This window comes from Nyctibius grandis, chromosome 1 (assembly GCF_013368605.1).
Source record: "Nyctibius grandis isolate bNycGra1 chromosome 1, bNycGra1.pri, whole genome shotgun sequence".
NCBI classification, from domain to species: domain Eukaryota; kingdom Metazoa; phylum Chordata; class Aves; order Nyctibiiformes; family Nyctibiidae; genus Nyctibius; species Nyctibius grandis.
Genome location: NC_090658.1, coordinates 63,867,387 through 64,000,228, shown reverse-complemented (window position 1 = coordinate 64,000,228; position 132,842 = coordinate 63,867,387). Strand labels below are relative to the sequence as shown.

Below are 132,842 nucleotides of genomic sequence, written 5' to 3'. Positions count from 1 at the left end.
CAGCTGGAGTCCCTGCTGGTATATGTAACCTCAGAACTATGGTGAGCTCTAATTGCTGCTGCTGGGCTGACGATTTCAGCCTCTGAACCCTTCTTCCCTTCTCTCCCAGCATCCTAATGCAATGTCCTCCTTGAGACTAGTCTCTTGAATTTGGATCAGCAGAGTTTTGCCACTACACTAGTAATGTCCACAGAGACCTAGTCCTTGATATTAGCCTCCCCAAATGTAAGTAAGTGCCCAAATCTGTGTGTTTGCCTTACCCCATCAAACTGGGGCTAAATTCTGCTGTCAGCAGATCGCTGCCACATCACCACAGTGAATCCCATTCAAGGGTATAATGGAAGGGCACTATCAGCTACGTACAATACTTGTGGTGCAAAGAGCAAAGCTTTTTTGATAAAAGGATCCCTTCCTGAGTATGTGGCTAGGGAATTTTGGCACCAACCCTGAGAGAAACAAGCTGAACCACATAGTTCCTTTGTAGCATGGAGAATTACTGACATGTTAGTAGGGTAAATCAACTGTCAGCTCCCAGAGAGAACTAGGTTTGGCCAAGCATCTTGTTTTCTCTGCTAAGTTTGATGATGGGATTTTAAAAATTATTTATTTATTTATTATATTTTCTTTCTTTGTTCTGTTGTGAAAGGAAACGGCTGCAAGCTGAACAATACCTGCGTGCTTATTTCAAGACAGGCAGTCTCATGGGCCTACAAGCAGCGAGTGTATAGGATGAACTGAGTTATAACAATGGGAGCAAGAAATTTATATTGGTTTGCCTTTGAAAAGGAGAGAGTCAGCTATGGGACCTGCGAAGCATCTACCCTGATGCCTCCGAGTTTAAGGCAAGACCAGGCTATTGCTTATATTTTTTAATGAGAAGCTTTTAATCTGCACCTGTGTTTGTATGCACACATACGATGTTGAAAATTAAATGGAAATGAAACATTAGCTGGTCTTCAAAGCTTGTCACTGTTATTTTTTATGCCTGCTATTTTGCTACTATAGAAGCAACCAGAAGTCTCTAGAACTACTGCATGGGGCTCCTCAAGACCTCGATTCCTCTCAACAAACAACAAACAAGTTACAAGAAGACAGAAGTTAGGAAGTGCAATGTGCTCCTGGCAAAAAGCAGGGTCTGGCTGCCACAGACGGCCTATGGGACATCAGGACAGGTTGGCTGTTGCCTTCCCCTGTTCCAGAAGAGCTGGCTCAAGTCTGACTCCATGGGAGATCAGTTTTGTTGCCTGAGTGAAGCAGGATGAAAGCTAGCACACTGGAGAGCTTGGATACCTGTTTCCTGGTCCTGGAACTGGCCCCAGCTCTTTCTGTGACAGCTGGATGACTTGTTTTTCCTGTATGTAAGAGGAGGGTAGTAGTATTTACTTACTTGGCAAAGTGAAATGATGATTAATCGGTCTTTGTTTTTGCAGCCTGATATACAGAATGCGATTAGTCGCAACGCGTGGACAACATCCCCCCAGGCAGGCCATCTTTGGGCTGCTCTCGGCAGCGTGAGCATGAACCCCAGCTGAAGCAGCTGCTTTCAACTCTTCCTGAACCAGGGAGGGAGGTCCCTTCCTCAGTCCCACACAAAGGTGGCTATTTGTCTTTTACCTGAAGGCTTAGTGCAGATGTGGGTGTTTTGAAACCACCTTGTTAACCATTCCTCAGATTCTGGGCTGGCCCTGTGCATGGTGATGAAGATCCAGCAGACGTAAGCTGGCAGCTGTAGGTGGCAAACTGCATTACAGGATGCCCAGGAACGTCGTGCTTGTCCTTCAGTGATGCCTCCCATGAAGACAAATTTCAATCTAATTGTAACAATATTCTTTGAATATAATGAAACATAATACAAAAAGATTGAGATGACAACAATATAAATCAGCACAGCGGTTAATGAGAAAACTCTACAGGCCGTTCATGCGTACACTCCCATTAACCGGCCTTCATTCTCTAACTTCATTTTTTTTCCTGTTTCACTGCAAAGGATTTACAGGTCTGGATGTTAAATCTATTTGACTTTTGTAACAGAGTAGTGAACAACACTGCAATCTAAATCTAAATTCAATACCTGACAGAAGTACTCTTGCTCATTACAGATGAGGGAACCTAGAAAAAAAAAGCTCAGCTCTTCCACGAAACTTCAGCTATTCTCAGTGTTTCCAAAGACTGAACATCACCTTCACTCTCTCTGCTCTTTTGATCATGTGCCTGGGGCTATCCTCCGTAAAAACCTCTATATATTCGCTACAATTGCTAGAGCTCATGGCATCCCTACAGGTTCCAATGCCAGCTTCTCTTCTCTGTAGTGCAGAGGTCTATACTACAGAAAAGAGGGAAGGAGCCTTAACGACCTACCCTAAAGCCCACAGCCTCACTTGGAGAAATCAAGGAATGATGGCAAATTAGATAACGAAAAAGACCGCTCATTTTTTTTTCTAGTTCCTCCTTCCCAATGGGTAGTAGATTTTTTGCTGTTGGAAATTACATATATACTACAATTTCATTATTATCAATCATGTGCATTTCTTGGTGTGAGAATCTGTTATACATGATCCACTTTTCCTTTGGGAGTTGAAAAAAAGACTTCTGCTTCTTACAGCAAGAGAGATCTTTCAGACTGTGACAGGACTAGCAAGGAGGTTGAGTCTGGCAGTGATGGCTATGCCAAGAAGAGATGTTGTTGGCATCCGTGTACCACCTTTGTGTTAAGTTATTCATCACCTTTACCCATCCCCATCCTGCCCACATCATCCCGAGTGTTAGGGTTAAAACACAAAAAGAAGGGGAACAGTAAGTTAAATACACAAGGTATGTCTGGTTGTCTTCAGGCATCCTGAAAGACTAATTTTCTTTTCCTCCTTACCCCTGACCCGAGGCACCCTTTGTCTGTAAGCAGGATTCACTCGGGAATGTAATTTCTTTTGGAAGCCATCTTTCCTCGGTATTCCTGATTATTTTTTTTCCCTTGTAACTTGCCATTTGAGGGAAATATTAATCATTTCTGAGTTTGATATCATTTGGGCCAAAACTGAAAATGAAAAAAAAAAGCTAATTGTCCATGAACTGGAAATATAGCCTTTTCAAACAGCTTTATCTAACTAGAACACTCCTGAATTAAAGTATGCATTTTTGTATAATTTCACAATAGCATTCTGAGGCTCTTAGAAGTTGCTCTGTAAATACATACTGCTGTTCATTTTTCAGTGTAAGGCTTGATTTCATCCATGGATTTCAAGGCATTTTACAAAGGACAGCCATATCATTGTCCTTATTCTAATGAATGGGAGATTTTAAACTAAAGAGAGAGGATGATCTGCTCAACATCACACCATAAGGATGAGGAATTGCTGGGACGAGAAGGCAGATCTCCTGGAAGGAAAGTCAATATTCACAAAAAATAGCCAGCGGTCACCATCTCTGTATCTCTGCATGAACTGACGGTTTAATTGGCTATGCACATGATTTTGAGTCACTAATACAGGGTCCACTGTAATTGAAGCTGTTTCTGAGTGACCTCTCTCAAAGCCTGCAGTTTCACTTATTCGGGGGTTTTATTGCTGTATTTACAACATCCCATTTGTCTTGTTTTTTTGGCCTGTAGAAGAACAGAATGTACTATTCTGCAGACACCTGAGTCCACCCAAAGAATGACAATCAGCAGATAAAACTGGAAAAGTATGAAATAACTAAGCTACCTTTGGCATCTACCAACTCAAGTTAGATTCATAGAGAGAGAAAGGTCAAAGTACTGGCAAATTCCTTCTCTCAGCTGGGGGGAAACAAGTGGAAATCTCAGAGGCAAAAGTATACTCTTTGATAGGGAATTTTGATAATATAATAAACTGAGCTGGGAGAAGAAAGAGGGGAAGGAAAATCTCCATTGATGTAAGTTAAATGTAACTGCCATAGCTGTAAAACAGTTTGTTTTGTGTCCATTTAATATTAGTGGGAAGTAAAACAATGAGTTGAAAAATTAATTTAAAAACAATTAGTTGGAAGAGGTCTGTGAATGACATCATTGAGGCTAAGAAGAGGTTTTGCGAATTTAATTTCTCTTTTTTTTGCATAGTTTTCATACAGCTGCAAATTATAACTCCCCCTTTGTTACAAAAAGTCTTGTTCAAAGCAGTTTTTCAAAACCTGTTTTGGTGAACAGCAGAACTTGAAACCAGAACCAGAAATTCCCTGAAAACTCAGATAGTCTTATTTGCTTTTTAAATGGGAAACTATAGATTTCATGCTCCTGAAAGCAAATGACTGGGACCTGGATCCTCAATCTGGGCTTCAGAGGCCTCCTGATGTTTAGTACACAAATTTTTGTTTCTTTCCTGTGCCATCAATTCATTATGAACTCCTCAACACCAGCACCCTCTCCTCCTCTCTTCATGTCTGGGGGTCCACGTAACAAAAAGCCAGAAGCAGCGTTGTCCTAGGACCTCTAAGCTGCTGGTGCAGACCAACTCCTGTGGGCACAGGCAGATCCAAGAAACAGGCTCTGCTGGCTCAGAGGTCTTTGTAGGGCTGAGATGTACTGTGGGCTCTTCTTTGGCATCCACCTGCTTTTATCAGGCACTGGACTCGTGACACATGTTGCTGGTGGCTTAAGTCATGATTTGACCCATATACTGGAACACAGAATTCAGTGGATGCTGATAGCAGGGTAGCAATTCACTGCCTGGCGTAATCTAATCATACCAGTCCACACCTCCCGTGAGTCTGGGGAAAAAACCCAAAATCTCACACAGACCTATAAGCTATTCTAGAATATATGCCTTTCTATAAAATATACTTACTCCTCGCTATACTTACACATGCTTTCAGGATGATCAATCTGGGTTAGCTCTTAAAATAAAATTAAACTCACAGCAGCAGCAGCCATAACAGGGTTGTCACCAGCAGGACCCAGACTCGGTGCATGCTGAGGGGAACAGCTGGTGCAGAGAAATGAATAGCCGGCCATTGTCCCTGCACCTGGCCGGTACCGGCTCCCGCAGCCAGAGATGATAAACAGGGCAACCACGCAGACGACTGGCGTATTTTTCTGGAGAGGCATAAATTAAATGATAATTGTGACAGAAGTGTATGATGTGTAAGAATTATGTATAAAGGAGATGTGATGAACATGATCTTCCACTGCCCTCCATCAATGAAAGCTTTTTAGCTCTCTTGTCTTAGGGACAGAAAGACATTGGGGGAGTCCTTTCATAAAATGGAAAAACGGGGAACAGCCAGATGAGGAAATGCAAATGAGCCTCCCGGCATGCTGGATGAGACTCTAATCCTCGTTATTCTTTGTGGACACAGTGGTGATTTTGATTGTTGCTTTTGTTAGATAAATGCAACTGAGACATAACTTGTTCACGGGGCCCATCTGTTTGTAAGAGCGAGGATGGTGGGAGAACAGCAAGCGCTGAACTCAGCCTGCCCTGCTGCTTACAGCCGAGGGCATACGCAATTATTACAAACACCGGTGATGTCTTCAGACATGGAATATGGAATAACTCACCGTTATCACCACACAGGGCTTTACCTTGTGACTGGGAAGGGACAGGTAAGCCTGCTACACTGGCTGTGCTCAGGAGGCTGGAGAAACCCTGTGCCTGTGCTGCAGCCACAACTGCCCTGGCCCCAGTCCCGGGAAATAAGGTCTGGAGCAGCGGGAATGGGTTTCAGCACAAGCTGAACATCACACTCATGCTTTGGTGGAGCGAGGGCCTTCGCCTGCGATCGTTAGCACTCAAACTCACTTGAGCACAAGGGACTGCACAGAACATCGCTTTCCTTAATTTCACATACAGCTCTGCAGTGCTTTGCAGTTTCCCCACCACAGACATCTAAACCAATCTTCCCGTTCAAATGAGTAACAGCAATTAGTAACAGCAGAACCCATTTCCCAAGATCTCATTATAAATCCCCAAACCCAGGCATTTACACATGGTTAGCAACAGCGGGAGACCGATCCCCTGCCTGTCGCTCCCCTCAACGCAGGAGACAGATCCCAGGGATGGCAAATCCACTGGATGTTTGGAAACTCAATCCAGTTTTTCAAGAGTAAACACCACAAAAGCGGTATGAAGACTTCTCCATCCCTTCTCCTTCTACAACTGTTGCTACACCACCTTCCTACAGACGCCGAGAAAACTTGCCCATGCTTTGCTTGGGGCCTTTGCAAAAAATAGCACCCATTATTTGAAGAATGAGTAACAGCTCGCAGATTACATGTTGTATTTCCTTATTTTTGTTAAGAAATGCCTGGAAGAAATGCTAACAACTTCTTTGCAGTAAACACTCATGGAGAACTGGAAGTATTTCCAGGCTGCGCATAATTTTGTGGTTTACAACTTCCGACAAAATGGGTATTTTTCACAGACGCATGATATTCCCTTGAAAAATCTGTGCACTGCCTCTCATCTCAGCTGTAACTATGTGAAATTGATATAATTTCCTTTAGCTTCATCACCTACCCACTTCTGAACAGCAGCAGTGAAGGTAACAAATGCCACCAATTTAGTCTGGAACCGAAGCTTCCAAGACTTGAAAAATACTTGGGGCTTCGCAAGAGCCTGCTTTCAGCCAGTTGCCACAAATCATTTCTGACCTGAGAAGCTCACATCTTCTGATTAAACCAGTTTTCCCTGGCAAACTTCACTGACCGACTGTGAAGAGAACAGCCTGCTTGCCATTATTCCACATTAAGGACAGAGAAAGATGCTTTGGGAAACCCAGCTTTTATTGTCCTGAAAATTGGAAGGATTCATGTAACACTACTTTAGAAAAATTATAAGTGACTTGTAGGACCAAAGCTACTTAAGAGAAAGTGGGCTGAAGAACCAATGTCACTTTATCTCTTGCTTTCTGAGTTTCAGCCAAAGCTGTTGAGGAGAGGGGAACTGCAGCACAGAGGTTCCCAGGCACTTAGCTATGGGGCTTTAATAACAGGGGATGGGAGGCGAAAGACCACTGTGGCACCAGTGGAAACCACAGATGGGGACTGCAGAGGGAGAGGATGAGGAACTTGTCTCTCTTCTGAGAGAGTATTTTTGAAAGATAACTAACTGGAGCCCAGAGGTGAGTTTTTAGTCATCTTAAGTAGCTGGGTGAACAGCAACCTGTTATCTGGAGAAGTGACAGTAATAACCAGCAATAAAAGAAACCGGTCAAAGTACTCTATTTTGTCTCCCACAAATGATGTTTTATTTTTATTTCTTGGTTACTGGCAGTTCTATCTGATCAGCTTGAAATTGGACTTGAATGAACATTTTGAAGTTGTGCAGGAGAGCTGCAGAGGTCTGAGTTTGAGTTTTCACTGTTTTCATCTAATTCTTTCTTTTTAACCCTATGTTTCCATAAAAGTACCTAAATAGAAACTTTATAATACAGGATGTTTGTATTAAATGTTTCAGACAGGAAGATCCCAAAATGATTCACCACCTCTTCCCATTAGCTCGCTCTCACACTTTCTGACAGCCATGGAGTGGAACATGGCTCATGCTCTCTCTCTGTCAGCAATTCAAGTGAAATGGCACTATTTTATCTACGCCCATTTCTTGTCAATTGAGTCTCTTTTCAGAGTATGACCCTGATTTCAAGTGTCTAGTCTGTATCTATTGAGAAAGTCTTGTTTGTTCCTATAGCATCATACTGATTAGGTGCAGTCATTTATTTCTGTTACTGATATTTTCAAGATAATTTTTTAACCTCAAAGGAGTTTACACCAAGAATAAAGTACTGGACAATACCTGTGAACTCAAAATATATTGCGTATGGGAATTTTTCTTCTCTGTAGAAAACAGTCTTAGTACATTTCCTCAAAGTCTGTTGATCCTTTCTATGTGCATCTCTTTTGAAGTACACAAATGTGATGCTGTTTATGCTACTACAGCTGGGTGTTAAGGTGCCTTTTATGTTCTAAATCAAAATTCAGCGAGATTGAACAATTTGTGAACATCTGCAAATCGAGTAAGCTAAGGTCAGCTTTCTGGGACTGTTGCTAGCCCTTTGTATAGGGAAAGAAATAAAATATCAAAAAATACAAACAAAAAAGAATAAAAGGCTATGAAATGTGGCTTGTTTTGCTAACATCTTCCTTGTTTATTTATTAAAGGAGGAGATCATATCTATTCTGATAAAGGAACTCCTCAGAAAGTATGATATATGGAAAAGATCCAAGTGTGAACAGAAACCCGGTTAAGTTTTTCAAAATTTTTGTGAATAATGTAACTACTTACTTGGTTTTTAAAATAACTGATTTCAGAGTAAAATGGTCAGAACTACTCTGCACTATATATAGAAAGAAAAAGAGATGCTTACTTTTGAGTTATGAAAAACAAGGCTTCTGCAAAGGATTGGACTGTGGAGAGAGAATTTGCAGTAGTGGTTGGTGTGGACTAATCGCACTCGTCAGAAAGATGTATCTCCAGGACAAGTCCTGGCTGGTGGTGTGCAGTAAGGACCTGCAGACCTGAGCAGAGCCACCTTGCTTACATGGGACGGGGAATGGGAGGGCCTTTGTGGAGAGGCTGGTGGAGACCCCTCAACCTCACACGGAGGCATCCTCACGACCCCACCACCAACCGTGGGTCTAAGTAGGAATGTGCATGTACCAGGGGACTGTGGCAGTCTAGTTCCCCTGCCAGACCAGCCAAGGGAAATTAGGCAGCATACATGGTAGCACCAAGACAGCTGAGATGAGCTTCCCTGTCCAAAACTAGTATGTACCTTGAGCCTTCTCCTGCCTGGCACGCCTGCTCCTACTCACTGCTCTGCCAAAAATGTGTCCTAGGTCACAAACCTGGCTCGTGGCTGGCTCAGAGCCACAAGAATCCCTGAATCACCTAGGCAAAGGCCACTATCTGTGCTACTCCCTTTCTGATGCCACAGGGTTTTTTTTGGTGCTGACCACAGACACATCCTTCATGTAACCTAGGACCCCCCTTCAGTCCTCCTGCTGCTACTCACAACTCTTCTGCTCTTTGTTAACCTACACAGGTCTTTGGTTCAGTAAGTTTTGCCACACAGTTACAAATCTGGCCTCAGCAATGTTAACAGGAGGCCTTTCATTTGGATATGCGTTTGGTAAGGGTGCTTTGTACCCACAGAGAGCTTGTCACTACTTCATTAAGTAGATCTAAACAAGAAAAGCCCAGGAGGCAGACACTTCCTCTGGGTGAGCCAGCAGGTACTCACCACACTTGTGGAAGACTTTTTTCACCCTCACAACATTACAGCAGATCTCCATGACTACCGAAACTGCTACGAATTATGTGATCTCTGCACATTATTTCTACAATTTCACCCCAAGAAGGTCTCACCTACTCATGGCACAACCCTCACAGAGCATAAAGGCTGACTGGACATCACCAAGATTTGACCTTGCAGACTAGGAAGCTTAAATTTTGCAAAACTCTTGTTTGAGACATTACAGTCTTGTACCCAGCCACAGCATTTAAGCAGTTACTCCTCCAGCTCCTCTGATGCATGGTAAGGAGCAGCTTTCTTGGCTCAAACTGGACTATTTAGTCCTACACTCCACACCTACTCTGGACATAGGAATCAGGCCCCTATTTTGCATCCATAGGGTTTTCACTGTTTTATAGGAATATGAAGACTTCGAAAGATTTCCCTGGAGGTCTGACCCCCTGCTACTGCAGGCAAGCAGGTTTATGAGCCTGTGAGCGTGGTAGTGGAAAGGATTCATTTTTTTTTGGTCTTGGAAACCTAAAGAACTATGGGTTAAATCTGGTCTTGCTAAAACAAATGGAAATTCTGCAATTGAGATGGCTGGGATCAGGATTTGCCCAAATTCTTGGCCTCAGAAATTGGCCACACTTTCTCTGTTCCTCTGGTTTTTAGAAAGAAATGCAATTTAGAAGCTTCAATGCCGTGAACTAAGGTAGGCAGGAAATTTAGCTATGGGAATGCAAGACACTGAAAAACACATAATTTTGGAAGGTTTCTGCCAACACAAGAAACTGCTTTAAAATCTCTCTAAAATGTTGACATCTGCAGGTGAAGAAACTAGGCCATGTGACTCAAAACTTCTTGTGATAGCTGCTTCAAGGGTATTTGAAAATACAGTGGCCTTTTTCTTGGAAAACTACGGCCCCAGCTAAAGGTCCAAGACTATCCAGGACGTATATCCAGTTTCCAACAGGAAGAAATTTGGGAACTGTTCCAAGCAAACAGTTTGGCCTGTCACTGTAGATAAATTGTAACTTACAAAACGTGGCACCTCCCCATCAGACAGACCTCACTTATTACACATTTTGACCTACCTGCTTTGACTTGACCTCTAGAGCCCAGGCAGCTCATGTAAGCACTTGTCCTCCCAGCCTGGATCAGTCACAGACCACTAACCATAACTGCTCTATGAAGGCGCATTCTTGAATGCCCGTGTACTTCTTCCATAAGGAAATCATGGAAACCTAATCTGCAGGATCCGGGTCAGAAGGAAAAAAAGTTAATTTATGTGCAAGGAAAAGCCTGCCAGGCTCAGAATAACTGCTCAGCTTGGGAGTTGGCACACCGTTCTTAGGACAGGTTGTATTTTTCATTCTCAAATTGGATAACCGGGTAGGTACCAACGTGAGCACACTGGCAGAGACACTTAGGAGCAGGGAGCCACTCACTGCTGGATGGCCAAGCAAAGGCATGTTGTGAGTGCTGCGGTTTTGGAGCTGGCTGGCAGCATCTTGCCTCCTTGGGTATGGGAATCCTGTGAATATTTGTTACCAGTTTTTCACCGTGCCTCCCACCAAGCTTGGACTCCTGCAGACGGTGAGGCTGCTGCCCCTCCACAACGCCTCCATCGAGGCACGGTGGCTTCCAGCTCTGCTCCATCTAACTTGTATCCGAAAGGTTCACCTGCGCTACCTGTCACCCACGGGGCTACCCCTACCAGTAATTATACAAAATGAAAAATCTCAAGTCAGGGCTGCAGTGTTGTGAGGCTTTTTGCTCCTTAACCCGCCCCCCAAACACGAGACTGCATTATTTTGACACCCTCTCCCCCCCTCCTTTTATTCCTGCGCCTTCAGGTGACATTTCCCAGCTGTTCCCCGGTGTTTGGACATTCACACCGCCCGGGATGCGGAGGCAGGAGCCCAGCCCCGACCGCACGGGCCGGGGCTCCGGCGAGAAGCGCGCACGGAGACCGCCGACACCCGCCGGGCCCCGAGCCGCCGTCCGCCTCCCCTGCTCGCCCGTCCCCCCCCACCCCGCCGCCCTACCGCCGGGGCGCGGTACGGCCCACGGCCGCAGCCTCCCGGAGCGGCCGCCCGCCCCGCCCCGGCTGCGGGAGGGCCAGCTCCGGCTCCGGTTCCCGCTCCGGCTCCCGGCAGCGGGGCGCGCTCTGCCTGCTCCCGGCAGGCGCTGCCGCCCTCCTGCCCCCGTGTCACCGGCGGCGGCCCCTCGCCCCATGCCGGCAGGAGCGGGGCTTTCCCTCTCCCGATAAGCCCCTCCCGCTCCGCCCGCCCGGCTCAGCCCCAGCCCCCCCGAACGCGCTCCGCTTCCCGCTGCCGCCAGCGCCCGCGCCTGCTCCGGGAAGAAGCGGGGCGGCGGCGGCCGGCCGAGCGGGACACGCCTTTCGCCCTCGCCGTCCCGGCCCCTGCGGGCCCCACCGCCCACCGCGGGCGCGGCGCAGCGCAGCGCGGCCGCCGCGGCCCCGCCATGAGCCGGAGGTAGCGGCGGCGGCGCCTTCCGCAGCCGCTGCCGCCCGCCCGCCCCGCCGCGGCGGCGGCCGGGCCCGCGATGCCGAACCAGAAGGGCGGCAAGGGCAAGAAGAACAAGCGCGCCAACAGCAGCGGCGACGAGCAGGAGAACGGGGCGGCGGCGGGCGGCGGAGCCGCAGCGGCGGCGGGCGGCGGCGCCGCGGCTGGTGGCGGAGCCGGAGCGGCGGCGGCGGGCGGTGGCAGCGGGGCGGGCGGCGGAGCGGGCGGCGCGGCGGCCGCCGGCGGCGCGGCGCCCGGAGACGTCAAGAGCGGTGAGCAGCGGGCCGGGCCCTGCGGCCTCCCGCGGCCCGCCGTGGCGCAGGCGGTGGCTGGGGGGCGTGTGGGCGGCGCGGGGGGCCCGGCGGGGCGGGGGAGCGCCCGGCGAGAGGGGACGTGCGGGCGTACGCCAGCGGACGGCGGCGGGGCCGGGGGAGGAGAGGGGCGGGCCCCGGCTGCCGGCGGGGGCAGGGGCGAGCCCCGCGGGGCGCCGCCCGGGCCCCTGCGCGGCCGCTGCCGCCGTCGGGATCTCCCCGAAATGCGCGGCGGGGCGGGGGGCTGCTCGCCGGGGTGTCCCCGCCCGGTGACCCGCCGGAGCGCGGAGGCCTCGGCGGCGGCGGCGGTGCTGAAAGCGGCGCGGGCGGCGGGAGCCTGCCTGCCCCAAGGCGCCCGGCGGCCGTGGCTGCGGGTGGGCAGGAGGGGAGGGGGGCGGCCCGCTCGGGAGCGCGGTCAGCGGGGCAGAGCGCATCCCCGGCGGCGGGCGAGAGGCGCAGCGCCCGCGGGCTCCGGCCTCGTCCCGGCTTATCCAGTGCGGAGTTGAAAAATTCCGACTTTTATTTCAGCACAATTAAAAATGGAGTCCTGCTTTCGGTCCGCGTTATTTGTCGTTTTGCAGCGGTTGGGATTGTCAGGGTAATGTACTCACTTTTCATCGACCATTTTATGTTGCCTTTTGTGGGTGGGTTGGTATTTGCTTTGGAGCAATTTTGGTAGGGTGCCTTCTTGCAGAAACTTGCATTGCTATCCACGTTTGGAGATAGTCTTGCTGCGGAATGATATTTGAGGCTAAAACTAAAGGTAGGCTAGGATTTTATTACACTTTTTTGCTAAGCCAGAAAACACCCACACCGTAGGTCTGCTGCTAGGTCTACAAACTGAGTCGCAGAGTCCCTGCTCTTGGCTTTTTTCCCCCTCTCAAGTTGGACTTCAGGTTTTTACTCTCCATGCTTTGGAAAAAGTGGGAGGATAGCAACAACCGGTTTTATACTTTGTGGCGGTAGTTTTGCCTGGCTGCTGTCAGCCAAAGGTAGTTCCAAGAATCTTACTTCAGTTTTCAAGATGTCTGGTTCTCGTATATTATTTAATGGAAACTTTTCGTTAGAAGTATTAACAATTAATTACGAATCACTTTAGCTCACAAGGTCTTTGCCAGACTGCTTTTATAAGAGTATTACTTACTCCAGAGAATTGTGGAGAATGCTTAGAATTTCCTTTTTAGGTGTTTTTTTTTTTTTTAACTATTTGTTCTAAGTGAGCGAACAAGGGGGGAAAAAAGAAAAATTAGCCGGATTTAGAGAATTTCTAGAGCATTTTTATCATGACTTCAGTCTGGTGATGTAATATGTGCGACATCTGCTTTGCAGGTGGTGTCTCATAGATGACACTGTTGGCTTGTATTTAGTTTTTGAGGTGGAGAGAAAGTTTTCCAAATTTTTTCGCTCAAGCATAAGTGAAAGCAGAGGAGTGTTTCTGGTGTGGCTCTTTTGCATAGGGATAACGAAGCGTTGTTCCTTGGGCAGGTGCCACTGAAGGTGATGCCAGTGGAACACTGGTAGCGGTACAGCTTGCTAGCTGGATGGGTTGTCAGTCTTCTTCAGCTGTAAGACTGTGTATCTCAGCTACCTTACGTATCCTTCCTCTGTGCTGGCCAGCTTCCTCAGAAGTTGAGGCTGCCTTTCCAAGAGCTAACCTGAGATGCTCCTTTATTCTCTCCCTCCCTGATTCCATGTGACTTCAGTGGTCAGAAACATCCTCAACACTTTTGTCAGTTCCTCCTCTCCCCCTTTTTTTTTTCCTTTCACAACACAGGTACAACATTGGCTTCGGCATTTGCTGTGAGTGCCTGGTCAGCACACCTGATCTTTGACTTGACAGGATCATTGCATCTAGTCACATCTTTCATTTCAGATAATCATAAAGGCTGGAGGAGTAGATGTGGTTGCTAGCTTTGTTTTACGTTGACTGCTGCCTCAGGAAACTTCCTGAGCTCGAAGTTTTGTAAATTGTGTTCTCACTGATAAGTCCAAAGCTTTCAACAGTTTTCGTTCAGGACATGAAAGGAGAAACTGCCCCTGTTGTGCTGCAGCGCTAGGAATCTGGCTGTCATGTGCAAGGAAAAGATTAGATGGTGATAATGGATTCCCCCAAGTCTTCCAAACGGATGAATCTGAAATGAAGCTATGTAGTACAGACAGGGCCTTGGAGGCAAGGGTCCCATTACTAGGCTCAAGATGTTTGTAAGAGGCCGTGCATTTATGGTTAATTGATCACTAAGCAGTTTATGGAGGACGCAGCCTGCTGCAGTGAGTTGTGAGGTTAACAGAGTTCTGCTGTACACAGTCAACTCTCGATTATTCATGGGAGATTATCTGGGTTGCGGATTAAGTGTGCTGGGTGCAGGGGAGGTCTTTGCCCTGCTGCTTTTGGACTGTGCAGCTGCATGCTGTGACTCGTGCTGCCCAGGCTCGACAGTCCTCTGGGTCCCTTGTCCCCTGGGCTTGCTCTTCTCTCCTGCATCGTCACTGTATGTTGTTCTAGAGTAATTTGCATGTGTGTGGTATTATCGCTGTCCTACCCTGGAAAAGCAGTGGATGATCAGAGACAGAAGTACGCAGATCAAGACAGAAGTATGCAGAGATGAAAGCGGCAGACTTACTTAATAATTGCAAAGTTAAGATTGTCTGTGCAAACCTTGGCTTTGCATCATGATGTCAGTATGACAGCCCAATTGCGCAGTCCCATCAGGACCGTGCTTCATTCAGGGAAGGGATAGTGGTTCAGACATATTTTTTTTTTTTAAGTCCTCACAGTTCATTATGTGATCTGTACATCGTTTCTGCCCCGCATCCACATGCCATAATGAAACAGAATTTTTAATTTCCTCTGGGCTTCTCTGTGCAGCTCTGACCATGTAATACAGAACTGCCATTATAGCACCCCTTTACAGGGGAAAGATGTTGTTCCCTTTTACATTTTGACAAATTTAGCTTCAATCCCTGCACAATCTCCTCTCAAAGTGCCAGTCAATTTTTGGCATCATGATTGAGAAATGTAGGCTGATTTTTGCCTTGCCCCAAGAGTGCATCTGTTTATGCTTTTATTGGTGGTGTTTTAACGTGTCCGTGTTCAGAGCTCAAACTGCGATCGAAGGCTTCTCAACTCCCACGTCTGGCTGTGGGAATCAGGAAGGTGGAGAGCCTAACCACTGACCAGATGTGATGGCTCTTCTCCATCTTGCACTGTTAACTTTTCAGCGGGTATTGGGATGATGCTGACAAGGAGGATTCATGCTCTGTAGCTGTGCCTTCCTTTCCTATCTCTTCCATCAGACCAAGCAGGAATTCTGTATATGCTAGGCTAATCTTTCTTGACCAAAGTGCATCCATTTTCTGCATTGAATGAAGCACAAGTCACGGGGGATGGGGGATGGACTAATTTTAACAGTATCGCGGTGCACAGGGAAATTGAAATTTGATGTCACAGCCTTATTTCTTAGGTTCCTTGTCTTCAGAGTGGTTGAATGATATTCCTAATAAATTGATAGTTTTCTAGCTAATTTTCTGGGTTACTTTTCTTAACCAAACTAGAAAATATGAGCTGTCATCATGTAAAATTATTCCAGCAGCTCCATGGGACTGTGCACTTACTTACCCCACTGATTTCAGCCCTGTGGATTACCAGTGTTCCCAACGGCAATAATTGGTTACCTTCACCTGCAGGCATAAGCAAGAGTGGGGAGGCAAGATATTTTACAGATACTTTGCCCTGAGCAGCAGAAGAGGAAGATTTGCAGGGTTTACTTCAGATCTGAGGGCTCTGGGTAGCAAATTCTTTCTCCGTTTCTGCATTGCTGAGCCTGGGTGCTTTTACACCATCAGCTCCAGCCATTTTATCCTTTTATCCTATAAACTTCTCGCTCTGGTCTCCACATATAGTTTTTTCTGACCCTACAATTCTTTCTTCCATCTGTCTTCTTTGCCTTGTTTCCATTCCATTGTCCAATAGACCCAAGTCCTCTTCCTCCTCTTGATGGTCGCTATCTTAGCATCTTGCTGCTATGTCCCCTTGTCACTCTAGGCTCTCCAGTGTTGGTGCTGTGAGAAGATGAGAGAAAAGGAGAAGCTGGCTCTCTGTATGTGTGCTTTTCACCTTTAACGTGGGGTTCATTATAGCCAGCTAAATTCAAGAAAAAAAATACGACATAGCTGTCTCTAAAACACCATCTTACGGTGTATTTGCGATCTGTTTTAAGACCATACCTTTTCCCCTGTGGCGTAGGTGAGCCCTTGAACTGCTGAAGTGGCAGAGCTGGTGCGTTGGTGGGTTGTCAGGTGGAGTTGCCGGAGGTCAGATGTGTGCAGGATCCCCAGGCATGAGTGTCCTTCAGGGGAAAAAGGGCTGTGGCGAGCTGGTGGAGGTGGGTGCTGTAGGTCTCACAGGAGCATGGTTTCCCAGGGGTGGAGTTCCTGCTGTGGCAGACGAGGGGTTGTGCGAGCGGTGCCCGCCGTGCTGGCTGGGCTCTGAACTTGTCTGTAGTTACCTGGCTTTAAAATGGCTTTTGCATGCTCTTACCTGGGTTTCACAAATTTGTAAGACTGATTTACTTTCAAATAAAAATGCTAATGTAGCACAAATGTATGAAGAAGAAAATCATTCAGCGCCACAGTGACTAACGTGTTGAAAGCTGTGACTGGCCAACAATTAAGATTTTTTTTAAAAAAAAAAAAAAAGATTATATCCTAGAGGTGGGATAGTTGAAGAGGGCCAGAAAATTTGACAGTGCAATATTTAATTTAAAAATGTATTTTTAGAGCATGAATTGCTGTAGCATGGATTAATATTTGCTGTCAGATGTTCCCTGCTGCATATAACATCCAGTTTGGCACTCTAGTGATGTTCCGTATTGTCACCTTCTCATTACTTAGCTTGAGAGAGTCCCGTTGGTATCAGTGAGACCACCTGGAAAATTAAGTTTCTATTCTGTTGCAGTGACTGCAAAATTTAATACCTATTAATTTTCTAAGGGGAAACTATTTTGCTTCATAATTCCATTGAGTTCTTCTAACTGCAGAAATCAATTGAATGCAAATTTCACTGTTTCTATCAATGCAAATCGGGTTCGAAGGGACTTTCATATTCATTTTAGGATTTTTAAAACTATACAATTACATGCTTTTGTAGCAAATGCAATTCATGTTCTGCAAATCTTTGCAAATGGAATCATGTCTATGGTATTACTGAATAAAATAAATAGTATCCTTTCATGCAAGCAAATACACACCCACTTAATTTTTTTAACAGTTACTTGCTATCAGAACGGTTATCGGTGCCTTGACAGCATTCTGTGTTCATGTGATTAGTCATTTGCTCAAGTGTAGCACCTGCATGAGTAAGGGTTAGGCTTGATGTTTGTTAGGTTTCATATGAGGAAGTACATTTTTTGAACTGATTGCTTTACTTTGTCTGTGCTCATCCCGTATCTTCCTCCCAGTCATCGAACAAGTAGTGACAAAATGATTTCTAGTCCTTGGAGACATTTGTAAGTTTTCTTCAGCCTCACTTACAGCCTTGCATATTGAGACATCCTTTGATATTAAAGTACTGTGATGACTGGCAGATGTCCATCCTTCTCTGCTTTTCTTCCTGCAGCGTTAGTGAGGGAAAATAATAGAGGTAAACCTTGCATCCAGCTCAGGGTAAAATACTCCAGCGAATCTTCAAGGTGTCTAAATTACAACAGCGTTAGTAGGGCATAGGTTTTCTTTAAACAGTTGTGATAGAAACTCAAATAGTTTCAAAGAGGCCTCTTGAAGCAGTAATCTAGTCACTGGAGTGGGTAATTCTGTTTTGAAAGCTTGCGGGATTTGGAGTGGAGCACTGGCATTTCCTGGTAGACTTTAGTGACATTTATCTTGAGAGCATTCACTTTAACCTTTATCTCTTTCTCTCTGTCTCTCCTGCAATGGTAGAGTCTGTCAGTCCTCCTTCCAGGGCTTGAGAGGGACATTGCCATTGTTCCTGTCTTGAATGCCTGCTGGGAGAGGAGGTAGCTTCAGTCAGAACCTGACTGTTTAGTGTGCCTGGCACTCCCCGTCTCCACTGCTGTGCTACCGATACCCATTTTGGGAGCACCGCACAGTCGAGGTCTCCGTGTACTGCACAGATGACAAAGATGGCACACGGGCAGGACTGCGTGCCAGCACAGCATTGTGAGGAAGGTGTCTATTGGAGCCAACAGCTCCACACTCAGGAGCTGCTGTCTTGCAGAGATGCTAGGTGCTGCAGCTAGGGTGACTGCATCTCCCCTTTCCCACTGAGTTTCTACCAGCTTCTTTAGCCTTTAGCATGGGAAATAAAAATACTGTCTGTCATGTTGAAACGTGGGAAGGATAGACCAATGACACAAACATCCCTAGACTTGGAATGAAAAGAGGTGCTGATACCGCTTGATTCAACCTTTTCTCCTTCTCTTCCCTTCTTGTGCTTTTGGACTGAGTCTGGTGGGTAGCTCTGAATCTGGGCAAGTCCAGCCTGCGGTGTTTACATCTATGCTTTGGTATTAGGGCATCTGCTGCTTGCCACATTTATCTCTTTATTCCCAGCATGAGTTGGAGTTTGCCACTGAAAACTTGCTAGGGCAGGTGCATTAGAGTCTGCTTTAGTTATTAGGATGTCTGTTTCTTGAGGCACCAGGGCTGGTCTTCTGTAACATTGTGAGGTATTAAAAGCTATTAGAAGGCTACAGTGAGAGAATTTAACGGTGGAAATGCTTTTCTGTGAGGACGATTCATTTGTGGACAAAGCAACAGCCAATGTTCGAAACATGTTGATGCCCATCAGTCTTGAGATAGTCACTAATCTCTGCATTCACCGGCATAGAGGTCACCAGAAAAATCCACCCTGTGCTGAGGAATGTCAGGAGCCTTCCTGGCCCGGGCTGATTGCTTGTGGCACGGAGGACTGATTGTCGCCTGACCTGGTTAAGCCAATTCAGAATTCACTCGGGAGTATCAGGAGTTTATTGTCATTAGTTGTCCTGGTGCTGACACAGGTATAGGCTCAGACCTGTTCTCTTTGGTGTGGTGAACTGGTGATATTTTCAGTTGGACTGAGGGTATTACAGCACAAGCCAGGGCGAGATTTCTTGTATGCAGAAAGGGTCGGTACATCCTAAGCAAAAGCTAAAGCTGGTGATTGAGTTGTTCTCTGTGTTTGGACGACACGTATTTAATGGAAAGAAGTTGGCTAAGTTGGCTAGATGATAACTGTACAGATTATGGTGACTTCTACAAGACCGCGTGAATTCTCATGATGGATTTCAGCAGCGTAGGCAGTTGGTCCAGCTTGGAGCACAGATGGCTGTGTAAGTAAACTGCAAAGCTACTGTGCACATGTAAGTGCCTATCCTCCTTAGTTTGTACAGTTTTCCTCTTGACTTTCTGACTTACTTTGGTGAGGTGATGGCTGATCTGGGAGTGGGTGGTTGAGTAAGAGCTACAGATAACTGACTCACGTGCTAAATTGCTGATTTCATAAACAGGCAGTAGCTCTGACTGTGCTGTAAGTTAGAAGGTGTTAACATGGCAGGTATGAGTTAAGCTTTCATGATTTCCAAGGCATCTTCCTGCTGCTGTGTAGTTGCTAGGTCTTTCTTGTTTTTTGTTTGGGGTTTTTTTTTTTTTGTGAAGGGACTCCCTTGGAGGCCAAGCATGAAGTCAGCGTAAGTGAAGTCTATGGAGATGGTTCTAGCGCATACTGAGCTCTCCAGGAGCCCTGTCATCTGAATTCCTGGGTGAACTAGAGTTTAGCAGCTCCAAATTACCTGAAATCTTTTCCAGGGGAGGGTGATCGCTTCATATGGCTACTCACATAATAGAACTAGTGACATCTTGCACGTGGGGTAAGCATGCCAAGGAGAGCCAGGCTGCTTACAGCTTTGTGCACTTTAAGTCCCTCTGAGCATAAATATTGGCTGCAGCTACTTGGTCCTTGGGCGTAGGATTGAGCTCCAAATTGGCACGTAAATGTCAATATGTAGGTGCTTACGTGTGGAAAGCTATCAGCCAGACTCCCATTGCGATGAGGCCTTGTCTGGAGTCAGTGGCTCTCCGACGGTGATTCAGGTGTGTCTGTGCTGGGTGTTACATCAGCCTGAGCTCTTGTCCATTGCTCACTGAAGATGGACTGCTGGCGTTGGCTTCGCTTTCCAAGAATGTAAGAGGGAGTCTTGTGACACAGAGGAAAGCCTGTGTTTTGGGTGGCTTACCAGGTACTGCTCTCTTGTTTTTTCCCCTCTCTCCTGGAGAATGACTGGAAACTTTCATCTTGATCAGTATGCAAAGATTGCTTAAGAAGTTTTGGAGAGACATCAGTCATCATCAGTGAGTGTTATCAACATAAGCCACGAGCTGAGCTGTTTTGAAAGACTTCTCTTACTGTTTGTCGGCTGTTATTTGTTGTTGTTTCTGCTCTGAAGATCCAAGCCTGCCTTTTGGATCCACTTGTGAAACATTTTTTCCCATTGCATTCAGGCTCTTAGGAAGGTGACTGATCATTTCTCTATTGCTGTATTATTTGTACTGTTTTACCAGTTGTGCATATGGCAATACCATTTTGTCACATCTAGGTAGTCCGTTGATTTATTAGATTGTATTCCAAGTTTCACCAAAGCAAACACGTTGGACAAGTAATACAAGTTTTCCGTTCAGTCTGTTTTGTTGTTGTGGTGGTGGTTTATTTTCTACAGCTGCATTACAGTATTAGCACAATAATATGGTATTACTTCAATTAAAATAAAGCTACGCTGATGCCAGAGGAACTTCAGAAGATTCATGCAGATGGTTGGTAGGGAGTAGCCATCCACAGAAATGACTCAGCTCTGGTTCAAGCTGTCAGAGTGAACAATTCCTAGCTGTGCAGGGTTGTGAAGAGAGCACTGTTCATGGGAAGGCGGTGGTAGAGGTTAAAGCTCTTGATTTGCAAAGTGTGTGTCCCACAGGTACCCTCTCTGGCCTAGGTAATGTGCTGGCAAGTAAAGTGTCCTTGGCATAGATGATGAGATACTAGAGTAACAGCAGACTAAAACCAAGCCGTAGTAAGTGTCTTGCAGCAGTTCTAGTGCCAAGACCTTACTTTTTTTTTTTTTTAGACAATTTCTTTTTCCAGATCCATAACAACCTACTGTCGCCTGACACTTGCTTTAAGATGACAGTAGGGCTGCCTCTTCCAACAGCCGCCGTGCTTCTCTCTCCTCTTCCCCCAGCCTCACATATTTAACACCTCCCTTGAGCTTTACCAGCGATTGCAAGTGTGTGCGGTGAGCTGAAACCTACGCCAATGAGTACAGGAAATAATTATCTGTTTCTGTCCACTGACTGAAAAACTCTGGTGCTTCACACAATGGATAATGTGGGAACATGGAGGGGGAAGAGCGAATTTTGCTTTAGGCATCTGCATTGAGGACTTGGAACAAATGAGAGCAGTCACGGAACTGAAGCCGTGGAGTCATTACATTTGGCTTGCTGGGTGCATCTTTGGTTTTATGATGGGTGTGTAAACAGAAGTAAACAACATTCTCCTCCATTTACTTCATCAGAGGGAAGTTCCTCACTCAGCCGTTGTTCTGCTGCTTTCGTCTGGGTCATAAGGGTGGTCTTTATATACCCTCTTTCTTTTTTATTAAAATGTAGCAACTGGTTAACGTGGGTTTTTTGTTGAAGGAGATTTATCTCAACTGTCTGTTTATATTCTGGGCTTTTATTGATGTTTATAAATCTGAATGGAAAAACTGAGAAAAAGTCAAACAGTGTTTTTTGTGTGAAGGGACTCCCTTGGAGGCCAAGCATGAAGTCAGCGTAAGTGAAGTCTATGGAGGTGGTTCTAGCGCATACTGAGCTCTCCAGGAGCCCTGTCATCTGAATTCCTGGGTGAACTAGAGTTTAGCAGCTCCAAATTACCTGAAATCTTTTCTAGGGGAAAGTGATCGCTTCATATGACTACTCATGTAATAGAACTAGTGACATCTTGCACATGGGGTAAGCACTAAACCAGCTTCCTTGCAATCTTCTGTCATGTTGTCATTTTTGAAAGAAAAGTTAATTTTGTGGTAGCTCTGTCAAACATAAAACATAACCTTGTTTAAACAATGAGCTGTCTTTGCTCAAATGTACGTTTGTTTGGAATATTGTATGTTATTTCTGTTTTAGAGGGCATTTATGTGCTGCTCTTTGCACCTCTTTTCAGAATTCCTGATCAAAATTGCTACAGCAGAATATGAGAAAACATTTATTTTTTTATGTGGAAACATAACTTATTGAAAGAAGCAGCATGCAGTTGTAGTTGCAGGTTGACAGCCTGTCTGTTACAGCCGTGCACTTGTGTCTGAACGTCAAAGCCGTTCTGCTACACAAAACTGCACGCTGTCCTGTTCTGTTCTCTTAGGTTGTGAAAACCACTTTGAAGCTGAGAGGTAAAACAAGGGTGCTTTTATTGTATTTAGACATTCTTTCAGAAGGTGCTGCTGGGAGAACGGATGCTGCTCTGATACCTGGTAATCTTTCGTTTCTCCTGAAGTTCAATTTCATAATTTTGGAAACCAGAAATCTGTTAGCTACTTGGAAGTAAATTATATTTAGGTGACAAACAAACAAGCTTGGGGCTGCAGGTGTGGATGGGCAGTTTGGCCGTGTGAATTTCTATTTACTCCCCTTTATTGTCTCTCTTGACAGTAATCGTTGTACTGTTGTTATAAAACATTAAGACGATGATTCTAGCTCTGACTTTTTGAAGAATAATCTCAAAATACATTTCTAATTAATGGGAAATAGAAGGGCTTGATAACAAGAATTTTTAAAGTTTTGTAATTTTGTAATGTGTTTTGTCTCGTTCATAATGATTAAATAACCCAGAGCACTTCCAAGGGTGTGGATTGATGGGAAGAGCTCTTCACATTTGCTAATGTGGCTCCCATACAAAGTGATGTGAATGCTGTCTCTTTCGCTTCTAAGGCATATCTGTTGCTGTGAACTGGGAAAGTTGCACAAAAAATTGCTTTGTTTTCTGTTTCTCATTTATTCTTTATGTAGGAACATGTGGCATGATTATGTTTGGCAGGAGACATGCATGGAGAGAAGTCTGCAAGGGATGTTCAGTTGTGCCCGGTCTGCTTTGTACAGATAGATCTGCTGGAATTTGAAATATTAGGCAGAACCAAATGTTGGCTTGAGGTTTTTATACGCTTTTCAGGTAGTGGAGTTTTCTGCTTTCTTAAATATGGGGATACTACAGAAGTGGTAGGACTTTCTACTGAGACAACTTTCATTAGCCATGCTGGGCTTTTCACTTCTGCTGTGGAAATACTGCAGCAGTTTTATCAAGGCATTCTCCAAATCGGCAGACTTCGTAATAACAAACTGGTGTCAGTGAAAGTTGCTTTTGACTAGCATGGCATTAACCTTGCTGTGGAGCGTGGCAACATGGCAGAGTGACTTGTTGGTGTTCTAGTATTTCCTGTGCTATTGCAGTGACAGTAGTGAAATGTCAGGTGAGTTCCCCGAAGAGGTGAGGAACCAGCTTCTCCTCTTAGCAGTGATGTTTCCAAAGCGATCTCAGTGCCACCGTTTAACAATTCAGTGGAGTCTTTTGCATGGGGAAGGCTCTTGTTTGCTCCGTTGCTTTCTTCCAGCTGCTGTAGACCTGCTTTTGCTATGGTGATTGTGTGACCAGCCAATTGACACTGAGTAGATAGAAGATCAGATGAGGGAATGTCTGAAAGCTTTATAAAAGTTGACAAAGACATCGCTGTCCAAAACTTGAAGCTTTTTCTTGCTCATAGTTATGCTGTGTGAGAAGTTCCTCAGGTAACCTAACATCTGTAAGTTCTCAAGGAGAAGCTGGAGGAGATCCCATTCCACAGTCCTTTCACTGACCAACCAGGGAAAAGGGGAAAAAATCTGTTGAAAGTCACCTTTATAATAACCTCTACACACCCAGTACATGATCATAATCAAATAATTGTGGACATGTTCTGTGGAATACTTGGGCTGTGGTGGTTTTTTCTGTATTTCAGCCACTTATTTTATTAATTTCATTTTTTTGTCCACATAATGAAGAGGCTGTAAACTTCTCAGGGGACTAGAGATCACAGGTTTTTGCATCCAAAACCAAAAACATGTTCAAAGCCTAATCAAGGAAACACTTCTCTTTTTTAGTCAGTTCACTATGCCAGTATTGATGAACAAGCTATAGTCTTTATTCTGAAGTGGAGATCTCTAGACTTTTCTGTATAGTAACTTTCTTGGCTGTCAGCTATAATTATACCTGTGACTGTTAGAACATTTACACTCTGAAACACAGGGGGAGCATAAGTGGATTTTTGGCATGTTCTTTCTGCCTCCTGGCAGTGGTGGAAAGGAATATGTACCAAAATAGATGAATACAGGAAATACATAAATGGGAACTGTTCATATCGGAACCGACAGTGTCTTGCTGCACATCTGACTTCTGATGATTTGCCTTTAATGGTTTCAGTTTATGGAAATTCCGAGATAAATTTTGTGAGATAAATTGCATAAGGATACTATATTCCAAACTATACTTTCAGGCCCTAAATATGATGAAAGAATGACTGACAACGAAGAAACACTTTGTGGAGATGCTTGGTGTGGCATAGTGTGACTTGAATCAAAGTCTAGGAGAATGGGCGGGAGAACTCTCTGAACTGGTAATCTGACAGATTTTGTTTCAGAGCAGATAAGTTATCATTCACTTTTGCTCTTGGCCAGTGGCATTATACTTAGTAAAACACAGTAAAAACTGTGGAGATAAATTAGTATTGCTAGCCAATAAAATTCATGCTTCTCAAAGACATCTCAAAACCTGCATGTTCTTAGTGGGCTTTTCAGAGACCTGAGACAACTAGTAAGAATATAGGTGTCACGTGTATAGAAGGAACTTCCAAAGAGTCCCTAGGGAAAGCCTCTCTTATCTCTGTTCTCTCCTATTTGGTAATTTTTTTTTAATGACTGAACAAGTCCATATTTTGAAATGAAAAAGGCTTTTTTTGCTTTAAGAGAGTGTTTTTGGCAGTGTGCTTTGCTCGCAGTTTATAGGCCAGTCCCTGAAGGAAAGGTGTTGCAGAAAATTCTCCTTGCAACTGTGCTGCTTCTGGCATTTGAAACGGAGGCAGAGAAATGAGGTGAAGGATATGGCATCTTCTAGGGAGCGGCTCAGGAAAATTTTCGTGTGCTCTTTGTGCCCCTCTCTTCTGGGTACATGAGTCTTAAGAGCTACTGTAGTCCTGAATTTGCTGAAGGTAACCTTGAAGATTTTGTTTGTTTTTTATAGCCTTTTAACAAAAACTTGTTGTGAAGGGGCAAAACCACTAGCATGGCAAAGATCTGTTGTTGTAAAGCATCTGATTTGTGTATTGCTGCTGTATGACAGGTGATGATGGGTAGCGTGTCTACTACCGAGATACTGAGTAAAAGTGAACATAGCAGTGTAAAACCGACCATCCCACTGCAAATTGTGTTGTCTTACACGTGCTGGCAGTGACAAGAACAGGATTGAAAGCAATGCAACAGAGTAGTGTTTTTTTTTTGCTGCTTATCAGATAGAAATTTAAGTCCTAAGGAAAAAAAAAACCTGAATCACAGCAGCCTCTCTCCACAAGGCTCACTGTACCTCTGCTGCAAGTCCTGGAGCTGTGGCTGAGACTGGGGAACTGCAGGGAGCCGTTTGCTCTGTTTCACATGGGGTGAGACAGCACTTGACCATGGAAGACCGTGAAGAAGCCTGCCAGTATTTGAATGCAGCGATACAGAGGTTAACAGGCAGCCTGCCAGCCCTGTTGGGGCGGTGGTTTTTGGTGAAGTGGAGGAAGTAGGAAGTCAGAAATACAGAGGAGAAATATTTGTAATACTTGAGTAAGCATCTAAAAACTTCATAATTAGAAACTCTTAAGATCCAGTAGAAACCCCAGCTGAAAACTTCCTGTCCTTTCTGTGCCTCCCAGCTGCAACTGAGCAGCCAGAAATGGGAGTCTGAGGTACTTTGGTGAGGGAGGGGAAAACGTCATTGGTTCATAAGTGCAGAATATTTTTTTGTAGAGCATTTTTGTGTAGAAGCTGATATTGTTGCAGGGAGAGAACTGAAATGAACTGTTCTTTGCTCAAGGATATAGCAAAGGCTGCTACTTTGCTGATAAAAGACCATGTGGCATTCGGGTTTTTTTACTTGTCTGTGTTGCAGAATTATTTGGTTTGTGAAATTTAGGTATCCAGTAGGTCAATGATAGTGGTATAGTCTATATTTGCTTGAGCAATGTAATGAAGGCCCTCCTTTCTGCCCTAGGAACATAAGCTGTTTGTCTTGCTTTTCAAAGTCCCCTGCTTCCTCTTTCTCTCCCTAGATGTTATCTCGTGCTCAGTCCCAAAGAAAAGATCAATTCCTGCCTCTCCCTGTGATAGCAAAGCCAGGTTGTATTGCCTACTTGTTTTTCAAACAAGCATCTCTCTATGTTCTCCCCATGTTGCCTGTCAGGCTTCAAAACAACCCTCCAGAAACACCTACAAATCTTTCTCCTCACTTCCTAAAGCCTTTGCAACAGTATCCACAAACCCTTGAGGAGGGATAATACTTCTGAGGTGCTTTGGCTTTGAATATTAAACAAACTATAATGTCATTTTGTTTCCTTATTCCTTCATTTCCATATCTCCTTTCACGTAGTTAACTTTTTTTGGCGAAGACTGCTTTTTGCCCTGACTCAGAGCTGATATTGTCAGCCCTTCAGTAATATGGTTCATGAGCAAGAGCTCGCGTGCGTGTTTGGCATGGTGTTTAAAGAAGTGGTGCAATAAGTAGGCCATTAAGTTATTAATGTGTCTGTTTTATGTTCCACAGAAGCCCCTTGTGCTACTCCACTGATCTGTAGCTTTGGAAGGCCGGTGGACCTTGAGAAGGATGACTACCAGAAGGTTATATGCAATAATGAGCATTGTCCATACAGCACCTGGATGCACCTTCAGTGCTTCTATGAGTGGGAAAGCAGCATTCTCGTCCAGTTCAATTGCATTGGCAGAGCCAGGAGCTGGAACGAAAAGCAGTGTCGCCAAAACATGTGGACAAAGAAGGGATATGACCTGGCTTTTCGCTTTTGCTCCTGTCGATGTGGGCAGGGTCATTTAAAGAAGGACACTGACTGGTACCAGGTGAAGCGAATGCAGGATGATAAGAAGAAAAAATCAGTGTTGGAGAAGAGCACAGGAAGGTCAATGGCAGAGTCAGGGGAGGAGGCCAAAAAGGGCAGGCTGGCCAACAAGCCACAGAAGGGCTTGAGTCATGACCTCCAGCGAAGGCACTCAATGGACCGGCAGAACTCCCAGGAGAAGGGCATCATGGGCAGCAGCTATGCAGTTCGTTCGCCTTGTGTCTCTCCCGGCCAGTCCCCACCCACTGGCTACTCTATTCTTGCCCCCACGCATTTCAGTGGCCCTCGTTCCTCGCGATACTTAGGAGAGTTTTTGAAGAACGCCATTCACCTGGAGCCCCATAAGAAGAACATGGCCAGCGGGGGCGTGTTCAGGAACGCGCATTTTGATTACGGGGCAGCTGGTTTGCAAGCACATAGGTCAGGACACTTCGATGCCCCTGTGCAGTTTTTGAGAAGGATCGATCTATCTGAGCTGCTTACTCACATCCCCAGGCATAAATTGAATACTTTCCATGTGCGGATGGAAGACGATGCCCAGGTGGGCCAAGGGGAGGACCTTCGGAAGTTTATCCTTGCTGCTCTTAGTGCCAGCCACAGGAACGTTGTAAACTGTGCACTATGCCACAGGGCACTGCCAGTGTTTGAACAGTTTCCGCTGGTGGACGGGACCCTGTTCCTTAGCCCATCAAGACACGATGAGATTGAATATGATGTTCCCTGTCACCTTCAAGGTACAGGTTGTCTGTCAGTCATGCTAGGCTTCATTAAATGATGGAACTGCCTTCTGTGCCCTGTCCCCCCCCATTGTAGATTTTCATCGTGATTCTGCATTTTTAAGCAGTTCTATAAAGCCTGAAGTTGCGTCCAAATTAATCACGTGGATCAGATTGAAACACTTAGGAGGAATTACAAAAAGCAAATGCCGCGTAGAAAGATCTATACCTTGTGTTTGGGTTTACAACTAAGAGATTTCTCATCCGGTTTCTAGGTAGACCACGGGAAGGATTTCCAGCCCCTCTGTTCTGCAGCCTGTGCATGCTGATTTATCTGTTGTGAGCTTTACTCCAAGATATACATCAACCTTTTAAAAAACCCTTTAAATTTAAGCACACTGTGCTGCAGCATGGGTGAAAGTTCTGTTTGTACCACTGGTGAGATGAGGTGCCTCTCATCTGCTTTCAGACTAGAGAATAACACTTGTTTTATAGCAAACTACTTTTTTTTTAATATGGAAAGGACTATAGTCTGGCCTATGTTAACACCGGCCTGGAGAGGTTGGACGTAGTAAAAGGAAGCTTTTGATACGGTGGGTTGAAGCAGCAATGGTGTAGTGGGGGATTTAGACTTATTTCCAAACTCCCGCCTGTTTGGATTGCATCCTGATCACGTCCCAGCTCCGAGCTGAGTTGAGACCAAGCTTGTATTACTTTTCTCCTCCTAGAGAAACAAACGGCTGTGGGCTAGGATGAGCTTCAGCTCTTCCTGAAAGCTGTGCCCCAAACCAAGTGATCAGGGTGGTACACGGCAAAACACGCCTGTCCTGCAGCCTGCTGGCAGCCAGCATGGCTAAAATAAGTCAGAGAAAGTATTTGTAGTTTGGTGTTCAAAACCATAGAATTATACATTGAAAAGGGTGTTTGGAAAGCATTAACGAGAGGTATTTTAACATGTACGTTTCTCTCCTTTCAGTAAAATTTGTAATATCCCATGCATGGTCATAATACGTGTTATGTAACATTCCTTTGCTCAACAAACTTTGTATTTTATATTTTTTTTCTTCCTTAAATCACTGTGCACTAAGTCACTAAGCTGTATTCATGCTAACGTTATTGTTTCTGTCTTGCCTAATGTACTCTAAGGAGAAAAAGTGATAGACAAACATACAAACTAAAAAATCTCCGGGATAAACAGAATATACGTATATGAGATAACAATACTTATTTGCTTTTGTGGGGAGGCGTGCACCATGTGCTTGTGATTTTATCAGTACTAATAGCAGTTTAGTAATAGTGAAACTGGTCACTTGTTAACATTTGCCACTAAGAATGAAACTCTGTGAATTTTTTTAAATTAATTGCTCCTTAACCATTGGACGATACCTCTGAAAAACTTGCTCAGACAAGATGCTGTGAATAATTAATTGTTAAAATTTTTACCTCCTTGTCCTGGGTAAAATGGTTTATTATCAGAAGTATGCTTTGAAATGAAATTAAGCTTGCAAGGTGCTGTTCCAGGGTGTTATTTTCTCTTCAGTACAGAAAATCACTTCTTTTATTTCAGGCATGTTTAAGATATCAGGTGCTTCATTTCCTATATAACAAGGATCCTGAAAATTAAGCGGTGGGGGAATACAGTATTTTAATGTGCGGGAACAGTGCAGAACTTCAGATGGGGAAAATTATTTTATCTTCCTGCACAACACAAAACTTCTGTGCGTGGAATTACTTGAACATCTCCAATCTTGAGTGTTCACTTTAGGAACAGAGTTTATGATATTTGCACTTTAGTCTCACCACATCACATTTTCTAGAGCTGAACATGCCAATGTGGAATAACTCGATTTTTCCCAGCTCATACTAGCAAGTTTATTTTGTATATATATTTTAAGAAGAATCTGTTTTTTCTTCTAATTTTTCTAAAATAGTTGGCTTAAAAAACAAAACAAGTTAAAGAACAAACAATTCGTTTTGAAAGTGTCTGGTATGGACTAATCATAAATTGTTAGCATTTTATTCACTTTTATCTAGAAGAGGTACAAGATGTGTGTGTTCATTAAATTACAGGTTGTGATGTGCTCAGTACTTTGATGCTAAAGAGCATGAACTGCAATCCAAAATAAACATACATATGCAGTCCTGTTTTGTGGCTGATCTGTAACTACACTACTTCTTAGCTTCATCTTACATAGCAGTGCAAAATATGGTGTATTACAGAATTAGCACTCTGTGTCAGCCCTCTTCTAATAGCCAACTATTAAACCACAGATAGATTCAATCACTACAAATTGGGCATAATCTAGATGCTAGATCTTTGTAATTTGTGTAGGGCTCTTTGTTTTGTGTGAAATTTGAATCTTGGATTTTGCATTGGTGAGTTCAATCACATTTATGTAGAGAAAATATTTCATTTTCAAGTCTGAACCACTTGATTTTTATGGGAGTCAATATAACTCAGGTTTTGAAAGTCATTGTGCATACAGAGCCTAAGGTCACGATAGAGCTTGATAGATTTGTAGTTCTGAATGGCATGTTAAATCTGTGTATGTGTAATATAGAATGTTTTTAAATATACTTACTGCTAGTGAATGGTCAGGAAAAAGTACATGAGAGAAAATTGCTCTTCTGGCTGTTGCTTTTTTCCATGAAGAATATTAGGTCCTTTGTTCCCTCTTTGCTGGAAGATTTTGGCAAGTTGTTAAATGAATCTGTACCCAGCTTGCTGATAAGCTTCAGCACTTCTCTACTTCTTCTGTCAGGTGGGGATGAAGCTAGGGCACAATCCGGGTTTTGGAAACGCTGCAGCTGATCAGATAGCTTAACCTGGCATCTGTTCATGCAGCTTCAGCAACTCCTTTTATAAAAGATTTTGCTAAAGTCTACTAGCAAATGGAGGAAAGGAGGGTGGGCAGGGTGATGACTAATTCCTGAGTTTTACATGCATGGAAAATAGCTTCAGTCAAGCCCTATGTACTTCCCATGGAGAAACACTTTTTTTACTTTATCATTCTCCCTATTTAAAAAAAATTGTAGTAAGGTGTGATTTGTATCACCAAAGGGCAGATAACACATTGCAGGAAATGTCTGGTTTAATCATCTGTTCTAGTCTCCTTAAGAAGTGTGTTTCCTGTCCACAGGAAGGCTTATGCACCTCTATGCTGTTTGTGTAGACTGCTTAGAAGGGGTTCACAAAATCATCTGCATTAAGTGCAAGTCCCGATGGGATGGAAGCTGGCATCAGCTGGGAACTATGTATACCTACGACATTCTGGCAGCATCTCCCTGTTGTCAGGTTAGTACCGTATGTAAATGACTCATAAGGTGAATTTTCAACTGATGATAAGTAAAGCCAAGGTTGTGTTTTTCTTCTCCCTTCTCTTCTTCCATCCTTCTTTTCCAGCCTGTACATATGAGTGCAATACAAGGAAGCTGACCAAGTCTCTGTCCCTTTGTCTTAGGAGGCACAAAGGCCTATAGCTAGAAAAAAGCCAGAGCAATGGTCAGTGGTTAATACTTATGTTTTTAAATAAAGCCCATTTAAATGCATTTGCAATTAAATCTGATGCTTAGGATGATCACTAGCAAGTATGTTTGGCATCAGATATAATTCAAGTAATATTTTAATAACAATTGCACATTTTTAGCAGATATAATTCCAGTAGTATTTTAATAACAATTGCACATTTTTTAGCAGATGTTTCATGTATTCAGGTTTCTCTTAGTTGCTTGAATTGTGTTTTATCATAAGATAATTGTAGCAAAAAAGCCAAGGGAATTGAAAGGTCTAAAGAGTCTTTGTGCTTGGAGATTACCCAGCTCTCCTTAATCTTTGCTGCAACTGACTTTGATGATGGTACTCCTCCACAGCCTGAAGCAGCTTAGTTTTCATTAAATGCTCACCTCAGCTATACCTTGGGTGAGAACGATCCAAGGCCTGGGGGTTACTCCAGAGTAGACCTGTGCCTCAGGCAGCAGGGTGGTCAGCATCTGAGAGAACTGTCCATGGGATGGGCAGAGCACTTTTGTTGTGCAGATAGCGCACGGGAAAAGCCCTGGGCGCCATCCATCTGGGAGCGGCTCAGCGGTCCCCTTGGGATGCTGGGGAGCGGGCTGTTGCCTTTGGGCACGCAGGGGTTGTTACTGGGTGAGAGCAGGAGGCTCGCAAAGATACATTCGTTCAAAGTATGATCAATTCATGGTATTGTGTGTGCTTAAGAGCAGTCTAAGAGTTTTGTCAATATGCAAAATGCCGTTTAATTTTAAATTTAACATATTTACCAAAATGTGTTACTCAAAAGACAAGTGGTGGTGCTGCTACTGGATAAAATGACATCGATAACAATTATAACTAAAGACAGAGATATTACCTCCAAATTTAGTGCCTCTTGAGATTGTAACTTTTTTTTTTAAATAGAGACTTTTAAAGATAAAACACTGATGCTGACTTGCTAGCGCTGTAAAAGCCAGCAGATTTAAATCTGAATTGCTTCTGTTGAATGTACCAGACAAGAATTGAGGTCTCATTATACAAGAGCCTTAATTATATGATTAATGGACAGTATGACAGTACATGGTAAGTAATAGAACTGACTATGAAATCATTAGCTGCAGTGACTGTGATTGCCAGATAATACACATTATTGTTTCACCCTGATTGTTACAGATGATTCTGTGCATACAGAGGAATGACATTTAGATATGGTATATAATTTAACTCCGAATTGCCTTGCTAATTTCTGTTTTGAATAATTTCATACCTTATTTCAAAATATTTAATTACACATCACAAATGTGCATGTAGGATAATGAACTGCAGCCACTGTCAGGTTGCTAGCAGCTAGCTGATGTGCTGGACAGTAGCAAGGGGAAAAACAACACTTTGGTTAAGAAAATCATACAAATCCATGCCCTACTAGATTGTATTTCTTAGCATTTCTGCTTTTCAGACAGAGCAGATGGCTGTGGAATTGATTGTTGCTTTTTGAGTCTTGTCTCAACAGTAATAATACTTTAGTAATTTCTTCCCCTTCTCATCCCAGGAAAATTCCTTAAATCAAGATTGCCATAGAAAATAGTTTTTTGTTCTTTTCAGTGAAGAGCTGAAGCTTTCATTAGCACGCTGGGCTGCGAGGTTAGGCTATGATACAGCTCAGGCCCTCACTGCTCATTTGCCACCTTTACTCTTAAACTCCTTTACAGTCTCAAATCTGCTTCTCTTGAGTATTTCAAATGACCTGCTGAGCTTTCACACCACCTGTTGCTTTCTTTATATCAATGGGCTGGGTTTCTCAGCTAGGTTTCTTCTGAAGACTTACTTTTTTTTGCTACTGCTGAACATTAATAGCTTTGTCTGTCCTCACCCTTTAATGATTTCTCATATCCACCTCGTTAATGTTGGTCCTTTCTCGGTTGGATTTGGTAGAATAGTTTGTGTACTTGAAGTGATGTTTAGTTTGTATAACCTGATATGTATTATAAATGTTTCAATAGATACCTAAAGTGATACAATACCATGCCGTGCTGATAAAGTAGATGAAGTTATGGAGTTGTTAAGCCAAAAGATTAAAATGCTGATATATTTAATAGACAGATCATGTTCAAACGTCAACCTAAACGGTTGAATTGCATGGTACAAATGTAAAATTTCTTCACTTCAGGGCTTCATTAATGATTTATTGACACAGCACTTCTTGTGCTGGGGATTGAGGAATTGGTTCAGAGGTTAATCAACACAAAACAATTGTATGTGTATATAAACTTTGAAATTGTCTACCTCCTGTCAGTCAGAGTGGGAGGTAGCTTACTGTCCAGAATTTGGTGGTGGTATTTCATGTGAAAAACATTGTGTACGCCTGCGAGTTACCAGTCTGTGTGGGGAACGTCCTTACCAGCAGATCCCCTTACTGCCAGTTTCCTGACTTACCCCTCTCCTGCTGGGGAGGGCAGAGCAGGGGCCTGCGTGCGATGCTCTCTTTTTCAGAGGTGAGAAGCAGAGGTGAGTTTGGTTATTTCAAAAGGCTTTTTGTTTGTTTATTTGTTTTTTTACAGGCTCGACTGAACTGTAAGCACTGTGGGAAGCCAGTAATAGATGTACGGATTGGCATGCAGTATTTCTCTGAATACAGCAACGTCCAGCAATGTCCTCACTGTGGCAATCTAGACTACCACTTCGTGAAGCCATTTTCTTCATTTAAAGTTTTGGAGGCTTATTGACGAAAGCTTTGCTTTAGTAATAGCTATTTTATGGGTATTTCAACTTTATTACATATCTTTTTATAGGATTCATTCTGTGATGAAATCTAATTTCTTTTCTAACTGAAAGAGCAGCTTCTTTGTCTGTGTACATATTAATATGTATATATACACGTTGTTAAAACCAGAATCCTCCTGATGAGATCTCTGTGAAGGTTGGAGGCAAGCCGATTTAATGGCCTTTGAATATATCCCAAGTGTGGGGTAAAGTCCAGCTACAAATGATTTGGTTTTATTTTTTTGTATAATTGTAATACGGTTTATAGGAAGGGCATGGGGAGACATGCAGGACAAAATATGTCCAGCTGGAAAGTGGGTAATTGTATAGGGTTGTTGTCCCTCCAGCTTGGTGGAAATGGGAAATCATTGGGAAGGAACCATCCTGTTACTGTTGAATTCATTCAGCCTTTTGCATTGGTTCCCATGGGTGCAGGAGCTGGCCCCACGCTGCCGGTCACCTCAGCACGCTTTCTTTCAGATTTCCCGAGATGGTGTAAACTAAGGTATTGTGACAAGTGAATGTAAATGTATGCCAGAAAATGCAATCTTGAAATGAATTATTTTTTTTTGGCATAGTGTCTTCCTGCTGTGTGCATTTGGTGTGCGTTGCCCTCACTGACTGACCATATGGCAATAGTGCTGCTTCCACCAGGGCTGTCATGTGCCCAGCCAGGTCATCTATTCATACCAAAACAAGCTGGAGATCTTAAAATGCTTCATTTAAAGGTGTTTCTTCACAGACGTTTTAGGGAAGGAACAGGCTGAGCTGAATGGGGATGTGTTTGTATGTGTCTGCTGGAGCTGAGGCTTTGCTGCCTACTGTGGACTGGTGTAGAAGGAGGACCATGAAGTGGGATCTCGGCCGTCAGACATGTAAGAGCTGAGAGGTACTGAGTACGAAACATGGCATCAATTTTTAAAACAATTAATTGCTGCACCTTTGTCTTCCAAAATTGCATTAAGTCCAGGATCTAAAAAGTTGGAGACTTTTTAAGACAGCAAACTTAGCGTATTTACTTTCTACATGCCTCTGTGCTGTACATAATAGACTATGCATTAGGCAGTGAATTTGTATCAGAGGGCTTGGCCCTGTAGGCTCTGCAGTTGTTGTTTCTTGGTTCCCGTTTCTCCCTTCCTTAAATAAAAATTTTAAAATAGGTCATTAATCTTTTGCTTGGTTTCTCAAGCCATTTGAGATTTAGGGGAGGGTTTGTTTTTTTTTTCCCCCTTAGTGTATTTATGGAGTGTTTGTCCACTCGAGAGATGTGGGTTTTGTTTCTCTTTACGAGGTGGGATTATTTTTTATTTCTTCTCAAGTTGTTTGTTTTTCCCAAATCTGGATCTTTTTAAAGAGTGTATCTGTTGAAATCATGATCTTGAAAATGGCCCTGATACTCTGCCACCCTGGGAAAGAAAACAAAAAAGTCAGAAGCCAAAAAAGTGTTTTATATGCTGGACTGAGAATTGTGCTTTCTGCTAAGTTAAGAAATTAATGTGCACATAAAACTCGAACTGAACATCCATGTTTCTTTGTGCATAAAAATGCCAAGTTCACAGTTTTATTTCCTGGCTGTCTTCACTGCAGAATTAGCTCCTTTCAGCATTAGCCACTCTTCTAGTAATACTTGAGCTGCACATAGGGCTTATGTTGGCACAGATCACTTACTGCTAACTTGAGTGGTAATGTCCTTAGAAGCCAGCCAACTTGCGTTAATGGTTTTCACATCTGGACTGTCTATCTTGTACAGCTACACTGGTGATCCACTGCTGGTCTGAAAAACGGTGTTAGCAGGCTGTGGTAGCCTTCATCACGGGTGCTCCCCTCCTTCTGTTCTCATTCCTGTACTTGGTTTTGGATCTGGAGCACATCCTTGGGGTTTTGTACAGTTGTTCCCTGTTTGTGACAGTTTTGAGAAAACCTGTTTCCTTGTTAAGGAGAATTATGGGAAGGACTTTGGGGGATTTCTAACACTGTCCTGGTCCGACTACCACAAACCACATAACACCGAGCCCAGTAGCAGTGGGACCGGCACTGTAACCATTGCCCATAGGAGCAGCAGCTTGTCCAGGCACACCTGGGCTGGAAGAAGGTGTCTAGCAGATAAAACCTGATTAGCTGTGCAGTGTAGATGGAAAACAATCAGGTTATAATTTGAACTAACTCCTCAGGGACGATGGGCCCTTCAGCTTTGATGGTGTGTTGAGCAACCTGATGGGGTTAGGATGGCTAACAAGGTTTGGAGTTGCATTGCTGGGCAGAACCAGACCAGATGGACAACGGCTAGACTGTTCCAGTGGCCTGAAATCACACAGCAAAGATAAAGCTCCTGTAATGAAAAAAATGAAAGGATACATCTGTAACTGTACTGTTAGGTCTTGAGTGCTAGTCAATCACGCCATGAGTCTAGGGTGTTGATTCCCACATAGGCTACATGGTGTTGTGTACCCACTTTTTCATGAATTCAGCGAGGGGAGGTGTCACTGTACTATGCACATGGTAGAGAAGTGGGATCGGGAGTCCTTCTAAATACTTGTTCATTTGCTTTCCTTAGAGTAGCTTAATTTATAATTCTATTCTTTAAGTACTTAGATGCCTCTCCAGACATGTATCTATGACAATCGAGAATGAGTAGACATGGGAAAAGGGAATTTGGCCAGGTTTAAAAACACAAGCATATGAAAGGTTGTACAGTATATTCAAGTCAAAACCAAAAATGCAGCAGACTGACAAAGTGGGAAGGGGAAAGCATATTAAAGTCTTAACAGCGACAAGGAGTTATGTACAAATCTATCCAAGAAAACAATTCAGTTCTCCATCAGCTTTTGCTTTTAGTTCTGCTCTTAAGTGAGTCTTACCTACTGCTTGAGGAAATGCCTGTTTTCTTGCAAAACACATCTCTCAACTGGAGGCTAGCAGCACATGTAGCGCTGTAAAAATGACCCTCGATGGAAACCAGCTGAGCTACAGAAAGATTCCTCTGAACTTTCACTCCAAAGTAAATTATCCCTAATTTGCAGAGAATGCTTTCCTGGCTTCTTGCTGGTACTGAAAACTGGTCTTGGGTTACTGCAAAATGCAGTATTTTTTGTAACGTGCGTCAGATTGCAGTCAAGCAGTCAGGCCCACCCTTTGGCCGTGAGAGTTTCAGCTGGGCTTTGCATAAGTACAAAGGCAAAGGTAGGGACCTAATGGCTACTTAGAGGCTAAACTAGATTGCAGTTGATTTGCTGTCCATCTGGACGAGCACTGGAAGTAATCATGACCTTTTAAATGTGTCAAAAGGGAAATTATTTCCCTAGCTAGGGAGCTGCTTGCTTTACTTGTTTGGCTGAAGTTTACTCTTCATTACCTTTCATTTTTCTGATGCTCTGTGTTCTTTTAAATCTGGCCTGTGGTCAGATTAAATTGTGCCTGAAATATGTTTTGTATATGAGAATACAGTCCTCTGGATTTGGAGATTCATTCTACTCTTCTTAAATGCACGATACTCCTTGTGATAGTATTAGGAGTTGCATGTGCAAATGCTTTTCTTTCCAGTAGTTAACTCTGTCTTCCATAGGAGAGGCTTGCATTTAGACTTCATATTTTGGATGTGTAAAAATGAATTCATCCATCAGTACGATGTTCAAAAGTAAATTTTGATAACCATAACTAACACAATGGACAGCTTTCACATGCTGATGTGTAATTTGACATCAACTAAGGTGATCAGCCTGAAATTCTTGTTCTGTCTAATGCTGTAGAGTCATTAAAACTACAGTGTTCTATAGCCAGCCCATAGACTATCCTATAGTCTATTTGCATTAACATCTCCAGTAGTGAGCAGTGTATTAATAACTAATTTAGTTGGGAAAATAGGGAGTATTCCTACAAGGAAGGCATCTAACCCCATTTCTTTCTTTTTTCTTTTTTTTTTTTTTCCCTCCATGTACTCTTCCTTTTGTTGTACCAGGTAACCGAGGACAAACATGTTGTTGTAAGGCCACTGATGAGAAAACCCCTCAAAAATGTACTTGTCCATAAAGGTTTCTTGTTGAGACATTCTTGGATTGCACTTTTGCAGATGGAAGAATATGTACATAGCAAATGAATGTTGATGAAATTAAAATAATTGGTTATGATATCATTTGCCTGTGTTGTTAGAGAATATTTTGTTGTGACTTCTCTGTAATAAAAAGTAATAAATACCAGACAGCTAATGCTGTGAGTTCTTCTTTTCCCCCTTCTTCTCTTGACTAATTGCTTACCCCTGCTCTTTATAGAGAGACCTACTCTAGTCACCTTAAGTATTAAAGGGCACAGTGAAAACAGGTTTTCAGTGTCAATTAAAACAAAGCTTTGATGTAGTCATTTTGAAGACTGCTATACTAAAAGTGGGTGTGGGGTGTGATGTGTCCCCTTGCAAAAGAGAAGTCCTCTTCACTTTGTGGAGATTGGAAATGCTCCTCCCGCAGCATCATATGTCCTGTGGGAGCCGTTTCAGGAATGCCCTGGTGCTGTGCTGGCCGTTGCCAGTGGGGATGAATGGAGGACAGAGTGCTGAATCCTTCACTTCTGGTTGAGTCTCTTAATGGAAATATGCCCTCTGGTGCTTGAGAAATATCAGAAGGGCTTCTGTAGGGGAGGATGCAATATGGTAGCACTCGGCAAAAGGATTTCCCATGTTACGACTGAACGCTTCATCTCTGAAACCCAGTTGCAGGGGCGGGAGCCTCAAATCCTTGCTTCCTGCGTAAGGTTTTCAGCAGTCTGATTAATCATCTAATCATGCATTTTAGCAAACCTGCTCCATATGCTTACAGCATGGTTTTTCAGCCTTTGCATATTACCATAGAGGAGTTCAGGAAGGATGTAAATGATAAAGGCAATCCAGACTTGAAAAGGGTAAAGCAGATACTGCCGCAGGGGAAAGAGGGCCATGGCTCAAGAGAGATGAGGTGTGATTTGGAGATTGGAAATGCTCTTTAAACAGGCAGCCATAGCTGTTCAGGTTTAGTTTTGGAAGCAGATACTGTGGCTGGCTGGAATAACCTTCAAGATGAAAAACTGTGTGTTGTGTTAATTGTGGAAAGCACTTGGGATATCTGCTGCTTAAAATACGAAGATCTGTTTATGAGGTGGAAATGTAAATAAGCTACCATCAAGTAGTTGCAAGCGAATGCAGTGGTTCCATATTGATCTCTTGCTGAAGGGATTGTAGGTCATGGTTTAAGCTTTAAGCCTATGGGGGAAAACTAAATGAGAACTAATATTTTGGGGAGACCCTTCTCCTAGCTTAATTATAGCAGTCTTTACCACTTTTTTGGGAGGCGTATGGTACTGAACACTAAACTGCAGAACTGAAGGTTTGATCTGCTGCAGTAATTACTGGGTTGCTAAAAGAAAACTGAGTAGCATTGTGAGAATGTGGAGGAAAGAAAAAGTCAGTGCAAAAAAGCTTTTCAAGCTGTTACATGATGTAGTATGTAGTTAAAATAGGGGTGGCACAGGCAAATTGGGTTAGGAGCATGCCTGGGCTCGTGTTCCTGCTGGAGGCATCCCTGATTGTATCGGAGGGGAATGAACTCTTCAGGCTGCATATGCGTGTGGGTGTGTGCACCTAAAAATACACGTCCAGGTTTCACACAGCTATATTCATATTTGATTTCTATTCTGACAGTATTCTGTGAAACAACTTCTGTTCATTCTGATGCTGGCCATATAAAACAAAACCTGCTTTCCTGTTAAGGCCGCAGCTGCTGTGCTTTGTCATTGTCTTGGTACATTGAGTATTTTTTGGCCTTAAATACACGTATTACTCACTGGGTTTCCTGCACATTTGCTTTTCATTCAGTGATGTCCAACCAACATCAATGGGATGTGCAGAGAAACTACAGTGGCTGGTGTAGCTCCTTAACCCACAGACTGCCTGATGTGATGCTCACATGAGCAAAGCTTGAGGAGCCGAACCAGCCGTGGTGGCATCTAGGAGTAGCTCTCAAGCCATATGCCAAAAAGAAATTTGCTCCTTCCTTCTATGAAGAAAATGTTTCCTTTTTGTAACATACCTGCCTGGAGTGCTGTATATTCAAGAGTTTACATCTGGCTCCATTATATAATGCAACCCCAAAGCTACTCCCTTTTGTTAAACATGCACTGCACTTGTTTTCTTATGATAAAAACACGTGTGCAGATCACATCCATCTTACTGCTTCCGTGTCCCATTTTCCTGGCTACATACTCATTTAACGAGCGGTTGGAAAAAATAAAAAGCTCCGGCAGGATCTTTTCAAAATAAAAATCTCCCTGGTTATCCAGATAGAGTTACAGAACAACAAATCAATGCTGCCTTTGTATGATGCCTGCATGACTCTTATTAATACAAGAGTCATAACTGTGGAATGGAGTCTTTGGAGGTAGAAGGTAATCCGGCCATAAAATCAAGGAGACTTAAATAATAATATAAATTACCAATTTTCAAATACTTCCACCGTTTCTTTTTTCTTCTTTTTTTTTCAGTGCCTGAGCTCTTAAATGAGTTTGGCTCCAACCTAAGTAATACTTTGTTTGGAATGTCATTAATAGTAGGCTCAGTTTAATTGCTTGGGACTTGTTCTAAGAAACATCCCTGCTAGCCGATTACGTGTATAATGTTCACAAACCTCCCAAGCCCCACGTGGCAAACTGATCCTTTCATATTCGTATGGCTAGGAAGCATCATTCTATTGGCACAAGACTCAAATACTAGTTGAGGATACTCAGTGGCTCTGAGCTAAGCTCTTCCTTTCCCCTGTCTTCTATAAGACCTGGAGGCAGACAGCACCTCTGAGACCTGAGACAAGAGAAAGATCAAGAGACTGAGTCAGAATCAAGGATCAACATTTTAATAACAAGGGAATATTTTCTTTAAAGCTTTGTTTAAATGATTGCTATGGTTACGAGCTCTGTAACCAGGATACTCTAGTTACACAAATAGTAATTGAGTTTAGCCTGCTTGTTAATCTCAATTTTCTGCCAAAGAATATATTGAACTGCGTGGGAGTCTTTCCTCACCGTTGGGCAGCCTTTCCCTTCAGTGCAGTCAGCACTAGATTGTCTGGCCAGGCCGATGGTGGAAAGGGAGCAGGCTGCAGACCTTGGCAAACGGCTGGGGAGGACATGGGAACCGAATGGTCGGTAGCAAAATACCGTGTAAGCTGTCATTCACTGCTGAAGGCGGTACAGCAGCCGGGTTGGTTGGAGTACAAGTCAAGTGCAGAGTAAGGGGTGTTTCCTGTCAAAAGGTTTATGGCAGTTTTTCCTAATGTTTTTGTAAGCAAGCTTCACTTCTTTAAAGTTGGCAGTGTTTGTACCTGGTTGAATTTAACTTCCCATGGCTCTGGCTGGAAGAATCCCTGTTCCCCTTCTTCACCTCTTCCCTCCCACCCGTGCTGGGGCTGAAGGGATGCTCACAGCCAGGGGGGCATGGACCTGGCTCCTTTCAGACCCACCGAGCTGGGTCTGCACCTCCGTACTTGCACGTACAAGATGCAACGTGGAGAGGCTGAAGCCAGCCCTGGGGAGGGCCAGCATGGGTATGACTGAGCTGGATTGTTTTGCCTCTGTGTTCTGCCCCCCTCACCTGTAATATGCTTGTGACTTGCTTCTGAGGACTATTAGTGTTAAAGTTTGCGTGGAAAACTTTTCCCTCTGTACTCAGCACTGGTGAGGCCGCACTTCGATTACTGTGTTCAGTTTTGAGAACCTCACTACAAGAAAGAAATCGAGGTGCTGGAGAGAGTCCAGAGAAGGGCAACGAAGCTGGTGAAGGGTCTGGAGAACAAGTCTTATGAGGAACGGCTGAGGGAACTGGGGTTGTTTAGCCTGGAGAAAAGGAGGCTCAGGGGAGACCTTATCACTCTCTACAACTACCTGAAAGGAGGCTGTAGCAAGGAGGGTGTTGGTCTCTTCTCCCAGGTAACAAGTGATAGGACGAGAGGAAATGGCCTCAAGTTGCGCCAGGGGAGGTTTAGATTGGATATCAGGAAAAATTTCTTCACCGAAAGGGTTATCAAGCACTGGAACAGGCTGCCCAAGGAAGTGGTGGAGTCACCATCCCTGGAGGTATTTAAAGGACATGTAGATGTGGTGCTTAGGGACATGGTTTAGTGGTGGCCTTGGCAGTGCTAGGTTAATGGTTGGACTTGATGATAAAGGTCCTTCCCAACCAAAACTGTTCTATGATTCTATGAAAAGGAAGTAAGAAAGGAACGCTGCTTAACTGCCCCTGCTGCCATGTGTTAATGGCATAATACCTGTTGGCCAGGGGAATACAAAGCACCACGAGCTTGCTCTAGTTCCTTGTGCAAGGAGCCATGAGGCTCCTTGTTTCATTACTTGTGTGCTGGAAGAAGATTGGTGGGGCATACTGTTTGTGACTGCTTAGTGCAAGGCATTGCGCCCGTGGAGGTGGAGCAGGATTGCCCAGCCATCTTTCTGCTCTTTGGGAAGATCCTCATAGAAGTAGCTTTCAGGAGCTGCTTGTCTATGGCTGAAACAAATGAGTAGCTTGCAGCAGAGCTGGGAGGCCAAAGCAGGATTTTGGCAATGTAGCTGCTCTCTGTCTCCTGACATTTGTGGAAATGGTGGTGTGCCTGTTTATGCCAAGAGAGGATTTGTACTAGTGCTTTGGTTTGTTAATTGCTGGACATCAGAAATTCAGAGTACAGGTATTGCTGAGAATAAGCACTGTGTAAATTAATCTATTCATGTGTTTGGCAGATCGTTCATTAACAAGGAATTCTTAATAAGAATTATATTATTCTCATTAATGAGGAATTACCCTCTAAATCCCTTTCACGGGAAGAAAAGAATCAGAAATATGACTCATACAGTAAGGTGAGGACATTTGGCTGAAGGCATGAGAGACGTGACGGGAGAATTAATATTTCACTTCCCCTCTGGAGAGCGTACAGCAGAGCAGAGCTGGAGGGACAAGTGTACTGACACAACAGGCTGGGGAAGAGGCAGAATTAGCATTTGGTGAAGACAGGGAGAGCTTCAGTCAAGGTGTTTGGAGACTAGTTTAGTTTAATTGCAATATAGAATTTGGCTTGGGAGAAACTGTTGTCAAGTACAAAGGGCTTACTTTGGTCTCTCTTTCTTGTCATTACTGTCGCTAGAGCCAGTAGGGGTTAATACCTGGAGCACTGGGCACAGCCCAATGCAAGAACACCTCGAGAGGGGAGTTTGTGGGTTGCACTTGACTTTTGCCGAGGATCGTGTCTGCGTGCCGGCACTCTCCTCCGCGGGCATGGCGGTGTTGTTGCGGCCTCACTGGACATTTGTTATTTGTATGGATTTTGGCATGGTTTGAGTCTGACCCTCACTGATGACAATGTGCTGGCAGGAGAGGAGCACTGGAGAGCTCAGCCCTGTTCTGCTCCTGGGCTGAGAGCACGACTGCCCTGTTGTCCCTTCACTGCTCAGCTGCCACCTCTGTGCAAACACACACTACATCTAAAGCAGCTGGACTTTCCAGGCCAGATTATTATTGAAGCCTCTCCCCTCTGCGCTCAGCCAAGTGCTCTCTTGTGAGCCAAGCCAGAGAGAGTGGGCCAAATTTTAAAGTGGGTGTGTATAATCTCCAGAAAAAATACTGGGTAACTGTGAGCTTACATTTTCTTCTGATTGTTTTGACAGAGGTCAGGGCATGATAAATGTGCATGCAAGAACTTGTGCTGACTTAACTGCGTCATTTTGAAAATGGGCAGGCACGAACAGGACCCAGAAACATTTGTGTTGCACTCCTGAAAACCTGTACTGTGGTAGTGAGGACCCCAAAAGCAGCCTGATTTTCCTCCATAGTACCGTTGCTCCCTCTGACTGCTGTGGATACACACTGCACCAGCACAGTGGAAGGTAATTCAGACAGGCTTTTGACTCCTGGAGTCAATAGTGCAAGGGCATAAACCATGTGAACTTCATTATAGTGTCCTAACCTTGCCCCTGGCTTTTGGGACCAAGTAGTAGATATCTCACAAGTCTTAGTAGTTAAGTAGTTAATCATCAGCTGTGACTGTGACTCTTAGCTAAGTTGTTTCAGCAGAAGTTTTTGAAACAAAAATACATATCCAACAGACTTCAAAATGGTCATCACACGTTTATTGTTCAGACTTTGCTGGTTGGAGTACCCCTGGGAGATGCCCTGTAGGGTATGTTTCCTAGAGCTGCTTCTCAGTGGTAGCCTGGTATGACAAGACAAAAATGTCTTTACAAGACTGACTTAAGCTTCTTAACCTTTAAGGATTAGAAAAGACTTTTGCTTGTTTTGTTTTCTCTGGTTGAATGTAACACGCATGAGTTTGCTTTAACCAAGTTCTCATGGTGCTGCTTTTTTCTTGTTAATCCTTGTAACATTTTGCCTGGCAAGTAGGAAGAGAACACGCAGAAAGTTCATACACCTGTGTAAATGTTATTGTTAACAATTACTACTCTGCTGAGGATTTGGAAAGATTTGCCAAAGCCTCAGGAGAATAACTTTATCAAGCGTAGGAACCTGAGCTTATGGGAGGTAGGGCCCAAGTAGCTGATGCTGTGTCACACATCCCGTTGGAGCTGCAGATGCAGGGGGCTGAGGATTTTGCCTTCCCAATGGACCTGGACAAACCCACCCATTTGCCAATGGTTGCTGTTCTGCTCTGCTGGCACAGCTGCCCACATAGTCATCCCCTGAGCAAAGACAGGTCAAAATGATCTGGTTTGCTTGAGCATTTTCCCAACTAAATCTGAAGCCACCTGATGCATTTTCACCAGGCAGGGTCAGGAAATGATCACACAAGCTCATATGCTGGCAAAACTGCTGAGGGGTTAAGGTGGAGTTCATGGTGAGGTCCTGGTAAGACTAGGGGGATGAATGGGGAGTGGTGGCTGATTAACTTAGGTAACAGCAGCTAGAGCAGAAGAGGAAAACTCACTTCTGCAGTTCAGCATGTACGTGGGCTCTTTTGTCATGACATAAGGGCGTCCCATGTCATCTCAACAGAATTAGCGCTGAGGGAGCTGGGTTTGTTCAGCCTGGAGAAGGCTCTGGGAGAATGAACTGTTGTCTTCAGCTAATGATGGGAGGCTATGGAGAAGACAATGGTGCACAGTGGCAAGGCGAGAGGCCAAGGGCACAGGCTGCACCAAGGAAGAGTAGACAGAAGGAAAAATATTCCACTGTGAAGATAATCAAACACGGGAACAAGTACCCAGAGATGTGCAGCTCTGTCCTTGGAAATACTCAAAACTGACAGGACCTGAGCAACCTCATGTAACTTCAAAACTGCCCTTGCTTCCCTTAGGAAGGGGAGGTGACCTCTAGAGGTCTCTGCCAACATAAAATATTCTAATTTTTATGGCATTTTAAGTTAGATTAAAGCAATTAATCTTATTGAGAATTAAATGTTTATACACAAGTTTGCACTCAAAATAACTTGCAACCAGGTTCACTAACCAAATTTTACATGCAGGAAGCTGAGGCAGAAAGATCATTCATTTGTCTGAGACACAGGGTTCCAAGAGCAGAGATTATAATGCAAAGATTGCAGGGGTTTCAGGTGCACAACCTGGTGTCCGCATTGTATATCTCCCTCTACCATATACCAGTGCCAATGGGATTCTCCAGGGCACAGCGAGGATCCCAGCTCCTACCTGCGGGAGAAGGGCACCAAGCAGAGTAGAGATGTTGCAGTGTGTCCCTGCAGCTGTGGTGTTACAAAGCTTACACCATTCAGATGTCTTGCTACAGTTCTGCAGGTCTATGTGCTTTATAGCTATAATAGAACATGCTACATCATATGATATGTTACATTAATATATAATTAAGGTGTTATTATGGTATGTGTTAATTCCCTGGTAACTGTGGATGAAGCTGTGTTCCATCAAGAATCTCTATTGGCATGTGTATAATAGAGACATTGAAATAGCTAACGGCAGACATTGTAAACTGATGAGGTGGAAGGCCTGGGTGCGTTAATGGCAAACACTGTTCTGCACACACAAGGTAAATGTGATCTTTTATGGAAGAAGTTCAATCTCTTTTCTGGGGAGCCAGCTGAACATATCATGCTGTTGTGTACCATGCTTGTAAATTGCAGTTATTTTAATCTATATTTTAAAGTGTTATGAGTGTATTTAATGATGCAGAAAATGATAGGTGAAGAAGAATGGGTTGACCTAGGCGGGTGCAGAGAACTGCTGCTGACTAAGACATCTCTCATGGTGGCAGGTCCATCTCTTCCTGACCCTATGTCAAGTTGCTATTTCTATTAAGACTTTTCTGAACAGACTTTCTAGCTGTACAGAATAGCACCAGTCAGAAGTGTGGTTTTGTGCCATGGTCTGGCAGTCTAGCAATGGTATAGAAACACAGACTTAAAACCAAAACTGTCTCCAGTTGATGTACTTCAGATGTGACCCTGAATATCAGGAAGTAACACTGCATTACCGACTCACAAAAAAAGGCTGCTTCTAATAAAAATTACATGGACTGCACTGTTTTTTTCCTTTCTTCGAAACAAATGCCTCATTTTCTTTACATTACGTTCAGCCTCCAGTGTAACAGGAAGATGAGTCTTTTGTGTTCTGGGATGCTGTGGTCTATAGACATTTATTTAACAACATTTTGTAGTGCAATAAGCAAAGAAAGAAAGAAATGCAGTACATTCACATTGCTGAGGGAACTTGCCAATTAGAATCTACCAGAATGACTGGGAGCACAGAAATGATCCTTGAAGTGGGAGCAATCACCTTGCTGCTGGCACATGACCTGTTCTCGTGTGTGAGAACCCAGAGTGTCTGTATAGAAGCAGGAGAGCTTTCATTTTCCTTGTGAGCAGAAGGTGTAACGCACAGTTCCAAATGCTGGAGCGGGTCATTATCGTCATGTGTTGGGTATTGTGTCTTCCCTGTCTTTAGTGTGGAGGGTCAGACTGAGATTTAAAATACAACTTTTCAAATTCTGTTTTCAGTCCAGGAGATGTCTGCTAAAATAGTCAGTGGAAAGGCTACCATTAACTCTGAGAACAGCATTATGCTCCAGAGTTAACATCCAAATACAATGAATGGGTTCTCGCCACACAGCTGTGTGTATTTGTCTCTTTGCCGTGTGGATTCCTTTATGAGCAAAGGATGGGTGAAGTTCAGTTGGCAGTTATTGTGACCAGAATTCAGGTCACAGTTTCATGAGATGCTGTCACAAAAAACCCCAACTGGATCACTGCAATGATCTGAGTTAAAATTAACTCTTCTTGGTTGTAGTAGTGAGGGATATTTTTAATCTGGATCGTTTGAGAGACCCAGTTCAAGTGCAGCCGTGTAGCAGCACACTGGTGAGGGCAGTGGATGCAGTGCATGGGTGGGAGCAATGCCTCAGACAAAGGGACAGGAGAAGAAGCTGTAAGCCATGTTACTGCTAGAGCCATCATTTTATTTTTGAGCCTGTGGAAACTGGTGGAAACACCCGGGAAGAGATAGCTGAGTAACGTGATGGTTAGCACAACTTGACACTCCCCTTGGGACTTGCTTAAGGTTTTTTCTCTGTGCGATTGCTGTGACACTGGAGGTGTTCACCTTGTGACTGTGTTTTCCAGAAACTGAACTAGCTGGCAGTTAGTAGGCTGAAGCTTTTTGGTATTAGCCATAGGGCACTGGAACCTGAACTGAGAAAACAGAAATTCTAGAAAACCGACGAATCTCAGCAAACGCTGATTTTAAAAAAGCTATTGCTTTTGTTGTTGTTGTTGTTGTTGTTGTTTGTAATACCCTCCAAAGGGATGGATTGAAAAGAGGACTGAGCATCACAGCGCCCAGCCTTAATGTTGCTGACACCTGGCAAATCATGAAACAATAAAGCTAGGAGGGACCTTGAAAGGTTCCATGTGGCCGAGTCGCACAAGCCAGCTCTCACAGGCCTCTTATCATTTTGGTGAGGTGCCCAGCCCTGTGCCCACAGCACACCTTGCTGAGCTGTCACGTGGTGATGGGACACAAGAGGCCTCTCCAGGCCCCCGGTGCCTAGACCATAAACCTTTCTTGAAGGGGTCCGCAGTGTTGTGTAGTGCACCTTTTCCCTCTAGGCTGCAAAGGCAGATGCTGCCGCAGCCTGCCATTTCAGGTACCTTTTTTGGCCCTTTTTTGACTTATAAAACTGCCCAGCTTTGCAAACTGGAAGTGATGTGAAATAGGAGTGATCTGCCAGACGAGCTCTTAATGGCCTGAGTGTTACTCATATGCAGGGGCAGATGGATGCTCAAAAGCCCTTGGTTCCTCTCAGCTTCTGCCCTGAGTGAAGCACTAGCACCCCAAACCTGTAGTAAGGCAGTTTGGGGAGATACACCAGCAAAAAATTACTTTTTTTTTCTTTTGCGAGGTTGGTTTTCAGCCAGGTTAAACCCCAAACCAGACCACAGCTGGGTCATAGGGGTGGCAGCACCCAAACAGGAGATGAGGCTGTGATACCCAGCAGAAGTGAGGGGAGGAGGACTCCTTCAGTGGTAGCTAGTCTTTAAGAACTTAAAAAATACCCTGCTGCTCACACCAGTTGTCCGTCTGGTCCTGTATTCTGTCTCTGCCTGCAGCAATAGGAAGATCACACTTCAGGTAGCGCTGTGATTAAGTAGTAAGTGAGCAGGATTTTGGTACACCTGAGCCGACCTGGTCACTTGCTGCTGCCAGAAGGACTATTCCCACTTTATCCATCAGGACCCTAACATGCTGGAAAATAATCCATTTTTTCCGTAGGTGTATTACTTTTCTGTTGGGCTAGTGAATTAGATCAGTTCATCAGAGAGCCTGACAAGTGCCGGTGCTGGCACAAAGGAGGGTCTGCAGAGCCGTAAGCTGGTGAGAGGAGCAGGACCTCCCCCGTTGTGGAGACAGAGAGCTGTTGCAGCAGCTCAAATGGTATTGTCAGCCCTGACCTAGATCTCATGTGAAATGAAACCTGAATCTAATAATGTTTTGTTCTATTTTTAACAAGGTCTGTCCAGCAAGCTCCAGCAAGTAGAATAGGTTTGGACCCATCATTGAGTGGGAGAACTGTGAGAAGGAGCGAAGAGCTGCAGGAAGTGAGTGAAGTGGTTGAAGAAATGGTGCTCTGCTTTCCATCCTTTGTGAGGAGAGGATGTGATCTGGAGCACTGCAGCACTTGGCGTTTGGACGAGCCGTAAAGCAGAGGCCATGACCACTTGTGGTCAATAAAGATTGCTTTTTTGGCACTTTTCCTAAAGTAGCTTCATTAAATGCAATGTGTTTGCCAAATTCTAATTGAGTAAATCCATTCTGTCTCTCTCAGGGCCCCTGAAGTATCAGCTGGGTAAAATGTTCACTTCGTAGGAACAGAGGACTTGCTAATGGCCCAGTAATTCAGCCCCTTGGACGGGATTCTTATTGGATGCCAATGTGTGGAGTAGCTACTCTGATTTATACGTGCAAAGAGCTGGACCTTTATTTTCTGCTGATGGCAGCACCAGAATTATCAGGGCAAGGCACAAAAAAATAGGGAATAAACTGGTCATTGAAAAGGTTTCTTTCTATTACCAGACAGTTAGTGGTTGGATTCTGCTCTGAAGGTTTATACCTAGTGAAAGCCTCTGCCCTAACTCTGTATTTCTGCAGTGTATTGCTGCTTCGTTACAGCCCAGAGCAGGTGGCCCTCAGCCCAAAGTGAAGTCATTCCTTAACATTTTTAGCTTGAAAAGCATTTTGGGATCCTCTGAAGGCACTCTGTGTGGTGTATTTTGATAATCAGTGTATAAAATAATACATGCAGTGTTGGACTTGATGATCTTAAAGGTCCTTTCCAACCTAAATGATTCTATGATTTCATGCAAATAAGAGGGCTTCCTGAACATCCTTTTCCCCCCCTTTTTCTTCCTCTTTTTCTTTTCTTTACAGAAAGAGGGAATATTCTACTAATACAGAACTTATTTTCTTGATCAGTGAACATGAGATATTTTCTTTGTCTCTTCTTTGTCTCATGGCTTGTGACCACAAGGTGCAACATCTTTTTGCCCAGCTTCAGAATCTTTTTTTGTGCTGAGCATAGAGTGTTTTGCTAAGGCTGCCTTTCTCTCAGGCTGGATTGCAAATGTTTCATCTGCACCTTAAAGCTGACTGCTACTAACTTTGTCAGAGACAGACCTGTACTTAAGCCTCTCCCTTTTTTTCTTTTAAGCATAAAAATATGTTCAATGGAATAAACAGAGAAAGTAACCTCAAATCAGAGATGCATGAAGAGAAAAAAAAAAGCCAGGATCTACACGCAGGGAAATGTAAAGCTTTTCTTAGTCTTGCAGTCAGGGCCACATGCAGCTATAACAGGGAGGGAGGATGATGCGGCTGTTCCCTCCTTATGGGACGTCCTTATGGGACACAGAGAACATGCCTCATTAGGCAACATGAATGGGTGTATGTGCATGCCTTCATCGCATCCTCAGAGTAAATCCAGGACTGCCCTAGCGTGGATGCATGACTTCAGTTGCTCTGTCTGGTCATGCTTACATTATGTGTCTCCCTTGAGTAGGGGCAAAGAGCAAAGAGCATTCCCTTTAGACCCTTGTCTATACACATGTGATGTAGATATTGTAAAACACTGTTCTGGGCTTATTTCTGAACCATTACCTCTTTTGGCTCTTCGTATGCCCTTTCTTTCAGACCATCTCCAAATGTAAAAAGGAGTGTGGAAGCTACTTTGCTGATGTAGAAAATTCCTCACAAATAGCATACACCCTGGCATCTTTCTTTGCCACCTGTCTCCCACAGTCAGGGCCAATGCGTAAGATCTTCCACTGCTCCTCACCGTTCATGCGGAGGTGGAGCTGGCTCATGGTTTGTTCAGCTGTCTGCAGCTCATGAGCAATTACCGCTTGACTTGCTGTGTTGGGTCAAGTGTGATGAGCAGCCAGGGCTGCAGGGTGACCTGAGCTGTCAACCATGTGAAGCTGTGAGACAGTGGGGACTGTGGATGCTGACGTTTCTGGGTTTCCCTGGGGTTTGAGTGCTGGCCCAGCACTGTTCTGCCACAGCCACAGCCGTCGTCTCCTCCTGCATCTTTGAAAGGGATGTGATAAGTCTTTTCTGAGTAGAAAAAACAGCATTGTAGTGAACCTCGTTAGTGCAAAAAATTCAGGGGCAGGGAGCCCACCAGTGCAGCAAACTCTCATTTTCCGTGTCTGCCCTTCCATGTCCTCCCAACTCCCTCATCCAGCTGGCAGGTGCTGCGTTGTGGTGCCTCAGCCAGGCAGGCTGACTTGCGGGCAGGGGTATTGCCCTTCCTTGTGCTTGCCCCTCGGCTAAGCAAAGGTCGTGGTTGAAAGTTAGTATGAATGGCAATGATGGCAATGGTAGTGTGTGGACTCAGGAGAGGAACAAGTCCTGGTGTCATTTCCCAATAAAGTAAAAAGAAAAGTCTAAATTCAATACTGACGAGCGCAATCATGTTTGTTGCAAAGAGAGAGGGGTGGTGTGAATCCGGAGACTGCTGCGTATATGGCTGATTGATTGTAATCTGATTGACAAAGTGAATTTAAAGATGACATTAATAGTGAAGCTTATAATAAAAGCTGCACCTTATTTTATTATATGTCTTTGTTTTGGGTCACTTGCACTATTGCTGCAGTTCTGACATCTGGAATGTATATTCCATGCCTGCATCTACTTCTGTTCAGTTTTGTGGGAAAAGTTAATCTGAAACAGATCAGCTGTTTCTTACTAATCTCTCATCAACAAGATTTATTATTACTGTGGTCTGCCACAGGGATCAGAAATTAGGTGAGAGGGTCATGTTAGCATCATGGATGTGATTTTATCTGTTGTCATGAAAATCCCCTCACATTTGGATAAACTCTGGGTTATTGAAAAATGTTGTGTTTTACATGTTCAGCAAGGGAGCTATTAAATTTTTGAGGTGACAAAGGTCAGACATGCAGAAAGGGAAAATATTTTTTTTCTTTCCTTGCAACTTTTGCAAATTAAGGCTGTTGCTAGTTTGGAAGCAGCACAGCAATGGATGGTTTTAGCAAGGAGGATACAGCTACCATTACCACCTTTCCTCCCCCCAAATCTGTGTCTGCTGGTATGGGAATAACTGTGTGAAATAAAAGCAAGACTGAAGGGGGCAACCACAGCACACACCAGGATTGATACGACTGGTGATATCAGTAGGAGAATGATGATAAGGATTAACAGCAGGGAAGACAAGTCTCGCTGCTACTCACTGCCTCCGAATGATCACAGAAGTGTGCTGGGTTTCTGTGTCGAGTGCGGAGGTACCTGAGGGAAGTGCAGCAAAGCTGACATGCAGACTGCAATCCCAAAGGCTTTTCACGAGGACGCTGCTTCCATGCAGAGGCAGCTTTTGTGCTGGCTACCAGTACAAGAAGAGAGCAAGAGGAGGCTGGCAATTAATATTGAGGAAGAATGAGAGAAAGTAGGTTAACACAGAAATCTGTGAAGGTGATGGTGGTTTAAACTGCCAGTCTGATGCAATGGATGACAAACAGGTGCGTGGTTAAATTTTATAGATTTTTCACCTTTACTGAGGGTACTCCAGCCTCCTACAGCTCTATAGGCCATGAGATTACATGTAAACCATCTCCACAGTGTGACTATAAATGCTCCATCCAGCCTGGGTTCAGACAGAATTTTCTGTAAAATTTTTTCTCCCATCTTTTGCAAACATATGAGGCCAAATCCGGGAACTAAAAGCCAGGAGGGTCGCTCTCCTGTGCTTTCAGTGTTGTATGTATGCACTGAGAATGAGGAGGAAACTGCTGGGATAAAATGCAATTGGTAGATGGTATGGAAGAAGAGAAGCAACAGGTATGTGGGTAGAAACTCACAGAGTAATAGCAATTGCAAGTGTGTGAGTGCAGTTTTACGTCCAAGAATTAAAAGGGTGGAAATGAGGAAGGTGGAATAGAGTGGGAGTGATTTTCCCAGAAGGCTGTGAAATTATTCATGAGGGATGATGCTGTAAGAATCAATCATGACTATGTAGGAAGTTTTTATCTGTAGGATTCTTGTCTCCCTGCTTGCTGAAGTTGGAAGGTGTGAGGAAACAGTTATATAATTAAAGATGTGACCATAATGATTATGCAAAATGGAACCAACTTGCAAGGCCATGTCAATCATTATTATTATGTAACTGAACATTTGAATGTATAAGAAAACTTCAGCAATTAAAGGCATTCTAAGGGCCTACTTGAAGAAAAAAGAAGTTGGTTACATGCAGGCAACTACTAAAATGGCAACAGAATCAAACAAGACCAAGAAAGGAAAAAAAACATTAACGGGTATATAAATTGCATTAATTTTAAAAGTCACCCTAACAACAAACAAAACTTGTACTTGTAATGGAAACTAGATTTCTGCAGACTCAAGTCAATGCAAACTGAAAAAAATAAATCAGGTGAGTATAACTTTCTATTGTAGGATAAGGATTTGTTATACATTATCATTTTCACAGGCACATAAGTGGCTTGGTTTTCAGAGATGGCCGTTTGCTTAGGGCTTTGAATCTGAATGTTTGATGGGATTCATCTTGCCTTATTTAGACACCTAATAATAGGCATTTTAAATTTCGGCTAGTTGTCTTAGGCTGGCTCTAGAATCAGTGAAGAGAAATGGCATCTTCAGAGAAAAAGTACTTTCTTCCATCTTGGATGCCAGTCTTACAATGAGATGACTTGTTCTCGAAAGATGCCTATTCTCTTCCACTGCTTATAAAGCTGCTTATAAAGAGAGCTTAAGGTGACTGAGACTTGAATGATCTACTTTCAGGTGATTAAAGACATGAAATATATCCCATCAGTCTTGGTATCTAACGTTAAGGCATCCACATTTGAAAGCTGTAGCCATAATAGCTACTCGTAAGGCCATGTCAGAACAATGGACTGTTGCAAGTCATGCTGTGTATACTTCAATGGTTAGCTCTCAAAAAGGCTGGACCAAGCAGTGCAGACACAGACATATGCAACTGGGGTGTGGATCACGTTGGCAGCAAGCAGAGTCAAACCCCGCTTTTGGAGGGTGTCGTGTCAGAAGGACTCTGTACCACAGTATCCCACAGTCTGCCAAAGATGGCATCTTTTCTCTTGGTTCATCTGTATTTCAGCTTCAGCTTGAATGAGTCACTTGGTCTTCAGGGGCTTCTTGGGAGTTATCTATAAACATGGGTTTGTTTGATTGTTACATTTCCTTTTCCAGCCTCTGGACGTCTTTTTTAATTGCCCTTTTCAAATTCTTAAGCTATCCATCTCAGACTCCAAAAGGCCTAGACTGAATTTGGAGGAAGGGGATGAGAAACAAGAAATGTGCCAACAGGATTTTTTTAACCTTCTACCAAAAAGCCTTCTTACTCTCCTTGCTTGAGACCGTACAGCTGTCTGGGTAGGTACTCTCTCTTGCCCCCTTCCTTCTTCATCTTTGTTCTTGATGCCAGAATCAACCAGTTTCTGACAAGGTGGCTACATTATTAAGCAGTGATGTGTTGGCAGGCAGACAGAAAGAGCTGGTTAGGCAAGAGAGGGGATGAGAATGTAGCCAGTCCCTGAAGGTGTCTGTGAGAGGGATTCCTGCTTTCCTGGTACCTCTTTGCTTCTGGGCTATTTACGTGTGCTCCACTCCAATGAATGAAGTGACAGGCAAGTGTACTCGCCCTTCTCGTGGGAGCATCAGCACATGCAGCAGGGCCAGGAGGAAGCTGTGGTGAGGAGGTTCATATGACTATGACTGGGAGACATGCCACTGTCCTGAAGCATGATCTCAGTGGTATGGAATACATCCCAGTACCTTCTGGCGTAGCTCCACTCTGCTTTCTGCTCCTGGCCTAGAAACCGGGATATGCAACCAACTTCTGAAATTCTGAGCTTATTTGTGGCCTGGAAGCAGCCACGAGCCCCTCTGTTGGGCTCATGATCCCAAATGGTATGACAAACTGGTAGGTTTCTTTTGGATGCAGAAGGAGGGTTGTGACCCCTACCTTGAGAATTGCCATCAGTTTGGAAATTGCTGTTGTTTTCAGTCATTTTATGAGGAATCTAGAAAAGATCTTCTCCCCTCCCCTGTAATTCTGTTGAAAACAAAACCTCTTTTAGAGCACTAAGCAGAAAAGACAAATTCAGAGTAAGGCTAAGATCTTGTGAGTGTTCAGTCCACATCGTGCTGCGTGGTAGTTTACTCATACAAAAATTCACCTTTTGTTATTGCACCTCTCCTTGGATATGGTTGACCACATCGATGGTTTCACTATTTTACTTTGTAATTACAGATTCCTTTCACCGCATTCATTAAAATCACTATGTGTTCAAGTAGGGCATCTTTTATGCAAATGTTATAACAAATGGATACAATTAAGTATGAGACTTTAAATGTATGTATGTGAATTGCAATGATTTTTGAAACATGAAACTTCAACATTTCAAAATTATTCTGCTGTATGAGATGACTCATTATGCCTGGGGAAAAAAGATCCTATAATTTCATTGTATTTTCCTGTCATTAAGAAAATATTATGCTTCAAGCAGATGAAGGACAGGAAAATTTGCAGACCCGTTATTACTGGGTAGTGGTAGCAAAGAGAAGTGCATTACATTTGCCTACAGATATGTGAGTGTGTTTGAGCACCCACTTTTTGTTTCTTTAAAAAAAAAAAAGTTATCAATTTGCAGAACAAAGTAGAGCTGTGGTTTGTAGAAGACAAGCCTGGACACACCAGTGTCTTCAATCCACTGCTTCCATGTCTGTGTCCCCTCTTTGCTCTGCAGCCTGGCCTTGGACAGATCGTTCTGCTGGGTCATCCACACATTCTGCAGCTTTTGGTGCACTTTTCGTGGGTACTGGCATATTCCCAAGGGGAGTGGGCATGTTTTGTGTGGGTGTTGGCACGTTTTCGGGGGTTGCTGACATGCTTTCAGTGGGTTTTGGCATATTCCCAGTGGGTACTGGCACACACTCGGGAGGTATTGGTGCACTTTCTGTGGGTGTTGGCACCCTTTCTGGGAGCAGAGGCATGCTTTTGGTGGGCTTTGGCACGTTCTCAGTGGGTGTTGTCATATTTTCAGTGGGCACTGGTGTGCTCCCAGTGGGTGCTGGCACATGTTCAGTGGGCTTTGGTGTGCTTGTGCTGGGCTGCTCACAGTGATTCCCGGCCTCTGACCGTGGGGTGAGAGGAGAGGGGAGCTCTGGCACCAGGATGGCATTACATGTTTGAGTGTCACAGGTCTCTGGGTTGCTGCTATTGCTTTGGAGGGACTCCTCCTCCTTGTGGGACACCCTGAAAGCTTCAGCCAGCTGCTTCAGCATGCTGTCATCAGTACTGCGCAGCTCAATGCTCTCCTGCTCAGAGGACGAAGGGCTCGTATCAGTGTCGTCTTCTTCTTCTAAGATGCCATTTCCATTCACCTCTTCAGGTAACTGTGCTTGCTTTATTTTTTTGTACAACTCATTCCTCTCTTCCTGCAGAGCCCGGCAAAGGTTCTCTAGCCTCTGGATTTTCAGCATGAAACACTCATATTCCTTGGACCTCATGGCTTTCTGTGGTCAAAGACAGCAGACAAAGGCATGAACTGAGTTTGGGTGCATGCATTTCATTGGTGGAACTGGAAATTAGGAAACAACTTGAGATCTAGGCAGCCCTCACAAGACTCTGCTAGGTAGCTGGCTTTCACCAACTGCTCTCCATAACTATGGTCTTTTGTACTGAAGCTTCAAGAGGAAATTCATCCCTGTTACTGTAGTGTATTAGCATTCTCCACACAGATTCAGATCAATTTCACTCAAAAATATTTGCAGGAATACCTGTTGATGATCTGTAGAGATGGAAAAACATAGCGGATGTTCATACAGCTAAGCGTCCAAAGGCCTACCTGGACTTCTGGTAGGCGTGGGTGTCAATGTTGGGCAAAACAAGCTGTATTATGTTTTTTGTTTATTTTGCTTCTAGGTTCTGTGAGAGCAGCCTGAATTGAAACATTTTCTTGCTTCTACGCCCAGTGAGGAATCAAGAGATACAGAAACCCATAGAAATAGCAATAGCACAGAGCTACAAAGCTTATCAGAAAGACCTGGTCCAAATTCAGTGTAAGTTTGGGGTGAAATTTCAGGCAGCCTCTTATCTTATTTGAACGAGTTCCAACATGCTTATGAACTTCCTCTGCAATGCCCCTGTGACTGCATGTTTAAAACCATGGTGATCCACAGTACTTGCTTTCAGCTCTCGGAGTTTGCCTACACAGGAAGTTAACGAAAGGCAGGAATTTAAAGTTCATTAGCTAGAGCGCATTAATTCCCTGAGTGGATGCTCTTATGCCAAAAGTAAGTAGTGTGAAGTGAACTAATGCCAATTTACTTCTATAATGAGAGCATTAACAATCACACATTTTTAGAGCACTTAAAATTCAGTTACATAATTCAGTTTCTTGTGGACATAATGAATATCTCTGCATAATCTAAAAGCCCCAGCAGCTGGCATTTTTGTCTTTTTTTTTTTTAAAAAGACATTTAATTATCAAGGTGGCTTGAAAAAAAGACCCTTACGTTCAAGAATAAATTTTTCATTGGCTTTTGATGGTTTCAGGTCATCTCATCTCCTAGTTAGCGGATTATGTGGGGGAAGAGGTGCATCCTGAGAAGAAAAAGACCACTTACCTCTTCAATCATGTCCAGTAACGCTCTGTTACAGTTCTCAAACCTGGATTTCCATGTAGCAGTATCCTTTTCCAACTTCTTAATTTTCTTTGTCATCTATAGAAGCAGGACGAAAAGCTGAATCACAACAGGAATTCCACACTGCAGAATAAATTAGGGCAGCCCTTTTATTTAGTTCTTTGGCTGTACTCATAATGCGGCTACCAGCAGCTGTAGGGGCTGTGGTAAGTAATAATTCATGTTAAGGGATGCATTTAGTTTTAAGTAGCTGCCGTATAACTTTCAGCCTCCAGTCTGTAGTTCTAAAGTAGGACCAGTTGATTATGTGTGTAAAAGTATAGCCAACTCCCAGAGTACAAACTATCACAAAAATAAAAGGCAAGAAAAGGTGACATTATTCTGTTTGTCTATTTACAAAGCTTGCAGTGTTGTATTGCTGGGAAGTTAAAGAAGGGCTTGTATCTTCTGAGCCTGCACTGTCACGGTTAAGTTCCCGCTGGATTAGTCACCTCTATACTAACTCCAACACATGCTGCTAGCTATATAGCACCATCTTTCCCTTTGGTTTTCTGCAGGCTGAACTCTATGAAGATCATTAGAGGTTGCCTGGATCAGAGCACCAGGATTTTGGGCCCTGGTGGCAGAGCAGAACTTTGTTTATTATGAAAGTGGGTGTGTTTGGTTTTTGATTCCCATTCATTACAGGAAATAAGTACACCAGCTGCAAGGAAACAGCCCCTAGGGCTTCATGGTGGGAAGGTGTTGGTGGGCTTCAGCTCCGCCCACACACTCCAGTGGGAAGACACGTAGCCCACGTCACCCTTTCTGTAGCAGTGTCAGTCACCCAGGAGGCTCTGGGCACTCCTGGAGACATGGGCTGACAAACGCAGCTTCAGACTCCCCCTTTGGTATCTCTGAGGGGTCTGTACCCAGCCACCACATTAAGTTTTAGGTAAAATGTTTATTCTTCGATGCAATTTCAGTTTTAGCAGAAAGGGAGAGTGAAATATTCAGCTTGCAGTGCTGAAGTCTAAGCTGCTGTCAGCTGTGGCTGAGTGTGCCTCAGATCTTATTTGGATGTTGATGAGATTGTTCTCCAAAATCTGAAGAAATGTCTCCATCCCAGATAAAACTATTGCAGTGGGAAATATCAAAATCTAAAAGAAGAGTCTCAAGCACAGAGTTCAGGTATGAGCTGCTACTCACTTTCTCCATCTCTTGTTTGAACGTGGCAAACACTTCATTGCTTTTGGTCAATGTTTTCTGAAATTCTTCAAACCTTTCAGAGTAGAGAGTGATCTGCATTAACAGGGAAAAAAATAACCACAGTAATTTCAGTCTCCAGGATGGTGAACTTCTGCTTTGGCAGAAGATAATAAAATAAGTATTGTGTTTGGACATGGAAATTAGCTTCTGTTTGGAGACCATGACGCACAAACATCAGGGAACTGAAGCTCTGCGTCTTTTTAATGTTGCAAACTATTATGATTCCTCTGTTGCAGAAGGGTAAACTGAGGAAGAATAGAAACACCCAGGCAAGTTATTTTAGAAAGACCTGGGAATTATGGGTGCTCCGTTCTCCTGAATGTTGCAGCTATGGTGTCTCTACATAGGTTGCCCAGAAGCAAAAGAATTCCTTGGAAGTGGAGATTTCTGAAAACATTTCCCTAAGTAACTCCGTGGAGACTTCAAGAGGACAGCATTAAAGTCTGCAAAGATGTCCCGTCCCTGCCTTTCCTCACAAGCCCTGTATACTTCTTTTCTGTGTACAATTGTGGCCGACATCTACAGGAAAGGACTCCTAGGATGACCTACAGAATGGAAAACAATAATGTGATCCCTGGACCATCTCCCTGGGCAGGACTAGCCTGAGCTGCTCTGACCACTGATGCTGTGCAGGACCAGGCAGTGGGATTAACTCAAGGTGAGAGCTAGTGTGGTCAGAACTGTGCCTGAGCTCTAAGCCTTCCTTAACCATGCAGACATTGCCAAACTCCAACTTTAACCTGAGGGCATAAGCTCTGGCAGGCGTTAGCGGAGGAGCTAAGTACAGCCTGGCTGCCCAGCTGTTTACCTGCCTTCTTGATTACCAAACAAGCCAGGCTGGGAGCTGGGTGCCACCCCGGCTATGCTGCTTCTGTCAACCAAGCGAGCTGAGGGTCAGGCATCCCTACATCATGCTGCAGCCACAGTTTGCCGTCTTCCATCTTTCCAATCCCCACTTGGTGGCTCAGGCTGTGGCCAGGATCTGCACCAGTCAGCAAACGATGCTCTTCTCTGTACTCCGCCACCAAAAAGGAGCGTTGCCGGTCCCTTTTTATGTTATCTGGCACGCGGGGTAGCCCCACCACTGAGCAAAGGCCACCCTTCGCTTCACACCGCCATGATCCTGCACTGGATTCTTTCAAGCTGCATCCCTGCGCCATGGCTTGAGCGAGCTGAGAGGGCACCTTGTCAGCTCTGTTTCAGAGCCTGCGTGTGCACTGCAGCTGTGGGCAAGGCCAGCGAAGGCAGAGAAAATCATCCCCTGCCAGCCTCTTCTGCCAGCTTCACTTCACTTCATGAAGCAGAGCAGAAGAAAGATCTGTTGCAATGTGCCAACATTTAAGATTAGGGCTCCATATTTTGCTATCAGTTTACACCTGATAGCCATGTAAAAGTTCATCTGTGGCTGTATTTTGTCAGTAAGACATATTTTAATATGTGGATGTTTTTGAAAAAAAATTGTTCTAAAGATCTGAATTCTTCTGTAAGATTCTCTTGGTGACTACTTTTTTCTGTCTTTCTGACTGGGAAAAACACTTTCAAAGCTCCAAAATCATGCAGGATGCTATATAGATAAAGCACAATTATCTGCTCTTCGGAAAAGAAGACCAGCTCCACCTCAGCCACTTCCTTCTGGTGCCAGGGCACCCCCAGCAGTGTTTAGGTGATCAGACATTTCATCTGTCCAGCCTGACAGCTCTCCTTAGAAAAAGAGCGATTGGTGTAACATGCAGTGGCTGAAGCAGGGTGGGTGCAGAGCAATGGGAGGTTCAAGAGCAGCCTGCAGTATTCAGGTGTCTAGCTGGAGGCTGGCTGCCCTCTCCGCACTGGTGGGGAGCTGACTAAATGGTTAGGAGCTTTTATTTCGTGTGGTGTCAGCCAACACACACCCTCCCCTGACACTGCTCTTCAGTTACTGACAAAAAGAAGATTTAGAAAATGTGACTAATAGTGAGGTGGGTTTAATATGGTTATGTTATGATTCATGTTCATTCTGGTTAGTTGTTTTGATGCCCCTTAAAAAATGTCGTGGCCATAATTGCAGTGTACTATGGATGTGCCTGAGCTCAGTTCAAACTAGGTAGTTGGGGTCTTGGTGGCTGTGAATACAGCACTAGCTGCAGCCTTTCCCTGTCGAGCTGAGTGAAGGCATGGGAGGTTAATCTGTGCAGTGCTCTCTGGTGCCGATATTGGAGCTTGCTGACATGAAGCTTACATGTGTCTATTTCTACTAGGCTGTAGCCAGAGCTGTGACCTGTGCACAGACAGAAACGCAGAGGGATTTGTTTTAGCAGCCCGAGTGCCACAGCATAAGTGGGACACTGATACCAAGTGGGACATTTGGAATAGATGTCACGGCTCTAAGGAGAAATACCTGAGCATCCCAAAGCCAGGTGACGGAGCAGGGGTGGCAGACAGCGAGCCGGGGCTCTTAGCCCAGAGCTGTTGTCTTAAAAAATTCACCTCATTTCTCTGTCTCTGCTTTTCCTCCCAACTTTTGCCTACTGTTTAACCAGATTAAAAACCTTTCAGGTTTGAACAGGGCATGCTCTGATCTCAGCTGGGGCCCTAGGCAATACCACAGCACCAAGAATAGCTTCTGCAATTTAAATTTGAATAATAAATTAATGTTTTCATAGTGTCTGGGAACAGGCTGTGAGAGCTGTCTCTCACCAGGAGTGTGCACTCATGCTCCTCAGGGAGATGAGGATCCCCTCACTGCTGCCCACCGCCTGTCCAGCACCCCTGACAGCATGGGCAGGGAGAGCAGAGGCAGCGCTGCTGCCAGGTGAGAACTGGTAAGTGTGAGGTGTCGGGAAGTGGGGGCATCTCAGCATCACCATGCTGTGATGGTGCTACAGCAAGGACACCCCTTTGGCCCTGTTACGTTCTTCTCGGTTGCCATAGCCCAGTGGTTGCACTACGCCAGCTACTGAAAATTAAAGGCTTTGGCTGACTTTTATCTTCTTGGTGTTTCAAAGCACAAAGCTAAAGAAGTCCGTCTAAGCAATGTGCCTGGGGAGGGGGAGGGCGTGCAGCGTCCTGGGAAGCACCACCACAGTTTGGGTGTATTCCCTCAGCTGGTGCCAGATCCCTGTCACCATTTGGAGAGCCAGATTTGGCCATCTCAGGCACACCGTGCCACCTAGAGACAGGCTGGCATGAAGCTAATGTCTTCTGGTTCCTTCCAGCTCAAGGAATCACAGAATCACAGAATCACAGAATGTTAGGGATTGGAAGGGACCTCGAAAGATCATCTAGTCCAATCCCCCTGCCGGGGCAGGATTGCCTAGACCATATCACACAGGAACGCGTCCAGGCGGGTTTTGAATGTCTCCAGAGAAGGAAACTCCACAACCTCTCTGGGCAGCCTGTTCCAGTGTTCAGTCACCCTTACAGTAAAGAAGTTTTTCCTCAAATTTAAGTGGAACCTCCTGTGCTCCAGCTTGCACCCATTGCCCCTTGTCCTGTCAAGGGATGTCACTGAGAAGAGCCTGGCTCCATCCTCTTGACACTTGCCCTTTCCATATTTAGAAACATTAATGAGGTCACCCCTCAGTCTCCTCTTCTCTAAGCTAAAGAGACCCAGCTCCCTCAGCCTCTCCTCATAAGGGCGATGTTCCACTCCCTTAATCATCTTTGTGGCTCTGCGCTGGACTCTCTCTAGCAGTTCCCTGTCCTTCTTGAACTGAGGGGCCCAGAACTGGACACAATACTCCAGATGCGGCCTCACCAGGGCAGAGGAGAGGGGGAGGAGAACCTCTCTCGACCTGCTGACCACACCCCTTCTAATACACCCCAGGATGCCATTGGCCTTCTTGGCCACAAGGGCACACTGCTGGCTCATGGTCATCCTGCTGTCCACTAGGACCCCCAGGTCCCTTTCCCCTACACTGGTCTCCAACAGCTCTGTCCCCAACTTGTACTGATACATGGGGTTGTTCTTGCCCAGATGCAGGACTCTACACTTGCCCTTGTTATATTTCATTAAATTTCTCCCCGCCCAACTCTCCAGCCTGTCCAGGTCTCTCTGAATGGCTGCGCAGCCTTCCGGCACCTCAGCCACTCCTCCCAGTTTTGTGTCATCAGCGAACTTGCTGACAGCGCACTCTAATCCCTCATCCAAGTCATTAATGAATATATTGAATAGAACTGGTCCCAGAACCGACCCTTGCGGAACTCCGCTAGACACAGACCTCCAACTGGACTCTGTCCCGCTGACCACTACTCTCTGGCTTCTTTCCTTCAGCCAGTTCACAATCCACCTCACTACCCGATCATCCAGATCACACTTCCCCAGTTTAGCTGCGAGTATGCTGTGGGAGACCGTGTCAAACGCTTTACTGAAATCGAGATAGACCACATCCACAGCTTTACCATCATCTATCCACCGGGTAACATCCTCATAAAAGGCTATCAAGTTGGTTGAGCATGACTTCCCGTTGGTGAAGCCATGCTGAGTGCCCCTAATGATCCCCCTATCCTTGACGTGCCTAGAGACAGCACCAAGAACAAGTTGCTCCATCACCTTTCCGGGGATGGAGGTGAGGCTGACCGGTCTATAGTTACCCGGGTCCTCCTTCCTGCCCTTTTTGAAGACTGGAGTGACATTCGCTTTCCTCCAGTCCTCAGGCACCTCTCCCGTTGCCCACGACTTAGCAAAGATGATGGAGAGTGGCCTAGCAATGACTTCCGCCAGCTCCCTCAGCACCCGCGGGTGCATCCCATCAGGGCCCATGGATTTATGGACGTCCAGGTTGCTTAATTGGTCCCTGACCCAGCCCTCATCAACCAAGACAGATTCCTCCTCTATCCTGACTTCTTCTGAGGCAGCAGCGGGTGTTCATCACCTCCTCTAAAATGGAGTGGTATCTCACTCGCTGTAGCAGGCAGTGAGGGCTATGTTATGGCTTCTCCTTATCTCATTGACCAATGTCGTCTCATAATTTCCATGCAGCTGTTCCTCTGTTAGTATCTATTTGTTGTTTTGTGCTGTTTGCATCAAGGAGCTCTTTATGCTCTTTCTGTTCTGCGCTTGCACAGTGCCTTGCACGATGGCATCTGGTCCATGAGGGGGGCCCTTCAGTGCTACCGTGCTGGAAATAATAATAATAGTAGTAGTAATAGTTATAGTTATAGTAATAGTAATAATGTTATTATTCCCAGTAATTCCAAATGGAGGCTTCTGTGTAAGTGACAGAACTCTCACACTTGAGCAGAACACCTAACTGCATACTTCATTTCAGCTAGTGAATCACTCATTTTTCATCTATTCAAGTCTGCAAGGGGCACATGTATTATCAATGCCTTTGCAGACTTGTTTGACTGGATTTTTCTAAAAACAATTTTACTGTTTCAAATGTATGCTTAATATATTCTAGCTTTTATCAATACCTCCAGTTTCATTAAACTGGCCACAGAGGTCTGCCTGCATAGAAAACCCTTTCTGGTTGAACATAAAATTTTAATTAAAACTGCTCTGGGAAAATTGGGAGCAGGTTTGCAGTCAGGACAGACTCAGCTGGAGACCTTTGAGGTTTGATTGCAGAACCTGTCAAACTGGTGTCAGCAGCAGTTTATGTGATATTCTTCGGTGTGCTAAGGGCTTATCTTAGCCTTTGAAAAAACACGTAAAGGACCAAACCCCTCTTAACATGTTTCCAGGTTATCAGTTTAATGCTAGCCTTTCTTGACTGCTCAACAGGTGGGAATTAGACTGCCTACAAGGGCAGAGCTGGAACAATTTACCAGTATGATTAACTGTAAGCAAGGGCTAGGAGCGGGGCTTCCTGATGGGTGAGGAGATAGGCAGCTGCACAGGGGCTGAAGGACTGACACCTCCTCCCACCCCCCTCAAAGCTCTGCTGGGGGGGACTTTTCTCACAGAGAGGTCAAAGAAGATAAATCTGCATGACTCTCTCTGTAAGTCTAGGAAAATCTACCGATGCTGTCTCTTTTTGATCTGGAAGTCCAGCATGTTGTCTAGTGTTCTCGTTTGTATTCAAGGTCGATTATTGCATTGCTCTCGAAGTATAGTATATACTGCCTGTTTCTTGTTTTTACTGCCTTTCACTCCAGCCTGACTCTTAGTGTAATTTTGGAAAGTAATTTTATTTTATTGAATGTTTCAAATTCCAACTAAACACTGAAATCCTAGAGGCTCCTTTGTATAAGCCCTTAGTAGGCAGAATTCATGCTACAGTTAATGAAAACGCTGCTTTCACACCCCAGTCCAGAAAAGCACGTGAGCACATCAGCTCCAGTCTGGTAAACAGGTTTCATGATATATGTGTACTCCAGTGCTTTGCTGGATTAGAGACCTACCTGAAGGGTAGTTATGGTGAATAATCTAGCCAAGGCACCCACCTTGTTTTGTGGTTGAGTATTGTAAACACTCACAAATCATAGCACCATAGAATGGTTTGGGTTGGAAGGGATCTTTAAAGATCATCTAGTCCAACCCTTCTGCCATGGGCAGGGATACCTTCCACTAGACCAGGTTGCTCAAAGCCTCATCCAACCTGGCCTTGAACACTTCCGGGGGGGGGGGCATCCACAGCTTCTGTGGGCAACCTGTTCCAGTGTCTCACCACCCTCACAGTAAAGAATTTTTTCCTAATATCTAATCTAAATCTACCCTCTTTCAGTTTAAAACCATTACCCCTTGTCCTATCACTACAGGCCCTGGTAAAAAGCCTCTCTCCATCTTTATTATAAGCCCCCTTTAAATATTGAAAGGCTGCAATAAGGTCTCCCCAGAGCCTTCTCTTCTCCAGACTAAACAAGCCACATGCCACAATATGATTTGCAGTATGGGCTTTACCGTACAGTTGGCTTGAAAATAACCTGGTTCCTTTGCAATAGTCTACAATGGGATGTAGAATGAGGCTAGAAGGAATACACAGAAAGTACTTGGGATACTTTACCTGGAACGTGCCTCATGGGTTAAAAACTGGGAAACAAAGGCACACCATGCAATCACCTCTCCTACGTCACCTGTGCCTGCAGGACAGTCTCTTGCTCCTTTAACATTTTGGCCTGGAGCTTCCATTCTGCAGCTTGGTTCAGGAGCTGTGTTTTGGGCAAGAGAGAGAAAATTGTTAGATCCCTGGTTTGTCGGTGGAAATCCTGATCCTCCAGCTACCCATGCTTCTGCCACTGCTGCCTTGATAAGGAGTGATCTAACTTTCAGATGAATGTAGTTAGAGGAGTTAGGCAAGACAGAGTATTTAGTGCTATCCTGACATGTGGCACAGGGCATTTGGTTTGAAAAGGCATATTTGAATAGGAGTTCAAAACCTACTTGGAATGAAGTGTGCAGTACAGTGGGCTCTAAAAAGTGCGGTATTTAACCGTATCTTCACCAGATAGAGAGTGGTTATGATACTTTCTGGCACTTTCATTTCAGCACATCTCCGGCCAAATTCCTGCTCTCCAGTGAATGGCAAACTTCCTTTTGCATTAAGGATCAGGACTTAGCATACAGGCATGGTCACAGTCAGCCGCGCCTCAAAAAATCTGCGGGCTTTCAGAAAGGGAATGCACAGTAAATGTCATATGTTTACTGGTATCTATTATCTTTGGGCATCAATACATGCCATCAGTGGAGAACCCCAGCGCAGGGTGATAAATGCCTTCCTTCGATCAAGGAGGCAGCCCAGGAAGAGCTTGACTGCAGTTTCATCCCTGGCTGCTCCTGGGAAGATGTGATTCCCTACTTCAAGGTATTTGGCAAAATGACATTCTGATGTGCAGGCTGCAGATGGGAGGGTCCGTTGAGGCTGAATGAATTGTAAGAAGATGTGCAGAGACTTTTCCAGGCTGCAGTTCTGAGTCAGCACTTCCAAAGTGCGTAGTGATATTCTAGCTATTGGTTTAAACTGAAAGCAGGAAATATTTACTGAAGTGTTAAAGAAATGTGCCTATCGCCTACCAAACATTTATAAAGCATTTTACTGGTTAGGCCAAATGTATTTTAGAAAAAGAATGCTAATGATAGCTTGAGAAATGAGATATAAACAAGTTAGTTTACCACAGGACTTTCTTCTGTGAATTAAATTGTACTGTTTAAAATAGCACAGTTGGGCTCTGAAAATATATTGAAAATAAAAGTACTGTGTATAATAAGAATAGATCCTACTGTCTTATTGGAAGTGAAAGGTGAGTAGAACCACATGCAGAAAATGTATTTGATCCCTAGTAAAAACTTTTATTCTAACCATTTTGTTGGAAATAACACATATAAACTACTTGAATATCACCTGGCAAAAGAGCTGACAGAACAACATAGTGAATTCCCTCCCTGTCTCCAGCTATTTGTGGCACAGAGACTATCTGAATTAGACTTGTTGCCCATATATATATGTGTATATATATATTAGCTCTAGAAAAATATTTCTTCCATCAATTTGGCCTTTTGATTTGGACCCACTGAATTTTTACCACCTACAATTTCCTAGACAAGAATGTTTTACAGCTCAAGTATGCATTGTATAAAGAAATAACACTTCCTGTTCATCTTATACCTGCCTCTTAATATGTATTTTGAGAATTTAATTTGATGTTTGGTTCAATGGAAAAAAGTCAAATTCTTGAGTTTAGATCTTGTTGACTAAAATTTCAAATAGGTTGTGTCATAGCCAGTAAAAAGAGGTGGTATGAGTAGCCGTGGGTTAAATGAGCCTCAGTTCATGCATTTGTTCTCTTAGGAGAAGGTATGTTTTACGCACACAAAAATATTTTTTTTTTAAGTTTGGATGAAATCTGGGGTTTTAAGTTTCACGTTTCTTCGATGTCTACTTATTTGGGTTTGGTTTGAATGATTTAATGAAAAGTGCTCTGAAAACCTTCAGAGCTACCCAGTCTCTAGGCCAGTCATTACTTCCATGAACTCGGCTTTTATTTGCATTGCTTAAATCTCAGCTAGGGTTACCTTCATACCCAGTGTACCTGGGATAATGAAAAGGTCCCACGTCCCGCTCCATGTCTTCTGCCACAGCACAAGAGATGGACAGAGAAAGCAAAGAAAAGTTGCTTCTTTTGTCTGTTAAGGAAATCCTTCTCTCTTATTGACCCACATAGCTTCTGCAGTCAGTAAAAATCCAAGAGTTAATGAACTCTTCTGTAATGGAAGCAAGCCACAGAGAGGCTTGCTCAAATTAGCACACGCTATTATGCAGCCTGAGGTTACCTGCAAACACCAAGCTAGGAGAAATCAAATCAGGACAACTGATACACTTATTAATAGGCTATGAAGTGCTAACAAGGAGGATGAAGTATGAAGAAATGAATAAATATTGCATGTGGTGTTTACAACGCAGCACTTCAGTGAAGTGTGGTGATGTTACACTATATTATTAGAGCTATGATAGCTGCTGGAGGCCCAGACAGTCACATCATGCACAGGGCTAAAAGAACCAGTCCCCAAGAACTTACATTCCCATTTAATGACATGGAACTGGGACTGCTTAGTGAAAATTAAGCTTCCCTTTTTGCTGCCAAACTCTGCAAATTCCGTTTATGTAGAAATCTGGTCAATACCTTCCTGTCATATACTTGAAAGCCATGGTGGCTTTAAACTGCAATTAATAGCACATCAAAGTTTGTATTACAAGTGCTAAAAACATATGGTATGGGGAGGAAGTCCAAGTAGTGCTGCCCAGTTATAGGATGATAGCAAAATTGCATCCTTAGGTCAAGCTGACCCTTTGGGAAGGCCACACAGTATGAAGCATTGCAGCTTATATAGGGAATTGCATTCTTTGTTGCACGTGTAGAGTGAATTGTGCAAGCAATGAGATGACCTGCCTACTGAGATATGATACACAGAGGCTGCAGGAGGGGACATCTCTCCTTGCCTGAGGTAAAGAAGTTTTGTATAGGGGCAAAGATTCCTATGTGGAAGAACTGCCTAGGAAGATATCAAAGTGAGCCTCCAAGGAGTAATCAAATAGATAAAAGAATACAAAAATTTCCATTTAAAGATATTTGCAAAATCCTGCAGCAGAAGTCATGCACAGGGTTGTAAAAAATAGTATGGAGAGAATTGGTATATAGTTCTGAAAGCAGGTCCCTCAAATGACAGGATGCTGAAATGCAGTAAGGCTCTGACTTTGCACATTACCGAGCTGGAGAGAGATACAGCTAAATGAGAGGACTCCAGCAAAAACACCTTGATTTCATAAGTACATATATATACATTACTCCCACAGACACCAGCACAATAGCTGGGTGGGTGGGACTAAGAGCTCAGCAACAGGATTGAGGTGGGAGACAAGTGTAGGCCAGCTCTTTGGGTGCTGGGCTACCTGTGATGAATCATGACACGCTAATCAGCCCTTGACTCATTGCATGGCTTTTGGCCAGTCACTCAAGTTTTTCAGCTAAATCTACCTTGCTCGGAGGTGACGTTAGCTATACATCACCAGCCTACCTCAAAGGCAGGGTTTTTAAGCATTAGTTTGGACAGTGTGAAAAATATTCTTTGTACACGGTGCATATCATTATACACCCACTGCTCAAAGGCTTTATAGCTTGTTTTCGAACCTGTTATTTCCTAGGTGCCAGTCACACATACAGCAAGACCAAAGAAAATCTCCCACTCCCAAATGTAGACGGTGATGACTTTCACTGCTTTAAAAGAAATGAAAATACCAAAACTGTGCATATCAGTTCTGGGTAAAATACACAAAGAAGTTTTGGCTAGAAACAGGGCCAGTCATAGGCAACAGGCAGCCCCAAAACTCATATTCTGTGAGGCAGAGCAAGAAAGGTCATTGATACAAGGCTGTATATGTCAGTTTTCCACAGAGTCACTGCCCTGTCTTTTGCATCTTCTTTTTTTTTTTTTCCAGTATCTGAAATTTGGTACTCAGTAGCAAGACTCCCAGTGACAGCAGTAAAGTAAGCTCAAATTTGCTTTGTCATTGTAAGGGATTTCTTGGAAATTTTTGCTGGGGTTTGAATCTGCCAAGAATCCATGGTCATGAATGAAATTTTGGGGTCTGGCTTTACATACGCCTCCCAGTGAAAGGGAATAACTCAGCTGGACCACCAACTGTCACGCAGTGACATGCAGACGTACACACAGAGAAGCCCCAGATCCTCTTCCCCCTCAGCCTTTAGCTGGGAGTAAAGCTGAGCAAGAGTGGGTGTCCCAGCCACAGGATCAGTGCAGAGAAAGAGGATAAATGCTCTTATGGGCAATTTTTGGCAAGAGGTGTTTGTTGTGTTTCCCTTGTGCTCTAGCCACAGGGCTTAGAGCCCCACGTTTTCATCCATATTTTATGATGCTTTGGCCATGCTTGTGCTAATGTATCTGTTTCCAGATATGGGGAGGGGATAAATATCCTCTCTTTAGAGCTCTCATGCTGCTCCTCAGTTAGCTGGAGGACTAGTGAAAACTAAATCTTTCTTCCAGCTGATGAGAGCCTGTCACTCCCCCTGAGTAGTCTCAGCTGCTGCCACCGCTGAGAAGAGGAACTAGGTGTCAGAGTTGAACTCCTATCCTTTGTAGATATGAGGATTGCTGTGAAAATACCAGGCAGCCTGAGAAAATTATTTTTGGTCTGAATGAGTTGCAAAATGTGTGAGACCATGGAGAAGTGCCCTGCTCCCATTCCAGCTGTGCCTGTGGGGGACATCCCTCCTGGAGCTGCTCTTACCTGTCCCCCTGATAGAGGTGGAACAGCAGACAAGGCTGCTAAGTGGACCCTGAGCCTTCCTGCCTGAAAGAGGCACTGGCAGACCAGTGTGGGGAGCAGAACCTCTCCAAAAGGGAAGGGGAGGCTCTGACACTGCAAGAAGCTGCTGTGGCCTCCTCTGCTGGCAAAACCAGACTCACAGGAGGACATCTGGGGATGCTCTGAGCCTGGGGGGATAGCGGCCTTCAGCCATCTCACTTTAATCCCATGTTCTTATTCTCCTCTCTGTTTAAATGTGCCCATTTATCGTGTGGGGAGATGGAGTATCAAATACCATCAGAGCCAATCTGAAAACTAACAGCATCTCCTGACCCAATGTCAGGACAAATCAACTGTGTAGTAACAGTGAGTTAGCTAGAGCAGTCTGTGCTCTAACCTACTGCTCTGCTGTTTGCCTCAAAAACTGTAAATGCCAGTGAAAGCAGCCTTTCAGGGGCTGTTCCTTTACATCGAGCATTCATTGACAGTAGCAATAAAAATGTCTCTGCTACTACATCCCAGCTCGGACCTGAAGAACCAATATATTAGTGAAATAGCATGCAGGGCCCATTTTGGCCTAGAGTTAGATAAAAGACAGATAGATTAGAAGGATAGGTACATATTCCTTTTCTTTCTGATGTCGCTCCTCGGCTTCCTTCATCATTTCCTGAGACTGCTCCAACTTGGCATCCACCAGTTTCTGTTGAAGTTCTCTGTGCTTAAATATTTTATCAAGGTGCTGTAAGAAAATAAATTCTGCTGAATGCGTAGGTTTAATTGTGTAGATAGAACTTCATGCTCATGCATGTACAGCTATCTACTGAAACACTCATAAAACAAAAACATTGCAAAACAGGAAGACTCCCAACCTATTGCAATTACTAAAAACTAGAGTGCTAATAAGAACAAACTGTGCCAGAATTTGCATGGGAAGGGAAACCTGTTCACATTATCTAGTTTGATTTATAGATTTTTAAATTTTTATATACAAAAATATATATTTTTTAAAAAAATATTTTTAATATATTTTTTTAAATTTTATATATAAAAAAATTTTATAAATTGCCTTTGCATCTTTGCCAGTTCTGTGGTCTACATATGAAGTCATCAGTATAATCCAATATAACTGAAGATCAAATAATTGCTCATCAATAATAAATATGCAGGGGGTACACTTTTTTGGAGCTGTTAAGTGGCCAGCAGATCTAAGCCACTGTATGGATAAATGTGTAAAGATACATTGCACCTGCAGTACTCAGGAGCATGGGCACGGCTCATGCCATCCTCTCTGTAAATACGAGCCCCATAGATCTCCTTTGCTCTGGCCACACACGCACAATGTGGGCTTGGAGAGCCTGGGTGAAAGTACAAGAGTGGGGATGAGGAGATCAGACCAGATGAACCAGAGGCCACTTTTAGCCTGTAAAACATCTGGCTCCATGGTGACCTTCAGGAGGTAAATGTTGCTGATAGCCCTCTTCACTCTTGCTTCATTTAGATAAAATTCACAGGAGCAAATATTCTGAGTGCATCCCTCTGCTTTACACTTTCTTCTTATAGAAACCACAAGACAGGAATGTACATTTCCTTCATTCAGCATAAGACTTCAGACATCATGCAACAGATTTGGAAATGCATGTATCAAATCAGGCATTCCAGATTGTAAGGACAGATTACTTATGTTTTATTCAGTATGATAATGTCTGGTTGCCCTGAGGCTCACAATAAACGTATTTAGAAACAATAAAGAGACCCATTGTGATATTTGTCATAAAAAAAAAGGTAGTTTGGCATTTTACTGTAGAGGGTATTTTGTGTCAAAATTTTCTGACCAACTGTAATGTTTACAGAAAGAATAATTTCCCATCTGTCTATTATCTGCTAGATCTTATGGTGAGCATTGTGCCTGCAAAGAAGAACCTATTCCAATGCAAAGGGCCTCCTTTATCTGTCGTCTTAATTTTCTGCTTCTAGGGAAAGGTCAAAGTGATTACATCAGAGCCCTTCTCAGCAACCTGTGTCTGGAGGGAACAAAAGTGTATTTGGCATCACCAGCAGAGCAGGCTGTCCAAAGAGATGGGAGCTGGGAGGTTCTAGGTGAAGACCTGGAGGGGTAAGCAGGAGAGGGATGCTGGGGGACTCCCCAGGGATTTGGGGGAGCTGTGAGGGGGCAGCTGGCACACCTTGCTGCTCAGGCGTCTCGGCCCCTCTCCCCACAGTAGCAAGGCTGCCGTGGGTGCCGCAGGCAGGGTGCTGGCCCACACAACTCCTTGCCTGCAGAGTTTGCCACACGGAGTCTGGTGGGCTCGCTGCATGCATAGTCCCGCTACGATGGCAAAGTGTGGTGGGGGCTACCCTCGTTACCTCCACGAGACACCCGAACGATAGCCCTTGGGGAGGACAGGCTGGCAATGGTTTCTGCTTTCCCCTGGGGAAGCCGTGTTTGCTGCCTGTCCCCATGGGCAGCCAGGGCATTGCTCTCACCTCTTCCCGCAGCTCGTACTGGTCAATGATGCTTTTCAGCTTCTCTGCCAGCTCCGTGTTCTCCTGGCAGAGCTTCATGTTCCTTTCGCTTTGCTGCTCAATCTGAGCCTGGATTTCACTCAGTGTGCCCTGGAAATGATTAGTTATTTCTTTCCTCTTCTCATCTTCCTCCCGTGCCCGCTGAATTGTTTCCTCCTGTTGTTAAATGGGAGAGAACGCAGTCATGTAAGGCGCATAATAAGCGGTTCCAGAAAGACACTGTTTCAGAGTAGCATAAGGCTCCCCTTTGAAGGATTATACACGTTTGCATTCCTCTTTGGAGATTTTCTTGCTTTCATCTGCTCCAGCATTAGGCATGATTCTAAACATACAGAGCACATTACACAGCGGCCTTGAAAAAATTAGGGAACTAAGAATTAGCATTTATAAAGATGGATGTAGAGCAGAGTTTGAGATCAAAGCAAGCCTGGAAAAGGGGACGGACATGCATGTCTTGATTCGTGATACTGCAGCACAGCTTTTGCTTTGGAAGAAGATATTTAGTGGAAGTAGTCAAAAGCTCTCTTATCAAAATTCTTTTTGATTAAATTAAAACATCACCTTTTAAAAAGCCTCCTTTTAACTAGGAATACTCGTATCAAATTTATGGTCTTGGGATTTTAATTTTTAAGATAAATCCATCACTTTCTGTAGAATCCCTCCCTATTCCTCAGTTTCCGTTCCCTAACGTTTGAACTGACACCAACATTTGCACTAATATATTAGGTGGTGGAATCAAGGAAAGCTTGTGGGCTCTTTCTTACAGAATCAAAACAGAGAATCAGAATTTTGCCTGGAGAAAGATCAATGGATTTTTTTTGTTACCACTTATTGAAATTGTTTTGGATTTGTTTATATAAAAGACAATACCAAAAGAATCTGGATTCATTGTTTTGGATCCAGAAATATGGACTATTTTTATGCCCTACTCATTTGCTTCCAGGGCACTCTGCCCTTCTGGGGAATGTAATCCTGATGCACAGCAGCTAGGACCATATTTGCTGTAGTTACAAATCATGCCAGAACCATGTTAAGGACCCACTCCACAGCATGCAAATGGCATACTCTAATAAGGTTCCAACTAGCATAGTAATTTACATAAAAATCTCTGATAACAATGCATATGGATATTTTCTATAAATATACTTGAATAAAGCCTTAGCTGACTGTAATGAAGTATAATTTATATCATAAATGTGGCACAAAAGGTGTTGATTCACTCTTAAAGTAAGACGAATACCAAATGACCCAATTTCTACTTATCGTGCACAACACAAGCCTGGTCTTGGACAACTGCTGTTCAAGGTAGTGGGTGGTTGTACTTTTTCTGACTGTGGAGTGATAAAGATGACAATGCCTTGGATGACAGGAGGAAAGTATTGGAGCCATTAGTGCCAATAATACCGTAGTGTACAGAAATCACCATGAAGCCCTGCTGTGCTCTGCAGTTTACATAAGAACACGTGTGTGTACGCACAAACAGAGTAAAACAGATCATGAGCCCAGAAGGACTCCCACTCTTAAGAGGAAGAAGGAATTTCAGATGGAGTTGGGCAAATGACTTGGGGCGGTCCTGGTTCAGTACCTGGGCTGGAAATTGGACACAGGAAAATTTGCAGCAAGATGAAAGAGAAGCTCTCTAATTATTTTTTTTTAATTGGTGAGCATGATTATGAGTTAGCCTGAAACATTTTGCTTGACCAGAAATTGAGCTGTGTTCTCTTTGTAGTTAATTTTTGTTTAACTCTTTTTAGGACAATTTTGAAACAGAAGTACGGTTCCAAAGTAGAGTTAAAGATGCTACTCAGAAGGCATTTAAAATCAGCTTCAGCATTCCCAAATGAAAAATTTCATTTTCTTTTGAAAGGGGTTGTTTACAATGTCATCCTTTTTATTTTTGTTTGAAACTTTGGCAAATTTAACTTTAAGTCCTAGATAGTTTCAGTCAACTCAGAACTCCATTACCTCTAATACTCTGTTCAAAAAGCTGCTTATGCCTCTTTGTTCTCCATTGTATAGGTGCAGCCCTGAGCAGGGAGCAGAGTGACCAGGTGCTTTCACTTCAAGAAGTCAAAGACAGAGTGAGAAATTGAACTTGCATGTCTGGAGTCCTATTTCTATGGCTTCAAAACATCCTTCCTCAAAACTACTTTATTGTTTCAGTGGACCAAATGGTGTTATAGCACATCACTTCTGTGATCTAAAGCTCTCTGGAGTAATAAATCCAGCTGAATATAAAACAAAAAATTGGTGGATTGTGTGTAAGTCACATTGCACAGTTCTGTTACAAGGTGAAACGAGACATCTTGAGAGTAGCAATGAAGCAAATGTAAAAAAAAAAACCAAAACGCATGCTTGTGTTACTCAGAGGATCTTATTTCTTGCTTATCCTCCCTTCTGAGGTAGAACAATTATACAGAGCACAGAGACAATACAAAGATTCATGGTTAAAGACACTGAGCCAGGAAGCATTTAATTGCAGTATTTCTCTTGAGCTCTTCTGCTTCAGGGAAAAAGATATTTGAGGAGGATATTTGCCTGGGGGGCTGGGGTGTGCCCCAGAGAGCTCCTCAGAGCTCCTCATAAAATGGCAACTATGTGTTAAATCCTTGGTATCCCAGTTTCAAATTAAGGGTGGGAGTGGGTGAGAGGAGCTGGCTGAGCAGAAAGGCGGCTGTTTGGCTCCGGCACTGTGCGGAGACCTGCAGGCATTGCCTTTTCCCTGCGCCAAGGAACAAAACCCCTCCGTGCCTCAGTGCTCTGCCATGCCGTGGAGCTGGCTGCGATGCTGCCAGTGCCCAGCTGATCGTAGGCTGGTGCTGGGTCCCTGAGGTATTATGGTTTCAATCTTTAGGTACTACTGATAATACCATGGGAATAGTGATGGGTCTTTGGAGGTGCCTGCTTTAAACTTGAGCCTTTACTAGCTGTAAAAGCCTATGGCTGGGGCTGCACCTGCACTGGAGCCAGGAAGGGGGCTTGATGCCCACTGTGCCACCAGCAGAGCCCTCCATCCCTGCCAGCTCTGTTCGGGGACTGCAGGGTTGGCTCCCTCTCACCCATCTTGCCTGGGCAGGGACAGTCTGGCAAACCGCAAATCATTGGCATCACCCAGGTTTTATTATCACAAGGCTACAGCCCCAACTCTTTGCTTATACCTGTCGTTGTAACCTGAGAGAATGCACTTTTTTCAATAGGTTCTTTAGTGCTTCCGATTTCCAGACCCCACAGTGCAAAGTAAGAACTTTAAGTTTTCTCCCAAATTGGAGGCTTAATGACTGACTTCTGTTTTGTGTTACTGCTGTTGCAGCTGAAGCAGCTGTGTGGAATCCAGAGCTTCTCTCTTGCTTGGTTGCAGGGAGCGGAGCAGAGGGTGTTTGGGGTGGTGACTTCTCAGCATCATCATGGTGAATCCATAACATGCAAACCACGCCTGGCCTTGTCAGCTGCTTCACTCTGCTTACTCTTTTGATAGTTTTAAATTAATTGTCCAGTTTTAGTGAGAAAAATGAAGCATTGTAAATTCTTTTTAGATTTCCAATTGTAGAAAACTTAAGTCCAGCCATGAACTATTGTTCCCTTTCCTCTGCCCTTTCTTAATCTTTGTGCTTCGTGTCTACCCTATCAAAGATATACTCTTGTGTCCTACCGCAGCACTGCTATCACTCTCGTGTTTTACTGCTAAAATGTAAGAATGCGTTGAATAAAGCCTTGTAAAATTAAGACAAGGTTATTTTGCAGTTTGGGATTTATCACTGGAATGTGAGATAATGTGCAAATAGAAGGGCAGGATTGTCTCTAGTCCTCATGCCTCTCTGGGGTAACTCAAGGAGGCTGTTGGCCTGCTGAGGTCGTATCAGCCGAGATGATATGTGCACAGACTCCTCATTTTCAATAAACCGTTCTCTTCATGCCCAGGCAGCGTGGTCTGAGCCTCAGGTCTGCAGTTTGGAGCTGAGCCCATAGTCAAAGCTGTTGACTGTTGTGACATTTGTATGAAAGTCATTGCTTAATGCCGGTAGCAAGGACAAGGGACCTGAGATGTTCATGTCACTACAAGATGCTAAGTAGTCACCAGACTGTCAGATAACTGGCAGAACACGAACACCATGCAGAGAAATGAGTTGCTGTTGGTCTTAGCAGAGCTATTCTCTATGGCAGTGGGAATGCATTCTGCTATTTCATGAACATTTATTCTGCTTTTCTTGGAGGGATAATTAAACATCTGTTTTCTGCTGTGAAGTGTAACTTCAAGGAAATAAGCTGGACTGTAAGTAAGTCAGATTTTGAGGCCAGTATCCAATACTAACCAGAAATTTTTCTTCTCTGATCTGCAGTGTGGATTTTCAGCGTTGCATATTCATCACCACTTGGCTGCACCGATCTCCAGTTAATGGGAATTCCACACACCAGATGAGTGAAGACGACATTTACATGACGTGATGTGCATATAATGTACCACATGGCAAGTCAGAGGACGTTCGTGATCTGGACAGGCCAGGTTTCTCCTGTGCTATTGAAATGACACAATCTCCTACATTTTTTATTTTCCATACTTTGGAACATAATCAGAAGTGCTAAACCCAAGTGCTAAAAAATTATGAATCAGCTTCTCTGTCCTGCCAAAACCAAAATAAAAATGATTTAAGCAGGAGATTTTAAAAATAACATTTGATGGATTCTCCTGTTTTGGACCCTCTCAGTACAGTCATAAGCAAAAGAAAATTGCATTCATTTAAATAGATGAGATTCTGGAGATTCACAGATGTCCAGGAGCTAAAGATTAAAGGCAAATGTTCCAAGAATTATGTTAAAATTCTTAGAGACATAAAACTGGATAAAGATATTGAATGCCTTTGTTTATTAATATAATCCTCATTCATCCTGCAAGTATATTTTGTCTTATACTCTTATTTAACTTTGTTGCTTTTACTCTGAAAGCACAGGAACCAGAGGGAAGTTAGTATTCTGGGTTTCTTAAAAGGTCTCCAAATTCTTGGAAAGACGTGGCCAAAATGTGAGCACTTGTTCCTCCTACAAGATCAGCTCAGGTACCTTTCCTGGCTCATCTGGCATAGGTATGGGATAAAAATCAGGACTGACTCTGAAATTGACAGGTTTATTTAGGGAACCTAGTCCCAAAGTAAAATAGTCCAACAAGTGGAAAGACGTTATAAAGAGACTTTCCTAAATGTAAAGATGAAATGTGTAATAAAGTATTTATATGCAAAGATAAAGGAAAAATCATGCTCTCTACTATCGAGATTAAGAAACATGTGATAGCTGGGAAATTGTGTGAGGAATTCAACAAAACCTGTTCCAAATATGTTTTCCAAATATAATTATTTTTCTCTATACCCCAGTTTCCACTGATATGATTTGTTTGTTTTAGAAATCTCAGTTAAGTCTATGCAAAACACTGTACACTGTACTCTTAAAGCACTTTAAAATTGGTTTGTATTTCTGTTGAAAGATTTTGACCAAAGATGGTCTGGTAAATTAATGTGGATCAATATCGAGGTGTAGCTCAGATCTGATACAAATGACAGGCACAAATCTAATTGGCACTACCAGTTTTGCACTACTATAACTTAGCACATAGAGATTTGCTTCTAGTTTTCCTAACTATCTATTAAACTGTTTTTGTCCTTCTACTAGTGCACAGTTTGAGTGTATACATGGCTGTTCCCTCTCCCAGCTATATTCTTACCTGTGTACAATGAAAGTAAGTCAGAGCTAGACCCTGAAGGCCTGCTCCTGAGCTGGTGGAAATGAATGAAAATCCAATACAGTTAATAGAAGTTATATGAGGTGAAATTCTTGCTGCTGAGAATTCATATGTGTAATTCTATACATAACTATATCCCTATAAAGGATTTTTAAATAGATCAAAGCAGAGGCTTTTTGTATAATACCATCACCATCACTAACATGTACTCAGAAAAAAGGAAGATCACAACAGAAATATACTCTTGGACCTAAAATTTTTCAAGAAGCGTAATCATATTATAAATTTCACATTTAAATGGCGTGATGCATCAAGCAATAGGCAGACATGGCATATGGATCACAGCCTTTTGAACCTCCTGAAAATTTCCTTTTTAAACTGATGCTTGTAATCCAAATGACTTCCACAGTGTTGGCATCCTTCCTGTCTTGAGGCTTGATATGTTGAGGCAAATGTCCTGACTGACTAACCCTCACAGACCACTTGAAAATGCCCAAGTGCTCAAATTACATGAAAACACCCGCCAGCCTTCTGTGAGTCCCCTGCAGCAAAGCTGGTGTTCCTGTTATTCTGTCCACGCACATGCACTTGCATCTGCAGTCTCGGACCTGGTCTGTTAGGACCACTGATTTTCTCTGCACTGAGCTCCCTGATAACGCAAGGAGGGCTTACAGGTAATGTGGGCAAACTCAAAGTCTAAAAGTGCTTGGATGTCTCCAAACAAGCAATAAAGGGGTCTTGGTGTAAATGGGCCTCAAGACCATATACAATATATATAATTATATATTGCACGTGCAGATGCAAACAACCCTTTGATTTGGTAATAAAGCAAGATGGGAAGGCATCAGCATCTTCGTCCCTCCCCACTGCCGGGTACCTTGATAAGGCTACCACTCACCTTCAGGTTTTTGTTGTGCCTCTGGAGCTCCCGGCACAGGCTCTCGAGCTTGCTGCGGGCGAGGACAGCTCGGCTGTGCTCACTCTGCAGCTGGTCCTTCTCCTTGGTGATCTGGGCCTGCCTCTTCTGCAGGTACTTGAGTTTTTTCTGCTCAGTGCGATGTTCTTCAAGCTGGGCGGGGAACGAGGATTAAAACAAAATGAAGAGGAAAAGGAAAGAAAATGAACTCTTTTGCTTTCAGGAAAGCGTTCACACTTTCTTAACCTCTTAGGAAATGTTTTGTATTTATCAGCGCTAATGGAAGAGGAACGAGCGACCTGGAGTGAGTCCCAAGCCTGCTCGCTGCAACATTCCCGAGTGTGCTGTAGTGTGGGTGAGTGAACATAATTTTTAATACTCTTGTCACACCATTTCAGCCCTTCCTTCTTTGGTTTGAATTTCTTTGAAGGGCAGCTGTGAGGTTTTATTTTTATTTCAACGTTAGGAACTGGAGCAGCTGGTAGCACTATGTGGTGAGATTTCTCCAGATCATGAGATAATGCAACAGTTGTTCACTCTGTTTTGTGGCTTCCTGAAAAAGAAGCGGCTTCCTAGATACCCAGGAACCTGCTGGAAAAAACAACAGCAAAAGAGGCACTGGAGGCCATGGATACCGTCTGTGTGGGGGCTTTGCTGCTGATGGAGGAGAATGCTCTTCAGGGAAGAGTTCCCCAAAATGATGCGTGGGCACCTCCTCTTGTCAGGCTCCTCTCACTTGTGGGCACGCGTAGGACCGTCTGTCAGTTGTGTTTATTGTCTCATCATCAATGGGGGTGGGTTACAGGAAATCAAACCTCTTTCAGGCTCCGAAGATCCACATAATTACTGAAGAAAATATGGACTGTGCCTGACGTTCACTTGGGAACCTGCTGTTCCTGTGGGTGCGTGGCTCCTGCCTTCCCTAGAGGGCTGGTGGGGAGGGGGGTGTATTTAGATGAGGGGCAGCAACAGAATTGCTAATAGCAGCCCCCACACAGACTGGTCATTTCTTCTGACATGTGAAAAAACTTCCTGCACTGCAAATTAACACCATAACAGACATGTCAAATCAGCATTTCACCTCTGAAGCTTTTAAAGATTTCTTCTCCAGTTCCAATGCACAGCAGCCCTCCTCGCTGTATTACAGGCGTGCATACATTGCAAGACATTTCTGAAGTCCAGATGTTTTCCGGTTGAAAAACAGAAGCACATGAGCTGCAATGTGCAAACCTTAACAATAACAGTTGCTATTAAGATTACATTATCTAATAATATGATACCACTAGTACTAATGATTAACCCCAGTATGACTGGGAAAGTTTGTGAGTGCAGGGGAATGATGTGCAGCTCAAACAAGACAGTCAACAGGCATCGTATTTTACACTTTCTCTGCTTGAGGAACTGTTTTCTGCAGATGTTCTGTAATTTATGCTTACAGTACAGACCTCTGTGTATTATCAATCAAATCACAGCTAGGCATACCACAATCACCAGCTTGAAGTAAATTTACAGTTTCTGCTCAACTTTCTGCATGTGCATTGTGTGTTTTTACCCCAGTAGATCAGAATAGGGGCTTTTGCATCTAATCAAGCTGCACTAGCTGAAATAATTTTTCTAGTATTGTAGGGGAAAAATAGCCTCTCTGATTATGGCTGAGATTTGTTTTCCTTTACAAGCTTGATTTTGGCCCCTTCCCTTTCCCTTTTAAAAACACAAAAAATGTTCTTTTTGCTTCACATTTTGCATGCGCAGTCTGTGCTGAGCAGACAATGATTTATCCAAATTTTAGATGATTCACTCAAGCTGTGCTTGAGATAGGGGGCTTAGAATAAAATAGGTCTTAATCGTGATATGAGAAGTCTTCCAAGCATTTTTTTTCCTCTTTTTCTTTTTTTTCCCATAAAAAGGGCTTGTGCTAGAAACTTATATTTCAAAGTTCTCAGGAATGTCTAAGACGTGGTGTTACTTTTGCACTGAGGAAGGGAATTCACTGGTAAATAGGAATGACAAAAGTGCCCCCAATGCTAAATTTTTAAGGATAATTAATGAAATATTAGCTAAAATTAACTACCAATAGAAGGGATTCTGATTTTTGAAGGCTGACCTGGAGAGATAAATTCTCATTTTAGGAAAAAAGCTTTATCTTGACCCCACTGCAGACAATGACAATACTCATATTTATTTATTAGTGTATAGTTATTGCACCCAAGACTTGCGAGACCCTCAGGACCTCTGAAAATAAACCTGTCACGAGGAATTCTGCAACAGCCATTTTGTAGGCAAAAACTAAAATACAGCACAGTCTGCTTTACTAAGCCCAACCACTCTGCCTACACCAGTGTTAGTGAATAAAATGTTCTCTGATGGCAAGTATCGTGGCACGGCTTGTGCCCAAATGGCTACACTGTCATCCTCCCCTGTCCCCGCAGGCACGGCTTCCTTCACAGCAGCCCATGCTCTTCCCTGATGCCTTCCATTTTCTGGTGTACCCATTGTTATAGGCTGTGCCAGGGCATGGGCTAACAGTGATAGCACATAGCTGGGTGGCTGTGGGGAAGCAGCGGTGCTGTGCAGGGTCTCTGAGTACAGGCAGCAGCAGCAGCACTAGCTAATGCAGCTGGAGCCATTGCCAGCATCCAGCTCAGCCTGGCATGTGGCTGCACCATCCTCTGGGCTATGCTGCAACAAGTGCTTGTGTCACCATTTGGTTCACCAGATCAGGGAGCTGAAATGGCTGGAAAACAACACAGCAAAAGTAAAAAGTGACCTGAAGTTTGTGATGGGGATGGACAAGAAGGAGCAGAGAGAGTGGTAACTACTATGGCCAACTGCTGACAAGTTATTAATCACACTACACCCCTCAGCCATGCTGAGTGAGCAGTGTAAGGCTTTCTCCAACGAGATTTTAGTTGTATTTATTAAAGGATTTATTTTAGTGACACTGCACAGGATGGCAAAAATGAATGCTCAGTAATTTTTTTAGCGCCTTTCTTCTGGATGGGTTACTAGCAATATGGCCCCTGTTTTACACAGTGCTCCAACAATGCTTGAATACAGTGGAGAGTACATTACAGAGGACGAAGACAACGTATTTCAGTTAATCTGTGGGCATGAAGTCCCTTTAAGCACAGGCTAAACCATGAACTCCCTGAGCCCAATTTATGAAATCAGAGGACTTTACATGAAAAAAAGGAAAGCTGAACTTCATGTTATGATGAGACATGGACACATCTGTGCATAAAACCGATTATCAAGTCAATCTTCTACTTGGCACATTTTTCAGTACTCCACAAACTGTAAAATGCTGCAGCCTTTTCTTTGTAAGATTTCCACAGCTTATGGCCACAGAGCCCTTTATCTACTTCGGAGAAAATACTTGCTCTGAAAATAACCCATCTTAAGTGTGCCAAGAGCAGAGTCAGGTAGCTGGCATTGTTACTGGGGTGACACTATGGTGGCAGGGGCTTTGACTCTTCATTTCACTATGTTGTGGTTTCTCTCCTGATTAGCTTCAGTTCTCTATTTTCTGACTTTCTGCTTCCTAACATATTATACTAATCCCTGTATTATTTTCATTTTGATTAAATCACTGATATGTAATTTAAAGCAACACCTGCATACAGAGGTATGCAAAATTCCTTGCAGAAGGCAAAGGCAGGACCCTAGACACTAGTCTCCAGTGTGAGTTGGTTTGGTAGATTCACCTACAAATATTCTGCCTCATCAACTTTTTAACCCAAAGTCCAGCTTGTTTTCCTTGGTTTTTACTTTTTTGCTCCTTCTGACCCATAATTGATTATTTAACCCTGACAATTATTTTGGGATTCACTTAACAGACGCTACTGCTACATGAGGTTTGACCATGCTGCATGGCATATGGTCTTTATACCTTCCCGTATAGACAGTTTGCACAGAAGAGCAACCAATGCTGTACTAACCAGCTCAGCATACTTCTTAAATAACAGGTCCAGCTTCTCCTCTGGAGTATTCAGCTTGTTCAAGCTTTGCATCAGTAGCGTGGCTTCCTTCCCTTAAAAAAAAAACGAGAGACTTGATGGTAGAGCTAGTTTGTAGCTGATGTACTATTATGAAATTGGTTGGTTAACGCATGAATCTGTAAAAACTCAGGGAGAAATGAGTTTTCCATTTTGGAAGGAAAGGAATCATTTTTGCTATGAATTCCTGCTGTTTTTTTCTCCCCACAAGAACAAATATGCTTGAATTTTCTTCCATTTTAGCCCTCAGTAATGTGCTGTCTTCTAGCAAAAGCACTGGCTGTGAAATGCCTTTGTCCTGTATAATCTGATTTACATTTAATGTTTTTGTAACATGACTGGGTCACATATATGGCACATTTGACTGAAACAGGATAGAAAGGGCCTGGACCCTGAAGGCTCAGAAACCAGATCTCTTTGCAGGTGAAAACTGATCAAAGCTGCTGTATTCAGCTCCTGTGCTGCTCAACCCGTACAAGACATAAGGAAGATTAAGTTAGGTACAGAGACTATGGTGTGGATGGAAACAATAAGAGAGCAGCGAGTACTGCCAGCCAGATCTGGGCTACTTGATAGTGGTATAAATCTGTTCCCTGACTTGGTGAAGAGAGTATGGATACCAGAGACAGTCTAATAGCTATCTGGGCATGCATAGCTAAATCACTGCGTAGCCATTTATGTATTGCTTCTCTTCTGATACCTCTTGGTATTCATTTCAGCCCTGAGTATGAGCTGGAGCTTGAACACCGCTTGTTCATCAAACAGAAAATGTCCCTGGTGTCCCTGGAGATAACGATGGCTGTGGTGCCAGGGGCTTGGCCGTGCTTTTCCAAATGCTCCTCTTTCCCAAGGCTGTGACAGCAAGTTTGCTTTCTGCTTTAGGCTGGACTTTTTCTACTTCAAGTCTACCGCAGTCCAGGAGTACTGCCTGTGGAGAAAATCCACTAAATCTAAGTTCTCTCTGTAGCACCAGTATAAATAAGTTGAAGAGAGCTAAAATAAAATCCTAGAGTGAAAACTGTTGCAAATGGAACTGGAGAACTGTGTTTCGGTAGTGTCTTCACTGATCTTTGAGAGCTACCGATAACTGCACCACAGCCAAGGCAATAGAAACTGAGGAACTTTCTTTATCCTGGAGATTCAAGGAATTTGGGGAAAAAATCCCTGCTCTGTCCTATGCTTAGTCCCTCGTCTGTAAGAATGTCCTGGAGTGATTTTTCTATAGGCTTAGTCTGCGTTCGGGTTCAGGTTCTCCCGCAAAGGAGAGGCTTGAAGATTGGTGGGAGTTAAATGTAGGAAGGGAAATAAATTACGTTTGCTAGATTGGGATGTAACTACATTGCTCTCTAGTGGCTACCCAGCAGAAAGGACATACTTTACAAAAGCTTGCTGAGACTTCTTTCCAGCTCAGCTAACAGAGCCCTGCTGTGGCCAAGGTGCTCTCTAAGCACTGTGCTCAGAGAGAGTAAGCATATTGGCTTATTTCATATAGTCTGTGATGAATCTGGAGGTCTGCTAGATGAAAAATAACTTAGGCATGACAGTTAATTTTTCTGCAGATTCCCACACGACACAGTAGCACCGTTAGCACTGTTATGACCGCTGAGAAGTCATACCTGAGGAAGCCGGGGAAGAAAGAAATTACCGAGGCACAAACGAGAGGCCAGGTTTTCCTTTGTCTAAGAAGCAACTTTGTGCAGTGTGTCATCAGTCTCACGGCTTTGGGTAACTAGTTTGGGTGGCTCGATAGTATATGAGAATTGTATGATATAATCCTAAGCTTTTGGCTTTTTAAAAGAACTAATATCTGATGCAGCCCACATGTATCTGTCGGGTAATTGCTGAAAATAATTATCAGTTAGATAAAAGTTGTAATGGTCGCTGTAATTTTCAGTGATAACTAGAAGTCCCTATCATCCATTGCAGAGGCAATGGGAAGGAGCAAAGACCAGGGAGATTTTAATTCTGTTTGCAGAAGGGCTGTGTAAGTATACAAGTACTTGCCTAGTCCTTTCAGGATTTTCTTCTCCAGCTTTTGCTCCTTGCTGCTGCTGGGCTCCTTTGCTCTGGAAGCATCCCCAGGAGCCAGCTTCTCTTTCTCACTCTCCTCATTTGCATCTTCATACTCCGCATCCTCCACGCTGCCTGGCTCTCCCTTCTCAGGCCTGTCGGTTCCTGTAGTGGCACTTTCCTTCTCCATCAGGCTCACAGCAGACCCGTAGGTTTTAATAATGTCCTCCAGCTGCCGGCTCAGCTCCTCCGAGATGTCGCACTCGGCTGCTTCGGGCCAGGCTCTTGGCTGCTCCGTGGGGGCTGGAGCGGGGGGCTGCAAGCCAGGGGCAGGTTTGTCACCATTCTGCCCCTGGACGTCCTGCCCGGGCAAGGTGGGAGGCTGGTCATTCTCCATGCTTGGTGCAGTACCTGGCAGCAAACAAATGGAGGGTTAATTTAAAAGCATACGGAATTAGTCATCTAACTGTGATTTTGTGTGGAATTTGGGACGGCAGCTCATCCGTCGGCTCTGTCTTGATAAATATGTCACACTTAAATAAACAGCTGAGGTGATTTGCCTGCAGGGAGAAAAGCAAATTCTATACTTTCCAAGAGGAAAAGCCTGCCCAAACCTAATACTTAAAAATCAAAACCTCTTACTCCTATTTCCAGTGATAACACACGAAATGACACCCGAGTCATTTATACCATTTCCCTCCCAAACATACTATTTGCCACATGTTTGCTTTTCTTGATCTGTTTACCTGCAATGCTGGCTACCGGTATGGGCAGCTACACTTCAGAGCTGCATCAGTTTCATTTCCTATTTCTCCCCCGTCAGCACATCTTAAGTCAATAATCACGAAAAAGGAATATTTTAAGTGAAACTGATGCACTAAAAATTGCACTGTGCTCTTGAAGAGTCCAGTGTGGTGCTTGATCTACAAGAGGCCTGGCTTGGTACTGCCACAATAATGTCAAAGAATAAGATAAACAGCTATAAAACACTCTTGTACTTGCTGCATGCTGCTGACAGCTTGTTTGACAAAGTACAAAATATGGAATAAATCACAGCAAAGTAAAACCAACCAGGCGTAACATGTGTTGATAGTCTGTGGTGTTTTCTGGGGCAAATTTCAGCTAATTTGTTCCCAGTTTGCAAAGGGAAACTTTTGTTTTCCCATGTCTTTGAGTGGCTTCACTCAGCCAGGTGAACCCAGAGCCCCTGATGTGTCTGTACTCCTCCGGAAGCTGCTCTAGCTTACCCCGGACCTGGGGATGCAGGTGTCAGCAAGAGTGTCCCGGGCACCTGTTCCCAGCTCCTGCAAGGTGTGGGCCAGCAGAAACAGCATCTCTGACCATATGCTGCTGCAAATCTCAGTGTAGAGAAGGCTCCTTCCTTCTCAGAGTGCCAGCAGCGCTGCTGTCACCGCTGCCTTGCCCACACAAGGTAGTGCAGAGGTGCAAGGTGCACAGCTGGGTCTTGCCCTGCAACTGGCCTCCACTTCTGACTACAGACTCTACACTCTTTATAGCCATGAGTCCTTTCTCTCTCTTTTTCAGGCTGATTTTTGTTCTTCCCTTTAATGCTATGATTTATGATGGTGCCAGTGGGGAACAAAGAGAGGAAGAAGATTGCTTTCTCAGTTCTGTTCCAGCATCTGAAGTGGTCGCTTTCTTATTTTTTAAAAGACAACTTGCTTTGAAAACATGGAGCTAACTGAGAAGCATTTTGTTCCCTGTTCAGCTGGCCATAACGTATATCTTCTATGGTGTCTAAATTTCTACAGCTTTCAAAATTGTAAACTCACTTGGCCAAAGGCAGTGTATGATAAGAGAGATGTAATTTACTATAATGCATGACTCGGTACTCGTTATTAAACTGTCCCTAGTCAAAGTGATTCTTGGAAGTGCAGTGATGGCCATCGCTAAGACAACATTTGTCAAGATTTGATTGTCTAGCTATTTGACAGGGCTTACGGATAAGATAGACAAATATTGTGGTTTATCATCTCTCAAGCAATTAATTGTGGCCTATAATTGAAAGCTCTGAGTGGGGCTCAGGATGTGCTTGAAAACTGTTAGCTACAAATCCATGCCCCTGCAGTCCTCCCACAACAACTCACCAGCAGGAACGGCTTGGGAAGGCGGCTGGACCCGGTCCCACGGACCCTATGAGACAGACACATCCCTTTCTTTCCTTCTTGCTTGTTGCATGGTTGTTATATCACTGCAAAGTGATTGTAAAATTATATCTGTCTGATTTGATTTCATATTGAGTTTAATTTACATTGAAAGATTAGACCCTACGTGTGCAATTCAGGTAAATAATTCCAGGTCGCATGAATGTTAGACTACAGTGTGATCTTGTTTCAACTAGAGTTAATTGACTGCCAATTAATTCAAGGTCAGTAAGATTATTGTAAATGGTAGAAGCTCCACAAAATATGTGTTTATTTCTGACATGTTCAGAGTAGTGTTTACAATTGTGTTCATTAATTTGAGCTAATTGCCAATTGTCAATCAAGCAGCTAGAAAACCCAGGATCACCAGCTCTTGTCTAGACAGTATAAAAGTCTGACAAAGTACATCCCTGACCTAAACTAGCGATTTTTGTAATACGTTCATTACAGAAGGAGAACAGGATCGCTAAATGCTCCATTTCCAAACATTCATTTCTCTTTTGCCTATCTCCCTCTCTTTGTTAGAAGGCACAAGTCGACGTGGTCCTTGCTGCACCCCGACTCTCTCCCTTGGCTCCCTCCCAGTTCCCAACTGCTCATGGAGCAGCATCGTCCATCTGAAGGTTTCCTCCTACACGAATTACTAAGCATGCCTGCAAACACAGTAGGCTTTAAATCAACAGCTGCAATCGATTTATACACAGTGTTTCTCAGTAATAAGGGAGACACACGGGTGAATGAAATAGAAATTGGATGTTTAGAATCAAGGACACAAGATGTTTAAAAGCTGGCCTCACAGGAAATCTTCCCTAACATACATTCCTGGCTAGAAAGGGATTAGTAATAATCAGCCTCTGAAACCATGGCAATTCACATCTGCTGAGTCTGAGCATCGCATCTTGCTTACTCTTTTCCTCCTGTGCTCCCAAATCCTGGACCTGTTCCACAGCCCTGAAATCAGTATCTTTCATGGCCCTGGTGTTTTTGATGGAAGCTTGATCTGAGACACTTCTGGTTGCTGCCTACATATAGTCACTCCAGAGGGTTAATGTGGTTTCATTTTCATGGGAAAGCATAGTTAATACGGCCATACAATACCTTGTTACTACATCAGCCTCAGAGTTTTGAGCTTCTTGAGAGAAAGACAGACCGAATTTCAAGCCCAGATCCTAGGTGTTTGTTCCACCTTGATTCCCAGCATGTTTAAACCTCCAAGTCTGTCCCTGTCACCAGCAACGTTAGAGCAAACCAGGCTGGAGTTTTTGTGGGGACGGGATTGCAAGTCACTGCCGAGATGTGGTTTGGGCGCTGCTATTACTTGCACCTCAGCTCTCGGCTGCCCCAGCTCAGGCAAGCCCCGGGGCCTGGCTCCAGAGATGGTCCTCCTCTCCTCCATGGGAAACACCCCTGAGAGCCAGAGGGTGCTCCTGCCTCCCCACTGTGGGACACCCTCTTCTCCGCTCTCCTCCCTCCTCTGTTAAATACAGAAAAAGGTGTGCTGCTAAGTTCAGTATGGTAACGTGCTGAGTTTGTTTGTCTCTGACCATATCCCTTAACGTTTCACATTTATGGCACGATTTGCCTTCGCTGTGCTTTGAAATCAGCCAGTACTTCCAAAGTAAAAGGTCAGTCGGCAGGAGCCAGCGCCTGATTTAGCAGAGCTGCGATAGCCACACCTCTGCTGCTGGGAACACCGTCCTCCGCACCGAGCAGGCCTCAGCCGGCTTCTGGCGCCACTGGAGCGGCCGCTGCTGCCGAGGCACCGTCCCACCGGCACGGACAAAGCACAAAATAAACGTCCTCTTCTCAGCTCTCCTTGCAGGCTGTGTCGCGTACTGTCGCAGAGTTTTGTTTACCTTTTTTAAACAGAGTGCTTCCCCTTCCTTCTCATGGGAATTTCTTTCTCCTTCCCTTCTTGCAGCTTGAACTTCTAGAGGGTTTACAAACTGGTCTATATTTAGCTCTTTGCCTCCCCATGTATCCAGCAGAAGGACACATGGCACCTGCTCTGCAGCCAGGAGCTATTTTAAGCACTTCTAAAACGGGTAATGGTATCTAGCACTTTACGCTTAAAATTCACATACACACACAAACAAATTCTCTAAAACAAAGTGTTCCATATAATTACACCAGCCAGCATATGCTGATAGAATCTGAATTTTTACCTCAACGTAACACCAGATTGAACTACAGTAACGCCTCAAAGCAGCAAACATTAAACTCGGGAACGGCCCATGCTACTGTAGCTCCAATTACCCTCCAGAAAAATACAAGTGCCTTGCTATAGCCTAGACACTGTGCTATGTATTACTTCAGGAAGCAGTGATAAAATCAGCTTTATCAACTACATGCTCCATTCAAATAGCTTTATGATTTACACACAATTTTCTAGTACAAAACTGAACAAAAATTTGGAGGCTTCGTGACAGGTTACCATACAGGCACAGAAAAAAACAGACTCAGAGATTTAAGTCCCCTGCTTCACTTCTCATGGGGCACCTGAGTCTTGATCTCTTACTGTTGTAACAAACCAGCCACGGCCCCTAGTCTCACTTAAAGGCAAGCTCTACCAAAGTCAGCTTAAATTTTTTTGATCACTCTTTAGAGAAGCTTTTCTTACTTTCACCAACAGCCTTAGATACTTGCCTGCTTTCCTTACACATCACATTGTGTCCAGGCTTTTAAGGCTATTCCTAGAAAATGTGGGCTGACAGTCCCAAAGGCAAGTACTTAGATTAAAGCCCTTGCGCCATGCCACCAAGAACTGACAGCAAGGAACCTGTTCATCAGACTTACCGGAGCAAAGAGAAGAGCTGAGCAGAGAAAAAAGTCAGGCAGAAAGCTCAGACAAGGGCACGCCAGCAACAGGACACTGGTACTGTAATCCTGCCACTGAGGGAAGAGGGACGGGGAGACCAAGCGAGGGGGGAAGGACAGAATGACACAGCAGGAGCAAACACTGCGGGGACTGAATGCACGCTTTGCAGGGGAGCGGCTCTGATAGGCGAGCAGGGCGGCTGCCTGCCTGCTGGCAGCGTAAGCCAGCTATGATGGCTATTCCCTGCTCCGACAGAGACAGTGTGAAAGATGAGAGACTCGGGCCCTCAGAAAGAGAAAATAAAGGAAGGATTCATACACAGCTGCTACCCTTCAAAATTAAGTCTTAATCCTTCAGTGACTTGACATGTTGTGCTGGGTGAAATTTGTATTGACTACGGATTGGTCAAACTTGGTTTCATTGTTCTGTCTGTACGAGAAAGACTGGGATGGCTTTCCATAATGTGAACTCCCAGCTGTGACTGCCCTTTGCACCTGGGATTTGGGCAGTATTTGTTAAAAAACAGACTGATTCTTAATTGTAGACTCACTGGCTGGAAGGGACCACAGGAGGTCTTTAGTTCAAACTCTTGCTCAAAGCAAGCTCAACTGTGACCTCAGACCAGGTCTCTCAGGGCTTTATATTAGTCTTAAAAACATCCAAAGACTGCATGACCTCCCTGGGAAGCCTGTTCTCCTGCCTGACTGTCCTTGTAGTGGAAAAGTTTCTCCTTATATATAGCCTGAACTTCCCTTGTTTCAGCTTGTGCCCATTACCTCTTGTCCTCCCACTTACACCCCTATGAAGAACCTGTCTTCTAGATAATCTCCTCGTAGGTACTGTGGGGCTGTAGTTAGGGGCCCCCAAATCTGTCTTTTCTCCAGATTGAACACCCCACTTGCCCCAACCTCTCCTCATGGTGCGGCGGGCGGCAAGGAAGGCACAGACTCTGAGATCGAGGATGCAAGGGCCTGAAGCCGAAAGGCCTAAGGCTTTTTATTGTTATGCTACTACCCTATTTAACTGCCACAATACAAGAGCCAGACTAGGCAGTTCAAGATAACATCAACATTCACACACTAAGCACTCATCACCCATTCTGGGAAGAGCCAGTGTTCTGGACTCAAAACATCAACAACCATTCCTTGTTTTCAGCTCTGTGTTCAGAACTGACCTTCCACACATGTTTACTTCTTTCATGCCTCAAAAAGCCCTGTGAACTGGTCTCGGCTCTTTTATCTTAGAAGCAAGCAAAAACTATTCTCAGTGCAGTGTTCCCAAGCAAATCTTATGCTCCCCAAGTAAAGCACAGCTGTTTGCAGACTGAGGGTCTTCCACATTTCCCCCTTTTTTGTTTATTTGATGACAAGGGTGGTCATGATGTGGGCTTCGGCTTTTCAGAGTCCTCTGATTGCAGACCAGGTCTCTGAAGCAGCACTTGGGGCAAAGGCACACAAGCAGGGACGCAGGCACCGCGGAGTTCAGTTCCTGCTAGAGAGAAAGTGAAAGAGATTCCGGGCCTGCTGCCTTCGCCTGTATATTAGGGATTTCTGCCAGGCGGCATTTTTCCACTGTGCTTTGATCTTTCTCACAGCAGGGCAGGAATCTCAGGCATAAACAATTAGGTGCCCTTGAGTCTTATCACAGGCCTATGTTATCTGAATGAAGATGCTCTACTTGTCCAGCACACAAGACTAAATAACAGTTAGTAGTATGATATATGTGTTTTTTGACACCCCAGGTGCAAGTCACTTGAGCGTGTTTACAATCCTCCTCGCCCATCTTCCGTTATATTCCCACATTCTACCCCCTCGCTCAAGAGACTGCTTCTCCTGGGGAGTGCAAAGCTGGACGTGCACATTTGGCTTGCGGGGTGTAGAGCAGAGCAATATACAGAGACATGCAATAAATACATATAGAAAAAGGAATAAACATAGATATCTCTACAATAATGCTGTAGCATCACTAATTACAAAGAAGGGCCAAAGATAAACAAGACTGTGAACAACATCCCTGTAGTGTCCAAATTTACTTGATTCACACGCTCTAGAAGAGATAACTGCTGTGAGAATCAAAACAGTATCTTCTCCTCAGAGCCACCTGCATGTGTCAACAGAAAGGCCTTAACCACGCTTGCGTGGAAGCGAAGTCACACAGCAGACAGTACAACTATGGGGGGACCACGACCACCAGAGACCACCCAAGACCTCTCGCAGCATGCTACTTGCGTGCTCATCCGGTCATTTCAGCATTCCCCAAGTAATGCCCGGTGTCGGGTTGACTGTTCTACGTCACTTGCGTGGTCCCTGTGCTTTCAGCGTCTGCATTTCTGATACCGGGTTCTGGTTGTGGTTTCTCCAGCTCATGGTATGGCTTCACGCATCTCGCAGGTAGCCAACGAGGACCTGTTGGGAGTAAAACACAAGCATATCCCCTCCCCCATGTCAACAATTCTACTGGTCCACGCCAATCAGTTGGGCCTGGCAGATCTTTATACCAAACCTTAGGATTTTGTGTAAAGGGAACTTTACCCTGAAAATGTCGTTCCACTGCCGTGGTATCTAATCGAGAAGATGACCGATTTAGAAAATTTAAAGTGAACACAGCCATATCTAATTGTTCTTGAGGAGCTGTGGCTACACTCCCCCTTTTTTGTTTTTGCAACATGTGTTTCAAGTTTTGATGTGTCCGTTCAATTATGGCTTGTCCGGTGGGGGTGTGCGGGATACCTGTAACGTGAGACACACCCCACTGTTGTAGGAATAAGGCCGCTGCTTGAGATACATAGGCGGGTCCATTGTCTGTTTTTATTTGTTTAGGGAGGCCCATAAGTGCAAAGCACCTTGTCCAATGTTTCTTAACATCCTGAGTCCGTTCCCCTGTAGCTGCAGAAGCAACAACATAACCAGAAAAGGTATCCACAGTAACATGAACATACTTTTGCCTGCCAAAAGGTGGATAATGTGTAACATCTGTTTGCCAAATTTCATTAGCCTTCAGTCCCCTGACATTTACACCATCATGATAAGTTGCAGTATTATATAGTTGACAATCGTTACATGCCCGAATAATATCACGAGCCTGCGTTTTTGTGAGAGCAAATTCTTTCTGTAAACTGCGAGCATTTTGATGGAAAAAGGAGTGAGATAATTGTGCATGTTGAAATCGTTGAGTAAGGGAGGATGATGTCATGGGCAAAACAGTGTACTTATCAGCTACTGCATTCCCTTCTACCAGAGGTCCTGGCAAGCGAGTGTGAGACCTAATATGAACAATAAAGCAAGGATGCTGTCGTTGCTGAAGCAGAGTTGCAATAGCAAGGAAAAGTTTATACAGCTCTTTATTGCTAATTTCTTTGATAAATGCAGCTTCTAAGTGGTTAATAGCGCCAACAGCATATAGTGAATCTGATACAATATTAATAGGTTCGCTTGCAAACAATGTCAGAGCTAAATGTATTGCAGACAATTCAACAATCTGAGTGGACGCTTCCACAGTAACTGATGTGTGTTGCCATTGTGCCTTTTCTTTCCAGGCCACTACGGCCTTCTTTGTTTTACCTGAGCTGTCTGTAAAAACCGTTTTTGCATTTGGTATAGGGTGAGGCACCATCACTCTCTGTGGCTGTAAACAGAGGGAAGGTAAGGCTTGCAAGATTTTATTCCGTGGCAAAGTAAAATGGATATCATTCAAATAATCAGCCAGAGCAGCCTGAAATTCAAGGCTGTCCCTCATCAGAGTAATGTGCGTTTCCTTATGAAAGGGTAGGTAAATAATGTCAGGGTCTCGACCTGTCAGCTGCTGTATCCTGAACCGTCCTTTCTGAATCACCATAATGACCATCTCCAAAGGAGTCGTAATTGTTTTTGTAAAGGTGTGTGATAAGAAAATCCATTCCAGGGTAACTAATTGCTGTGATTCTGTCAATTGAGCAAATAGCCCATAAGGCTGGAATTTCGTGTGAATCACAAAAAATAGAAGAGGCAAGTGTAAGATTATACGTCCTGCTTGGGAAGTTGTAAGTTTTTGAATTACCAATGCCAATTCCTGTTTTGCTTTGTCAGAAAGGATTCGAGGCGAAGTTAAATCTGAATCCCCCTTCAAGGTGTTAAACAGGGTACTTAACTGTTCAGTAGAAATACCCAGCACAGGACGAATCCAATTAATTGTCCCTAGTAGTTGCTGCAAATCATTTAATATAGAGATATTATTTACCAAACGAAGTTGTTGTGGCCGTAAGGTTCTGGTAAACAGTACCCATCCCAAATACTTCCAGGGCGGTTCTGTTTGTATTTTTTCTGGGGAAATATGAAGCCCAAATTGTTGTAAGGAGTCTTTTAGATGATTTACAGTTTTCATCAGTTCTGTCTGTGTCAAAGCTGCAATGAGAATGTCATCCATATAATGGTAAATAAGAGACTGTTTAAAAATACTTCGAGTCGGCTCTATTGCAGCAGAGACCACTAACTGACAAATTGTGGGACTGTTCATCATGCCCTGTGGGAGAACCTTCCTTTCTGCTCATCTTTTTTCTTTACTGTCGGCTTTGGGCAGTTCTTTATAATATGCCCCATTTGATTACACTCAATACATTTCATTTCTGCTCGTCCCACAACGAGTTGCTGAGCCAAGGCACTTGCAAGTAAAGTAGCTTTATGCTCTTCAGAACCCACATTCTGACAGGCTTTAATAAATTCTGCTATACTTTTGTAAGAGTTTTTTAGAGGGCCCAAAATTCTTTGACAATCTGCATTTGCATTTTCATAAGCCAATTGTAATAACAGCGTTTCTACTGTATTTTCATCATCAATCTGCCTGCTCAGTGCTGTTTGTAAACGATCAATAAATGTAACATAGGGTTCTTGAGCTCCTTGCCTGACTGCCGCAAAAGAGGGCTGGCGTTTCCCTGCCTCCGGAATGCGTTTCAGGCACTTTAAAGCCAGTGCAGAGATCTGTTGTAAACGCTGCCGAGGTAACCGTGCCTGTACCTCTGGTGTCTCATACTGATTAACTCCCAAATATTCTTGCCTATTTTCCAAAGTGTCTGCAGAAACAGCCTCCTGGTACTCTGCCAGCCACACTGAATATTGTGCAGGTGTTAAAATCATCCGTAAAAGTGACTTCCAATCATGTGGTGTCATAGTATAGGATTCCCCAATGACTGTTACTAAATTTGAAGTATAGTTACTGTGCAAACCATAGTCTCTCACCACGGCCCGTACTTCCTTAATCATTTCATAACTAAGGTAGTGATACTCAGGAGAATGATTTGGACGATAGATTACCAGCATCGCCGTCAGCGTGGCAAAATCTCCTTTACGAGCAGCTTCCTCTCTACAATTTTCTGCCAGCGTTTTGTATTTCGTTACATGAGACTCTGATGCCTTTTCAGCAAAGCCAATAGGTGGCTCGGCAGACGCAGGATACGGAGGAGCTGTTGGTGTTAATTGTGCTCCGTCCGTAGCCGCTGCCGCTGCTGCTGCCGGCTGCGAGACCCCCCGCACCGAAGGGACGGCCGCAGCCGTTTCTTTTACCGATGTTAATGGTGGGTATAAATTGGACTGTATGTCTGGATCTGTGAAATCAAGATCGTAAGGATCGTCTGATTCTCCGGAGACTGTTTCATATACAGGCTCCTGTTGCTCCGTCACATCCACTAAGGTGTTAATAGGAGTGGATGCCAGAGATTGCAAATACTCCTCTGCAGGCTGGAGTGCAGAGAGTGCTGTAAAAACAACCCTCCACGTTGCTTCTAAATCCTTTAGAATATCAGACTGCAACGCGTTCCGTTTTTGTATTTCTACTCCCACTTTCGCCCAAATCTTTGCATCGTAAGTCCCTGATACAGGGAACCAGGTACAGTTGTCTTTGATCCATACTAATAACTGCACCAATTTCGCTAATTGGACCTTATAGCCCTGTTCGCGTAATATACGCTGTAATACCTCAGTGTAGAGCTTATGCTCTTGGGAACTAGCCTGTCCCATGTTTATTGCGATCGCGGAACTCACTGATTCTGGGGACTCTCCGGTCCTGGGGACTCTCCGGTCCTGGGGATTCTCCGATCCTGGGGATTCTCCGATCCTGGGGATTCTCTGATCCTGGGGACTCTCCGGTCCTGGGGACTCACTCTCCGGTCCTGGGGACTCTCCGGTCCTGGGGATTCTCTGATCCTGGGGACTCTCCGGTCCTGGGGATTCTCTGATCCTGGGGACTCTCCGGTCCTGGGGACTCTCCGGTCCTGGGGACTCACTCTCCGGTCCTGGGGATTCTCCGATCCTGGGGACTCTCCGGTCCTGGGGATTCTCTGATCCTGGGGATTCTCCGATCCTGGGGACTCTCAGGTCCTGGGGACTCTCCAGTCCTGGCGCGCGCTAGCCCCTGACAATCCTTCAATCAGAGTCGCCGCCGCTTCTTCGTTAACCTTCAACCTTGTTCAGGCGCCATTTGCGGCGGGCGGCAAGGAAGGCACAGACTCTGAGATCGAGGATGCAAGGGCCTGAAGCCGAAAGGCCTAAGGCTTTTTATTGTTATGCTACTACCCTATTTAACTGCCACAATACAAGAGCCAGACTAGGCAGTTCAAGATAACATCAACATTCACACACTAAGCACTCATCACCCATTCTGGGAAGAGCCAGTGTTCTGGACTCAAAACATCAACAACCATTCCTTGTTTTCAGCTCTGTGTTCAGAACTGACCTTCCACACATGTTTACTTCTTTCATGCCTCAAAAAGCCCTGTGAACTGGTCTCGGCTCTTTTATCTTAGAAGCAAGCAAAAACTATTCTCAGTGCAGTGTTCCCAAGCAAATCTTATGCTCCCCAAGTAAAGCACAGCTGTTTGCAGACTGAGGGTCTTCCACATCATGGGACAAGTGCTTCAGCCCCAGCCACCGTGGTGCCCCTCCAGTGAATTGGCCAGGTGCTCCCACGGGGGCAGCAAAGCTAACGGAGATGGCTGGTATAGCAGTTCCCCTGATCCCAGTAGCTCCCAAGCAAAAGTTGTTGTTGCTGCCAAGGTAACCTTCCTGACCTCCTTTCTGCATGTTACTATGCTGGCTTATATTTGCCCAAAGTTGTTTATAGAAACAAGAAGAGCACCCCCCAGGGAGCTCAGCTGCATGCTGTTTATCCAGTGACCAGCATCTCCCACTGCTGTGACCTATAGGCCACTCAGGTGGCATCTTGAGATGCCAGATGGCCTAAGGACCACCTGCTGATAACTCCCTAGAGAGAGATGTAGGTCAGTTTAATGCACAAATAAACAAACAACTGTGATGCAATAAGCTGGTACTGGAAGTGGCAGCTAGTGCTATGAGAAGAGATACGGGACTTTGGCTCCAGTGAAAAATAAGAAGGCTCAGAACAACAATAGGAGGAAAACCACATGTATACTACAATGATTTGGAGTAAGCCTCCAAACCAAACTGTTGTTGCATGGCACTAGAGGATCCAGAAATGTTTTGCACCTAATTTACGATGGATATAAGAGAAAACAGTACTGGGCAGCTCAGTATCAAGAAGTACTGGCTCAGAAATAGTCCATATGTTAGCAGCATCCCAGACTTTCACTGGAGAGGACTAAAGGTCCTGCTATATTTGTGGAGATAGTGTCTGTGGAGCAGAAAGAACATATTTGTGGTGGTTTCTCATTAATCTTATTTATCTACTTGGAAAAGGCAGCTCTTATTATCTGGGGATGTGTGGGCATCGTGGCTTAAGGAAAAATCAGTTCTACGAATCTTCTTCAGACACTGGTGGTGGCTCGGTAGTGCTCCTAAGGAAGTCACAGATTTAAGGATAATGAAAGGGAGCTTGCAAGGTCGGGAGCTTCTGCTGCAAGTCTTTTGGAGTGAGTTGGAAACCGGCTGGACGTGTTTTGAGAGAAGATAAAGCTCTGGGGTTGTTTGTGACAGGGCAGCGTGAGTGAGCAGAATACCAGTGAAGATAAAACTGTTTGTGTGGGCTCCCCAGGCTCCTCCTGTTTTGACTGGAGAATTCTCCTGTTCCAGTCCCCTGTTCATTTTTCATTTGAAATAAAATCGGTTCCAGGGTTTCTGAGATCAAAATGCAACAGCTGAACTGCAGAAAGTTACTCTGGCATATCCTTTCTCCTTGGCAAACACAAGGCAAGACATGTTCAGCTTCGCCCTCACTGGGGTTAAAGCTATTACGTGTTAGCTCATTTTTGCAACAGCCTGACAGCATGCACACAGACCCTTATTGCAGCTCAAATGACATGTGAGGATCCACTGGGCAGTGGGAACTTGGTCATGTCCTTGAGACATCAGAGCATACTGATAACAAGAAATTAGTTATAAAAATTAGCTACAAGAAATCCAAAGCTACATGTGCTGAATTGTTCCTAAATATGCAAGAAAAGAAAACAGTCTCTGGTACAGTCAGGGAACGGAAAGCGGCAGATAAAATTGGTGTTCCTGAGTATGTGGGGGGTATGTGTGTGTAGCTCCAGAAGATTAAAAGGGATCTGCTGGATTTTGGCCTGTGAATTGAAACAATGACCTTAAGAATGGAATGGGAAATGCAGACTGAGAAATTCAAGGAGTGTGTTGAAACTGTCACACAGTCCATTTACATGCTGAGGACGACCAACCAGCTGGTGTTCTGACTCTGCATGCTGGCATGGCTGCATCTGGCGAGCTGGGGAGAGAGATGGATGAAAATCCTCTCTGTGAAACCTGCACTGTTTTCGAGGTTTCTGCTTTTGCAATGCTTTGGGCATTTCATGTCCCCTTTTAGGGGAAGAGAAAGAAAAGCTTTCTCTAATCTACAAGAAAGAGGAGAAATGTACCTTCCCCCTATTAAAGCTAGACCACTCATTGAGAATTTGCTGTAACAAGGCTGAATTTCTTCTTCAGTTGTGTTCAGTTGTGAGCTGGATTGCATATCCATTACCCTACACCTTCTTTGGTGCACAGTGGCATTTCCACTGATGTCATTAATAGCGTTACACAGAGATTGCTTGTCTTGCAGCCTGTTTCTGGATTAAACATAATCATCATCAGTGTAAACCTACTGAAGAAACAAGCTTCCCAGGGGAAAATGAATCTAATACGTAAAATTCTATCTATATTTATAATTTGCTCTATATGATATCCAATGCATTCAGCCTTACCAAATGGAAGGACAAGTTCATAATTAAGTCAATGCTGTTGAAGCTTTTGGGTTTTCTTCCTATCTTTTTCTGACATACCTTTTCTCTTTTTTCCCCAGGCCATTTTCCTCAACTGCAACATTCAGCTCTCACCTGCTGATGCTCTGCTCCCTCCCTCCAGTACTAATGTCATTGGCATTGAAACAGTTACTTTTGGGGGCTTTATGTATTCTTTTTGCATGCCATGGAAAGGTTTAGGTGAAAGACGATGGTTCAAGTTTAGAGTCTCCCTTTCAAATGCTCAAGAACTTTAAAAAATGCCAACTCTGTCTGAAGGCAGTACTGTGTCGGTTAAAACCACTTAAAAAAGTTTTGAGGGTTTCTTTTTCGCCACGAGCAATGGCAAGCCTTTATTTCTTCTTCCACCTAAATGAAAGCTTAATTTCTTCAGAAGCCCTAATATCCCCTGGAAGCCACACAGACTGATTCAGCCTGCAGGCCAGTCTCTTGGCAGAAGGTGAAGAGGCTGGGGAGGGTCTCCTGCCTTCTACACTGGCCAGAAGAGAGCTGTCTGCACCCCTCTGCAAACTGTAGCTGCTCTGCTCCTTGAGACCCTACTTGCCAGCAGCACAAGAATATCTGGAGGCAATGCCCAGTCACGTCATACACGGAGATGCAAACTGCAGTGGACTGCCGCTTCAGTGCCAGATCTGTATCAGTGAGAGCATCATTTTTGGATTCTAGCAAGAAAACCCCGCTAAGAACCTGGAGGAGTCCTTCACAGCTTTCCCACTGAACAGTTTTTGGTTTATTCTTGGGAAGACACAAGTCTTTCAAATTATATTGTACCTGGGCAGAACTAATTCCTGTAACACCACTATTTCAGTTAATTATATTGGAAATAAAATTGATCCATTCCATTTAAATAGTACCGTAATATACTTATGCCATTACATAATTATAAAATATACTTATAACATGATAATATATAGTTACAAGCAGGCATGTAAGATATATAATGAAAGTATAGCGTGTATGAAGAATTTAGCAATGACTATAACATAAAATGTATAATTAGTATTTAGAAAGAGCCCTCATAAGGGTCACAGAAGCATGGTGATGTGTGAGGAGCGGTCTAGAAATCAGAAGCTTGCTGAGTCAGGCAGTGTTTCCCTGCAGTGAGTAGCCACAACCAAACCAGTGTTGGGAGAGTCCTATGAGGTTCCAGTGCAAAGTCTGTCAAGACCGATCTCCACTGGGTTTAATTTACTTCTATAGAAATGTTGTAAACATCCGGACCAATCAGACATTTTGCACGGTGACCTCTTGGGAATCATTTCTCTCTTGCTTAGCCCTGTGTCAATGAAAAAAAAAAAAAAAAGGAAAAAATAACATATTTGCATTTATTTGCATACACAAAGCAGGTGTTCCACACTGCATCAATTTTCTACATATTTCCTAGTTCCAGATCAATCTCAAAAGGATTGGGAGGTTATGATTTGCCTTCTAATAAGATTTTATGGCCTGGAGGGTTTGTCATATACCTAAGGCTTGCCAGGCTTTTTCTTCTACAGCTCAAAGATCCTGGCTACAAATGGCAGTTAATAACACAGCCAAATTAGCTGACACAGAAAATCCCAGTAGGCAACAGACTTAACTATTTTAAGCAAATAATTTAATTCTTAATCTACATCAGTAAGAATATAATTTCTGAAATTTAGCAAGGAAACCACTCTTAAGAATCTGGAGGAATTCCCCATGGTTTGCTACTGAACAGTTTTTGATTTATTCTTGGAAAGATTCAAGTCTTTTGAAACCATAAGAGCAAGCAAAATCAATTATCAGAGTTTCAATTTTCTCCGGGCAATTTCCACTGCTTTAGCTTGCCCAAGAGAGACACTCTCCATAAATACATTATGCTATGTGCTATTTGAAGAATTTGGCAAAGTGGAGAATAGCTTCACTTGAAAATTCACACATAAGGTAAAAGAATCCCTTAGGTGAGGCATGCAGTCACATCTGAACGCATCTCTGCAGTTTGGAAACAACTCTTCTCCAATATATACAGGTAATTTATTGGGAAGGAGAAGAGCAGTATTAGCTGTTTCCAGTTATTCTGGTAGTGCAGTGAAGTTACTGCTGATTTATACCATTTTAAGCTAACATGAAATCTAGTATGAAACTTCAAAAAGGTACTGAATCCTGAAGCTGCCTAATTTTAATCTAATTTAATTTTAAAATGATGCCACTCTAGCTGGAAATGACCTTCTATCAAAAGACCGTGGGAACATAGTTTGGCCAAGTCAACTGTCAACCCTGGACATTTTGTGAACCTGACAGGGGAACTCTCTGGGCCCAATTCAGATGTAATCATGCTGTAAATCACAAATCAGGTGTAATTTGGAAGTCTTTTAAATGCCAATGGTACACTGCTCAAGGGTGAGCTGTAGAGAAGAAATTATCTATTCCGGTAAGGTAATGTACACTGACTTGCTTTGTATGAGGTAGCTTTTTGTCTTTCCCTCCCTTTTCTAGCCCCTTCCATTTGCTAGTAATGTTCACTTGCATTAGTTTCATTATCAATATGCAACATTTTTTTTTAGATTGCTGCTAGAGCTGGCTTGTAAAAATTAGAAATGGAAAAGACTTATTAAAGGCTCAGTCCTGCAGCTGTTCCGTATGTGGAACTGCCATTCATTTCCCAAGCAGCACCTGGTGGTGAGCAGCACAGAGAATAAAGCAAATTAGAAACGGAAGGTTAGCACTCTCAGCTGTATGGGCTGTACATGGGTGGTAAAGCATCTTGTAACTGGAGCCAAACATCTTTCTCTGGGAAGGACAAGGTCCAAATTCTGCTGACAATCATAAGGAAGCTGAGGGGAGTGGGGGCCGGAGCAACACTGAGGTTATGACTAACCTGTCTAAGACTATGGGAGGGAAGAATAGGGACTGACACAATGGGAATGACACAGATTGAGATAACACTTAAACAACACTTGGAAACGAGGGGAACATTTGTGCTGAAAGATAAAGATGTGTAGAAAGAAAAGGGAAAACAACATACATAGTAATGGTGAAATAAGTCTTAATGAGAACCTTATTTTATAGGATAATGACAGGGTGGCTGATTAACTTAGTTCAGAAGGAACCCTGAGGTGATCTGCAGAGCTGGCAGCACTACTGTGTGATGTATAAAACTGCTGCTGATGTAAACACCAATGACCTATTTTAAGACGTGTGTAAAGAGAATCACTACATGGAAAACAAAAAAGGATGCAAAAGGTATATTGGCATTAACAAATCAAAACTGTGAAACAGTGCTAATTAGATTTTTTCTAGCTGTTTAGGCAGAATCATCTAGACAGGTGTTATTAAACTTAACAACGTTTGGGGGACTAAATGAGTAAGGAAGGAAATAAAGCCCAAGAGTTGAAAGGATGAATACAGATCAGGTGAAAATTACTTTCATATTTTACTGAGCTGAAAGACAAATATGAGAGGTAGTACCAGTGTCACCAATTTGTTAGAATATAGTAAATCTTCATTTTGTGTACATAAAAAGCCTATGTAAGTGATATTTATTGGGAAAGGCAAATTGGTCTCTAATTTAGATCCTGGACTTTAATGGAAGTATACAGATGGATATATGCATAATATTTATATTATGCATATACCACACCTCTTCAGGCATGTCTTCAAAACTCTACTACTATGAATTTTAAAAGTTTTTTACTCTAATGGCACTCTAAAAGAGAGGATGGGTTAGATCTCAGTGCTTCTTGATAGCCTCAGAGCAGTTATGTAATTTGGAGACTCCCAAACCAGTTGGAATATGAGGAACTGCTGAATCATGGAAAAATCAACTATTTAGAACCCCCCTTGGAATCAGAGAGAACAATTCTAGTTCACTCAGATACTCTGAAATCATCAACAGCCAATCTGTAATATTGTCTGTGTCCCTAAAGCATTGGAAGACACATCACTAGTTACTGTCTACCTTGTTAATTTGTTTTTCTTCAGCTATTAGTTATTTTCTGAGCCTAAAATGTATTTTACTACAAATAATGGTTATCTGGAGTTAAACTATTTAAATCAAAGTTTTAGAATTAAAGATGTAAAGAAAATTCTGTGGCAGTGATTTCCAGTTGTGTAGTAGCTTGCATGCAAGGATCTAATATAATCTATTAAGCAAGTTCAACATCAAGTAGCAATGAACTGCAGAAAGCACACTGTACTCATTATTTGAAAGGGTAAACTGAGACAAAAAGTGTTACATGTTAATACACAATAATGCCTTACCCAAGGTCATGCAGATGGGAACAAGATGTGCTCAGATTCTCTTCTACTTTAATTGTGGCATGCCTGCTTTATACATGAGGACTGGAGTTGCATACTTAGAGTGAAGGGGAGGTCCACCTCACAAAAATGTTCAGTGTCTTTATGTACTTTTTGTGCCTCCGCTTTCTGCAAAGGGTTTACATCAGTTGTGAAATTCACAGGCTCGATCTAGCCAGCTTGAATAAAGATGGTCTAAAAACTGCTCTGCTTTGCACAAAGGAGGGCTAAGTTAGGTAAATTATAGGACTGGAGGGCCTAAATGTTAGCCAATATAAAGTAATCTTCCCTACACAAAGGAACTTTACTTCACATGACTACAGAAAATCGAAATTCTGATTTTCATTAAATTCATGACACCTGCGTGATCTCTGAGCCATTTCAGGGGTTGTGACTATGACAACCCACACATGACAATGTAAATAAAATTCTGGGGCTGTCATATTGTCATTCTAATGACTAATAAATACTACCTGTTCTCAGTTTGTTTTCTTTTTTTTCTCATAATTTGGTCTCCCACCTGCCTTCCCTGTCTTATAAGATAGTCAGTGGGTAAGTGCCCCAGGACCACCTTTCTGTTGCATGCTTGTGCTCTCCTGGCACAGCAGGCTCTTGCTCTCTGGTTGCACCTCCAGGCTTTGTAGTATCAGTTTCTGTGCCGTAATCTTTTCTCACTAGCAGATCACCCAGCAGAGCAGGCAGGAAAGATAGTTGTTATTTGTAAGACTGGGGACTGTTTCACCAACCAGAGAACGGGAAAAAGAAAATCTGTCTTTAGTCCTATTCTTCTTTCTCATTTATCTGCCAAACAATCACAAAAAGGAAAAAGCTGTTGGAGGGCACACTGGGCAGTAAGTTCCCCAGAAACCTCCTAGTGCCAGCCAACAGCAAACAAGCAGAAGATACAGTTCCTTTAAACCTGGGTTGCTCTGCCTTCTTTTTCCTTTTATGTCACCAACTAATGTTTGGTTAGTTTAGCTGGGTCCTTCTGACACTTTATCAATTTCGAAGTCCTCTTCTGTCATCCTGTCCTGTCCTAGACTGTCAGGTGTTAAGGATACCCAAAGGCCATCAATCTTCCAGGTAACCTTGATCAAAGAGTGGAAGAAGAGAGAAATGCAACATTTTGGCATGATCATCCATCTCAATAAATGCTGAGGAAATCATGAACTCAGTAACTGCTGGCACAAGCAGGTATAAGCTGGCAGCTTGCCTTTCTAAAGGCAAGTATGAAAACCCCATGATAACAATGGATGCTTTACTGGCAACCTGAATTGATTAGGACATTAAATGCTATATACATCTATTTCTTCACTGTTTTAGGAGAATAACCAGAAAGAGAAAATTGTCTATACCCCTAAGATGCGACATACATGGAAGTGAAGAACTCAGCATATGTTTACTCAGGTTTCCTTAAAAAGTAACATGCAACTTCCTCACAACAATTCCTTTCCTTTTCAGTAGTTAAAGGCCACCTGCTATCAGTGTGATGCAAAAAAATCCCCCAAAACTAACAAAGACGACATTTTCAGGTTATTTCACCTTATGATAAGGAAAAAAAGTAATCAGAAAGTCCCACTAAATCATTATTAGAACGATTATAACAGTAACAAAAAGCTAATGACAGAGGAAAATATGGATCAGAAAATACCCTAATCCATTCCTGGCCTAAACACCACATTAAGAATATACTCAAATATGTGATGTTATATTTGAATTAAGTTAATAAGGTCCTTGGATAGGCTCCTAGTCACCATAGTGATTATAAACCCTGACTTAATCCAATCTGACATTATCATCGTAACATGAGGTTTTGGAGTTACAGAGGATGGTTTATGTCTGCACCTACAGTACTGTGCTCATGCAACGCTTTAACTTGTTCAAGCAGGGACTCCTGCAACACCACTGCAGAGTCTCAAAAAGGACTTAGAAGACCTGAGGCTGATTTACACCACTGTGGTGTACCCTGGTCAAGCAATGTATAGTCCTCCTAAAAAGAATGTGTTCAGAGCACTTTTAGGCCCACTGATGCTGGTGGGGTGACTTAGGGGAAACTGAAATAATGGCGTTAGACTTAGAATATGCAATGCAGTTTTGGTATAAAGTACTGCCTGCACTCCAAAAGGGGCCCCAAGGGTATGGCTATACTGGGGTAAGCCATCAGTGAAGCCTTGATTTTTTTAATTGGGCACCACTGGCCAAGCAGTTACCTAGGTCAGAACTAGACCCAGAGTATCACTGATCTAGATTTTGGTGATGATGCTTATCTGGGAAAATCAGGTGAATAATAATCTTAATTCCTGTTACTCTTCACAATTTATAAATCAAGATCACTGCCTTTTGAAAGCTAACCATAAAAAAAACCCAACAAAATGGAGAACGGACCTCCTGAACTTGGCTTATGCACCAGGTCTTTTCTTGTTTTGCCTTATCTTCAATCAAAGCTACAAGGATACCATTCAGGGAAAAGCTGTTCTGTACAGAAAGAGCTAAAGAGATCTGAAGGAGAGGCAAAGAAGCAAAGTATTCTCCCTTTCTTCCTTAGGCCAAAATACTAACTGAGAGTTCAGCTTTGGAACTTAGAAGTGCTCTGCTTCACTGGTTTCTGTGGAGCCAGCCTCCTCTTTTAAACACAGCCCTTGCTAGTAGAGCCTGGGGGAAAAAAACACAACCAAACCCAAGTCCTCTAATAGAGGACTTCATTGCTTGCCATATTTACATGTAAAATGAACCATGTAAAAAAGACTCCTGGACTAGAAGGTCTGGACTAGAAGAACCTAAGAGTCCCTGTGCGTATTAACATGATTTTTATGATGGCATTGTGGAATTGTCGAGATGCAATTCTTGCATTAGGTAAAGGCTCTATTCCATAAGCATCCATCACTATTCACTCTGACTACCTTTCATTTGGTTAAAACTTATACGATAAATCATATTAAAAGGCTGCTCTTAACGGACTTTAAGCACTCTATGAAAGGCAGGGCTGCAGCTACACCTGGTGGACAGGCTCCCGGTACTGCAGCCTCTGTGCTCCCACGCCGGTATGTTAAATTATGTCATGTTAAATTACTCCTGCTCTGTTTCAATATATAGAGTGTGAATTGAAACTAAACCTCTCCAAGTAAGTATCAACAATTTCAACAGCTCCTTTCACAAACCTGTGTGATTATCTGTGCACTGCTGTCTTTCATGTAAACTGCTCGATTAAAAGGTCGGGCAAGAGGATCCTGTCCTGAAAGGCAACAGCTAAGAAATAGCAAAAGAAGGCACGGGACAGGACAGCAGCAGCCCTGCAGCAGGTCCCTATCTGCAAAGCCGGGGATGGGGCGAGATGCCTGTCAGAGGTTGCTCTTGTCTTTATAGGGCAAAGTCACACACAAGGTGACTTTTGACAGAGCAGCTGTCGCCCTCCCCTACCATCCCAGGGCATGGCTGCAACAAATCACCGCACTGGCTGACCGTGCATCCCAAAGCAAACATGCTACCACCTCAAACGCTTTCAATGGCTTATTTTTGCCCTGATTAAACTGAAGTGAGGACATGAGAAAGCACAGGGCCTGTGGTGCTTCCTGGCCACCGAAAGAGAATCCCACCAGACAAGGCTGAGACACTGAATTACAGGGGATTTAGAAAGCAAGAAGGTGGTTTTTAGAAGCAGGTCTGAGCACAGGCTTCAAGTCCGTGTTTTGGCTACAATGTTTTCCAGCATGGTGGCTGACTGCGAATGGGACTGCTTCCTACTCATCTTCCAGGAGTAAGGACACGGATCCGGTGTCCGTCCTCAAGAGCAGAGCACCCAGCACACAGGACCGCAGGCTTCATCGGCTCCATCCAACGGCAGCTTTGCTCACATCCACCAGAGCAAATTCAGGTTTATGTTGTCAATAATGGTTTGTGAAGAAGGTTAACACCTCATGTTTTCTCGAATTCTCCACTTCTCTGGTGTACAACGTTGTGCCCCGTCAGACATGACAAGCAAAACCAAGCTGTCCCCATCACTCCACAGATAGGCACTTGTTTATAGCTTGTGGGTTAGGGCTGACTGATTTTCAGACCTAGCCCCTAAAACTTCATCTATGATGGTCATAACTAATTTTTTTCTGCCTAGTACTTAGAAAGGCTTTATATTCATCTCCATACCTGTGTTCGAACATTGCCCTTCACCTCCTTGTCAGATCACACTAGCTTTAGTGCAGCCTGCTGATAAGCAACCCAGAAGCAACCCAAAATATAACTACATAACCCTTATAATCCTATAAGCAACCTAAAATGTAACTGTTTGGCTTCTGTACAAGGCAGATGCTTGCAGAGACTTGGTGTCATTTCCTATCATCGGAAAATCCCAGGAATCCATTCCTGCCTTCAAATACACACTTGACTTCATACAAAGTTGATGGAGGACATATAACTGTACAAGGTTTGTAGACAGAGATAATATCAAGTATTAGACCAAATAATGTAGCTGGAAGAAAACAGAAAAGACTTTGAGTAACAAGCCTTTAAATGCTTATCCCGGCAGAGAGAGAGTGAAATCTGACATTCTCTGTGTTACTTCTGTTTGAACAGCAGCAGATAAGACATTTTATGTACTTTCAGAAACTTCACCCTCTCCTGCACAGTGCACTAGCGTTAGCGAAGCAGGCTGCAGTAGAAAACTCACAGTGCAATTGTTAAGAAGCTCTTGGTCAAAAGTGCACAGAAGTAGGTGTGCCTTCAGCATCTTATTGTGATGAGCGTCTGCTAAATATTTAACTTTTGAACTTAAGAAAAGCTGTGTACTCACATTAGTAACTTCAGCCACAGTTTTAGCAGCATGACAACTCTGAAAGTTTATTTTATTTTACTTTATTGCTAATAAGATAGGGAATATGTTGTCAAAGGAACACGCCAATAGACAGAGATAACAAAATGGTCTGGTGAAAGAAAAAGGTGAGAAAACACTGGTGGTCAGCACTTTAAGAAGCCTGATAAGCTGAAAAATCTTTTGCTTATTTTTAATATGCTAAGTATGTCTCTTTCAAAATCTGTTTCCAGCTTGTGATCAAATTGCCCCTCTGTAATTTTTTAGGAGGGGGAAGGGCACAGCAGATGGAGAGGGACAGTAATACCTGATCCATCTCTATTAAAAACCTGGTGTTGCAAATTTCTTCTTAAAATGAGGCAAAGAGAATAACAGAGAACCTACCACAACAGCGGCTCTTCTGTTCAGTCATTTGATGTATCTCATTATTCTTGCAGTTACAGAGACTCAGCTTTATCTTGTGTGTGAGCACAATAGTGGCACCATATTGAAACGTGTAAATATATTTTTGGAAACTATGTAAAACACCTCCTCTGTACTGACAAAATGATGCACTTAGAATACATGAAACCCTGAGAAAATGCTGCTGCCTTCGGTTCCAAATTCCTTTGATTCCTCATCTTAGTTTTATTGCACTTGCAGTGTTATCTGACAAATATATTTGCCTGACTTTTTAAAAAATACATTGTCTTTTCGTTTAAGCAGCTCCTGTCAATGTTACTTAGTCCTTGTTCACACTGCTATCCCTTTGAGTGATGATACAGAAATAGATCAGGTTAAGGTCGGTGTGTGTAGCCCAGATCTGTAACATTGGCATTTCTTATTCCTGTCTGCGGTAGCCCTGCAGCGAGTGTTTTGGAGGAAATGAAGGCTTCAAAAATGATAGCTGTAGGGTCAGGGACAAGAACTGCTTTTTCTGACTTCATTTCCCTCCTTCCATGCCTGTGCCCACCCCGTTTTTGCTGAGATTTCTAACGAGGGGGTATTCGTCCCTTGGGTACCAGCTCACACGTTAAGCCCTGCTGTGCCGCACAGCCAGGAGGGAGCAGAGGCAGAGGGCAGGAGGAACAGGATGGCTCCTGTAGCAAGATGTTGATGCAGAAGCAACACATGCCCTGAAGAAGTATTACGACGTGGCTCCACAGACACATGTCATAGGCTTTGGCCAAACACCAATGATCCGCAGGGCTTCATACCCAACTTCTCCAGCAGATCTGGAGTGTGGAAAAAGAAAATAAAAAAAGAAACAAGTGAAAGGAACTCTGCAAATCCAAATGTTGGAATTTTCCAATCCCCCTAGCAAGACAAGATACGCAGGGGATAATCCTCGTTTATATAACTTTTTATTTTTTTTTAAAAATAAAACCTGAGACCAACAGGCATGTTTTCACAGGGTTTGTTTGCTTCTTCTCTAAACCCACGCCGAGGAACTTCGGGAGGCTCCGCACCCCCTCGGGCCGCCGTGCCGTGCCGTGCCGTGCCGTGCCGGGCCGGGCCGTGCCGTGCCGTGCCGTGCCGTGCCGGCGAGCCCTCCAGGGTGCCTCGGGCAGGGCTTCGACGGGCACCAGCGCTGCAAGGGCACACGGCCGGCCGTGGGCCGCGCCTCTCCTCTCCCTCCCGCACGCCCTCGGTGCAGGGCGAGAGCCCACCACGGCGGCGGGGACGAAGCTCCGCGGCTGCGGGTGGGCGCCTCCCGTCCCCCGCGGTCCCCTCGCGCCCCGCGCCCGGCAGCGGCTGCGCGGAGCCCGGCGGCGCCCGCGGGAGGGTGGCCGCCCACACGGGGGCGCCGTGGCGCCGCCGGTCTCCCCGAGCAGGTGGCTGCGGCAGCCGCGCCGGGAGCCGCGCCGGGCCTGGCCGAGCCGGGCCGGAGCGCCTGCAACGCCCCCGGCCCCGGCGTGCAGCGGCGGAGCCCCGTCGGTGAGGAGGCAGCTGCCCCTCTTCGACCTCCCTCCCCAGCGCCCACCGTGAATTCTTTATTCCCGGGGAAAAAGGCAGAGGACTGCGTTAATCGGCACGTAATTTTCCGCTGAGCGTGCCTTGCGTGGCGGCGCGGCTTAGGGCTGATCTCCCTTCCAAATAAAGCAGCGCGTCTATTTATGGCCGTGGCTTAAAGAGGAGCAGAGCTCGTGTACCATGGTGGAAGTTCTTGAAAACCAGCCAAAGTGCAGAGGTCAAGTTTCCTGTACTGAAAGCAACTTAATGGGACGTGAGACGGCAACGTCCTTCGCGAGGATCTGGCAGTAGCTGGAAAACTGGGTCACTGTCCATTTTTCACTAATTGCTGGGTTCAAATAGTAAATTACTTCAGCGTATTTCTAAACAGTGTGGAGGCTAGAGAGGATCTACTTGAAGGGCTGTTACTGCTTCAGCTGCGGGAGCCAGTGGGAGCGTTGCCAAGGGGTTCACATCGGGAAGATGAGGGTCAGGCCCCCAATATTGCTTGGTGGGTGATATTATGAATAAGAAAATATGTAGTTGTGCTGTCCACTGGGATCTGACTCTTCGTTAGAAATTAAGGGGCAAGGTGGGCAATATGACTGTTTTGCACATTTCCCCAGTGTCTACTTTTAAGAAACCTTAAAAATCCTTGACAATGCCTTGCCCAAAGCCAGTGCTTTCAGAAGCTGCTGTTGTTTAGAGGCAGCAGCTCTCAGGAGTTTTACAAGGAGTCATACGCAAAAGACTCTACCAGCGTGCCCATGAAACTGCCTATTATTGGAAAAGCTTAATTTGATGTTGACAGACTTAAGTAGTGATGTCTCAACTGTGAAGAATCTGTTGTTTAACCAACTTTATGAAGCAAAAGTGCTTATCATTAAAGCAAGAGTATTCCCTTTTGTTTTACGAGATCATGGAGGCTTTAAACGTCTATACAATTTGGTATGCACATAATTTGATAGTCTGTTTTATAAGTTGATTAGAATCAGAAAAGTCACCCTTTCAAACTCCAGCAGAAGAGGGCAATGCAATGTGTGCAGATCAGACAGCCTTAAGATGGAAAAAGGATTTATACACTAGCAAGTTGGGCAATGGCTCTGAAAACTACAGCTGTATTCTTCTGAACATTCTTTTACCTTATTGGTGAGTTGATAAGTTAGAATTCACTGCCGTTTGATGTTAAATTTACTGTCACAAAACATGAGTGATCACTAGCTGAAACCTGAGGATTGTTTTTTTAAATTCTTGGGTGCTGAGAGTTGTCTAAGACCAGGCTGTTACTGCATGCAGAGAGCAATTTATCGCCAGGTTTTCCCAGAAGTGTACGCTTCCTTCTTTCTGGTTTTGCTAATACTTTAATACAAGCATTATTTTTTTTACATTCATAAAACATATTAGCTGCCTCATGTCTGTAAGGCAAAGAAGGCCAAGTATCACTTTTCTCACCAGCTGGGACAATTTTAGCAATAGTAATCAGTTTAATTTCCCAGCTTGATTCAAAACACTTCTATTTACACTCCCATTGTGTGGCGATATCCTTCCCCCCCTTTATATGCCCAGCTTTAAAATTTAACTATATCCACCATGCTTTTTTTCTTCCTAAGAAATTCAGAAGACAAGGATGAAAAAGTAAGCAAGAAGCATGGTGGTGTCGCTCCTGTGTTGAACTTGGGAAGCATGGCTGAACAGGATTACATGTATTATTAGGATCCTGATCCGGCAGTCCTCACTGAAGTGATAACTTACACAGGAGCTTCGCCAAAGGCTGAGTGCGGGTGGAAGACTGCAACAGTTGGCACCAAAGGAGCAAGATGTCAATTGCCTTATAATAATGGACATTTTTCTCCCCAGTATTTAAAATAGATCTGCATGGATTTGTCTCAGTGGCTTTAGTTGGTATCAATTTCTGGGAGAGAGGGGTCAGAGATGTCCCACGGTGGAGTATTTTTGGGATGTAGGCCCCTTCTCCTAAGGCACTGGAAATGAAACACCATTGGTTCTGGTGCGATGCAGATCTGGGTTGATGCAGCCATCTTCCTGTGTTAACCATGTGAGGTGAGGGGACGGGAGAACACCCACCACCCTCCCTTCCCAAGTTACAAATACTTGCATGTTAAGCGCTTGGTCTTTTTACATAGCTCTTCCAGGGGAGATAATAAATATACAAAAGAACAAAGTCTACCATATAAATGAAAGCAGATTTATAAAATTACAAGTTTAATAGATAAATATAATAAATACTTTATGCATCATAACTCTGAACAACTACATTTAAAGCAAGTATGTTGGCAAGTCACAAAAAAGTTGCCCCTCGGCAACTTTATTTTTCATAAAACCACACTGACAGGCATATTACAATGTTACGTATGAGGCTTTATGCTGTAAGTATGTTCAAATCCCGCTCACCTACTGAGTTCACCATGACATATATATGGGTGTAGTGTACTTTCTATTTTGGAATGTCTTTTTGCACACCAACACGGTTATACAGATAGATGTTCTACTTACCAGGGACAGTGGGTAAGAGTTTTGAAGAAAAATACTGGTAAATGACTTCTAGAAAAACTAAAGCATTTCTTAACTTTTTATTGACATTGGCAAATTAAAATAGAATAAATTAACAATATTTTCTCAAAAAAATGTTTTGTACAAAAATACTGTCAAAATTTCCTGAAAAGCTTTCAACACAGTAGTATCTTTTCATGTACTGAATAAACTATATTAGCACAGTGTCAAAATGCTGAAGACAGAAACAAAATAATAATAATAAAAAGAAAAATCCGTGAAATGGTTGCCACTAGTCAACATTCCATCCACACCATATTATTGTCTGTACATATGGGGGAGGGGGAATGGGTAGCAGACTTTTAAGTAACAGTATTACTTTTCCTGATCTGGAAAGGTTTGGCCCACATCTGTTAAGCTTCCAGTTTAGCGTATTCAAAAAAAAAAAAAAAATTATTAGTCTGCACTGCAATGCATAGTTAAAAATTAATCAAGATGGCAGCATTTGTGCAGTAGTCTCTGCCCTTCAAAGTTCATGCAACCAACTAATGCAATTTTTTTCCCCTGTTCACTCAGAATTTGAATGCAGTTCAAGTCATTGGAAATCATCGTTTACAAAATCCACAAGATTAAGCAATTTGCCAAGATTAATATCTAACAGTTCAGCACTGTGGGAATTATGGGCACGTTACTGCCCATAGAGGAAATTAAGAGAACGAGGAGGGGGGGGGGGGGGGGGCCAACATAAAAAGGCAGAGTTCGCTAGAAATTTTTACTACGGGAGAGGACATGAATGTCAAAGCTACAAAAAAAAAGTGGCAGCGATTTAAGGGGAGGAAAAAAAAAAAAAAAAGAATTTATACAAGCGCATAGTTGACTCTGCTTTCCAGATTCTCACCTTTTCAAGCCCTGAAAAGTGAGACACCGTGTCTAGGGGAATGTTTTCTTTCGCACCGATAGAGAAGTCCTTTGTTTGTTTTAAATGAATCAGCAGCTCACCCTGCTGGGCTGCTGTTTGCAAACGAAGTCTGTCATGAAGTCAAACTCGTTCTGTCCCAACCACAGCTCGGGAAGCTCCTTGATGCGATCCAGCCCCATTTCGATGACTAAGGACATGAGGACCTCCTCGTCGATGAAGTCAGTGTCTATGACATTGGGCGGCAGCATTGCCGCGGGGACGTGGGGGACGGCGGGCGGCAAGCCGCTGCCGCCGCCGTGCTTGGGGTTGCAGTCCCTGAAATGCTGCTGGCCGCTGCCGTTCAGCTGGTGGGTGCCGGGGTGCAAGTCCGGCATGTAGTGGCTGTGGGGGTAGGGGTGGTGGCTGAAGTACTGGTTGTTCAGCTTCTGGAGCTGCATGCTGGCGCTCAGCTGCCCTCCCGGGCTGGCGACGGGGGGGGCCATGAACTGGGAGCCGCTGAAGCGGGCGGGGGGCGGCATGCTGCCGGCCGGGTGCCCTCCGCTCACGCCCCCCGGCCCCATGGCGTGCCTCACCCCGCTGCTCGCGTTCATATTCCCGGCTCCGTAATGTATATGTTCGCCCATCAGGGCGCTGAAGGCGTGCTGCTGCGGCGGCTGCTGCTGTTGGTGGTGGTGATGGGGGGTGGGAAACTGCCCCATGCCCATCCGATGTGCAGGGTGGTGGTGAAGCCCGCCGGATCCGTCGGGGAATCGGCCGTGGTTCATGGCCATCATGTGGTCTGCCATTGCCCACCTGGAAAGTTAGCGCGTGAATATATTAGGAAAATACACCCTCGGACATCCAGCCGCCCTCTCCCGGACCGGCTGCATCTGCCTGGCCCCGGAAGAAACGGCTCCGCTCGTCCCGCCGTCCTCTCTTTCACGGGAGGAGGGAGAAAAAAAAAAACAAAAAATAAAACCAAAAATGGTATCTCCTACCGCGGCTCCACCGCGGAGTACAAAGGGAAAAACAAAAGAGAAGCCTGCGGTACGAAAATCCCCGTCCCCTCCGCTAATCCGGCGAGCAACACGCCTTCCCACTCCAACTTGTGCATACCTATCAGCGGAAAGCGTTGCATACGGCAACAGCCGCCTCCTCCCCGCACGTTCAAAAGGCGCCCGAGCCCCCCGGCTTCGCCCGGGAAGGCAGCGGGTTTCCACGGCGCTCTCGCTAACTTGCGGGGAACGAGCAAAGAACCGGCAAGTCCCACCTAGCCGCTGTCAGCAACTTTTGGAATTAAGTCCTAATTATTTTGGTAAAAATACAGGAACGCACGGATAAGGAGGTAAAGCCGGGCAGATGAGAAACACCTTTCCTCGCGTGTTTAAACAGTCCCATTTTTCCTGCTGCACACAAAAGGGACACCCGGCACCAGCTACGAGAACCGCCGCACTCACCTCCCGGCTTCTTTCTTCTTTTGCTTCAAAGGTGGCGGTGAAATCAGTCAGTAAAAGTCACCCAGCATAGAGAAGGACTTCCCCGGCTCTCTCCTCGGCGTTTACGTGCCGGTGCTGCGATCGCTGCCGCAGCCCCAGAGCTGTTTTTCACTCCTCTGCGAGGCTCATCGGCACTTGCCAACAATGAGCTGTGTTTCTTACCCAGCTTTGGCCACAGCTAATATAGGATTTCAGAAGGGAGGAGCAAAACCCTTACAGGCAACCAGAAGTAAAACCTGGAGCAAGCGAGGGGGAAAAAAAAAAAAAAAAAAAAAAAAAAAAAAAAAAGAAAGAAAAAACCACCCAGCGCGCACACGCGCACACGCGCGCACACGCACAGGGAGACGCGCGGGAAGGCACCCGGCAGCTCCGGAGGGCACCCCAGCACCCCTGGAAGGCGTCCACCCAAGCACCCCGCTCCCCTCGGTGGGCGACACGTGTGTCCGTGCGTCGCTTGCCCCGCGCGGCGCGCCCCGCTCCGCGCTTCCCCCGGGAACAAAGCGGGGCTCCGCGGCGGGCGGCAGCACCCCGCGCACCCCGCCGCCGCTCACCCGCCTCCGCCGCGGCCACGGCGGACGGTGCCGCCCGCCGCCCACGGCCCCGGCCGGCTCTGCGCTCAGGCATCGCCGGGCACCCTCGCGACCCGTCCGCTCGTGTCGCTGCAGCGCGGCTGCCGCGAACACGCGTGGGGCTGGGCGCTCCGGCAGCGCTGCCCGGGCAGGGCGAGGTCCGCCCCTCCGACACTGCCGCGGTGCAGGTGCCCGGCCCCGCCGGCGTGAGTCCCCCCGACCCGCGTGGGCGCCCCCGGGGCCGGCCCCTCTCCCGGAGGCGAGATCCGAGATCCACCTTTTTCCACAGACGGGAGGTGTGTGTGGGGCCGCCGGCACACTCCCCACTCCCCCCTCCCCCCCCCCCCCCCCCCCCGCCTTCCATCCTTCGTATTTGCCCCACAGCCACCCGGGGTGTGCGGGACAAGTGCCCACCCGCTCTTGCCCTTGGCCGGTTTGGTGGGGTTTATGAGCGTTATTTATGGAATTGTTTTTCTTGGAATGGCAAAGAAAAACAGAACATGCGGAGCGCGGGTGGGTACACAGTTTGCAAAGGCGATTGCCCTGGCCGGGCATGTCCCCTGTCGCTCCCCCGTGTCCGGCAGTGCCCTGCCTCACAGCACCACCCGGGCAGCGCCACGCGTGTGCAAAACCTCCCGAGACCAGCGCTCCTGCCTCTCACTCCAGATCCACCAGCTCCTCCCTGAAGAGCGGCTGTGCTGAAGAAGCAGGGAAGTGCTGGATGGTGGCCTATTTTCCATAGTGCCTTCGCCTTGCTTTCTGCTCCCCCTCTCCGCTTTCCCCCTTTCAGGTGCCTATGGGCATGCTGAGGGGGCAGCGGTAGGCAGGACAACCTCCCTGCACACAAGGAATTGTGTGGTCCTCTTCTGAGGTCAAAGTAGCCATCATGTAGGCTGAGCTGGAGTTTGTGCTCCTCCACACACTCCACAAGGATGCAGTGGTGCAGGAGGTTCTCCCTGGGAGGCACAGGCAAGGGCATATATTCAACATGCTGTCCATGTGGCAGCCCTCTTGCCCCCTTTTGGGTGGGTAAGGCCCTTACCTAGCACAGTGAACTATGAAGGTGAAACCAAAAGGAGTTTTAGCTCCACCTCGTCTCCTGCTGGGATGGAGGCAGAGCTGGGGTTCCTGGGTGCAACAAGGTGTGGGGGATGAGAGGAGAAGAGTAATTCCCTGCATGGCTGGTGCAATCCTTAGCAAAGCCATGCGGGCAGGTGGCAGTGAGTGGGCACATACAAGACACCAGAAAAACACCCTGATGACACCCAGCTTTGAGGGACAGCAGGGATGGCATCAAAGCCCTGGGAGGATGGGAAGCTTTACAAGTGTCAGAGTTACCCTGAGGAAGTGACCTCATCCTGCAGCTCCCTTTCCTGCAGTGATTAAGTAGGGTGCCCACCACAATTTCACGTTTTGGTCTTCAAATGCATGTGACTAGGTGGATGTCTGGGAGTGGCCATTGAACCAGGACCTCCAGTCTGGCCAGGGATGGTCAGAAAAGTGACAGTACCTTTCTGGAGATTTTTCCTTCTTGTGGTTGTGCAGGTTTTGCAGGGCAAAACAATGAATAATAATAAGATCCTGTTTCATTTGGCAAGTAGTCAGCTGCGTATCATGACAAGTGGTTTGTTTAATGTCACATATCCATGGTGATACTGGTATACCTTTTTGCTCTCCACTGCCTTAAGTTTGAGATCCTTTTTAAAGCCAAGCACACATCGTATCACCGCCCTGCAAATGCCCTTTCCTATTTTTGGCTTTCAGATGCTGGAAGCTGCCAGCTTACCAAAGTGAGTTATGAAGAATTGGCATGAGACTGACAGAAGCAATAGTAGGGAAGTCACAGCCTCCATGACACCTCACTCATACAAAACATATCTTCATATTTACAGCCCACATGCAAAGAATTACACAGGATGGAGCTTTCTTCATCAGGTGTTGCAATGGGGCCCAGATAAGGCTCAGTAGAGCGGTGCCAGAGGAGCCAAGTTTTTCATTGTTTATGGCAATAGCAAAGTGGGAACACAATCAGTTTGTTGCTTTCCAGGAAATGGCTGGAAGACTGGTGACAGGCAGCTAAGGGAATGCAGGACAAAGCATGAGCCCATCACCACAGAGCTAGCAGGAAGCCCCGAATCTCCTCTGTTTGCCTCTCCTGATCTAAGCCAGAGTTATTTAAAGAAACCTTTTCACTCATATTCTTCAAAGTCTTCTGCATACCTGAGTTGGTTCTTCAGTCAAACAGCAAGAAAGCAGGGCACTGTGTATCAGGAGAATGCTGGAGATGGCCAGGGGCGGGAATGAAAGCAGCAGGGTTCACAGAGTCGCTCCTCAGTGAAGAATCTGAGTAGAGTCGAAAGCAGAATGTGAATGCTATGCCCATCTAGGAAGAATCACTGAGAAATACCAAACACAGAAATGGAAAAGAAGGGAAAAGATGGATCCTCAGGTGGGTGTTAACATTTTGGATTGGAAGGTCAGGCAGACATTGAGACTGGGTTGCGGATGAGGCCCCACTCACTCCTTCCAGACTGGAACGTCTGCAGAGTGTGGTGAAAGGAAGGAAAAGAAAATCAAAAGGAGAATCCCAGATGATGTTTTTTCCAGGTATTTACTGGAAATGCTCAAGCTGGCTGGATACTAGTAGTTCCAGGGATATATCACAGGAACAAGATACACAGGGCAAGGGATATCAGGGGGACTTGGATCCCCAACTCTCTGTGACTTGCCTCTCCCAGATCACCCTGGAGGTGAGTTTCTATGTGTTCCCTCCCACACTGACACAAAGCAGTCAGGAAAACCCAGTTCAGGACATCTGCTAGGGTTATCTGATAGGAAATTTTATATTAGAATGATATCCTGGAAGAAATGCCCTTTCTGTAGAAATGATTAAGCTGTTCTATTGAGAAGACAAGCCATGATTTTCTGGCTGCTCTTGCTTCTGACCTCCTTTCAGCTTCCTTCAATCCCACCCTTCCCTGGGGCACTGGCGCTTGGGAGGGAGGAGGGAACTGTGGCACAGGGGTCCTCAGCTCTTTGCTTTACCAGCGCCGAGCTGGACGGCTGCTGCTAGTTTCACTGCCCAGTCCAAGGAAAAACAATGAACATGACACATTTGTTCCAGGTGGGCACTCAGGAAGCAGGGAAATCTGTTTTGGTGTCTCAACATGCACTTTTTTTCCTGTAATTCCCTTTGTGAGAAGAACAGTGGGGTTTTTTTGCCTGTGGGGTGAAAACACAGGGTTTTTGACTAGAAAGGAGTTCGATTTTCTGACATGCTTTACTGAGAGACCTATTACTCTTACATGGTTTGGGAGCTGAAAAGAGTGGCCACAAGATTAGTCATGGGTCTGGGCATGAGATCCTCTTGAGTATCCAGGGTGGGAAAAAATTACCTTGGCAAATTCGGCTGTTTGAACAGCACCGAAGTCCAGACTATGGCAGAAAACATAGGATTAACTCGGTTCAATTAGTTCCAAACTAGGCACAAGCTTCCTGAAGGCATCCCAGCTCCCCTCCACCATTCCAGACACCAGCCAGTGTTCCCCGGAGCTGGTGCTGCTGCCCAGCATCTGTCCTCCCATTTCAACAGTCTTCTCTCCTGGGGAAGTCCAGTGTTCAGTGAGGTAGTGCGCCTGACACACAGGTAGGCAGCCCAAATGTGGAAAAGATGACCCACTGGGGATTTCTTTCAGTGGTGGCGTATGTTATAAGGAGTTACTGGAGTGATGTCAAAGCAAATCTGTACTGCATTCCTCACAGCTAGTTAGTGTGGGAGAGTGGGTGGAAATGCAGAGAGACAGAGCCTGATCTATCTCCAGTAGTCAGCACGGGACTAATTTTTTCTTTGCCAGGTTTCACAAGGTAATTGATCTCTGTGCTGATTAGAAGTGGTTACTCTGCTGAGAACGAGGGTTACCAGTGTATTTGTTAGCAACAAATCTTTATGAAAAGCAAAGAGTTACCCAGAGCAAGGAAATTCCTGAAGCATTTGAGGGTATGTTAGAGGGTTTCATGTGCTCACATCCCTTTTTGGTGTGCCAGGAACCAAAGATGTACATATCAAAGTGCTGTTCTAAATTAAGGAACACTGACTATGCAAATCGTGTTACTCTCTCCCCACCCACCTTTTCCTGTTTGTTTAGATGGCTCAACATAGTAACATGCCAGTATATTTGGTAATTAGGAATGTGGCTTTGCACCCTTCATCTGCATTGTCTTATTTGTGTCAGAATGTCTTGGGAAGGGTGACAAACTTACTGTTACACCCTCTCAGCACAGCGCTTCAAGTCTGTGTGATCGCAACCAAGGTTCCTCCTTAAGTGGAATTTCACTGCAAGATATTTTCTTTGAAAAAGTAACTCTGTAAAAATGGAAATGTTTATTAAGAACATTATTTTTTGAAGAGGTTCAAGAGGATGTAAATACACAAAATAAACACACACATAAGTAAATCGTTAACTAAGTATCATGCCATTTGTATTCTGTCACACAGAACCCCAACATGGACCTTTTACTTCTCTTTACTTTTGGGTATCAGTGGGAACCAGAAATAACAAAAGGACAACGTTCAGGTGCCTCTGAGAAAGTGGTAGTAGCTTCTGTAGTAAACCAAATGACACCAGCTTCAAACAGAGCACAGAGATGGAAAGCGGTCACCAGCTAGGCTGTATGAACAAAATTTTGTGTCCTTTGGGGACCAAGGCAAGTAATAATAATACTGTTTTGGGTCAACAAAGACTTTTAAAAACATTTCAGGTAGAATTAAATGTTTTATTTAATTAGAAATTATTAGAAAGCAGAGTGCATACTTCTAAGTATGTATTAGACCTGGATGATTACACCCAAAGTGTTCATTGCATATCTTCTGTAATTAATTGAACTGGTAGTTGACAAGTAATTTATTTGAAGTCCACTGAATAACTGAAGCTTATTATTAAATGAATTGGAATGCTCCAAAAAAGAAAGATTTATGATTACAAATACAGGCCCCAATCCAGGGTATATTTATACACGATTAACAGTCATCTTTTTTAGGCAGATCATTTCACACAGTACCCTGCTCTCTCGTATCCGTACACAAATATTCTATTTCAAATCAGTGAGTCCGCGCAGGAAGTGAGATACTTCTCAGAATGAGTAAGGTTGACAAGATCTTAACTTCTCAAACCACCAGCTGATCAAATTGACACAACTTAAATCCAAAAATGGTCTGTACTTGGGACTGAATTTCCAGGTGGTTGCACCTTTACAGCACAACAGTCCACTTGAGACACTTATCTGAGTGTCTGGCCTGGAATTTAATAATAACCAATTTAAAATGTAATTATATTATTCCATTGATTAAGTCCATGTTTTCCCTTTGCAGTTCCAATATTTCTGACATGAAGAAAATGTTAGTAAAATTAACATAATGGTTATATAAGAGAAATGTCCTGTTGCTGTACTGAGTGTCAGTTTAGATTTGGGTAAGCACATACTTTGGACATGCTTATTGGACCTAACGGTATCACATGCAGCAGAATCTTTCTAGATCACATGAGAAATACTGACTTCCATGGGACTCTACCTGGGTTCAGTGTACAGCAAAGAAGTGTGTGCCAAAACAGTGTCGTAGTATATAGGAAAGTAGCTCTTCAGTATAAACACTGTGGTCATTAAGGCTTCTCCAGCATCCTTGCCATTCAATTTTATTTAAATAAATAGAGAAGTAGTTCAGTCCTCCTCATGACGATAAAGGGTTACAAGCAGCTGTGGTGTTGGTCACGTGTCACACATTGTCAGCAAACAGTTGCAGTTTCAGTTACATTTTCTCCTTTGATTTGATTATGTTTTTCTCCTAAATTAAATAATTGTAATGTGTGTACTGTGTGGTAATGGCAGCAGCATTCATTCCAGGCCTTTACGAATACGCTGTGAGTTCAGGAGAATTTGTAAGCAATAAACCTTCTCATTTCATTCAGCATTTTAGGCAACTTATTTCGCATACACCTTCTCCAGTGTGGTTTCTTTTTACAAGTATGAAGGATCTGGGAATCCTTCCAGTCTGACCCATCTCTTCAGTGGATTTTCACTGCATTTCTTTAGTTGAGAACCTGTAACCCTTTTTACTGCAAACCTCCGTTTTGAGGCTTTATATTTCAAGTTGGGTCTCATCTCAATCCAGTACTTCACATAGTCTTTCTCTGGAACACTGATATGTTATCTTTGTTCTCTGTGGCAAGGGTTAATCTCACTCAGACAGGCCATTCTCAGTGCAGAAGATGCCTATCTGTGCTTCTCCCTTCCTGAATGCTTGCTACAGAGGAGGATTGCTGCTATCCCTCTCAAGATTAGTTACACACTTTCTATGTGGATTACTTCCTGTTTTTCCTCAGCCTTTCATTTTAGTTGGCACCAGCAGGTGTTGTTTCCACTTGTGTAAGTAGCTGTTTCGTGGGCCATAGGATTTGGAAGCAACAGACGCAACTTCAGTATGTTTCAAGTTTTGCTCTAAAATATGTGCAGTAAGTAGCTGAACCCATGAAAAATAATGAAATGCAAACAAAATAAATGTAAACAGTTAAAAAAATAATTTATATTTCTTAAAACTAGTTAAAGCTCAAGTTTTGTAGCCCCTTATTTGGAAACACAAAGATAAACCCTTTTTCCTTATCAGACATATCTTTGTGAGTGCTGCAAAATTATGATACACTGAATTTTTCAACAGATTTATTTCAGTGTAAGTTTTTTTTAAGAAGTCACAGCAGAAGCATGTGATTTTTCACACTTTGCTGTTCTTATGCATCAGCCTGATGATATCACACTCAAGCACTAGTAATACTACTACTTGCCTTTTACATAAATTAGCACTTTACAGCTTCAGAGCATAATACCAACATTACCTAATTACTCTAAAATTGAGCATGCACTCTTTTCCTTTTAAAGTAGCAGCTGATGGATTTAAATGGTGATATGTAATCAGGAGGGAAAACAAGTCCTTTAACAGCCTATGTAGTGGTCTCATCAATAGGCCAGGAGCCAGGGTATTTGTTCTCCCCCCTCTCCCAATTCCAGCAATGTAATGAAAATCAGACCTAAGCACCCAAATTCCTCTCTCCTTGTGAAAGTCTCACACAGATCTCATTTTCTCTTTCTATAAAATGGAAAAACTGATACCCTTCTCATAGAAAACGCCTAGCAGAGATCTTTTTGGGTGAACGCCTAAGTATCACTACTGTGGCCACAGATATTTGATGTCAAAAAGATTTAAAAGCTATCCTAGTTTTTTGCTTTTATTTCAGATCATGAGTGGGACCCTGGCCACCTTAATGTCAGTAGAAATAGTCGTTAGCATCACTGACTTCAATGGAGGCGAGGTCCACCCTGGTACTTTTAATCTCACACAAAAGGTAACCCTTCCAATAACCTCTTGGCAGTGGCTCCTTGCAGGGCTCACTCCCACCCAAACAACAGGACAAAATGCTCCCCTCTCTTCTCTGCCTTACCTGTGTCCTAAATATTCCACTCCCAGTGCCTCTTACCAATTACCTCTGCAAGATGCTTTGGAGGCTCTTGCTTCCTTTCTGCTCCAGGATGAATTATCCCTGCAAACTTTCAATCCTCATAGCTCTTGTCCAGGAAGATCACTGCAATTTTCTTTCCAAATAGCCCATTTCCTGCAGCTACATGCAACACCCCCCACCAAATCTCTCACACGGTGAATGGCAGCAGTCCAACTACATATTATCTATCACAGTGAAGTTATGTTCTTTGACAACAACTTCTTTGCATAACTGCACCCACAGCCTCTTTCTTTCCTCCAGTCTCTGACACCCCGATAACCAATTGCCATTCATGCAGAAAATGTTAAATCCAACAACTTCCCTTACTATAACGCCCATGCATGATAAAACAAATACCCTATAGTTTGCTCTGGTATGGAAGGTGTTCAGCAATAGCAAGAATGTGTGTTAGGGCTCTTATATCCATCTGAAGTTGTCTTCAAGATCTTTAGTAAAATATTTCCTCGAAGTGTGAGGCTGGCCTACCCTTCTACCTCCTGAGGCTGCCTGCTCTTCCAGTCCCCCCCACCAGTCCCATGTGGTAGGAAGAGGATTATTACTACTAATAAACATATACATATAGCTTTTACTTCTCCAAGAATTTGAGAAATATCCACTACTCTGTATTTTCATGTACAGATTTTCTAAAAGTCTTCACATTTAAGGACAAAACTCCTGCCAATTTACAATGTTTTATGAACATCTTATTCATTGTCTTTCATGTATAAAGTCTCAAGGCTAGTTGATTGCTCAAGAATATTTATGTTGCTTGCGGAATAAAACAAACAGCTCTCTGGCTAATACTGGCTTAAATTCAGTGTATAGCTCTGATTAATGCTATTTTTAACTGTAATATAAGGTTCATTGCTGTTCGTTTATTACGGCTAGCTCTCCCTGACTCAATTTTTGTTAGCACAGCACAAGGGAGCTTGATTTCAGAAAGAACAAATAGCTAAAAGGATATCTGAAATTCAGTCACACATATTTTGCCTGAAGATAGGTATTCATAGCACAGAAAAAGCTGCTGGTACACTAAGTTCAGTATCTGCCTACTAGAAGTGCCAACACTAACATCTTCTAAAGAACTCATAATGCATCAGGCATTCAACAACACTATACCTGGGGAAGGGTTCCCTTGTGGCCGTACAACTGCAAAGACAAACCTCTAATATAAAGCAACTTGCCAGTTGTATCATCACTGATGGAGATACAAATCTGTGAGAGTTCTATCTTAACCCTGCCGAGTTTTGAACATTGGAAGTTGAAGGCTCTTGTCATTTTTATTTTCTGTATAACAACTGATGAAATGGTACCTCCCTGGCTCGTATAATCAGTCCTACTGATTACAGCAGTTAATGGACTGACTCGATTTACATGAGCTGAAAGACTGGGTTTCCTTTTTTTTTTTTAATGTATGTTTAAGTCTCCTCTGTTTTGGTGGTAAACAAAGCTATTTACCGTAGTAACAGTTTACGACCAGTTTTCTGCAGATTAGTTATATGCTGCATTGATAAGATCTGTCCTTTTGTGTGTTTCCTTATTATTGAACAAGGTACATAAGCATACCACCACGTGCCATGTCTGGTCTATCCTTCATTGTACAAACTTCCCCGGACTCTTTCTTTAAAAGCCATCATTCTGCTCAGTTAAGGTGCTGAGAGCCGCAGATGCACTGCAGTCAGTAACAGCGGAGATAACTCGGAACTTGGCAGGACTGACCTCTAGAAGGTCATTCAGTTTATTCTGTGGGCAGGTTTCTTTTCCTCATCCCTGAGACTGGCTAACTGAAACTTTCTATCAATGTTTTAGACAATTATATTACAATATTTTCTGTCATCCATTTTTTTATTACAGCTTATTTTCTGGCTTTGACCACTGCAGCACACTGAGCAGACATCTTCATTAAACTGTCTGCATTGATGCCTCAATCTTTTTGTTGAAAGGTTACAATTAATTCAGAACCCATCTGCGTATACGAATAGTTTAAATCATGCCTTCCAAGGCGCATTACTCTGCGCTTATCTACACCACATTCCCTCTGCTGACGCATTACTCAGTTACTTAGTGTTGTCAAGGCTTACTGAGGTGCCTCACAATCCACCAGCCTCATCTTGCCTGCCGCTCTTACATATCCAGCCTTTCTAGTAGGTCCTCAGTAAGTACCTTAAACAATGCTGCTGTTTGTATTGATCCTTGAGGCACCCCACTACTTAAATGCTGTGAAGAGAACTGAGCAATTATTCCTGCTCTGCCTCTGCATGGGATCCCCTAACAGGATTTGCATCCACGACTGGCAGGATATTACCACCTCTTCTCCTCCTGGCAACTGACTCTCCTTAGTAGCCCTTTGTGAACGGTCTTTATTCAAAGCCTTTTGACTGTTTAAATAGCTTCCTCTGGTTCCCCATTACCCTGCATTTTGCTATCATCACTTCACAAAATTGCTCAAAATCCAAAGATCTGATATCAAAGTTTTTCTTTCTTTTCACAAACTTCTGTTTGCTGACCCAGAAGTTTTTGTTGCTATGGTTGTTGTTATTTCGGTGTCCTGTACAGGCAGGTGAGTTTCAGGCCTGTTCTACAGCAGTGCTGCTGTGACGGGGAGCTACTTTACAAACTAAATCCATCCAGCGGGCTGATGGCTTTTGTACAAGTAGCCATCTCTTCAGAAGCAATTATCTCAGCCACTTGAGAGCTTCAAAAATAAAATAAAATTGAGAAATCATGCTTTCTCAGCAAGGATGCATCCAAGTACCCACATCCCAGTTTGGGGTTCACTTTTGACCCGGGATTTCCGTGCTTGTGTGACTATATTTGATACGGGCTGGTCAGCAGCTGTCACCTTCCCCCTTATGACAGTTTCTCACGTTTTTGTTTTGCCCGCAGCAGAGGCTCCTCCCGGACACTCGCTTGCCAGCCAAGTCAGCCAGTGCCTCCCTTCCCCTCCACGGCTCCTCTCTCTCTCTGCCACCCCACAGCCACCTCGCCCCGGCCTCGCTCATCCCTGGCGCCTCTTCCCCTCAGCCCTCACACCGGAGCCTCCGCTCCTCCTCGCCCCTCAAGCGGATCGCCCTCTCCTCCCCGGCCGCCCGGCTCCCGCCCCTCGCCCCTCGGCGGCCCGGTGCCCCTCGCCGGGCAGAGGCGGCCCTGCGGGCAGGGCAGGGGAGAGGAGAGGGGCCGACCTGCCCCGCGAGGTGCCGCCTCAGCCGCCCTCCCCTCCCGCCGTTGTGTAACCGCGGCGCAGCGGGGGGCGGTGGGGGCTGACACGTAGGGCACGTCGGGGGCCGGCAGGTGCCCGCGCCGTGCGGGCGGCGGGGAAGGGGCCGGGCGGGCCGCCTTCTGCCTTTGGCGCGGGCTTCGCTTTCACAGCCGTTTCTTGCTGTCCCTGTGAGCAGGGACCTCCTGACTCGGCGAAGGAGAGTTGTGGTCCCATGTGGTCCAGTCCCTGACCGGGCTCAAAAATCACCTGGCTTGCAGTTTGGGTTTGTACGAGTCACCTTTTTCAAACTCTTCTTCATAGGTATAAGGAACGGAAAATTACTTTGAAAAAAGAAAGGAGGTGCTTGGATCGCCTGGTGCCAAAAAATAATGGCACGAAGTGCTAGAGACGTGTGGCGGTGTGCGGGAAGTGGTGCAGGACCGGAGAGCAAAGCTGCTCCGAAACTGGGGCCTTTCACAGAAGGGGACACGCTTTCTTCCCTAAGGGGATTTTGAGGTGTTCTTTTGTTGTTTTATTTTTTTTTTAAAGGCTGTTAAGCACTGGTAATGGGTGGGGGCACAGCTCATGTTAAAACTTGGGGAGTGCTGATGAGGTACAACAGTCACTGGCAAATGTAGCGCTGTGGTGTCTGGCCATGAAGCCTCAATGGCAGTGTTTGACATAGGCACGTCTGGGGAGCTTCACCTGCAGCCGTGCGCCCATCATCGCTGCCGCCCATGGGGCTAGGCTGGCCTTGTCAGTCCTGGGAAACTCCAGAGAAAACACGGGTACCGACAAGGCCACTGCACCCCAAACGGCAGATGCTGCAGTTTTTGAAGGTTGCCTTGTTTACTACTTTTTGGCTTTTGCTAGCAAAAAATAACAGGTATAAATGTGCAAGACCAGCTGTGATTCAAGTCAAGATATGACCATCGTGCCAGCACGGTGCAGGAGGCGAAGATGGGAGTTTGGTGGTGTGGGGAGAAGGTTGGACCGCCTATTCTGCTGGCTTATAAAATGTGAAGCAACTGCATGGCAGGACTGCAGGTCCCCACAAGAAACGTGCAGCCAGATATCGGAGAAGCAGCAACTCACACCCTAAGCAACTTGTGCCTCAATTCTGTTCGTTCAATAGAATATGCCTTAGAGTATTCTCTGTGGCAGGTACTGTTGATACCACCTTGGTTTCCCAAATCTTTCAGTTCATGGTATTCCAGTTTGGTGAATAAAAAGCTTAAAATATTTTTGCAATTCACTTTCACATTAACCGCAGAGTAGACCTGCCAAATCTGACACGCTGAAAATAAGTGATACTCATTTTGGATTAATTTTAAGGCACTCTTAAAAAGCATTACCCTTCCCCCCTTCTGATAAAAGAACTTTGCAGTTGGTTTCCATGATCCATTTAAAATCTCACTCTGCTTTTGAAGTTCTTTTTGTAATCTAATTTAAATTTCTACTGCTTGGAAGACCTGCTAAGAATTCTTAATTGGTATATGGAACAGTAAATATAAAAACAAATGGCAAAGAATAGTGGAAGAGAACAAAACACTTTGAATACAGTAGAAACAAGGAGTGACTTTGTTGCTACTATTCCAGCAATGTAAACTTTTTCCTTTAACAGCATGCTGAACATCAGTTCTCTTCCATAACTTTTTACCCTCTTCTTACTCATACAGGATTTTTCTTTTCTGAATTATTTTTGGAATCATGGTTCTGCAAAATTTTATTTCCTCTTTTCACCCTTCTATCCCTCTCCCAACTTCCTTGAAACCAAGAAATTAATTTCTTTCTTTAATAATGGCAGTGTGGAATGAAGATTATATCATAGAAATTAGAGATGCAAATGGGCAAGTTAGGTCATTCAGCAGTGCCTCTGCACTGCATATTCATGATGACTCCCCACACTATGACCTCTTCTCTAGTGTTTTGTCCAATCCAATCTTGAAAAATTGGGTTGACTTCTATTTAAATTGGGAGGCTGTTCCATAATACGGAGAGATCACCAAGAGGAATGTCCTACATATGGCCCAGTTTAAGGGGCTTTTTTTTTCCATCAAGCTTTTGCTATGTAAGTTTTAAAACCTTCTTGCTAACACCATATGGGGAAATGTACAGAAAACATCTAAGAACACTGGAATGGTGATGCAGCTTGTAATCACTTTGAAAGAAAACTGAGGATTAATCTTGGCAATAAGTGCATTATGGGGACTGCTTCCACAGCGGTTCTTCCCACACAAGCACCCATTGCCCCAAATAAGAGCTGCTCAAGTGCAATAGCTGCAAAATCAATCCCACTTTATGTAGCATTCATTGAATAACAAACTAAAAGTGCAGTGTATTATTAGTTTATCTACAGTCTGAAAGTCTCTCAGTTGTTTTTGCATTTAAAGTGATGAAGTGCAGAATTATTATATAACTGCCTAAGCAGAGATCCATTAATCTAACCCCAGAAATTTTAAAACTATTTGCCCTAGTTTGTTTGGTGGAGAAAGAGACAGGAGGCACAATGTTATTTAGGCACCTCACTGGTCTTGAGTGATTTCAGTGTGAGCTGGCCATCTACACAGCTGCTCGGTGCCTTAGACCTTTGGAGCTTTTGGCCTGAATATTTGGCTTCCAGTTCCCTGCTCTAAACACTGCTTAGAACTTCTAATTCAGTAATTTGTCATAAGAGGCATTAGAAAGAACAGATGAAGCTTCAATATTTCTTTTGTGTGTGTGATTTTTTTTTAATTAATTGGCCGTTGTTATGTAGCTTAATGGTATGTTTTTGTTTCCAAAGATTAACAGTCAATGGGCACTGTTGGCTGCTTTGGAAATCAAGATTCTTTTTTCAGGTGCCTGAGGCTGTGCGCAGTGTTCCAGGCTGGAGCAGCAACGCAGTTTTGAAGTTAATTCCCCAGTTGTCTCCACTCACTGAGCTCTGGTTTAGTTTGCAAAGTGTTTTTGGTATGTGCTAACTAAATTTTGTTTCTCAGAGAAACTAAACCAGAAGCTGCACTCTGCTTGCACACCAAAACACTTTGACAGCTGGTGAAGGTCCAAGCCTGTAATGGGTCCCTTGAACAACTTTGAATTGGCTGGGGGAAGCACACATTCCATGCAGGGGATTGGACTAAGCCTAGTCTGAAGTAAATTCCCCAGACTGCTTGAATTGCAGATATAGGGGCCTCAGAACCAACAACTTCGATTGACTTATCTGCACCTATAACATCAAATCACTGGCTAATGATAAACTTAGCCTGAGATTTTAGGAATATAATTTTTGGCCCTTCTGTCTGGAAGTTTGGACCCTTGCGTGCATTAGGGACTACCTCCATGCCTCTTCCAATTCCACTGGCTTAATCACTTGGAAACTACATCATCTTGAATTAAAATTGCTTTTTCCTATTTACAAAACCAGGAATGGTTTCTAAGAGCTCTGCTCCTCCCACATCTCTTTCTTTGCCTCTTTTCCAGCTGGGTCCAGCATGATTCCAGCGCTCAGATAACAAAGCACCATTGCAGGGTGATGTGGGTGGAGGCTATTGAGAGGGTGTAACTGCCCACCACACATTTAGATCTCTTTTCACTGAATCAGGTGAAAAAGATAGTACTTAATGCCTTTAAGAAAGGGCTGCCTGCGTGACAAGTACAAATTATACTTCATGTTCCTGTAATTTGACCAGTCAACACCTGGTCTAAAACAAGTGATATACTGTTAAAAGAGAATTCCAAAGCCACATCTAACACACAGACGTATCATTTTCCCTATGAAGTAAACAGGCAGTTAAACCCCCATCTGCAGCCAACCCTCCCCAGAAACCAGAAAGCCTAAACACTTAAAACTTTACAAATACGATTTTAAAAAATAAAGAAAATGTAGGTAATAGCACACCAGTTTATATTTACAGATGTGTTCCTTTTTTTTTTTTTAAATTAATGACTGCATAAATCAATTTTCAGTTTTTGAATCATTATAAAAATAGAAACATTTTAAGATAAAACCTGGAAAATAAAAATTCAACAGATAGGTTCTCCATCAAAATAAGTATGTTTTGTCTTGGCTAGTAAATTTAAGTACTACTTTAGTTTTGTGTATATAAATAAGAAAACTGGACTGCTCAGATGACATTGGTTTAATAACTTCTGCTGAGAATTATTCTTTAAATTCTGTTCATTGCCAGAAGCGAGTGTAGGTGCCCAGCAGATCAACCAAAACAAAAAACAAACCAGTAAATAATTGTTCAAGAAAGTACTTTTGAATTGTGGCACTTGGAGTAATCACAGTTAGGCTCTCTATAATACAATATATAATTGAACCAGCTTGGGAAAAAAAAAACAAAACCAAACTTGCTGAGAAAGAAAGATGTCTCCGTGCATCAGAAATATGTAGATGGAAAAGAACTCAAGAGAGAAGAGCTTAAAACCACGGCAAGGAAGGAAGGAGTCTGTAAGATTCAGTGGCTACCACAGAAGAAAGGAGTTTGGGGCCTGGTAGTGAGCAAAGTGCACCCTGGACTTCTTCAGGCTGAGTCAGCTGAGTGAGCTCAACCTCCCTTTCTTTGCTGCTTGACCAAAATCAGCAAAGCTTGAACAAGTTTGGGACTGATTCCTATGAGCCCTCCAGTTCTGTGAGGGCAGGGATGTCTATCAGAAGAGAGAGCAATGAGTAGAGAACGTTTTCACACTTGCCTTCAAACTGAGCATCTGTCCACAGCACTGGCTTTAAGAGTACCTGGGTGTGTGTGCTGTACGTGTGGTGTGGTTAGGTATATATTCTGAGGATGTCTTGTGGCTGGAGCCCTCGACTAAGGAATGTCTTACACTGTTACATAAGAAGTATCTGTCGCAAGAGGTGGTGGGCATGGGCCATTTCACCTGATCTTGTTAGAGCTCCTACTGTGAATAAGGGCTTGTCTACACATAAAGTTATTTCTGATTGATGCCACATGTGGATGCTCTGGCCACACATGACATTAACCAAGAACAATTAATCAGGGACAACTCCATGTGTAGACAAGCCCAAATTTAATGTGAGGGTGGTCACAGAATGGTGCTCAGCACAAGAGAGACCTCAGAGCAGATGAGTAATTTCCTGTCGTTTCCATGCGAATAATAATGCTCTTGGCAGGGAACAAATAGACGTTTGAGAATGATTTAATTTTTTGTTACCAGGTACACACACATTGTCAACAATACCCAGTCCCATGAACACTGGAGTGTGCTTCACTAAAATGAGTATCTCTTGCTGTTGCTGCCCGGTATGTGCAGCATTAGGCTTTGTATGCATTACTAGACACTTGAAAGCATAGCCGTGTTGGCCAAAGGTATGAAGAAGTTCATTTATTCCTTTATCTTAGGAAAGGATAAGTGCATAGAACCTAAGCCTTTGTCACTAAATGCCTTGTTTTGCTCAGGACAAACTTGGGTTAAATTTTCTTGTTTACAACCAAATTACTGCTAGTGCAAGGCTGCTGACAAGTACTTCTTGTGTGGGCAGCTTTTAAAGACGGATGGTTCAGTGTACCACAGGATA

The 132,842-nt window shown here is 44.1% G+C and overlaps 3 protein-coding genes across 6 annotated transcripts; 1 reads left to right on the top strand and 2 right to left on the bottom strand.

The window, feature by feature from the left end:
* The first annotated feature begins 11,726 nt into the window (after nucleotides 1–11,726).
* HECA (hdc homolog, cell cycle regulator) lies at nucleotides 11,727–38,359 on the top strand. 3 transcript variants are annotated; one of them, XR_011050020.1, is made up of 5 exons: nucleotides 11,727–11,983; nucleotides 26,889–27,929; nucleotides 31,052–31,206; nucleotides 33,963–35,039; nucleotides 38,120–38,359. XR_011050020.1 is itself a non-coding variant. In XM_068422029.1 (4 exons), exons 1-4 carry the CDS (start codon nucleotides 11,752–11,754, stop codon nucleotides 34,125–34,127), a joined length of 1,593 nt encoding a protein of 530 aa, XP_068278130.1. In that variant the 5' UTR covers nucleotides 11,727–11,751; the 3' UTR covers nucleotides 34,128–38,359. The 3 variants fall into 3 exon arrangements, 1 of the variants encoding a protein (XP_068278130.1); XR_011050015.1 differs by having other exon boundaries at nucleotides 33,963–35,053; XM_068422029.1 differs by having other exon boundaries at nucleotides 33,963–38,359.
* Nucleotides 38,360–44,271: 5,912 nt separating this feature from the next.
* TXLNB (taxilin beta) lies at nucleotides 44,272–91,051 on the bottom strand. 2 transcript variants are annotated; one of them, XM_068400146.1, is made up of 11 exons: nucleotides 90,897–91,051; nucleotides 88,044–88,147; nucleotides 85,930–86,346; nucleotides 83,869–83,960; nucleotides 79,913–80,083; nucleotides 73,248–73,442; nucleotides 71,383–71,502; nucleotides 66,079–66,153; nucleotides 59,023–59,115; nucleotides 57,817–57,912; nucleotides 44,272–56,703 (listed from the first exon to the last, which is right to left on the bottom strand). In XM_068400146.1, exons 3-11 carry the CDS (start codon nucleotides 86,330–86,332, stop codon nucleotides 55,891–55,893), a joined length of 2,058 nt encoding a protein of 685 aa, XP_068256247.1. In that variant the 5' UTR covers nucleotides 86,333–86,346; nucleotides 88,044–88,147; nucleotides 90,897–91,051; the 3' UTR covers nucleotides 44,272–55,890. The 2 variants fall into 2 exon arrangements, with proteins under 2 accessions (XP_068256247.1, XP_068256238.1); XM_068400137.1 differs by lacking the exon at nucleotides 88,044–88,147.
* A 22,259-nt stretch (nucleotides 91,052–113,310) lies between these two features.
* CITED2 (Cbp/p300 interacting transactivator with Glu/Asp rich carboxy-terminal domain 2) lies at nucleotides 113,311–116,147 on the bottom strand. The gene is made up of 2 exons (XM_068407460.1): nucleotides 115,971–116,147; nucleotides 113,311–115,326 (listed from the first exon to the last, which is right to left on the bottom strand). The coding sequence occupies exon 2, from the start codon at nucleotides 115,317–115,319 to the stop codon at nucleotides 114,603–114,605; it is 717 nt and encodes a 238-aa protein (XP_068263561.1). The 5' UTR covers nucleotides 115,320–115,326; nucleotides 115,971–116,147; the 3' UTR covers nucleotides 113,311–114,602.
* Nucleotides 116,148–132,842: the final 16,695 nt, after the last annotated feature.

Bases quoted from the DNA above. Each gene is read 5' to 3' on its own strand.
- HECA (XM_068422029.1), top strand. From the start codon at position 11,752: ATGCCGAACCAGAAGGGCGGCAAGGGCAAGAAGAACAAGCGCGCCAAC. The intron at 11,984-26,888 runs GTGAGCAGCGGG...TATGTTCCACAG, and splicing joins GCCCGGAGACGTCAAGAGCG to AAGCCCCTTGTGCTACTCCA. The intron at 31,207-33,962 runs GTTAGTACCGTA...GTTTTTTTACAG, and splicing joins CAGCATCTCCCTGTTGTCAG to GCTCGACTGAACTGTAAGCA.
- TXLNB (XM_068400146.1), bottom strand. From the start codon at position 86,332: ATGGAGAATGACCAGCCTCCCACCTTGCCCGGGCAGGACGTCCAGGGG. The intron at 71,503-73,247 runs GTGAGAGCAATG...ATTTTCTTACAG, and splicing joins AGTACGAGCTGCGGGAAGAG to CACCTTGATAAAATATTTAA. The intron at 59,116-66,078 runs GTGACGTAGGAG...CTGTTAATGCAG, and splicing joins AGACTGTCCTGCAGGCACAG to ATCACTCTCTACTCTGAAAG.
- CITED2 (XM_068407460.1), bottom strand. From the start codon at position 115,319: ATGGCAGACCACATGATGGCCATGAACCACGGCCGATTCCCCGACGGA.